The sequence below is a fragment of the Barbus barbus genome (assembly GCF_936440315.1).
Source record: "Barbus barbus genome assembly, chromosome: 40".
Classification (NCBI taxonomy): Eukaryota; Metazoa; Chordata; class Actinopteri; order Cypriniformes; family Cyprinidae; genus Barbus; species Barbus barbus.
The window spans coordinates 10116537-10222592 of NC_136718.1; the positions used below are offsets into that span (position 1 = coordinate 10116537).

A 106056-nucleotide genomic window follows, 5' to 3' on the forward strand; every position below is an offset into this window, starting at 1 on the left:
AGTTTTAAAAATGTATTATTTCATATTTTTATGATGTATTTTATTTTTATTCCTGAAAGCCTTGGACAGAGTTAAAACTATGAAATCTTAACATAAAAGGCATTTGAAAAGCAGTGTATATAAATAATGAAGATGCCATGGTGAAAAGTCCCTTTTAATGTGACCTTGCAACAAAAAGAAATAGTGTAAACATGTTAGTTTTAGTCAGAAAAGTGTCAAATATTGAAAAAGCAAACCCTTATGTTCTGTTCACTTTTGTCATGTCTCTTTTTTCTTTCTAAGTGAAATGAAAGGTGAGTTGTCACGGTTGGTGACCTTTTAGAGGTCAGAGGCCAGGGTGATGGCAAAGACCCTTCTTTATTCATCAAAATGTGATCTGTCAGATTGCCACTCTTCTTTCTGCATGCTCCATTTTAACCATCTACTTAACTGTTTGCACTGCATGCGTGAGCGTGTTTGTGCATGTATTATCTTATTTAATGCCTTCTGGAGACGCCAGAGGGAACATCTTTCAAAGGCCCTATCGTCTTCTCATCGTCTTCTCATAGAGGGAACCCCCTTTCATTCCTCCTCGCACTCCCTTCTCGGTTTCACCTCAGACAGATAGAACAGAGGACGTCTCCCTTTTAACCCGCTCCCCTGTGTAACTCCGCTCAGCAGACCTGTAACAAGAGAGCAGTCGATGAGAACACACAGCTAGTGACATTTTCCGTAAATTCCCAGCAGAGTTCTACTCTGTTCCTGTTTATTTTTGAGATATTGGAAGCCCCTGATTGTTTGTTTGTTTGCTAGCGTGTTCGATGAGCAGCATTTGTGCAGTCTGTTTTCCATCTGGAGGGGCATGTTTGCCCTACACGCTCAGTGGGGGTGTGATGTCATATTAGTGTGTGTGTGTGTGTGTGTGTGCGAGTGTCTGACTCAGTGGTTTTGATAGTGTGAGGGATTGTAGGGCAGAATAAAAGATTCTCATTGGGCGAAATTGACACAACTGTGCACAAATTTACAACACATTGATTTTCCATTGGTGCACCACACATTGCCCACTCTGCTGCCTTGTCAATAATATCTTTCTCTTGTTCAAAGCTGATAGCTTAGTTTTCCTGTATCTTTCTGTTTGTATGTTTTTTGCTTTAAACATCCGCTGACAGTTTTTCTTTAAAGGGAAAAACAGTATGAGAGATCTCCTTTCAGCTTAAAAGGGGTCTAAAGAGCTCATGTAAATGGACTGTCTTGACTCTAAATGGGTATGCGGTTTATTTAGCTTTTCATATTAGCAGCTTTTTCCATTTTTGTCAGTTTCATTTCGCTTTCCATCAACACTTCCACAAACACACACATAATCTTTGTGATAAAAAATCTACCAAACTAGCATTTAAAGACACTTTAGGTGTTTCCAACATGAAGTCTGAATTGTGTGTGTGATAGGAATATTTGACAACAGGCCATTGAATTACTATACAAATAATGCACACCTTAGGTGGTAATGGAGTCAGTTATTCTGCTTACACCTGAAGACATTGTTCATATGTATTTTAAGACTTTTGTCAGGTTTTTACCCTACATGCAGGACTAATTTCTTATACATCTCATCTCAAGCCTCCATTTCTAATTCCAAAATGTCATTTTAGAGCTATAACGGTGGCTTGAGCCATTGATAATGCAGTTATTAAAGGGACAGTTCACCCAAAAAGGAAAGTTCTGTCATTTATTACTCACCCTCATGTCGTTCCAAACCTGCAAGACCTTCGTTCATCTTCGGAACACAAATTAAGATAATTTTAATGAAATGCGAGTGCTTTCTGACACTCTATAGACAGCAATGTAACAAAAAGTATTCTTGTAGCTTCATAACGTTACGGTTGAACCACTGATGTCTCATGGGCGATGTCTTTACTATCTTTTTGGGCCTGGGAACATTTCAGTTGCATTGTTGTTGTTTGGAACAACATGAGGGTGAGTTCAGTTATTAGAAAGAGAGAGACAGCGTCTCCACTAATAGGGAAACTGTAAGTTTAACTGCTTCAAGAACAGAAATGTAATTGCCAGTGCTGACAAGTATCTGTGCCTTCATTGTGTGTTTGTGCATATTATGGGAGAGAACAGGAAAACAGTGTGCAAACAGACAATAATAAAACATAATTTTGTGGGAAAATGTGGAAATAATTTGTCATTTTTATCCTATTGTTTGTTATATTTATTTGTTTGTTCAGTGTCATTGTGGGGTTTAGTTCTTTTGTTGTTGTAGGCTGTAAGGACCTTTGAAATAACTGAAATTGTTTGGCGAAGTGATATGTAACTGCAATGTGGTCAAGGTCAAGTAAGGAACTACTTTATCCGTGTGTTTCCCTGAAATTAACTGCACACCTTGAAATGTTTGTCAACCAATGATATGAAGCATTCAGTGAAATAAATGGAATGGTTTTGAATATATATCTGTATTAAATCTGTGGAAGTCAGTTTGACCACTGACTAAAAAATTTAAAAATTAATTGACATTTTATCTCACAATTCAGATTTTTTTTCTCACAATTGGAAGTTTACATCTCACAATTCTGATATTTTTCCTTTAGAATTGTGAGATATAAATGCACAATTCTGACTTATAAAGTCAGTATTGCATGATACAAACTTGCAATTGCGAGGGAAAAAATCTCAGAATTGCGAGATATAAATTGCAAGGCAGTAAACAGCAAGTCAGCTTAATAAGTTTTGTAATAGAGAGATACCAATACACTCTCACTTTTTTTAATTGAAAATTATATCGATGTTGGGTTTTTGCCACTTTTTTAATAGAAACATGATGCCAAACTCATACTTCCCTCACTTGAATGTAGAAATGTAGACAAATCTTACAAGGACATATAGATGTGTATATGTTACAGTGAAATGGACAAAGCTATAAAAAGAGTGATTAAATGAATTTCTGCATTTACATTCCAAACATGAAGCTATTCAGATCCCAGAGTGTGTACCTGACAATCACAGGTCACACACTGACTACACACACCCATGTTTACGTTACACACACTCACACAGGCACTCACAAATTTACATATTAAACATTTATAAATGTAACCTAGCCCAGGCATACACACACACACACAAACCTCTACATGCACATACAGACCCTCTGTCCTATCCCAGCATTCCCCGTAGCATTACCATTGTTTTACATTAGCATTCATATAGATTCATCACCTCAAACCCACACTGACACACATACATAATCAGAAACACACTGCAACAACAAATCAGTACTCAAACATCCATATGAACTTAATCACACCAAATACAAAAACACTCACACACGCATGTAAACACAAGCCGCAGCTCAGCATACATAAACGGCTATAAAGATCAATTTAGCATTTAAAATCTGATTCACATTCAAAATCTGCTTGCATACTCACAGGAGGTCCATGGGAAAAATATCATATGATTCATTCATGCGCACATAGGCCAGGCACATATACACACTCACTCTCATGTAAATCATACCTTCCTGTATCTGTTTCATGAATTATATAGACGTCTCAGAGGTTAGAAATAGGAATTTAAATTGAAACTCCATTATTCATGGCCACACCTCTTTCTCCTTACACCGTAATGTGTGTAAAACACATGTCACATTGGACACTCATAAATACACCTGGGTACACCTTAACACCTAACATGGGGACTTGCACAGACTCCCTCTCTCTCTAACCAGTGTGGGGAAACTAGTGGAGTTCCCTTCCTAGGATTTCAATGGACAGATCTCATACATCTCAGTGAGATCCAGTGAATTTAGAGACTGAAAACATGACTAAAGACACCTTGAAGTGTTTACTATTTAATGAAGCTGGGGAGTCACGTCTCACTTTAGATCTTTAGATTTAAGAACAATGTGTATGTGTATATATATATATATTCTGAATATTTCATGTTCATGTGTATATATATATATATATATTCTGTTTGAATATATTTTAAAAATTATTTCTGTCTTCAGTGTCACATGATCCTTCCAAATTATTCTAATGTCCTTATTTGCTGCTCAAGAAACATTTACTATTATTACCAATGTTGAAAACAGTTGTGCTGCTTAATATTTTTGTGGAAACTGTGATATTTTTTTCTGGATTCTTTGATGGATATAAAGTTCAAAAGAACAACATTTATTTATAATAAAAATATTTTCTAACATTATAAATGCATTTACTGTCATTTTAATTGGTTTAAATTCTTTCAAAAAAATAAAAAATAAACAATTACTGACCCCACACTTTTTAACAGTAGTGTAGTATATGATAATAATGTTGAAAAGAAACAAACTTGAACCTTTGTGCTTTGGGCGCACACATTGCCAACAACACTGACGACTAAACCAAAATAATGTGTTTTCATATAAAGCAATAGGAGGAATCGCACTAACAGTTATTATGCCTATAATATTTATATGAGTAGCCTGCAGTGTAGTGATATTCAGAGTGATTTGACAGCACTTGTTTTGACTCAGTAATTTCACCCTTGAAAACACACATGATAAGGAGCCGTACTGTTATGGGTTATTTAAAGATATACACAATATAAATGTTCGGTCACAATACAGCACCATGCTTTTATGTCTTTACAGAGTCTTCTAGGAATATTGTTAGGAATAAACTAGCAGGGTCAGAGTTGTGGTGTAGTGGTTGTTGCATGTGTTCTGACACATTGAGTGGTGGTGCTCATGTGGTAGATAAGAGTTTGAGTCTGGCTCCAGGTGTGTTTCTATCTTGCTCGATAATAGGTGGTAGAATGTTCTAAAAATCATTAAAATTGTATGAATGTATATTTACCCTTGGTATATTTTACCCCAAAAATTAACATTTTGTCATCATTTACTCACCCTCTTGTTGTTTCAGACTTGATTGCCTTTGGTTCATCTTTGAAACACAAATTGAGATATTTTTATAAAAACCTGAATGATTTCTGTCCCTCCATTGAAAGACGTCATAAATGTAATCCACATGATTCAAGCTGTTTTACCTTTTCTAAAGAGTTATAAACGCAAATCAACATACATACATAGAGCTCATCAAATATGGTCAATGGAAGCTCAAATGTGCTTGCTCGACTCGCAAGAACCAATGAGATTTGTTCTTGTGCCTCACGCAAGTGCAGCTGACACTTTTAGAGCAACACTTTTTACTGACACCTAGTGGCAGCCTCATTATTACAAAAATGTGAATAACGTCTTAGGTTACGTATGTAACCCCAGTTCCCTATCTGTCAGTCACTACGAGTTATGTCGTGACGACATAGGGGATTTACTTGGAAGCCCCAATCATCTCTGACTTAAGAGAAAACGCCAATGAATATTGGCTAGTGGATTTTGCATAGCTGAGCCACTCCCCGTGCATATGGGTATAAAAGGTCCACTCATCAGATTTTTGCTTCGGAGCAGAGTGGATGAACGTGTTGATCTCCACAAAGCCATTCATCATTTGTCTGGAAGCTGTTCTGGTTGGCGTCACGGTGCGATCAGTGGTGTCCTGTCTGCAGCGATTCCCCTGGGCACTTCAACTGAAAGAGCAGATTTCCTAAAAGAGCAAATCATGGTCAGTTCACGTCTTTTTAAAGACGCTGTTCCGGCCGTATCCTCTTGGTTGCGGTCGTTTCCTGTCCTCCGTCAACAGCCACGATCGTTCTCTTCAGTGTCTGGGCTTCCAGCACGCTGAAGCTGCGTTCGTGGATGGTTTATGCGTTCATTGAGCATGTAACCATGGCAGCGCTGCGATCGCGCCCCTCTCTCCCCCCTCTGTCACTACCCGCGCTGGCTTCTCTGCCACGAGCAGAGAACCATCGGCCAGTGCTCTGGGCAATCTGAGGGTTACAGTGAGAGCCTTTCCGCCGGGCCAGTCCCCACGGACCTTTCACTCCTCCTGCAGTAGCTGTTCTGTGCGGCTCCCCAGTGATTCTGCTGTGCTATCTTACAGCGTGCCCAGCATTTTCATTCGGTGCGCCGATAGAGGATTAGATATCAATTGCGGCATTGGGGGATGGGCAATCGTCCTCTGAGGATGAAGGTTCGGCGAAGCTCCGAATCGGACCCAGAGTTGACGGCCGTACTTTCCCGGGCCGCTGCAAGATCGGGCTGGAGGCGTGCACACCTCCCAGTCCCGAGCCCTCACAGTGAGATGATTGGCTCCTCGGCATGGGCTGTCGCTCGCGACACTTCCAGGAAGAAAGGAACCTGCCCTGGTTCCTTTCTTCCTGGAAGTGCACGAGGAGCTGATGAAGTCGTGGACGGCCCCTTTTTACAGCCAGAAGCGGCGCGTCTGCCTCCTCCATCCTCGCTACCCTCGATGGCGGGGCGGCTAAGGGTGAAGCTGACATTTCCCAGGTGGAGAGAGCGGTCCGCCACTTGGAGGAATCGTCCGCATCTCCCATCCAAAGCCTATGGGCTGACGGCTGCTCTTGCGGCCAAAGCTTACAGCGCTGCGGGCGCATGCCACGGCTATCCTGCGAGTACACAAGCCAAGGCATTAAATGCACGAGGGTAGTACCAACCCGAGGTTGACGCAGGAACTGCGCTCAGTGACTGACCTTGCCCCACGGGCAACGGAAGTCACAGCGCAGTCGATGTCCACACACTTGTGGTCCAAGAGTGCCGTCTATGGCTCAGCCTGCTGAGAGGGGTGAAGTCGACAAAGTACACTTTCTTGACGCTCTCGCCTCCCAGGCTGGACTGTTCGGCGACACTGTCGAGGACTGTGCCCAGCAGTTCTCGGCAGTACTGCAGCAGACCGAGGCCGTCCAGCACATCTTGCCCTGGCGTGATGCACCGTTCCACCGCAGGGCAAGCCCCAGTCTGCTGGTCGACGTGGGCGCCCTCCTGTGTTCCCCTGAGCTGCTCCGCCTTGTGCTGGTGCGTCGAGCCTCTTGCAGGAGCGTGGCGCCCCCCGTGTTCCAGCTGGCCCCGATATCGTCCAAGGAGGCGATAAAACGGCCCTGACACAGGCAACCCGGAGATGTGGGAAGCTGCTCTATCTCAGGAGATGGTGAGGTCAGCGCCGCTCACTCCCCCAAAGAACTGGGGTTACATACGTAACCTAAGACGTTCCTCTTCAATGGCAGACCGCCCAATGGCACGGGCAGTCTCCTTGGTGGCGCGGAGAGACAGATCAGCGGTTCTGCGGAGCTCACAAATGCCCTCCACAGAAATTCCCTCGCCCTCATCCAACACCTTGAGCAGGTCCGCTTGGTATGTCTGCAACACCGCCATGGTGTGCAGACATGACCCAGCGTGATACCTGCTGCCACGTACCCCTTGCCCACCAGCGCTGACAATGTGCGCAGTGGCTTGGTGGGCAAGGTCGGAGCCTTCAGGGATGACGCCGCACCAGGAGACAGATAGCCCGCAAGCATCTGCTCCACACACGGCATCACCCCATAACCGCGCTCCCTCACCCCCGTCACATTGCTATAGAAACCAACCGAGGGGGTGAAGACGCGGGCCGAAAAAGGTTCTCCCCACGACCTCGACACCTCAGTGTGGAGGTCGGGGAAAAACGGCAGGCTCCGATGTGCAGGTGAGGTCTGAGACCGCAGGAAACGCTCATTCAGTTTGCCTCTACGCGGTTCCACCGAACACTCGGCCGGCCAGTCGGGTCTCAACTTGGCAACAACACGAGTGATCACCTCCACAAGCTCCTCATACTGGGGTGAAAGAGGGGGTGCGACGTGTTCGGCGCCTCCCATGTCAACCTCCTCAGAGGAAGACAAGAGAAGCACCGCGGCTGCTGCCCGAGGGGAAGTAACCGCCAGGCGTGCTTCCGGACTCGGGGAGCGGTCGCGGGATCCAGCAGGTGAGGATGGAGATAGAGACTCGCTCGTCTCCGATTCCTCTGCAAGATCCCGTTGCGAACCCCACGAGCATCGTCTCCGCTCTGCCTCAGCGACAGCGGGACCCGCGCCGCGGGGAACGCCAATGAAAGAACCCTCTCCTGAAAAGAGGGCCTTTCGGGAGCGAAGCACACGCAGAGGAAAACCCTCGCCATGCGGACAGTCAGCCCCCTCGCTCCCAAGCAAAGCACACACAAGCTGTGTGTATCCTCCGCACACAAATAACGTTTGCATGGAGGCACACACAGGCTGTATTGCGCCTCACTCCTCCCAAACTTTGTTTTACAAAGCCTCTTAGACATTGCAAAACGGACAGACAACAGTAAATAGGACTTACAAGACACAGAGCGCTTAGCTGAATGACAGAAAAGCTAATGCCGGTTGCACCGCACATGCTTTTATACCAGCTGGTCATTACGTCACCTCGCCCGTGACGTCCCTCCCATCCGTTGGACAGATTTCATTGGTATTCAGAGCCGGTTATGCTGTAGGCATTTCCCAAAGCATCTCCTGATGCAGCTCGAGTTCCTGAAGAGGAACTTATTCCGCAACTGAAAGTCTCAAATATAGTGGAGACTTTCATTATGTAGTCTTTGTATTCATTGGTTTTGAAGTGAAATTGAAAATACTCACCGAGTTAATGGAAAGAGGAAAAACCCAGCTCGCATTTAGTCATACTGCCGTTCGGTTTGGAGTCCTGCAGTGTGTGCAAAGTGAAAAATAGAAAAGAGGCACAAAGAGGTGAGCAAGGGTTAATGGTTTTAAAAGAGGACTGTATTCTCTTCTGTAAACCCTGTGCGGCAGGTGCAGGTTGAAGTCTTTGTCTCCTCCACGCGAGCGCTATTTACTTACACTCAACTCCTCAGCACAAAAGACTAGAGAGAGAACACAAACTTTCCCTCACACAAAAGGTGTGCCACACTTACACACACACACAGCTCTCAAATCTTGCACGCTCACCTGGCAAATTGAATCTGGGGGTAAAGTTCACATTTTTTTCTCAAAATGAACTCTTATATTCAACTAAAAACAAGTTAAAACTGACTTGAGAGAACATTTTAAATGTTCCTCACTATTTAAAAATGCATTTAAATTGACTGATATATGATTTCTTTGAGGTTTTAGTGTAAAATAGCTGTTCCAGAAGATGTTTTTTTTTCTGCAGTGATGCTAGAAGAACCATTTTTTGTTCCCCAAAGAACCTTTCAGTGAACCTTTTTTGTGTGTGAAAATCATTTTTAATAATCTTTTCCATTTTAAAGAAAGGAAAATTTCCATGGACGTTAAAGTTTCTTCATGGAACCATAGATACCAATAAGGAGCCAGTATTTTTAAGAACGTATAGTAGATTATTGTAAATATTAATGTCTTAGTGTGACAACCATTGTGTCTGTGAGTGGTCTTTACTAATATAGCTTTCAAAGTGTGTGTTTGTGTGTGTGTGTGTGTGTGTGTGTGTGTGTGTGTGTGTGTGTGTGTGTGTAAATATAAAGGAAGAGAGACCCATGATGGTTTGATAGTTCCTGTTCAATCAGAGGCAGTCATGTGGAACTACAGGAGGAACAAATAGGCAGCAAAAGATGAAAAACAACCTGAGTTGTCAATAAACTAGAGGGAAAAGTGAGAGAGATGAGGGGAAAATACTTTGATCATTCTTCTGTACTCGAATGAAAGCTTCTGATTCCTAAAAGAAATGAAAAAATACAGCTAAATTTCCTCAATGCTGATTTAAAATTTATAACTGGCCTTTTAGAAGGATGAGAGCAGTGGGGCATTTTAATGATCCTTTGTTTTTGTACTTTGCTTTGGCCACAGCAGCAGCATCAATAGAGCAAATATTAGCCTTGCGAGGTGTGTGTGTGTGGTTTGGTGTTGACCACAGCACCAGAACAGCTGCTCGGTGTTCTAGGATGGGATTAGTTTAGTTTGGAAGTCTCCACACAATCTGCAGCCCCTTCACTGACCAAACAAAGCTGCTATTTCAGGGTCATGCTGGGGGATTTATAGCCTGCATTTCCCTGATGCTGATTTTTAGATACCAAAGGTCTGTAGTTTAATGTCAACATGAGTTCAGATTTGACCTTATTTACTTTCTTAATGCACATCCCTGGTTTTATTGTGCATTATTCATGCAGTGCATTTTATTCCAAATTTAAAAAATCGCGTTTGGTCTCATACTGTATCGCGTATCTTGTCAGTGTCTGCACTTGCTTGGCCATTTTTAGTGATAAACAGGGAAGTGGGTTCAGCTGAATTGTAATAGTGATTTATAAGACGGGTATAAAACAGGTTATTATACCGCGGCAGCCCTCGTGTAAAGCCCTCCTAGTGTGAAGACCGAAGAGTGTAAAGACCATCGACTCTACCGTACGACTCCACCGGACAGGGACACCAGCAGAGGACATAAGTATCGACTTTTAATTATCCTATAATTATACTTATACTTGTTTCACTTCTGTTTTAGTTTATATAACCTATTCTTACTATGTGTTTCCAGATCAATACTATCACTACCACTCGCAAGCCACGCATCACACACTGTAGACAGCGCAATCCTATCAACCTGCTCACTTTGCCTATGTCTGCTAATACATTACTTTCTTTTTCTATTGGTCTCTGGAATTGTCAGTCTGCTGTCAACAAAGCTGACTTCATTACTTCCATTACTAGTCATTCAAGGTTAAACCTCATGGCCCTGACAGAGACCTGGATCAAACCAGAAGACAATGTTACACCTTCAGCACTCTCCAATAATTTCTCCTTTTCCCACACCCACCGTTTGACTGGAAGAGGTGGATGTACTGGTCTGCTCATCTCTAATAATTGGAAATTTACTCCTTTACCATTTCTGAGTATCAACAGCTCTTTTGAATCACATTTGGTTACTATTACCTACCCTCTAAAAATCAATTTTGTAGTTGTTTATCATCCTCCAGGATTACTAGGTAACTTTGTGGAAGAATTAGATGTATTGCTCTCAACCTTTCCTGAGGATGGTACTCCCTTTGTTCACTCTCACCCTCCCGGCTATCTGCTATGGTTTCATCTTCACTTCCTCCCCCTAAACAGTTATCTTCTCTTGATGCCAACAGTGCTACTGATACTTTCTGTTCCACTCTGACGTCTTGTTTAAATACTTTCTGCCCCTTATCGTCCAAGCCAGCCCCGTACCACCCCTTCTGCCCCTTGGCTATCTGATGTTCTCCAAAAACATCGTTCTAAACTCAGGGCTGCGGAAAGGGTATGGCGCAAATCACGAAATCCTTCTGACCTTAATTTATATCGATCACTCCTCTCTGACTTCTCTGCTAATGTTTCCACTGCTAAAAGGACATACTATCATGACAAAATTAGCAATTCAAAAGCTCTTTAAAACATTTTCCTCCCTCCTTTGTCCTCCTCCTCCTTCATCATCTCTAACAGCTGACGACTTTGCCACATTCTTCATTAATAAAATTACAAACCTCACTGCACACACTCCTCTTCCATATGCACCAGGCATGGGTTAATACAGTGCAAGATACTATTCAGAGCTCACTTAACCAATGCCCAATTGGCCAAAATGTTTCCAGACAGGAGCGCTGCCTGCAACCGTTGCAAACAGTCACCTGCCAATCATCTGTATATGTTTTGGACATGTCCGAAGCTAGCAACCTTTTGGTCTTATGTATTTGAGACACTTAAAAAAGCTCTTAACATTAACATTGTCCCTGATCCATTTTTAGCCCTCTTTGGGGTTTCTCCTATGCCAGATTTGATGGCCCGAGATCGCAAAGTCATTGCGTTCACTACAATCTTGGCCAGACGGGCTATTCTGCTTAAGTGGAAGCATACTTCTCCTCCATCTCATGACAGGTGGATACAGGACATTTTCTATTGTGTTGGGCTGGAGAAATTGAGGTGTTCACTCTCTGATTCACTTGAATCTTTCTATAAGACTTGGGATCCCTTCTTAAATTACATTAAAGGTTTACCTTGCTCACCTCCAACTGGAAACGACCCATACATTTTTAACTATTAAAAGACTGACTTCGGGAGGAATTTAAAGTTTATTTCCTTTAATTACTGGTTTATTTTATTTTATTCTTATTTATTTATTTTATTTATTATAATTATTAGTATTTGTTTCTGCAATTTGAATCATTTAGGGGTTATTTGGGTTGAGGGAAGGGTGGTGGGAGAGATTAATGTTGGACAGTTTCTTGTGATCTGCTTTTCTTTCTGTGATGTACCATTCTGTAACTGTCACTGAAAATGCTAATAAAAAAGATTTGAAATAAACCTCACTGCACAATTTTACACACCACAATCTATCAAACACATCTTACCAGCAAACATACACTCGTTCACATCCTTCTCTCCACTCTCTGAGGCAGAGGTCTCTAAACTCATCCTTTCCAGTCATCCTACTACCTGTCCGCTTGATTCTCAGCGTGTCTAACAGACATTTCTTGCTGGATGATGGACCATCACCTTCAACTCAACCTAGCTAAGACAGAACTGCTTGTAGTTTCAGCTAACCCATCGCTTCATCACAATCTTCAAGGTTCAATCAACCTTCCAGTTAGGCTCATCTACCATAACTCCTTCAAAAACAGCCAGAAACATTGAAGTTGTGATTGATGATAAGCTGAATTTCTCAGACCACATTGCTAAAACTGCCCGGTCCTGCAGATTTGCATTATACAATATTAAGAAGATCAGGCCCTTTCTCTTGGAACATGTAACACAACTCCTTGTTCAGGCTCTTGTTCTGTCCAGACTTGACTATTGCGATGCTCTCTTGGCAGATCTTCCAGCCAATTCTATTAAACCTCTACAATTAATCCAAAATGCCGCTGCAAGATTAATCTTTAATGAGCCGAAAAGAACGCACGTCACGCCTCTGTTCATCAATTTGCACTGGCTACCAATAGCTACTCGCATTAAATTCAAGGCATTAATGTTTGCCTACAGAACCACCACTGGCTCTGCACCCCTTTATCTAAATTCATTACTTCAGACTTATGTGCCCTCTAGAAGCTTGCGTTCTTCAAGTGAACGACGCATTATTGTACCATCCCTAAGACACACAAAAACACTTTCACAGACTTTTTCATTAACTGTTCCCATCTGGTGGAATGACCTGCCCAACTCAATCAGAGCAGCCGAATCCTTACCCATCTTCAAGAAATGGCTAAAAACTCATCTGTTCCATCTTTACTTGACCCTCTAACTCTAGCACTCTCTTTTCTAATTTTATTTTATCTATATGTCTTTTTTTAAATAAATAATAATAATAATAATTGTCTGTACCGCGTTAGGCTAACCAAGACTTGTAATAGCACTTGCACGTTGTTGCTCTTTTGTTTGCTTCTTATGTCCTCATTTGTAAGTCGCTTTGGATAAAAGTGTCTGCTAAATGACTAAATAAATAAATAAAAAAATAGGTTTGCAACTGGGTCAGTGATGTATGAGAGTGCTGATTGTCCTTTTAAAAATCTGGTAAAACTTTGCTTTAATATGTCATTGTTACACATGTTGCCTGCATTTAATATAATAAGAACGGTAACATATGTAATTAGTAACAAAAGGCTTAACCCTAATTGTAAACCTATATTTTGGTAAATAATATTATTCATTACTTACTTTTACACAGTAACACGGTCACATTAACATAATAAAAGTTTGTTTCTGATTTTCAAGAAAATTTTTAGTTTAATAAAAAAAAATATATATATAATGTTGTGTAACCATATAGTGAAAAGCAATAACATATTTTCCTTAGACCTTATATATATATATATATATACGTGTGTGTGTGTGTATATACAGTATATATGTCACACCACATGATTTTTTACAGCCATAACTAACCATACCTTGTCATAAAAAGGTTACATTATTTATTTATGTATTTATTTTGTGTTTTGACCATGATACACAATCATGAGATTCTGCAGCGGTCTGATGACTTTCGCACCACATGACTTTCATTTGATGTACAAAATCTTTTTCAAATATTAAGCAATGAAGCATTTTTTCCTTATTCAAATAAATAATATAAAGCATTTTTCCAGAATTATTACTGCTTAAAACGTTGTTGGTGTTTTTCAAAATTTTTCATTATTTTCTTTTTTACATTTATGCCTCTAAAGATATCAAAACTAATTTTAAACATTGTAAAATTTCTGTATTTTTTTGAATACCCTATTGCATTGAGAAATGTCACATTACAGAAGTAAAATGGGTTGCGAATGCTATTTCATGTTGACTTTAAAGCAGCGGGATGTGTAATTATTCCAAAAGCATGCTGCCAAGTTGCTGTCACATGTTCCCTGATCATCGCTGCATGTGGAACAAATGCATACGTGCAGAATGAATCACAGAGATCTGAACTCTGAGCAGCTTGTGCACAGGATGCAGTCAACTTCAGGCCAGATGTGAACATGTACACACCCAACCTGAAGTTCTCCTAATGAACCCCCCGCTGCGCACCCTTACGCATACGTCCTGAATCACAATAGTCAACATCACCCTCTCTCTCAAACTCCTCCTCGTTTCTCACCCCCCACCGTCGGCTCTTCTCTTTAAACACGCTGCTGTGTTTGTTGTTTAAATGGCATTGAGAAAATTGCCCACTTTGGCCACTTCGAAACTCCAGCAGCTGTCGGTAATCGCCTTTGCTGGTGTGTGTGTGTGTACAGAGAGGGTCACAGCAAGCAGCCCAGAAAGCGCCATTAAGAGAAAATGATAGCTGTGTGTCTGAAACTCCATTACACACCAAACACTTTAAAGAGTGGACCGCGCTTCATTATAGGCCACCATGAATTATTCAAAAGTCTCTCTCTCTCTCTTTCTGACTCTTTTCACATCTGTCTTAAGACCTTAACCTGGACAAAAGCTTTGAAGAGAGGGCTACAAAAAGAGATAGAGGGCAAATCTGTTTGCATCCGGTGTCTTACAGAGATTTTGTCAAAATAAATGAGAGGTTATTTTGAGTGAGAACCAAACAAAGTGTAAATGTGAGGAGAAATACAAATATAAAGAGTATAAAGAGTATAAAGAGTGCTAAAAATATAAAGAGTGCTAAAAATACTATGTTAATGGAGGGCAGAAACAGGACGAGATGTGTTTTCCAAGTGTAGATTTTAATGATGTTGGCCATTTGTTAAGAGGAAATAGGCATTCAAGAGTGTGTCAGTGCTTATTCGCCTGGCCGTCTGTGTGTGTGTGTGTGTGCTGGCATGCTTAAGGCCACGGTGACACTGTCCCCCATCTGTGTTGTGACTATTGTAATTACCCATCAGGCACTGCTACTGAGTACATTAAGTTCAAGTTTATTTGTATAGCGCTTTTTACTATACAATTCATTGCAAAGCAGCTCTACAGGAAATTAAGTTTCCACAATATATTTATATATTGCAGAACCTTAATATATTTAACTTATGGCAAAATTTGGTAATTCTGTATGTTGTCTGAGCATTGGCATCCTCTGAGGTCCTCTGAGGGGTTGGCATTATCTTTTCTCATGTGTTCGGTCATCTCAGATCATTTAAGGGTTGGATCCAGACTGAAGCTTCTGTAATTCCTAGTTACCACAGGATGTTAATCCCGTGGCAGAAACAGAGAAACAAATAGAGACATAATTAGCGTAGCTGCTGTTCCATCTAAGCAAAAATTATTTGTTCAATCCAAGCTAAAGAATATTAATAATGTACATTTGATCAGATATAACTGCAGTACAAGATTATCAAATGCATTATGTGAATGCTTGGCTAAAGAGATGTGTCTTTAATCTAGATTTAAATAGATAGAGTGTGTCTGAACCCCGAACGTTATCAGGAAGGCTATTCCAGAGTTTGGGAGCCAAATGTAAAAAAGCTCTACCTCCTTTAGTGGACTTTGCTATCCTAGGTACTACCAAAAGTCCAGAGTTTTGCGACCTTAGGGAGCGGGTTGGATTGTGGCGTGGCAGAAGATGAGTTAGGTACGAAGGAGCTAAACCATTTAGGGCCTTATTGGCAAGTAATAATATTTTGTAAATGATACAGAACTTAATAGGTAGCCAGTGCAGAGACTGTAAAATCGGGGTAATATGATCATATTTTCTTGACCTGGTAAGAACTCTAGCCACTGCATTTTGGACTATCTGTAGCTTGTTTATTGAAGATGCAGGACAACCACCTAGCAGTGTTTCACAATAGTCCAGTCTAGAGGTCGTGAATGCATGAACTAGCTTTTCTGCATCAGAAGCAGGTAGCATGTTTCGAAGCTTGGCAATGTTTCTAAGATGGAAGAATGCTGTTTTTGTAACATGGGAAATATGATTTTCAAAGAACAAGTTGCTGTCTAATATAACACCCAGATTTTTGACTTTTGATTGTGACAGTACATCCGTCTAGTTGCAAATTATAATCCAAGAGATTCTGTGTACTGTTTTTTGGTCCAATAAGTAATATCTCTGTCTTATCTGAATTTAATAGGAGGAAATAATTGGTCATCCAATCTTTTAAATTTTTTACACAATCTATTAGCTTAGATAGTTGAGAAGTTTCATCTGGTCTTGTTGAGATATATAGTTGAGTATCATCAGCATAACAATGAAAACTAATCCCGTATTTTCTAATAATATTACCAAGGGGCAACATGTATATTGAAAATAGCAGAGGACCTAGGACAGACCCTTGTGGTACTCCATACTTTACTGGTGATAATTGAGATGACTCCCCATTTAAATGAACAAAGTGGTAGCGATCGGACAGGTAGGATCTAAACCACCTTAAAGCCTGCCCTTGAATACCAGTATAGTTTTGTAATCGATCTATGAGTGTGTCACGAACGCAGCACTAAGATCAAGTAATACTAGCAATGAGATGCAGCCTTGGTCTGAAGCAAGAAGCAAGTCATTTGTAATTTTAACAAGTGGAGTTTCTGTACTATGGTGAGGCCTGAAACCTGACTGAAATTCTTCATAGAGATCATTTTTTTGCAAGTAGGAACACAATTGAGCAGACACAACTTTTTCTGAAATTTTAGACATAAATGGAAGATTTGAAATGCGTCTGTAATTTGCCAGTTCATTAGAATTGTGGTTTCTTAATAAGAGGCTTAATAACCACCAGCTTGATTGGTTTTGGGACATGACCTAAAGATAACGATGAGTTATTAATAATATTGAGAAGCGGTTCTTCTGCTACAGGTAACAACTCTTTCAGTAGTTTAGTGGGTACAGGATCTAATAAACACGTTGTTGGTTTAGATGCACTAATACGTTTATTTAGCTCTTCCTGTCCTATAGTTGTAAAGCACTGCAGTTTTTCTTTGGGTGTGATGAATGAAGCTGAAATACTAGACGCAGTAGAATCTACATTTGATATTGTATTTCTGATGTTACCTATTTTATCAGTAAAGAAATTCATAAAGTCATTACTATTAAACTGTAAGGGAATATTTAGATCGGGTGGCGTGTGTTTATTTGTTAATCTAACCAATGTTCTAAATAAGAACCTTGGATTGTTTTGGTTATTATCCATGAGTTTGCGGATATGCTCTACCCTGGCAGCTTTTAGAGCCTGTCTATAGCTGGACATACTGTTTTTCCATGCAATTCTAAAAAGTTAGTTTTTCTCCATTTGCACTCAAGATTACGAGTTTCTTTCTTGAGAGAATGGGTATAACTGTTGTACCATGGCGCAGTACGTTTTTCTCTAACCTTTTTCAATTTGAGGGGGCAACAGCTTCTAATGTATTAGAGAAGATAGTGCCCATGTTGCTAGTCATTTCGTCTAGTTCATGCGTATTTATGGGTACACAGAGCAGTTGAGATAAATCAGGCAGGTTATTTGTGAATCTGTCTTTGGTGGCTGGAACAATAGTTCTGCCCGGACGATAACGCGGAGCCATATAAATAATATCAGTGATACGCAGCATGCACGATACAAGGAAATGATCAGTAACATCGTCACTTTGAGGTATGATATCTATATCGGTAAGATCAAGTCCATGAGATATAATTAAATCTAGCGTATGATTAAAACGATGAGTGGGCCCGGTGACGTTTTGCTTGACTCCAAAAGAGTTTATTAGGTCAGTAAACGCAAGTCCTAATGCATCATTTGTATTATCAACGAGAATGTTAAAATCTCCGACAATTAGCACTTTATCAACATTGACCAATAGATCTGAGAGGAACTCTGCAAATTCTTTTAGGAAATCTGTATATGGCCCTGGCGGTCTATACACAGTAGCCAGAGCAAGAGACAGGAGAGATTTATTTTGCATATGTAACAGTGTAACATTAAGCAGAAGTATTTCGTACGAGTTCAACCTCCTGTATCCTGTTTTCTGAGTAACATTGAGAATATCACTATATATTGTTGCAACACCGCCGTCACAACCAGTCTGAGGGGGCTCATGTTTATGAGTAGCTTCAACAGTAGCTTGGTGGAGTAAAGTCATTTAGACCAAAATATTCATTTGGTTTAAGCCAGGTTTCAGTCAGGCAGAGTACATCAAAATTATTATCTGTGATCATTTCATTTACAATAACTGCTTTGGGTGCGAGTGATCTGATGTTTAGGAGCCCAAGCTTTAAAAATGGTTTTTGTTCATTTATTTAGCATTTTTCTGGTTTAATCACAATCAGATTTTTTCTAGATCCTGCATTAAATTTATATTTTGACCTCGCTATTCGGGGAACAGACACAGTCTGTATAGATTGGACAACGCAAGTACTTCTATCTTTTAAGTGGGTAGAACAAAAGTCATCATAGTAGTTATTTGAGAATTCAAGATTCAAGATTCAAGAGTTTTATTTGTCACATACACAATTATACAGAGTATAACCAGCAGTGAAATGTAAGTCAGGTCCACTCCAAGGACAGTGCAATTATAAAGTATACAAATATTAAGAAAGAAAAGTAGAAAAAATTAAATAAAAGAATAAAATAGAGATAAGATAAAAAATATAAATACAAATGTGCAGGTCAGTATGTTGTTGACTTAAATAGTAATAAGAGGAATGTGCAAAAATAATGTGCAAAAAAGTTGTACAGGGAAATTGTACAGGGAATTGGCTTGCTAGTCAGATGGAGCGTAACGTCCTGGAGATGTTGTCCGACAGGAGTTCCGCTCCGACTCTGCTGGGGTGCAGGCCATCATCACGGAAAAGCCTAGGACGCTCCCAGAAAATATTCCAATTATTAACAAAGAGCAGTTTCTGTTCTTTACACCATGACAATAACCATTTGTTTAAAGCAAAAAGTCTACTGAACCTTTCGTGTCCTCATTGATACGTGGGAAGCGGTCCTGACACGATGATCGTCGTCGCGGGCGATGTGCTGCGTACCGTCTCGATCAGGCTCCTGAAGTCTCTCTTCAGTGTCTCCATATGCCGCAGCTTGGTGTCGTTAACCCCCGCGTGTAGCACGACAGCACCAACGCTCTCGTCGCCCTTCAGGATCGCGGGTATCTGCGCAGAAACATCGAGAACACGAGCACCGGGGAAACAGTGAGTGTGCACTTTACTTTCAGCTAACGTAGCACGGACATGCCGGACGATGGAGTCTCCGACGATCACAGCGTCGCGTTCCATCTCGCGGAGGGGAGCAAAGCGGTTCCGGGTGGAGATCTCGAGGACCGGAGGCGGAGAGGTCGTCGCCCGGGGCCTGGCTCGCGTCTTCCGCTGCTGGTGCACCCAGAGTCTGTGGCGTCCCGGCATCGGAGTGAAGGACATCTGGGAAGATCGCTTCCTGCGTGCACAGGGCCTGTGTAGAGAGCACTTACCCCGGACTTGCGAGCATCAGCCCGAGATGTTTCCAGCGTGGCTCTCCGCTCTCTCAGCTGGGCCTGCTTCTCCACCAGGTCACGGATCTACTTCTCCACGGCCTCCAGCTCCAGCTGCACCAAATGCAGCTCGAATGTGTCCTCACCTGCATTCAAAGGTAGACACAAATCCGCCATTTAAGCAAGTAACAGTGAAACAATGGTAATGTGTGTGAATAGAGTATTAGCAATGTAAGTGAGATTCTGCCGATGCTAACGGGCTATAAGCTAATAGCAGACTCAAGAAATCAAAATAAAACTAGTGATAACAAGGCGCTCTGATTGGTTTTGTTTTAGAATGCTATAGGGGATATATTCACACGTTATAGAAACGAAAATGATAGTGTATAAAATTGTTTTTAAAATAGAAAATAGACGATATAGAATCAACTTGATGGAGCTCAAACTCAAAACACGCAGTCACAAATCAGCGCATGCGTGTAGTCAAGTGAGAGCAGCACATAAAAAAACACCTACTGCTGTCTTTCTCTCTCCCTCATTCTCTCTGGAAATACGTCTCACTAAAGGAATTCATTAGAAATGTGTGTAAAACTATTTACGTCAGCTCTTTTATTGCATACGGCTACTTTCTTTTCCTCGTAAGGAACGAAAAAGACTCTTTCGGCTATCTGTCATTAAATAGCTATTGCAGATGAAAAAAGCTGTTAGGTAATGACTCACTCCATACAAATCTCCTTGAACGAAGAGTTAAAAGCTGCTACACGTTATTAGCATTTGTACCAGCTCTGGAAAAAAATATCATTGCTTGAATTAGTGGGAAATGTATTGCATCACATGCTTTTTTATTGCGTGTAGGAAAATCTAATTACTTTGGCAGAGATTAGCAGAGTCATAAAGGAACACTGTTGATTTGATTTTGGAGTTTACTTCCGTAGGTGGGATAAACTGAGCGCACACGCATGCAAAATTACACAATACAACAGAAACAGGCCTCATTAGGCCTCATTCATGAAGCACAAGCAGAATTCATTTCTTTGGGAATCGTTCATGAATCTGTTCTTGCATTAATTGCTGCATTAAATTAAAAGCCATTGATTAGGTAATATTATTATGATCATTTTAGACGGACGCTTCACAAATACAGATGAGAATCTTAGAATCTTAACAATTCTGGTTCTGGTTCTCAGTGTAACGATTCCTTCAGGAATCAATTATTCTTTTAGTAGCGCTAAGGAATTTGGAAAAAAGAAATGCAATTCTGTTGCCAAATTAGTGAAACAATTCTTGCAAAAGGTGCAAGATGACTTTTTAGAGGCTGCACAATTGGCCTTAACAAAACATAATTGCAGAAAAAAATTATTCATTGATATTTATATAATACTGTTGACATGTGTATTGTTGTCTTATGAACAACAGCAACTACACTGATATAAGTCTGACGGTTTAGAAGTCATTCATTCATAAATTGGACTATACACATCGTGTTGTATGATTTTGATTCACTAAAAATTTCATTAGAGTCATTCGCTTAGGAATTGGACTAAACTGGTCACATTTTTTGATTCACTTAAAAGAACTGACTCATTAAAGTCATTTGTTCAGGAATCAGACTCTGTTCACACTGTTTATTTTGTGCTGTAGATTCAGTATCGCTTTGTCACTGAATAAGTGGTGCAAGTTTTTCAAAAAAAATGGAACCGGTTCTTGGTTTCCAACCCATCCCAATTCATAAATGAGGCCTATTCGGGTTTTAGTAGTTGTAGGAAATCAAATCAAGCGAATGTGTCACAGAACAAAATGCTAAATATATTTCATTTCAGGAGTTTATGGCTTTATACCTAATCTAATATAAAGTTAACAATGTTTCGGTATCTCTTTTTATGAGGCAGTGTCTAAAATATAAATGAGGTTTTATAATGCAGGTTCATTATGATCGTATATTGTTACAGAATCTTTTCAGAAGTCTGCTAATTTGATGCCGTATGAGGCCTTGTAAGTGAAGTGTCTTATTTTCTTGATGGATTCAGATTGCAGCCAGCAGCATCCGTTGGAGTGTTTCTGTAGATACTAGACATTCATCCGTCAGTCCATTCGTCTCTCTACCCCCCCCCCCCTTCTTCTCCCCGTGGCCTCTCCAAACATCTCTATACCATAATGACATTTGCATACAGATGCTTTCCAAACAAGCACCCCCTCCGCACCCCATAACCCTCAATCAGCTGAGTCCTGTTACCAAGGCAACCACACACTCACGCACGCACACTGCAGCCCTGTTATTAGTCTACAATAACCCTCAGTGTAGAGCACTACAGGGTCCTGCTCCAGGTGTCCCCCTTTCATTCACACTTTCACTCACTCTTGTCTTAATTCTTCCTCTGTTCTGTCTGGAGTGCGGCGGAAGGAGGCGGTGGAGAGGTGGGGCTTTAGGGGTCCTGGGGATGCCGAGTTGTGTTGAAGGGGATTTACAACTTTACAGTTTTAGAAGGGTTTTTACAACCTCTCAAATCTCTTGCAATTTCAATTTACTGTGATTCATGGGCGTGACACAAAAAGTTTACTTTTCTATGGCCATTGTGGCTTATATGAGATATTGCACAAAATACGTAATAAAAATGTACATTTAAAAGTGAAATATGCAAAGTAAAGTAAAATACAATTAAAATTACAAATACATTTATTTATATATATATATATATATATATATATATATATATATATATATATATATATATATATATATATATATATATATATTATATATTTTTACAATATATTTTTAAATTCACTAAATCTTTTTTTTTTTAATGGTACAGTAATCTACACTTGAATAACAACAAGTTAAAGTTGAATAACAACAATAAAAACTTAATAGTATTAATAAATAGAATTAAATTGCTTTATTTTTTATAAATAAAGCTTCAATTAAGTCATTTTAAAGATTAAGTTTAAATAATTTGGTGACATTCTTGCTCTACATGAATCATAAAGAATAGCCAACTTAAAATAGTAAATAATCAACAAAGTAAATTAAGTAAAATAAAAAAACAATCAAATAAAATAGCAAAATAAAATAAAAATATAAGCAATTATGTAAATGTAATTTTAAATAAAAAGAAAATAAAAGCTTAGAGCAGACTGTTTTTGTTGAATAAAAAACAACAAAAGAAAAGTATTAAACCATTAAAAATAAGTATTAAATATACTGTTTAACATTAATACAGTTAGATTTAATAGATTTAATTAAGAAAAAAATTAGGTGATCCTAAGGCTGAAGTTCAATGGCTTTAGTGGCATTCTTGCTCTTTATAAATCTCAACGATCAGCTACAACTGTAAAATAAGATTTAACAAATAATAATAATAAATAATAATTATGAAATATCATGTAAATTATGATAATCTACTTAAATAGAACTTTACTTAAAAAGATGACAAAAAAATCTGACTAAATCACTCTATATATGCCTAAATAGTTGTGTCTTTTTCTTTATAATTACATGTATGTACACAAAAACTCTCACACACATACACCTAATTTGTGTGTGTTATGTGTCTGGCCGTATGTTCTTCTTGGGAGTCCTGTGAGATGTGGGGAGTGTCATCCACAGAGAATAATCTTTGATTCAGTGTCTGGCCTCCTCTCTTGCGCTCCTAAAGGATGGTTGGTTCAGGAGGGGGGGTCTTTAAAACAAGGCTCCTCCACGGCAGGACATGTGCTAAGCTGATTTAGCAGGGCTTAGCAGCAGCCCACCACAATCACGCAGATTATACAAACAACAGCACACATTTCTGGGTTTCGCCACCTGCTTTGTGCTGCAGCTCGCAAGCACAGACTATTGTGTCCCAGCATATGTACACATAAATATGGCTTTACTCTGTCTGAGTGTCGGTCAGTTTAATAATAAAAATGAATATTATGTAAGGTGATCCTTGTTTCAATTTTAGTGAATTTGTTTGGCTATATATATATATATATTTTTATTACATATTTTATAAGGTAATTACTTTAATGACGGACGGACGGACGGACGGACGGACGGACGGACGGACGGACGGACGGACGGACGGACGGACAGACAGACAGACAGACAGACAGACAGACAGACAGACAGACAGACAGACTAGATAGATAGATAGATAGATAGATAGATAGATAGATAGATAGATAGATAGATAGATAGAAATTTAAATGGAAATTGTATATCTTTCTGTAACTGGTCAACATTTTTGACAATTTGTAAGTCACTTTTTGGCTTTCATTTGTTCATTTTAAATGGTCCTGGTTGTGAAAACTAAAATACAACTATTCCAGTAAATATGAAGCTGCATGCTAAATAATTAGCAAAAACAAATGCGCAAAATAGTTTTAGATGGCGTATACAGTAGCAAATCACATCAAAAATGTCAACTTCCCAAAAGGATAGCATGTCAGCTACTCATTTTCAGAAACGTTGAATTTGATTTGAAGTTTTATATCCAAAGATTGATGTCTGAATACAAAACTGTACTTTAAACAGTACTTTTACTGTTTTTAAAGCTGTTTTAAAGCTGTATAACTCCATTATAGTTGTGACTGAATGAGAAAATTGTTCTTCTGGAACGTGTTTTGTTCAGTATTTTCTGCCAGAGAGTTCAGTCTCTGATGTGCAATGTAACCAAATGTAGAACATTCAGCGAGGAACGTACTATTTGATCCATATACTGCACACACAGCTCTTTTGTGTATGTGTGTGTGTGTGTGTGTGTGTGTGTGTGTGTGTGAGGAACACATATGTGTTCCCGTCTTTTTACCCTCAGACACTCGGTTTCCTGTGTGTCTAAAACCTTACCTCAGCAAAAGAAAAAAAGGAGGGGTAAAAAGTGGAAGAGTGCTTCTGTGGCAGACTGATATCTAGTGTGCTGTGACAGCTGGGCCTGCTCTCTTTCTCTCCCCTTTCACTCTCTTTTCTTCTCCTACACAAAGCCTATTAAGTATGCCACTCACTTAAAGGCCCCAGAGCCTCCCTCGGCCACAGGCTCCACCCAAAAGTGTGGCAGCTCTTTGTGATTGTAATGAGGCAGCAAGCCGGGCCGTGCTTGCGGAGCTCTGTCTGTGTTTACTCATCACCCAGCCATCCGGCGTGCTGCGGACAGGGGGGAAAGGAGGGGAGAGTGAGGGGAGGGAGGGAGGGAGAGTGGTTTTGGGGGTGGCGGGGTAGGACATGTCCTAGCAAGAGAGTGAGAGAGAGGGGGAAAGGGAGGAGGGAGGCAGACAGACTGTGGCTCTGTGCCCTCTGGCACCTCTGACCCTTCTCTGACTGGCGCTGGGGTACCAAACCTGCTTCTGTGAGATCGAGGATGACGATCATGTAGGCTGGCACCCAGACCACACTGGGTTTTGTGAGTGGGAATGAATATGTGTACGAAGGAGGGGTGAGTTTTCAAAGCTTGGGGCTAAAAAAAGTCATTTTTACTCTGTAAGCATTTGGGGGAATATGAATAGACAATGATGGACATGGAACTTAAACACAGAGCAAACTTGTTTTTCGAGCATATATTGATTTGCATATGAAGGCAAGGAGTCTGCAAAGCTTTTTTTGTTTTTCCCCTATAAGAATCATTGAATAATGATGATACTAAATAATGTAAATAACTAATAAAATGTAATGAATATCAATAATGATGATCTTGGAATTGAAACTAAAATCAAACTAACAAAACAAAAGACAATGATGAAGAATACAGCACGTAACAGAAAAACTTGTGTGATTACGTGATAGGAAAAAAAAAAAAACTCATAAATAATAAAAAAAATACATAAATAATTATGTCGTGAGTATAAGACAATGGTTGATTTCTATGAAAGCAAGTGTCTGTATGTTACCCAGGGTTCTTATCGTTAACTAAAACTAAAACCATAAAAACAACACTTGCATTACTTGAAATAAAACAAACATTAGCTGAAATAAAATAAATTAAAAAATGTTAAACTGGTTTTATTTGGGCTAGTTGCTAAATCAACATTTCTCATTTTTGTTTAGTTTAAGTTGAAGCACTAAAGTTACTACTAAATCAACTAAAACTTAATTGAAAAAAAAACTATATAGACCTATTTAACGAAATAAATAAAAATGACAAAAAAACAAAACAAAACTACTAAACAAAAATAAAAAAAAATCTAAATATTAATAAAGAGTATAATAGTATAGCAATGATACTAAAATATGCTCTTACTGTGGTTAAATCACTTTTATTAAAGTGATTAAAGAGAAAAGACAGGATTTTATTAAAAGTCAGCAACAACAACTAATTTGCAATAAGTAATTGAATTAATTAATATTATTTTCATGTTTAATTATTATTATTATTTAATGTTTTTGTATTATTACAATTTATTTATTGGAATCAGCTTCATGTATTAATTCATTCATTCATTTTACTTGCATAAATCAGAAAATATGAACCAATTTTATAAAAAAAAGTTTTTAATTTCCCTCTAAATTATCAAAATCACATAAGAAAAATTGTAGTAGCATCAAATTCAGTATGGTAATTTATATTGGCTTGTTTAAAATGTTTGGTAAATTTATATTGGCTTGTTTAAAATGTGCTCAGCAGCAGACATGTTAGCGTTCTTTAATTGATCCATACACTCACTTCCCCTCAGTGTATCCACACGTTCAGCGTCACGCTTCTCAGCCTGCAGTTAATCAGCATTATTTCCCGTTCTCAGCCTCAGCGACTCTGAGTCATCTGTACAGCCCTGCTTTTCACGTCTCACTCCTCATCGCTCGCTCATACTCGTGCACGTTCCAGGCCGTTTTTTGCATACGTTCACTTCTTTCTTTTCTTTCTCGTTTCTTTTTGTGCAGCCGCAGACAGCTGTAGGGCACATCACGGTTCAGCGGTGGCCTCTCCAGCTCTCTCTCTTATGTGCAGCAATGATGTCGACAGGTCGGGGGGGTCAGAGTGCGCAGAAGACCGAAGGGGGGGTCGTGTAGTCCTTCATAAGCGAGGGGGGAGGAGGCAGCCATGAAGTTAATAGGTCAATGAGTGTATGCCGTAGTGGAAGAATACAGCAGGGCGTCTGGTAGTCTGTGATAAAGAGAATCGGGCCTGCTCTTCTCTGCTCGGGCCTGCTCTCATTTTTAAGTGAGAGCCTCTCTTTGTCAGAAGACAAATTTAATAAGCAGCAAATGCATTACATGTTCTCTGCCGGCCCCCTCGCCATGGCAACGCGGAGTTGGGGCATGGAGATGGGCCTAGAGAGGACACGATTATCAGAGGAGCCATCTGCTAAAGGAGAGCCCAGACCCTGCCAAACCCACTGGGGGACTTCCACACCCTTCACTTACGCTGCTCATTTCCCTCTCGCTCAATTCAGACCTTGATTTATTGGACTTTGTTTGTTTTGGGTGAGCGGGTGCTTCACATTTGAAAGAGGTTGAAGGAGAGGTATGTGTTAATGATGTAACAGAGTGCAAGAAACAAGTGAGCGAACTGGGAAGGGAGAAATTTCGCCCCAGAGGAGGAGTCGTAATTCCATTGAAAAACAGATAATCCTCGCTTTCGGGCTGCTTGCTGTTTCCCACAGTTTTGTTGCAGTTTAAAACATGACTGTGAACTAACACATAGGTTTACTTGCTCTTAATGCCCCATAAAGATGAAATTCAGTCTCAGAGAGAGAAATTCAAAGAGAACAGGGCCACACAAAGACTGCTTTTTCTAAACGGCTCACCTAAAAACATTTAGGCTCATGCATGTGGGTGTTTCTGCTGGCACTTTTGGTCTTGTGAATATAAATTACACTTTTTATTTCATTTGTCTGATAACAAGGTCCTAACATGCAGGAGAATTGTCTTTGTTTTTGATTTGTTTTTCTGAAAGTCGGTAATTTATACCAGTGTCATTTCCAGCACATTAAATGTTTTATTGTGTTTAATATCATTATGTGATGGAAACATTAACTGACCTCACTTTTTTTTTTCTTTTAAATAAAGCTAATTGTAATATTGTATGTATTCTAAATACACAAAAAATTTAAATGTTTTCTTTTAGAAAAAACATTTATTGTTTTATATGACTGTATGTAATATAGATGTTATGTATTTACTGTTATTTACTATTTATTAATTTTAATCACATATGTCATATTTGATCTCAAGCCTTTGCATTGACACTGTTGTCTCCTTAAGCTTTTTAATGTGACAACTAAGTCATAATTTTGATATTTTACTTGATTTTCATGATAATTATAGTTTTGTGATGGACTTTCATTGTTGGGAGGTGTTGGTTTGAGACTTGTAAAACATATTTTATGTTTATTGTGTGTGTGTGTGTGTGTGTGTGTGTGTGTGTGTGTGTGTGTTGACTCCCACATACCAAAAAAGGCGGTTTTAAAAGAAATCAAAAGCCTTACTGTTTGTTTCAAATTTCTGAATTCATGGTTTATTTCTTGTACTGTTATGTGCGATTTCTTGAATAATACTGTTCTTTTACAAAACATAACTAGATGGGGTCGTTGAGTAATTGTTTTTTATTATTATTATTATTATTATTGTTAAATGCCAGATTAAATGTCATCCACAGAGGATGAAAGAAGAAAGCTTAAAAACTATTAATGTTGTGAGGGAGACATTTGGTATGTTTGTGCGTGTGTGTGTGTGTGTGTGTGTGTGTGTGTGCATGTTTATGTGGTTTATGAGGACACAAATTTGTATAATGACATGGGTATGACAGAGGTATTACAATATGAAGGTGGTTTATGAGGACACTATGTCCCCGTAATTCAAAAGGCTTAAAAAACACACTAAATGGTGTGTTTTTTTCATCTAAAAATGCACAAAGTCTCCTGTGAGGGCTAAGTTTAGGTGTAGGGTTGGTGTAGGGCAATAGTACACACAGTTTGTTCAGTATAAAAACCATTACGCCTATGGAGAGTCCCCATAAACCACAAAAACCAACGTGTGTGTGTGTGTGTGTGTGTGTGAGTGAGTGAGTGTGTGTATGTATGTGTTTATGACACACATTTTTCCTTTCCTTAATAGATAATAGTTTTACATTAACTTATTTAACTGATTTAAATAAGTGATCACTAAGAAATCTAGACGTAAACATTAGAATAAAATGCCATTTAGAATATAGGTGGTTAAATAATATTCTTAGTCAGATTTACCAAAACTACTCTAAAGTTTGATATAGTTTGTTCTGCATGATTTTCTCCCTCAGCATTGTTGGGACACTTCCTAAGCTGAAAGCGCACAGCTGCCGGTAGTCCCTTCTGTTGGCATTCTACAGGCTTTGTTGTTGAGAACTGAAGACAATTGTTTTGATTGGCTGAGAGTTTTGCAGCGGTAGGATACGATTACCCACATGCTGGTCTCTGATTGGCTGGGCTGGATTTTGACGTCAGTCAGCACCCCTCCTTTGCTCCTTTCAAAGAGAAGTTGTAGTAATTTTGTCCTCAACTTTTCCACTCAAGTTTACTTTCTCAGGACTTGCCAGACGCTTATGGGAAACTCGGAGCCGCTACCATGAAGCTGTGTGGGACTTTTTTAGGTCAGTCAACCTTCGCTGTCTCCTATTTGACTAGTTTAAATATAAACGACGAACATTGCTTAATTAACAGGTGTCTAAAAAGTTGTTTAACCTGCTGTTACTGCTCCCATATGAGATTTGGTAGTGTATGAGCATTTGTTTTATTTGTATTATTTATATATGAACTGATAGCAAAATATATTTGTTTAATTATTTATGTAACACTCATCTCTTTAAGCAGACTTGAGACCGTAATAGTGTAGTATAGTGTTTAGTGGGATACATATCAGATTTCTTCTCGCTATTGTGAGGCTTTATAGTTCAGCATGCCCTCTTCTGTCGCTTTAGGCAGGTGTTGAAAGCTTGTCGTATTGAGGTCTATATATAGCACATTGATACAAATCATAACTTTCGGGAACCTCGTCTAGACCTTTTGTAAACTTCAGAGCTGTTGAAGTGTCGAGACAAAGGGCGGTTTGTTTCCTGGGGGACCGTGGCGGACACAATGCCAGCCCAGAGGCTCATTCAAACTTTCTCTCTGTTGTTGTCTGTCAGCTTGTTCCATCTGTCAAGGCCATTCACGGAGTTTGGGGCCCCTGCGGCCCGCTCTCTCAGCTGACTCCCACTCCCTTATGCAATATTTATACAGCCACCATATTGTAAAGAATGTGTAGCCTATTGTTTTCAGTGGAGTTGCAACACGATTGGACAGTTATAACGGTTGAGGATTTCAAAACAAATGTGTTTATGACATTGAAAAATTTTAGTTAGCCTATGATTTTTTTGTATTATTATTTACTCAGCTGGCTAACATCTAGGCCGATTTACAGCTACATGCATTAGGCTGTTTTTCCATCTGTGATTTTGTTCTAAACACTCTGATGATACACTAGTGTAAAACTACTTAATTTAAAAAAATAAGCTTAATTGCCTTAAATTTGTAAATAAAAAGTTCAAAAACCTTCAACGATAGAGTAGCCTAACTTTTCCCACCACTGTAAATGAAATTAGTCTATTAAAGAAAAATAATTAAGTTCTTAAAACTGAAAATAAAGTGGCATACATGATTGTGTCAAGTTAAATGAATGCAAAGAATGGTGCTGCATGATGATGAAAACATTTTGCACATACATCTTTGAAATATCATTTTAGCATTTAAGTTCCAGATAGTCAGAGTACACTTTAAATAGACCCTCGCGAAAACAAGTAGGGTCGGCCTGTCGTGGTAACCATAGCAACAGTACATCGCTTTCGGTCAAGATCCCTATCGGACCTTTTTTTTTTTTAATAACGAACCTATCCCTGTTATTATTATTATTTAATTTTGCATATTAGTAGATTTAAAATATTTGTTTAAATATAAATTAAGATAATTTAGTTTTTGTTAGAGATTTTTGGCTGCGAGAGAAGAACCTCGCCATATTCCTCCCCGAAACTGCTGACAGAATTCCCTTAAAATATCGACCCTGTTGAAAGTTCCGTGTAATTTCATCATAACTCCGATCATGTTAGGCTAGCCTATATTGTTTATCTTTTCAACATTTCTATTGAAACGCATCACAACTGACGGAAGTCTCGCGGAGGAAGGCAGTCGGGTGTGAGTTTCCTCCGGGTCGCTGTCCATGGTACTGGGGTCCTGAAGCCCAGCCGAGCGCAAACTCCGTACTTGTGCTCCTTCTGTTTACTCTTACCATTTATTCTCAAAGTTCTCAATGAAAAAACAATAATTCTCGCTCCTGTGAATCTCATTCCGAGTACTTGTGGCAGTGGAGTGTAACTTATTTTTTAGGTGTGTATGGTTTCTATTCTGTCTTTTGTTTATTGGATTGTGTCTCGGTTAGTGAGGCAACTCAAATCATATTGATGCTGCGTGGACACTTCGTGATTGATTTCAGCTCCAATGCATAACAATGGGACAGCAAAAAAAGAGCCTGCCGCAAAGAGATAAGAACTTAATAGAATTTCTGAAAGGCGAAGGTTGGCTTTTTGAAAATTCCCCCCGTGTGCAGCATGGAGACAGCAGATAAAGAGTGGCATTTGTGGAGAATATTCTCAAATGGCTTGTAATGAATGGTTGTCATTTTCACTAATGGTTACAAAACAACAAAGCACAACAGCGGTGTGTGCAACATTTAGGAGTCATTCCAAGTTACATTAGTCTGTTTTGAGTGAAGAAGACAGTACGGTGTTGAAATCCTTTTATTTGTTGCCTTCCACTCTTTCGGCAACATAGTGTGTGTGTATGTGTGTGTGTGTGTGTGTATGTATATATATCGTCAATGCAGATGATTGTAAACAAAAAAAACTAAAAAGTTTTTTAGCTTTTATCTTGTTATTTCTTAATCCATACACCCTAATGCCAGCAGTCTGATCATAATATATTAGGCTAACTTTACCAGTGAAGCATTGCCTATGAAAAGTGTGTGAATCACTGGACAGTACCATTTGGAAAGAGTCAGGAGGGAGGGTTCAGATAACACCGGCGACATATGCATGCTTTTGTGCAATATTAAAGATTAATTACTGGGCGTAAAATAAGCAGCTTACGCTATTAGAGTTTAAAGTAACAGAGACCCGACGCGCACTCTGAACTATGTTTGAAACACGCATGTCCTCTATTAGTTATCCGCCAGCGTTTATCTGTCACTCTCAAAAAATAAAGCGATAGAAGAACCGTTTTAAGAACTTTTTTGTTCTCTAGTTCTTTTGAATACCATCTTCTGGTGCTTCAAGTGATACTAAATAGCCGATATTGCAAATCCAAAATGCTTTTAATCTCTAGAACCATATAAACAACCCAAGAACTATATATAGCCAATATGGTCTTGAGTAATAAGATGGATCTTTTCTGAGCCACTGAAGAACCTTTATGATTATCTTGTTTCTGGCACAAAGGAGAACTTGTATAAATCCCTTGTCGTGCGTGGGTGTGGGTGTTAGAGAGAGGGAGAGGGGAGCGATCATGTGTGTGGTGTGTGTGTGTGTGTGTGTGTGCACTGAGAAAGACAGAGTATGAAATAGAGTGTGCATGGCTGTACACATGTCCGCTGAGTTATTGCGGGGGGATATTCAAAGCCCAGCCCATCGATGTTGTAGGTTTTACTACAGCTTTCGTGATGTCATGGCAAAGGGCGGAGGGAGGAGGTGGGGGACAATGGCTCATGAGGGAAAGGTAAGTCAATATTACGTTTTCTCGCTGACAAAGGCAAATGAAGCCATGTTTTTGCTTACAAACAAGTAGCGTTCATACCGCCCCGTTCTGGATCCTCGCTCGTCCGTAGCAGCACCAGAGAAGCGCCGATCCTCTTCCCCGCTGTCACTGAATCTTTCGGGATACTACTGAAGAAGTAGAGTTTAGTTTTCTTTTAGAAAAATCTATAAATGAGATATTTTACCCCAAACTGTCTCACAGCTTACTGAATACACGACGAAGACGAGAGAAGCGTCTGGCGAAGCAGATTTCGGGATTATTATTTTTTTCACTCAGGTAATCATGATCATGATTTTTATTTGTCAAATATAAAATAGTTTTGGTTCTTTTTGTTTGTCACCAAAAAAATCTCTCAAGAGGATCTTTGAGATATGTAGCTAGGTTTAGAGTCAAGTGTTGAGTTGTTAGAAGATATTCTAAATGTTTGACGCTGTATTATATCATTTGCTAACCAAGGATGTAGACTACATATCTAGAGCATCCCATTCCGAGATGCCCTACAGATCAAGGTTAATGGCTTTTGCGTTGAAGGATGCCGCTTTATTTTCATATTTCATCCTTATCGCACTTGTATGATCGATGATTGATTTTATAATCTTCGAAGTAAGATGTTTGTCTCGGAGAGGATAGTGTGAGTGTGAGTCCACGCTTCCCTGCTAGAAGAAGCTCCAGCGGAGACTGTGTGGAGTTGACATGGAAAAAGTGATGGAGAAACAGTCAGCTATGGCGCTCTCGTACGAACACAGCGATGTCTATTTGTTTTCTCACTTTGCCACAGAAATCCTGCGCGCGTTTGATCCTAGAGTTGAATCGGGAATGCCGAGTCCATATTCCCCAGCCGCCTGCTTATTCTCGCGCATAGATGCTGATAAATGCGCGCGGCGTGCGTTAGTCAAAACTGTTCATCTCTCAATCCACTTCATCGCGTTTTGAGCTTTATGAGCGTTTATGTGCTTGTGTGTTTATAATTTACCCGTTCGCTCGGGCTCGGAGTGATCGCACTGTAAGTGCTCACTGTCATGTAGTTGTATAATCTCCATCTTTTTGGCACACATACGGAGTTGCTTCCATATGGCTCAGTGTAATTAAGGTCGAACAATGGGCGTAGCGCAGGACTCCCGGCCGAGTGCACGAATGGCGTGGAAGAAGAAGGAGGGGTGGCCATTTGATTTTCTGCAGCAGAAAACAGAGTGGAGAGATGCTCTCTTTAAATGTCAACCGCCCCTGGTGAGATGCGCAGAAGAAAAGTCATGAGAGTTGAAGCAATAACGCACATCCTCTGCATCCATCCCCCGCCCCTGTTCATTTCTAATGAGTGATTAGTGCGTCTGTGCCTCATATTGCTCAGTATTCCGGGGCTAATGTGTTAGACATTCACTATTGTATGAAGTATAATATCAAAGCACCTGCAACCAAGATGGTGGACGAAGTGAAAGTGAATCTGTTTCATCTGAGAGTCAGTTATGTGATCATGTAATCAAGGTGGACCTACACTATACTGTGTATAGTTTATAAACTATATATATAGTAAACTATATATAGTTTATTATTGTACAGTTTATTATTATTTTTAAGAAAATAATATCTGGTTGTTATAGAGCCAGAAGCCTCATAACATGAGAAAAGTAACTGGGGTTAGTGAGCTTTGAGTGTGTGACTAACTTCTCACAGTCTGAGGCTTCTGGCTCTCTGACAGCCAGCACTTCCAGATCAGATCAGTGCAGTGGAGGAGAGCAGGAAGTGCTGTAACACAGGTGGTGTAACACCATCAGTTTAACCAATTACAAATGAGCTACAGGGGTGAAATCACCATCATACATGAGATGATGATAGAAGCTGTAAGTCTCTATGTAAAATATAAAGGAGTTACAGGACCAACAATACTTATATTTCATCTCTGGTTTATAATTTGTGTGTGTGGCGGTTTTTTATGACTGGGATTTCAGGTATTATCTGAATCAGCAAGTTATGTTGTTTAATTTGATATACATCTAAATAAAAATAACATGACAGAGCTAACTTGGAGGCTTGTAACACTTTTCCATCATACTTCTACTGAACCTTAAAGATTGCATATAATGAGACATATAGATGAAATAAGTCTTATTGAGAGTGACTATCACACTATATTGTCAGTTTTATGTATTTGTTTTCAATTTAATTTGCTGATTTTAATTCAAACGTTTTCCACTGTGAATTAACATGTTTATAATGAAATGAGAGTGGGGTGTGGTGCATAATGATTATTTCAAAAGTACATTTGATTACCACCACAATAAATGCACAGTATTTAAAATGGCCTTGTTTTCTGTTAGTGGTACAACCTGAAGGTTTTTTTCCGTTCGTAAACTGTATCAAAGTATGTATGAAAGTTTGAGAAATATAGCGAAACTGCTGTCTCTCCTACTGTATTTACTGACAAATAATGCAGCTAATGTTGTTTTGGACTAGCCTACCGCATTTTAGTGACATCCACTTGTCAAGATATTCAGCACTGTATACAGTGAAGGTCACCTGAGCGCAACATTGATTCATGGAGTCGTTTATTTTATCTCGCTCGCCTAGAAACTGGTTTTAGTAATAACTTTCACAAGATCCTATCTATCTGTTAGCGGAAATTGTGCAGAATTGCGCAGTCGTCAGGAACCTCCAGAGTTTAATAAAAGGAGATGCTGCTATCTGTGCAGTGGGGGGAATCCTTGCAAGTTTTCCCAATTATTTCTGTCAGCCACGTTAATATATAACCGAACAATGTGCTCAGTCTTATAAATAAATGAGAGTATAGTGGATCATCTGGTGCATGCAGCTCTTTCACCCGAATCATGAAATCTAGGTCTTCACAGATCGCCGTTTAATCTTATCCGCGGATTAATTCCTATCATATTCAAGCAGGGCTGTTTGCAATATACCAACGTCAGTGCTCATTTTGGTTGTCCAAAGGTGCTAAACGCTCGAAATAGGCACTTGTTTATCACTCAGTTCATTGTACAGAAAAAAAAAGTGATATAAAAGTGGGAAAACATAAAGATGTAGTGCTGCAGCAGGTGCCACGGGTTTTCCGGAGAGGAGAGAGTAATAAACATGTGGAATGGAGCAGCTGGGCCAAATTGCGCTCTTCTCATTCAGAGCACAGCAGAAAGCCACGCCACCAGGGCCGAGGGTCAGGGTCGCCCCTATCATTAGTGAAGAAAGGTGCCATTTAGAGCAGCCTTTAAGCCTTGAAACACTGAATTGCGTGCAGTTGAATTGGTCGGTGATTTAGAATGCATGTTTATGCTGTTTGAGTCTTGTGCAACAAGCGCGTCATTCTTTGTTTACTCCGAGCTTTCAGGTGGTGCTGTCTCGTTCGGTGTTTTGAGCAAATCTTTTAAGAATCATTCACTCACGTGCAGGCCCTTTTCTTATTTTAAACAACTAGCTACATGAAGTAACTGAGTTCACACTTTTAAAGTTTGTTGTTTTGAGAAGGGGGAATTTTTTTTTTTTTTTTTTTTTTTATAATTTTTTTTATTAAAAGTTTGCTTTAAAGTTTGTTTTGAATTCTGTAACTGAAATTTGCCTCTAAACATGGCCGACCGTCTTATTTTGCAACGCGGAAGTATTTTCTATTTGAGCTATTTTCTTTGAATGAGACTTTTGATTTATAAGTTGCTTAATAACTAAAAGAAAAACAATGTATGATGAAACCTTTTGCTCTACAAACCAGTGTGTTTTTGATTGTGATAGCTAATACATTAAAATAATATGATGATTCTAATGTTATTTTATGATGCTAAAAATAAGATTGTTAGATTGAAAAACAAGAATCTGTTGAGTGAATGATTCAATGACCCACTCACTGAACACTAAAGACATGCAAAAAGCTTGCCACCATCTACTGGCATAACTATGTAACGTACAAACAGAGGCATTGAACTAATCTGAATGAATCAATTTAGAATCAGTACCCGGAATGAATCAACTATTTCTGCGTCCGGCAGCACTTTTGAACAAACAGTACTGGAAGCACTCCTGAGCATTGATAGTTAACCTCTTTACTTGTCCGTAACCTTGAGAGCATTTCTGTCTATTTAAGAAACTCTGACAAAGCCAAATTCTGCCATTGCTCCTTTAACGCAGAGTCACTCTCTGAGTGGGGCTCTTTCTGCCGCTCGTGGTTGTCATGGTGTTTTCCGTGGTGCGTCATAAAGAAAAAAAGAGTGCCCGTAGCTCTCAAAGGCACTTTGAATCGTTTTGACATGAAGGAGAGTCTAATTTTATTACTCGCTGCTGACTTTCAGGCACAAGTCGATTTTTTTGATCTCCCAGAAGGAAAACTACAATCCACCGTGAATGTTAAATATTTTTTGATGGTACTGTTGTTTTTATAATAATTAGGTTTGGGTGCGTCTCGCAGGCTAACGTTATACGTTCACCTTTGCTCTTGTTAAGAGCTTTCTGTTTGTTCTCTAATCACAAAGTTGAAGTTAAATCTGCTTAACTGGAGCAGAGAGTGCAGATGTGTCACCCGTGGATTACCGTGAAGGCATCCATCCCTGTTTAATCTAAACTATGGATTTATGTCTGTCTCAAACAACTCTGCATCACTATGATGGATTTCAGCTGCATAACATGATTTTCTTGATTTGTTTACACTCATCTCTGTCTCCTTTGACTGTCTCACAGTAGCAGAACTATCACAGATCATTTATTAATCTCTTGTTCCTCCTGTAGTGTAATACTTTATACTGAACATCCACAGAAGCCAATCACATAATAGTCTCTCCGGCCCATCTGTAAATGATGAACTGTTTAGCTTTATTAATGTTCCATCTCGCTTTAGAATAAGTGGCACCTGAGCCATCAAGGTTATTGAGAGCCACGGGGGTGGATTATGGGGGCCGTGCCATTTCAGAGGGCCCGGAAAGTGTGGAGTCTGCTATACGGCCGGGTTTATGGTGAGATTTAAAAGAGCCCTTTGCGCCTCGCAGTTCTGTTTATTTGGCTTGAAATTTGTAGAATGAGAAAAAGCGAGAGAGCGTTGGGGGGATGGATGCACAGTAGTGCTGTTGTAGTCACTTTTTAGAAGAGGGCTGAAAGTTGATAAATAAGCGTTTTGTTCCGTGCCGACGTGGGAGTGTGTGTGTGTAAGGGGCATTGGAAATGCTTTTACTGACAATGCCCTACAGCTTTCTAACTCTGATGACTGGCATCCTGCCTGTCTTTTTCTAGGTTATTGCTGCTGCACAGAGTTTTAGGAGGCAAATCAGATCTGCCTGCTTTGTTTATTTTGTGCTTGCTAAGAGAGAAGGGCAGATGTTAGAGGGGGAAGCAAGTCAGAAGCTAGGCATGTTTAAGGGCTTCTCATTTACTGACAGCAAACTCTTTCTCTTTCGCTCTCTTGCTCTTTGGCTCTCTCTCTGAGAGTGCGAGGTGAGTTTTAGTGCCCTATAAGAAACAGATGGAAGCCTGCTTTAAAGGAAGAACACACCAGATTGAGATAAAGGTAAAGAGAGGAAATGAAAGGACAGAAGTAAGGGGAGAAGAGGCAAAATGAGATTGGCAGTCTCGTACTACAATATATCAAAACTGAAAACAATCATTCTTATAGAGATGATGATTCTACTGCAAACAAATTGCATATGGAAGCAACAATAGCTTTGAAAGTGTTTTAATATGAGTTGAGTTCATTTCAAGTGTGTGTGTGTGTGTGTGTGTGTGTGTGTGTGTGTACTGTATATACTGTATATTATTTGACTTTTCTTGTATTTTAGTCTTTATACATAACTATATAACAACCTTTCACTTAAATTATTTTTACTCAACACTACAAAAATGTTACATGGACTTTTATGCTTGACAGAGAGATTCAAGATCTTTGTGATTCAACACAAAGTTCTCTGGTGGCCTCTGATCATTTTAAAGGCAAAGCTTGACAGGTTAGCGTAGGTTTTTGTGCGTTTTGAACGCTGAAATCCTCAGAAGGATTTTTCACACAACTTTGAGAGTTTGTTGCCTGCGGTATTGTTGATGGCTAAACAAAAGTGAGTTATGAACTGGAGTCTCAGCTGTGAGATTTCACAAACAATGGCTGATCCGTGCTCATTGATGAATGTAATGATTATTTTAATGTTCTGCGTTTGATGGCATGAACATGTTAGAGCTTGAGCGGAGGGGATATTTTTGCATCAGATTTTATTGACACTCTTTTATCATTCTATCACGCATGTCTATCATATGTGTGCTGGAGGGGGTGGGGGAAGGGTTTATGGAAAGATGGACTATTACCCTGATGAAAAAAAGAGAGGAGGGAAAAAAAAAATCAGATTTATGGTTGATTCATTATTTACTGACCAATTTCCCTCCCCCAGCACGGGCCTGTCTCTGTGACCCCTCCCCTCTCTTACACTCCTGCCTGCTAAAAAGCTCAATAAAAATGCACAAATGTGATTGATTCTAATAGCAGACTGACAGAACTTCCAGCTGGGGTGTTTTAGCATGCATATGCATGCGCGTATGTGCAAGTGTGAGTTTTTTTAGTTCTTGCCTCTCTTTAATTAGAAGTGCATAGGTCACATGTGTAAAAGGCCCAGCCCCCATCATGACCTGTCAAACTGTCACTTCACACATTTGACATTATGCACCTTTCAGTCAACACATAAATGTGCTATATATGTGCTGTCTATATATTATATTAGTTAATGCATTTACACCCACAGATAAATGTCATTTTTTATTAATTTTTTTTCTACTGGTCTATATGTGGGTCAGTGACAGGGCACTCATGTATTTTATTTTATTCAGTTCAAAACCAATTTATACTGAATGACTTAAAGGTGCCATAGAATGCATTGATACAGTATTTTAAATTGTTCTCTGATATCTACACAGAAGGTATGTGGCTTAGGTAAGGGCAAAAAATCTCCAGAAACGATTTTACATGTCCATTTACAACCCTAGGATTTCTCCCTAGAATGAAACGGTCTGTTATTGGCTTATTTGGCAGGGTCATGAATAATAATGAGCTCTGCTCTGATTGGCTGTTTCACAGTGCTGCTCAATGTTGAGCTCTGCTCTGATTGGCTGTTTCACAGTATGGCTCATCAGCAAGAAGGAAGCACAGGGAGGAAAATATATATTTATATACTTTCTCTCGCAGTTATATCGTCGGGTAATTATACTGTATATAAAACGCGGGCATAGTTCACTTTCTCGATCGCGTTATAGTTCACTTTCAAGAGACGCGATCACACAAACTATGTTTACATTATGGAGCAACAGTACTTACCACACATTTCACAAGATCAGATGCTTGTCAGTGGTGCTCAGGATCTGTAAGTCATTCGCCATCATCCTCATCTCTCCTTACTGAGAGTGAAATCTTATGTACTGTCACAGGCTACCGCTAGCAAGGAGCTAACCATGTCCCTTTAGTGGCTCGCGTTATTTGCTTTCTGTGCCTTTCTGAATACAGACACCAACCCATCCCTGCACTTCACACCCCCTGCACGGCCTGGAACATAACATTTATTTTGTTATTTTCGCTGTTGTCCGCGCTTGTTTATTTACAATACCTGCAGAGCTTCTGATGGTTCGGCCGGCTTAGAACAAGGACGGGTTTATGCAAATGTTGGGGGCGTAGTGATCCCGACTGTTGCGTCACAGTCGGTGTTATGTTCTGATTCGCCTGTTTTTCAGTGGTCTTTTTTAATCACGAGATTTACATATGAAGGAGGAAACTATGGTGTTTGAGGCTCACTGTATGTCATTTCCATGTACAGAACTGTTATTATTTAAATATGCCAGGGTAAAGACAGTTTTTCATTCTATGGCACCTTTAAATACATCTTTTGTGGTGCATGAAATGAGAAATGTTAGGGCAATACATGGAAATAAAGCTTAATTAAAATAATTTTTTTAGCATCCTTAAAATTATTTATATATATATATATATATATATATACACACACACACACACACACACGTGTGACTATATGTGACTATACGTGTTTATAAATAATTTAAAAAATTCATATTAATATTTGAAAAACTTTTGTCTGCCAAATCAATTATATTTTTATATTTTTACTAATTAAAATGAATCCTTTCTTTAAAATGGCAAAAGAGTTTTAAAACCACATGAAACCAACTTGTTTTAAATTTGTTTTTGTTTTTTAAAGGTTCTTCCTTTTCTTTACCATGGGCGCTCCTATATATCATTGACCCAGGTGTGTGTTTGTGTGATTGTACACTTGTGAGTGAGTGTCTTGCTGTTTGGACGGAGATTGTGTTTCCTATGCTGAGGCTGCTGGTTTCAGATGCAGGTGGACAGGTGATGAGATGATCTGGCCGTTTCACTGCTGAATCAGTTCGTTACAGCATCCGAACCGAACTCTCCTTTGCCCTCGCTCCGCAAAACTCTTCCAACTGCCAGCGCAGATGCTGACATGACTGTCTTTTCCCCTCATTTTCATTTTTTTCATTTTCACTTATTGCCTTCTCTCTCAAACAGAAAATGAGTACCGGGGGAAACTCCTGAACCAGCGCTGGACGCGAGGAGACAAGATCAGCCGCTGCCGGCCCTCTCTCAGACTGCAGAGCCAACCAATCAAAGTGAGTCACACAGGTCCGCCCAGCCAATCATCACGCAGAAACACGGGCTTGCTGCCAAGTTGGCACAATTAGAGGCGAAAGAGGGTTATACATTTATGACATTCATCAGTTCTGTCTGTCAGCACACTGTGAAAGGAAGTCAGCGTTGTATTACCGCAATGTACGCAGTTCATGCCAGCTTGACCTAGAATGGGTTTTGGCAGAGCAACCTAAGCCCCCTCTGAATGAGCCGAGATTTTAAAGTGTCCCGCGTCCTGTAATTATGAAGAATTGGGCTGTTCGGCTCAACCTAATTTCATTTTTAGAGCTTTCTTGCATTATTTAGGAAAACTGGAGAGGTTTGAAAGCTGGGATGTCCTTGAGCTGCTTTTGTTTGCTATCTTTCATCAACATAAAAGAAAGTCTCTCCCTCTCTCATCCTATCGCCTCCCCCCTTCTCTTTTTCTGCTTAGGTGTGTGTTTTTGCCTTTAAGTGGATGCATCCCCTTTCCTCCTCTTTCACACTTTCTTCTTCATGCTTTTTATTTGGAACAGCCCATATTTTCAACCATCTATCTCTTTCACGTCTGCATTGGGAAATTCATTGGAAAAGATTTCTAATGGGGGCACTGGGATGGGAAGAGAAAACAAGAGCGAGTGAAAGCGCGCTCTCTCCCGTGGGCCCATAAATGTATTTTTTTTCACTCTGATGGAAAGAGTTCATCTGAAGCGATTGATTTATCGATCTAATTTGAAATGTTTAAAGGGTTGCAGTTGCAGGCAGCTCTTTTAAGAGCATCCAATTAGATAATGCCAAACTCCGACTGATCAGCGTCATCCAACTGTGTGCAGAGGAATCAGAGCCAAGCTTATTCTCATGCTACCACACGCTCTTAAAAGAAAACACACGAGCGAGTGCGCATTTATACACACGCACAAACATAAAGCTCTCTCGGTTGTCAGTCAGAGCATTAACTCCGCTTCCCTGATGGATGGCTCAGATCTCCTTGGCGACCGTATCGGCCTCCTTTAATTGGCCGATGCTTTCCGCAGGTAATTTTGGAGATGTCAGTAGCCTTGTCACTCTAGCGACGGTTGCCACGCGAGGCCCAGTTGCGTCCTTTTCTTGTAAATGCGAAAATGAATAAAAGCCTCATTTATGCGCACCGGAGGAGGAGGGGTGACCTTCTTTGTGAAGTCATTGCCCCCAGCCAGCAATTTACATAGAGCTGTCAGAAGAGCACGAAGGAGCGACTCCGTCCGCTTGTATGGAGAAGAGAGGGACACAATTAATAATGTAGCACGCGGCCCAAAGGGATGCGTAGACGTTCTCGTAAAAAAGTGGTAAAAAAAATGTTGGCTTTATCTTAGCGTTTGCGTTTTTCTGCCAATGTTTCTGACATCCCCAGTTCTCAAAATCACTCACTCATTTCTCCGCCAACGGTCGTAATTAAAAACGCCGGGGAAGGGCAGGTTTGAAAACATTAAAAGGCCTTTGAACGATATTACGAAAGAAAGATGACACCGTCTTGCTCGTCGCAAACACCTTCGCTCCATGCAGATTTAATGAGGCAGAATTCGAAATAAAAAAGCAATGCAAACTCTGAAGCGCTCACCTATTCGAAAGAGATGCGTAGCTATGGTTACACAAACATGAAAGCCACACGGGCCCTGTTTGATTCATGTGTTGACACTAAGGAGACGGCAGTGGAAGACCAGAGGAAGCTACAGTGGGAAAAGAATGAAACGACACGCATCTGCCCCTGGCTTTTGTGCTGGGGGTCAGAGTGGTCACAAAGCTTGTTTCGGAGATACAGAGAGGGCATAGAAGCCTCGCAGATGGGCGAACCGCACACAACACAACGCTCAGTGTTTGTGTCCGCCGTCTCCCGGGGACTATTTGATCATCAATGTGAGAAAACTTTCCTCTCAGGCCGGCGAGTCGAGCTCAGAATGTGAGAAGCGAGAATCAGTGCGCATAAAGACTGCTTGTTGCTTGAGAGCGCGTGTGCTTGTGATCAAAATGCTCCTGGGAGAGGAAGAGAGACTCTCTGTGCACCTGTCTGCCCGGATACACACACATACACACACAGCCAACTTTCATCGCCCCGTACGCAAACTCCCTCAAATCGAACACAACACACTCATTATCCGCCCGTGCTGAAAAGTCTGCAATCAACAGGAAGTGGCACTGCCAGAGAGAGTGCGCAGGGATAAAAAAGAAAGGGAGCGTGTGAAAGAGAAACTCCTCTGTGAAAGTGCAGTGTGCCCTTGCCAGCTCCAGTGCTGTATTAAAGGCGGCAGCTGGGAGCGGGGTGAGCAGCGCTTGCCGAGGGTCAAAAGGAGAGAGTTTCGTGGATTTTCAAGGATTCCGTTCCATTTAAATCACAGTAAAGTAATCAAAGCTAATGGCGCCATTGTGCCGCCAGAAAAGATCCGATGGCTTTACAGTGAGCAGACTTCCCTGCATCTGTGTGTGTGTGTGTGAGTGAGATTGAGAGGATTGACACCTGCTCCTTTTGTGCCAGAAAGCGCAGCGAGTGTTGCGATCGGGGACTCTATGCGGGAGGAATTATAGTGATTTGGAGTGCCTGTGTTTGTATTATTTCTGTCACTGCGGTTAATATTGCTATTGTAATTACCACTCGAGCTTGCCATGGAGCCATGAACGCAAATGGGCTCCTCTGTCAGATGCCATGCTCTGCTGTGTCCGTCCAATCAGATTGATTGTTTGGGGGCCTCTAAATTATAAGCTGATGAGGGGTACAGAAGGGTTAGAAGGGAGAAAACACTGAAAATGTACTGAGATTTAAAGGTTGTTCCATCCATCCATCCATCTATCTATCTATTGTCTGTCTATCTGTCTGTCTTGTCTCTGTCGTTTCTATCTATCTATCTGTCTGTCTTATCTATCCGTCGTCCGTCTATCTATCTGTCTGTCTGTCTGCCTGTCTCATCTATCTATCTATCTATCTATCTATCTATCTATCTATCTATCTATCTATCTATCTATCTATCTATCTATCTATCTATCTATCTATCTATCTATCTATCTATCTGTCTATCTGTCTGTCTGTCTGTCTGTCTGTCTATCTGTCTGTCTGTCTGTCTGTCTGTCTGTCTGTCTATCTGTCTGTCTGTCTGTCTGTGTATCTGTCTATCGGTCTGTCTGTCTTTTGGTCTCTGTCTGTCTATCCATTTGTCTGTCATTCTTTGTCTGTCCATCTCTTTGTTGATCTGTCTATCTTTCTGTATTAGTGTTTGCAGTATAAAAGAGAAAAAAGTGCTCAGTGAGTATTTACAGTATGAAAGTGTGCTTCTCATATATTATTCAAGACTTTATTAACCTGAATGTATCGCGTGTATGTGTGACTCTGTGTGTGTGTGTGTGTGTGTGTGTGTGTGTGTGTGTGCACGCATGCATGTGTTAGCTTGTCCTACTCTCTTTCTCCTCCATCTATCACTCTAGTCTTGACTCTCTCCATTTCTCTCTGACAGATGAGTTTGGATACTGATGACAAGCGCACTCGCACACGGTCCAAAGCAGGAAGAGGTCAGTGAACCCTCTCTCTTTCTTCTGCTCTGTCTTTCTCTTTTTCTCTCACCTCTAAAACTCATTTCTTTCACTGGTCAGCTGAGCATGTCTTATATGTTCGCTCTAGGCATATCTAATATTTTAGCTTCTCTCAAATAATCCTGCTCTTGGAGTCTCTAGAGGTCCTTTTGCAAGAAAATCCTGTTCACTATGTAGCATTCAGTAAGTTTAAATGAAGCCTTGTCAGGAAAAAAAGAGCATTCAACTAAATGCAATGTCGAAAGTTAAAGAAATGCTTTGAAATGTTACAATTTTATATGCATGAGCAGACTACCCAGCTGTTTGTTTTTAGAGGAATGATCTGGGTTCAGTAAAAGTTCAGCTTCATGGACAGCATGAATTTTTTTTATACACATGCAATAAAACCTATGGTTATGAATTATTAATTTATGTAGGTGGAGTTTCAATTACAAAACACAAGAGTTCCATACTATAGGCTAGTACTTTACAAAATAGCAATGCCACATTCATTACTAGTATCCGGGTGCGTATAATGTTAATGTTTACACTTTATATGGTCATGACTAGAGTTTATTTTCAGTTTATGTAACAGACTGTTTTTCCAAATGCATTGAACCCAACATTTCTCTATAGCTAATATATTGCATTTATTTCTTCTTTGCATTACTTTTCTTTGACAGTTTTTATTGTTTTAAAATATTGTTTTAATATAAATTGATTCGAAAAAGGCTGTTCTTTTAACCGTCTGCAGTTTTGTTCTGATTTCACCATTAAACTAAACTGGGACAATTAATCATATTTTTGTGCTGATTTGTGCATATTGTACATTTTTTCCATAATCAAGGCTTGATGTTTTGGCTGACTCAGGTGTTTGTGTCTATGTATATACTGTATATATATGTACTGTGTGTGTGTGTGTGTGTGTGTTTTCTCTTGGACATAATGCAGTCATGAGTCTTACTGCATATGGCCTCCTGGGCTCTGTATATATTTGTGATTTATTGATTGTGGTTCTGAGCAATTATTTCTGCTTAATTTTCTGTTCCTGATTGTCTCTCTGTCTGCAGTTCCCTCAGAGATTGTTGGACAGGAGCTGAGGTAAGACAGATTAGTTCTGTAAAGTTAAATATGCCATTTTTTTCATGTTTTAAATCCATGTTTGATCATGTTTTGACATTATTTGGTTCGCAATGCACGCTGCTTTACAAACAAAAACCATTTTAATGTAACAACCAAACTCATTTTCAACAGTTTTTATCATCAATAATTTTACTGACAGCAATAGAAATCTTCTAAATGTGTGAGTCCACGGATTATATACACCTGGTGCTTTTTCTTTGCCTGATCAATCATTTGTTTCAGATGGCCAGTGTCTGCTAGTTCCTATAGACCCAACAACACAAAATCTGTGCGTGAGGGATATTAAAGCCTCATATTCTTAGCTTATTCTCCACATTTTCCTCTCACGGTCAAGTGCACTATGAAGTTTACAAGAGTGTAATTTATAACAGCATCAAAAACACTCGCTAGCCATCAGGGTCACTGAAGCTGTTCACGGCTGTCTTCTGTCACAGATCTTAAACAGCTTAAAAGACGATGCTTTCATACTGCAGCAGAACAGAATAATAAATATTTCAAGACATATGTTATGTACATAATTGGATTTGTTAGCCATAATATTGTATTATTGTTCTTGTGTATTTTTCTAGTACATACAAGATCGATATTATGTTAGTAGTTAATAGTATATATTCTATTGTAAATATTGTATAGCTATTAAAATACAAGTGAACACAAGATTCAAGTTCAAATCTCAACCCTCTCTGCAGGTAATAAACGAGAATGCCAATGAAACAAAATGTACAAAATACTAGGGATTTCTACTAAAGACAGAAGGGATTTCATGAAACGAAAGAAGGGCCGCCACAGGAAACGAAAATCAATCACAGCTCCATCGTATTGACGAAACAATTATTTTGCTAAATTTAAAAATCTATGTTTGTTTGTTTTGTGCTGGCCGTGGAAATGTGGCTCCTGATGAACTATTTAGCACACAAGCACCACAAAATAACAAAAGCTATAAAGCATCTCTAATTTGACCCCCTCTATCTGTTCAGCTGCCCTACTCCAGGATGCAATGGCTCTGGCCATATCAGTGGCAAATATGCCCGACACAGAAGGTACGACAGATGAAATGCCTGTGTGGTGCTCCGTAGCCCCTGATTCACCCCCCTCTGCAGCCACATAGCCTTTCCTGATTCCAAAAGCTGTTTAGCCCTTAGACTAGATCATCTTAATCTTCATCTCTTCCTCAGATAATGACAATCTCTCTCTCTTACTTTCACTCTCCCTAATAGAGGTCTTTAGGCAGGGTATTGATTATTGGAGAGATATTACAGTTATGTTTATTTACACGTATATACATTCAGGAAGCCATTTGAGATGCTTCATGTTTATAGATCTATCTCTGCTGCCCGTCCAATAGCGAGGCTTTCTAGGTGAGGGCTTTATTGAATTCCACCCTCCACCAATCCCTCCTTTCTCTCTCTCTCTCTGTTTCTTATTTTATTGTGGTATAATTAAGTGTTCCAGTCAACTGGCTGTAATTTATAAAAATTTCTAGCCAGCACACTGCCCCCTACAGGTCAATATCCAACATTGTTCCATTCCTCATCTGAGTTTCCATAGACTGTTTAGCATGGCATGCTTGGCTTGCATGTGTGTAGTTTGCATGTTTTCATTGTTTTTACACTAGCACAGAAAAAGTCCTTAGTGTTGTATTGCTTATAGAATTTTCTAATTAATGATCTTTCTTCTTCTCTTATAGTGTTGTGAGTTGCCCATTGGCCAGGAAAAGGCGCCTACAGGAAGCAGAGTCAGAGCAACCTGCCTACAAGAGGAAGTCTCACCCGCTGAAGCTGGCGATGGATGAAGGATTCAACGTAGAGAGTGAGGGGAGCGGAGACGAGACGGAGTTGAGGGAGGAAGAGGAGGAGGATGAAGAACAGGCCAAGCAGAAAGCTAACGATCAAGAATGTGAAGAAGAGGAGCAAGCGAAACAGAACACAGAGAGCGCCAATACAGAGGAGGACGATGGTGATGAAGGTGAGTGATCAAAAATGGCCAAAAAATCGGACTATGTTTAACTTTCTTGTTTTGGGTAATAAATACAGTTATATTTATACACAGATTGGTTATACGCTCTGTAAAAGTGACTGCTATACATTTTTAGAAGTCAACCTGATTTAGCGAGCACATTTCATTCAAAGAAACCGTACTCAACAACTATAGTTGACAGCCACATCATTGACATTGACACACAAGCATTGCACCCTTTCTGGTTGGAGCTCCATACTCTCTCAGGTGAAAATAAATGTTAGAAAATAAGGTTTTGTGCAGTAAGAAAGGAGTCCTGTTAAATGTTGAAGGAAAGGGAAAAAACAGAACCCGGACAGTTTTTACAGATTAGCTGAGAGTATAAAAGCAATTGTCAAAAACAGTTTGGAATAAAATCAGTCACTTAAGATCCAGTTCAAAGTCTTGAAAAGAGATACTTTCGTTCTTCTGTGAAACAGAAAAGAAGATATATTGAAAAAATGTTGTTGTTTTTTTTGCACATACAATGTACATACATTGGACCCTAATGACTTTCAATATATAGAAGAAAACCCTGATACATCAAAATATCTTCTTTTATGTTCCACAGAAGAAAGTCATACTGGTTTAGAACGGCATGATGGTGAGTAACTAATGACAAAATGTTCATTTTTGGGTAAACTATACCTATAATATTTAGGCTTTACTTTGGACTCTGTACAGACAGTAGTCAATCTGCTTCTGATGTTGTTGTATGTACTGGACAATTTGAGAGTTAAGCCTCTGACAATGTACATATATCCTTAGAAAATTACAGATTTTAACATTTGTGTCTCTCACACAGAAGAATGCGTTATCATTGAGGCGTCCAGCACAGAGAAGCCCAAGCTCTCATCCTCTGAGGATTTCTCTAACTATCAGCACATAGTGGCCAACTCAATGACACACCTCAACAACCACAACAACTGTGCCATGTCACCCCAACAGCAACAACAACAGTCTGTCACAGTGGAAACACAAGATAAAAGCCCTTTTATGGAACCAGAAGACGAGAAAGAAGGAACTGAAACAGAGGAAACAAGGACCCAAGTAGGAGTTCTGATGTCTAAAGAGAATGGAGTGATGAAAGGTGAGATTAAAGATGAAGAAGAGAACATGCATACTGAGAGCCAGAAGGAGTCAGACCACCAGTATTTTACTGAGGAGATGGAGACACAACAGGCCGAAGATGAGGATGATGATGATGATGATGATGAGGTGTTGAGGTCTGAGATTAAAAGAGAAGAGACATTCAAGGAAGTTAAGTCTGAAGAGGAAGGGGAGAGAGAAACCGCCTCTTCGATTATCACTGCCACTCAGGGATCACACATAAGGGAAGACTATGTTTCCCACAAACTTACATTGCCAGAAATCTACAGCTCTAGTAAGGCTGCTACAGCATCTCCTGTGGTTATCGAAGTGCAGCCTGAGGAGTCTGAGAGGGATGCTGACATGGAAGGTAACGATGACGATGGGGACGACGACAGCTTGTCTCAACGATCAACGGTGGCGGACGAGTCTGAGATGTTCGACATAATGCGGGGGAACTTGGGGTTGCTGGAGCAGGCCATTGCTTTGAAAGCCCAACAAGTCAAAGCTCATCGTGAGCTCAGCCGCATTCCCGAACACCACCGTTTCTTTCCTCTCGACGACCGGTCCGGCAAACACATGGAACATATCCGCAAGAGCTGCTTTGGAAAAGGTCAGATATTTGTCATTTTGCCTATCAACCCCTATACAATTTCTGTGTAGAGTCTTCTTAAAATTCAGTTGTGACAATTTTAGTAATAATGTTTGTACAAAGTCTTTACATAGTCTTCACATAATTTTTGTCTAAAACCATTCTTACGCAAACTGTCGTATCAATGCGACTATTTATGCATGCATGGTTGTCTTTACAGTGTTACAAATTTTTGCATAAAGTTATGTTAAAATGGTTTTACATAAAAACAACAGTTCTTACATAAACTTTTGCAGTAATGCGACCATAAAAACAATTTAATGTAAAACCATGTAAAGGTGCTACCCAACGACTTCCTCATCAATTGAACTGAAGTTTACAATTAGCACTGAAATTCGTTCTTTCATAAATGGATTCACATTGGAAGTATGCAAAGACTTGTGTATATTGTGTATAATCTGATGCAATTTATATAAGAACTCTTATGCAAAGTCTTTCCATAGTATCTTCATAGTTTTTAGAGGAAAAACGTAAACTGATGCATCAATGTGATTGTAAAGTTTTCAGTACCATTTTTAAGTTATGTAAAAATGCTTTGCACAACCATTCTTACACATTTTTTGCAGTAATGCGATCATTTATCTGCAAAGGATGTAAAAGGATGCAAAGCATGTCTCGTTAACATTTCAACATTTAATTAAGGAGCCACTGGAGCGTACATGCAAGCTGTAAAGATGTTGCACAACCATTATGCATCAGTTAAATTGAATTCTATGAACAATTTGCACAAAAATTCAGTTTTAGATAAAACTGTTACGACTGTTCACTATTTTAACAATATTCTAGTGTAAATTGTATCTGTAATCTTACATAGTTTATATATAGACTTCTCAAAGTATCTTCATGGCTTTTACAAAAAAAAAACATGGAAATTGTTGCATTAATGCGACAATTTGCAATTTATGTTGCATTAATGCGACAATTTTCCATTTATGTTGCATTAATGCGACAATTTGCATAATAATGGTTGTATTAATTAGATTGTTGTGTTCAGTTGAGTCCAGTTGATTAAATAATTTTTGAGCAAAATCCTTACATAGTCTTTCTGTTAAGCTTTCTTTTTATCAGTTGTTGCATCATTCTGAAATTGTACACAATACTCATTTTGTGTACAGAAATTCTTCCTGCTTGTGTTTGAGCGATGAATTTATACACACTCTAATGCCACAAACCATTTCATAAGTGCACTCCGAGTGCTATTTAAACTTGCACATATGCATTTTTCAACACACCCTACACAAGTGCTCAAATATCAACAAATTCTCATAAATAAACACCCACACATGATTAATCAGAAAGAAGATTAAAATGGCAAGCTCTCGCTCAGGCAAAGAACTGCAAGATTAATAATGGGGGAAGCAATCTGGAGAGTATAAATGGGTCAAATGAATTGGTTTCCATAGATAAACTCCAGCCTTAGTCTATAATTACTGAAGCACTTAGAAAGAGAGAGAGTGCGAGAGAGTTGAAGGGGAGAGAGGGTGTGTGTAATTAGATTGGTTTGGCACGTGTTTATTTGTTTATTGGTTTTGTTTGTGGTGTTGTTCTGCTCTCGGTTGGCACCGTGCCCGGTCCGTGTGGCACTGGATTCAGCCGAGTGCTCGGTAGGGCTCCACACCCCCTCTATAACTGGCCTCCTCACGCTCCGACCAGTTTTAATTAGTAGGTGCATGTCTCGTTAACATTTCAACATTTAATTAAGGAGCCACTGGAGCGCACATGCAAGCTCTTTCTCTCTCTACGTCTCTCACTTTCTCTCCTTTTTCTTTTTTTTCTCTCTCCCGTCTGTTTTTCATGTTTTTCGCTTCTGCCTTTGTCCTTGCACCTTCGTTCATTTACCTTGGACCCCGCATACTTTTTCACTCTCTCCTCCTGTATAATATGGAGATGTGCTTTGCCAGTGGTAAAGTCTGTTTAATGAGCTCCATTTTTCAGTAGACAATCCAATAAACCCCAGCGCACCCTCATTGAAGATAATAATCCTGTATGGAAACATCCACCTGCCCAAACGCATAATGACCGTAATTATCACCGTAAATGTGCCCTCTCATGGGTCCAGAGGCAACTTTAACAACTTCCAGAGAGTATGAAACCGGAGAGCGTGTTTGTGTGCAATGTGTGTGGTAATATTCCCATCTTTTGTACGTTTCTGTCCTGACAGAAGTGATAATGTCTTCAGATAAGGTTTGACTGACAGGTGTTTTGCTGCCCACAGAGAGTTCTAGATCAGAGAAGCGAGAGATCAAATGCCCAACCCCCGGGTGTGATGGAACGGGTCACGTGACAGGACTTTATCCCCACCACCGCAGTCTGTCAGGCTGCCCACACAAAGATCGGATCCCTCCAGAGAGTGAGTCAACATCAAACTACAGACACATCTTTTGATTGTGTGATAATCTGCAGCAGAAAAGACAAAACACTGTACTTTAGACATCTAGTATTGTGCACGTCTCTTCCTAAACCTCTCATCTATTAGTTCAAAATTGATGCTGGCAGAATTCGTTTTTTGGGGTCATGAAGTCCTTTCATTGGCTGACTTTTTCCTTTTTGTGCTCTGATTGGTTGTTCTCAGTTTTGGCCATGCACGAGAACGTCTTGAAGTGCCCAACGCCAGGCTGCACTGGTCAGGGTCATGTCAACAGCAACCGAAACACACACCGCAGGTACGGAGTCTCCTTTTTCAGGATGCTTTTCCTTTTGGTGACCACATGGTAGATCCCCAAATGTACTTTCTTGGTACATTTGGTCCACATAATGACAATAAAGGTTCCAAAAGGTGATTTTTGTTGCGAAGAACCTTTCAGTGAACCATTTTCCACTATAAAAAAATGGAAATGTTTCATGAATGTTAAAGGTTCTTCATGGAACCATCAATGCCAATAATGAAGATCTATTTTAAAAAGTGTAGTGTATTTTCCTCACACATTCTTTCACGCTTCCTCCTCTTTCAGTTTGTCCGGATGTCCCATCGCTGCTGCCGAAAAGCTCTCAAAGACTCATGACAAGCAACACTTGCCCCAGCCCATGGGCGAGCACATCAAGGGCAGCCCAAACTCTGACCGTGTTCTCAGGTGAGGCCTAAACCCCAACAAAACAAACCCAGGAACTGAAAACATCAGCGTTTATTCCTGTTTTTCCCAGCAACAGCAAACATACCCCGTGTTCGGTCTCCTCCTGTCCTTCAGCTTCCATGTCAGCAGTATGTCTTCGTCAAACGTACCTGCTGTGGTTGGTTAGCACAGCTGTCAGTCACCGCAGGACTGAACTCACTTACCACAGCACGATTGGTCAGGCATTTCAGAATGTCGGTCCTCCTTTTCCTTTGCCCTTCTAATAGAGCACAGCCTGCCATTTCATGCTGGGATCGGGCCTCAAACCTGCTAGTCTAATTACGCCACTGATAAGCTAATTATGGGACTTACAGGGCATGGAGTATTGGCAAAATAATTACTTTCCTTCAGGAAGCATGTCTGTGGTCAGACAAAGCAATGCGGGTTATGAAAATAATAAGCAGTCCTCTCTTATTAGTGTTATTCTGATTTAAATGAGCGTCAGTTCACTGAGAAAGCCCATTAAGGGAAGATGTCGACAATGAGAAGTCACCAGAGAGACCTTTGACGGCTCCGCATGCCACCCCTGCTAATGGGATGCACTGACTAATGAAGAGACAGGAAGCAGAGGGTAATATACTTTACATGCCATTGTCACGCAGATCATAACACACGTAGGTGTGTGTGCGTGTTTTCCTTCAAACCGTGTCTGGTTTATGCCCGAAATACGTTAATGATGTTAAATACAGAGCACAGTGTCATAGTCCGCAATGACACGCACACGCTAGCATTCTTTAGCTAGTTTCTAAAACCTAGCAAGCCACCTACTGCCTACTTATAAAACAGCATCCTAACCCTCACTGAAGCATTTAGAACGCTCTACATAAGCAGCACTCCGCACTGCAGACTCAACTCGCTATGGAGTTTGACCAAGGAAGGTCATTTCAGGATTGCAAGACCAATTCCTTCCTACTTGAATAAGGTACATTACTAAATCTTAAAAACTGCCTGCCAAGTTCACATTTCAAATACCTTATTCCAAATCATCAACACAATCTGATATGAAATATTCCATAAACTTTGTTTTGTTTTTTTCAGTCAAATAGCGTTAAAAAATGCATATTTAAGGATGGTCCAGCCAATGCACATGTACAGTCTCAGGATACTGCCTTTTATGGCGACCGGAGCTTCTAATGGCAGCTGCAGTGATGTAATTACTTAACCAATTGGTGATTGGCTTTTTCATTTAGAAGGCAGAACCGTATTTCTTTCTCATTCATAGTACTATGAGTGAACCATCTTGGTATATAGTTGCTAAGCTAATAGCTCAATATTCTAGTAAGCACAGAACTGCATAGCATGGACATATTCAGTAAAATAATCAATTTTAATTACACTGAATAATATTTCTCGCTTCATCTGCCATTGCAATTCCTTCTGGGATTGCCTTCCCTGTGAAGGACACATGCACTGCAGCCTTAGAATGTAGTTAAAATGTGACACATTAGGAAGCTGCTTACATTTTTTAAACAGTGTTCACATCGGGAGTATCTATGATGCCTTAAAATGCCACCTCAGTAGGCAGCTCACTAGTTTCTGGAGCACAGCAAATGTCTTTTCAGAGTTTTTCTTCAGAACAGAGAAAGGGCCGCAAGGGCTCACAGTTCTTCAGGAAAAGGAGTCGGTTTTAGGGCTTCAATTCTATGCTATACGATATGCTAATGTGCTCAGTGCTGATAAGACACTATTTAATCCTCTTCTCCTTCAGTCACCCTGCTTTAAAACGCGCTTTCTCTCTCTCGCTCTCTCTCTCCCATTTACTCTTTTACTGGCTATTTATCTGTGGGACTTTTCCTTCCTTTTTCTTTTTCTCTGTATCTTTGGCTCATTGTCAGTCTTTCAATTCCGCTTCTCTTCTGCTGTCTAATTCCAGCCCACTCTTTCACTCTTGATCTTTTATGCTCACTTACACTTATCCTTTTATGCTTCTTTTTTCTTCACTGCAGGGATATTGATTCTTTTGTGGAGGAAAAAAATGATGGAACCTTCTCTCTCTCTCTCTCTCTCTCTCTCTCGCTACCCATTTTTTGCAGGCCCATGTGTTTTGTGAAGCAGTTGGAGATTCCTCCGCACGGCAGCTACAGGCCCAGCCTCGTCCCCGCCACGCCACGCGCTAATCTGGCCAAGGAGCTGGAGAAGTACTCCAAGGTGTCCTTCGATTATGCAAGCTTTGATGTGCAGGTGTTCGGCAAGCGCATGCTCGCCCCAAAGATGCACATCAGCGAAACTTCACCCAAAGCCTTCAAATGTGAGCAAGCTTAGTCACGGTTAATGAACGTTATGTATAATACACTCCTTGCAGTGCGGAAATGTGTGTAAATGGTGTGCTTTGTGAATAGTACGGCTAAGGTTTGAGATTCATTATTGTCGTAAGTTAGCAGTAAGTGAGTTTGGTAGAGTGCTCTTCAATGAAAGGATCAAGTACTATTTATAAGTACTAAAGTTACTATTAACTAGAGCAATGTTCTCTTTTCTCCATAGCCAAACCTCCATTCCCCAGGGCCTCCCCCCCAAGTCCCAGCTTGCACAGTGGTTATGGAAAAAGCTCCTCCAGCAGCTATGATTATTCCCATGATGCCGAAGCTGCCCACATGGCCGCCACTGCAATCCTCAACCTGTCCACGCGCTGCTGGGAGAGACCAGAGAACCTCAGCATCAGACACCAAGATAAGGTACGGAACATAATCTCATGTAACAGACGAATGCAACTGGAGTTATTTAAAAAAATGTCCTGGCTCTTCCAAGCTTTATAATGGCAGTGAATTGTGGACGTGATTTTGAAGCTCAAAAAAGTACATCCATCCATCATAAAAAGTGCTCCACACAGTTCCAAGGGGTTAATAAAGGCCTTCTGAAGTGAGGTGATGCAAAAATATTAATATTTAAAACTTTGTATAAACCATAATCTTTAGCTTCAGCTAACTGTCATTCATGAGAGAGTGGCATTTCAGTAGATGACGTAGGATATAATAGGATACAGTTTAATTCTACTGAAACTTCTGTCGTTTACTAGGATAACTAATTTACTAAAGACAGCACTCACTACAGCTGAAAAAGCTGGCAAACATTAGCTAGCACCCAGACATTTAGACATCTAGTAACCAACTGAAAGTAGTGATGCTAATAACTAAACAGAAACAATTTTAGTAGCTTAGCTGTTTTGATAATACAGCAGTATTAGCTAGCAAGCTAATTTTTCATACAAGTATTGGGTAGCTTTGACAAAACACAAGCTAGCTGAGGCAATAATCAAACTTTTTTCTCAAGTAGCATTAGGAAGTCATTTGAGCAATTTTGTTCATTTGGATTCATTCTCATTTCATTGCAATAAACTGACTCCAAAACAAAATCACAAATTCTTTTGATCCAAGTCTTTTATCAACAGTGTTCTCGGAAGTCTCTATAAAGAATTTTACGTCTTTTTTGTAGTTAAATAAAATGTAGCTTAATGCAGCTATTTTTGATTCATTTATTCAAATTAGGCTGTTTTCTAGTATTATTAGCTACATGTAGTTTAGTATGTGTTCAAGTGTGATGCTGGCACTCTAATTAAATCCTTATTGTTTCTATTGTGCCAGATGAATGCTGCTCTGATTTACTCTGATCTACTTTAGATAGCTTAACTACTTTAAATTATGAGTAGCTTAGCAGGCTAGTTTCAAACTAGCTTCTACTACGTCACACCATGTGCAGATGTATAATAGTTAATAAGAGTGGTTTATAATGGTTAGCATCCATCGATTGAAGAAAGTCCGTCTCTATGTGTGATTGATCTTCAGCAGGGTTTGTATCAGATGAACGTAGCGTGAGCGAGAATGCGTTTGCTTGCTGTTGGGAACTTATTGCGTCATCTCTCCTCCCTTTCATCTGTCCCTCCGTTCGTTTCATCCTTGTCTCCTCTTCATGTTGTTATTGCATTAAGTTGATAGTGAGCTCCCTTGATAGGGCAGGACCAGGTGCTCCATGTTCTTTAATTCAATATTTCCATGGTTAATGCAAATGAGGGCATCTCTCTCTCATTCTCTCAATTTCCTGTCCCTTTTTTCTTTCTTTTCTTTCCTTGTGCCTTTGCACACCCAAAAATACAATCTATCAGCCTCTCACCCCCCTCCATCTGAGAACTCTGGGATCTATACTGTAATTGGAGAAGCTCTGTCCTCGATATTGTGATTTTTTAAAAAAGCTTTCTCCTCAGACCAGGGAGTGACTACTTCATCATTTTTCGATTTCCTGACATGTTTTTAGCAGAAGGGGATAAAAGGGGAAGATTAATGGGCAGAAAGGCCCAGTGGCTCAACGCTAATCAGACTAGGACTGCTCTGGGATCAGTGCCTACTGTGTGTGCACATCTCCGACTTCATATTCACACACAAATATGTAAACATGCCCATTTTAGCACTAATCCATTCATCATCCATCTACATACAATAGGAACGTATGTAATTGCTGTGTTTTAAAATGTGTACTTTGTTGTTAAGCTTTATTCCATGTTTGTTATACTCAGATTTTAGTTCATAATTTTACTTTTCTAAGCAATAGCATTGCACTGCCTTGGCAAAGACCCACAACACCCTACAAGCACCCACTATATTTACAAACACCCACCGCACTTACAAACACCCTACAACCAACGTATTTACAAACACCCACAACAACTAAAAAATACCCACCACATTTACAAATACCCACAAACGCCCATTGCATTTATAAACACCCACAACACCCTACAAACACCAACAAACAGCCTAATACACACACCGCATTTACAAACACCATATAACCATATAAACACCCACCACATTTACAAACAGCCATAAAAACTCACCTCAATTACAAACATCAACAACACCCTATAATCACCCACTGCATTTACAAACACCCACAACACCCTACAAACACACACCCACTGCATTTACAAACACTCACCTCACCTCATTTACAAACACTCACAACACCTTAGAAACATGCACCACATTTACAAACACCCCACAAACACCAACCGTATTTACAAGCACCCACTGCATTTACAAACACTCACAACACCCTACAAATACCCACCGTGTTTACAAACACCCACAACACCTTGCAAACACTCACCGCATTTACAAACACCCACCTCATTTACAAACACACACAACACCCTACAAACATGCACCACATTTACAAACACCCACAACACCTTAACCACATAGCAAATTGTAAAAAAAAAAAAAAAATACAGCACACCCAAGTATCTGCATAGCAACACCTTGGCAACTACTAACAAAACGCTAACAACCAGTAATGCATTTACAAACACCCACAACACCCTTGTCAGTCGCATAGCAACGCCTTGGCAACCAACCTCAAAATCCTAGCAACAATGTGCTTAAAAAACATGCAGAACAACATAGCAACACTTTGGCAGCCACCTACAACATCCGAGCATTGTGACAAAGAGTTTTGTACTACTCTTGATTATTTTGTGAAATGTAAAATAAGATTTAAATTCTGTAAAAATATGTATTTTTTTAATCATCACAAACCCAGTTATTAATTATAAATTATTTATTTTTTTTCTGTTGTAGAGTATGGAAATTGAGGTGGATGAGAATGGCACCTTGGACTTAAGCATGAAGAAGCCCATAAAGAGAGAAACAGGCATGTCTTGCGCCAGCCCTGAAGTGCGTTCCCCTGATCTGTCTTCATCATCTTCATCATCATCCACATCTCTTCACCATGGCAACAGCAGCATCTCACCCCATTCTTTACACACCTACAAACAAGAGGAGTGGGAGGGGCCTCTGGACTACACCAAACCCAATCGGCAGAGAGAAGAGGAGCTAGAAGAGGTACGACCATTTCCTGTTTCATTTCATTTAGAGGCCTGATCTATCTATTGTTGTACAAACCAGCGTAATATACATTGTATCTTCGCACAGATGGACCACAGCACTCAGTCATTTGCCTCTTCCGACCCTGAGGATTGCGACATGATGCAGGACAGCCTTGAGGACAGGAAGTACCCCGGAGAGGTCACAACCCCCAGCTTTAAGGTCAGGTTCCAGCCCAAGGACAACAAGAAAGAGCTCCTACTGTAAGTCACATCTAATTTGCATCCATTTCTGCGCACAAATGGATATTCAGCACAATGGAATCATTTCACTCAGTCAGGCTTTTGTGTTTGTCCCTTGCAGGTGTCCCACTCCAGGCTGTGACGGCAGCGGACACATCACCGGAAACTATGCATCGCATCGCAGGTATACAGTGTTCAGGGGTCTCTGTGCTTATTTTGCTTTCAAAGGGGAAATATCAAATAAAACAAGACATCACATAGATGTTATCTTTCTCTTGCTTAACTCTTGCCTGCTCTTTGCTTTTTACACTCACTTGGGACGTTCTGGGTTCTTTCACTTTATCTTCTCCTTCTCTCTTTTTTCCCCCTTGTTTCTTTTCAATATTTTTAGCCTGTCTGGGTGTCCTCTCGCTGATAAGAGTCTTCGGTCCCTCATGGCAGCACACACAGCCGAACTTAAGTATGTCTGCTCTACTTCTGATCTTGTCCTTTGTTCTTGGTCTTGCTAAATGCTGCTTTTACTCTTTTCTTGATATGAAAACAGTACAGTACTTAAGACTCAACTTAATATTATTCTAAAATTCCACCGTGGCCCTGCTCTTGGTCAAGTTTATTTCAGGTATTATAAACCAACACATTTAATATTTGACTTCACTTTCCCAGATGTCCAACTTCAGGATGTGATGGTTCAGGCCATATCACTGGTAACTACTCGTCTCACAGAAGGTATGGCCCATTGAACAATCCCTCCCACATCCATATCAATACACAAACAGGACAGAGAAGTTTAGTGATAGCTGTATGTTAGACACACACAAGTATATGCCACACTTCAGTTATTACCCGTCCCCATTATTGAATAATATTTTAGATAGGAAACAGACCCCAGATCTTGTGTAGTTTTCTTTCTTCCCTGTTTATCTAAAAGCTTGCTGAGGCCACTGTTTCCTAACCAGGCACGAGATATCAAGCAGTAAATCCCATGTCTTGCATATGTTGCTCTCAGTAGCCCTGCCTACACTGAATTATCATTGGCCCAAACTCCTACTCCACATAGCTTGATTCAGGTAAATTTGGCCACTTTTTGCCATCTCAATTAGGAAAAGTCTCCCAATTTACCTAAATTCACCGTATATTACATAGCAAAAATGTTTCGATTGGCTGTGATTTTGTCGCATCATGTAGCATTTCGCTTTCAGTAGGATTAAATTGCTGGAAACCCGTCCCATCGTCCCTGGTTAGGATATGGTGTCTGCTTGCCTCTTTCTTAATAGTATTTGAGTTTGGTTTCTCCTGCATTGCTTTGGGTCAGTAGTGCTGGATCCTTATTGTTCTGAGTTTCTAGCTCCTCTGATCATGAGCTGCATACTCTCTATTTTCAGTTTGTCTGGGTGTCCACGGGCCAAGAAAGGTGGAATAAAAACAACTCCCATCAAGGACGACAAGGAGGACTCCGAGCTCTTAAAGTTCGTACTGCATAGAAAGCCCAAGGCTTTTCCCCCTTTCTTACTGTACGGTAAAAAAAGACACAATTTAGGCGGGAATATTGTAATGGAATGATCAAATGTTGGAAAATAGGTTTGTCCAACCACACAGTCATTTAACAACAGTGTAAAGCAGTTTAGAAAACCCCTCTTCATTCAAACAGGAGTGATTTAATCAAGCATTTCCATGTAGAACCACATGTGATCCCAAAATACTGCTTGTGTTCTACTTTGTTAAATATCGCCTTGGCAACCTTCCAAATAACTCACTCGTACATGAACTTATGAGTGAGTGCATGGAGCCCCGCATGGCCAACTAGTGCTAGTAATGTTCAAATTATTTTGGGAAAAGGCCTTGTGTGTTTTATCCCATTGTACAACTTCTAAAAGCAAGAAGACAAAGACGCCTAGTTACACTGCTGAGGAAATAAAAACTGTGAACAATATATTACAGCACAGATGGCTCATGGGGTATTGAAATATTGCGCATGTTTTTGTTAGTAAGTCATCTGCAGTGCAATGTGTGGGTTTTTGTCGTCTTGTTTTTTTGCGACTGCCAAGCGTAGGAGCTTTTTATCTACATGATTCCACTCCAGTCAATGAGGAGCCGGCATATGGCGGCACTCAAGTTCCCCAAAGTGTAAAAATTTCTTTTTTCAGTTTATTTGAATGTTGTAATATTCACAGTCACTGTTGGGCAAAGTATGTAGCTAAATATGGCCCTCTTTACAAAACTGAATAGAGACTCGAGTGAGACAGAGAGTAAACAGATGGTAACTGAAGTCAATAGCAAGGTGATATTTCTGCTCTCATAAAATCTAACCACACTCATGTTTTATTCCCTCTATCTTCATCTTTTTCCTTCTCTCACAGATGTCCAGTGCCAGGTTGTGACAGCCTGGGTCACATCAGTGGGAAGTACGCCACTCACCGCAGTGCATATGGATGCCCGTTGGCGGCCAGGCGGCAGAAGGAGGGTTTGCTGAACGGGTCTCCGTTCTCATGGAAGGCGTTTAAGACAGAAGGGCCAACATGTCCCACACCAGGGTGTGACGGATCGGGACACGCCAACGGCAGCTTCCTCACCCACCGCAGGTACTTGAATGGCGAGAATATGGTTTTGACAGCTATGTTAATAAAATTAATAATAAAAAGTAATAAAATTAAAGAGAGCCAATTTGTGGAAACTTTATACTGGGAATTTTAATATCAGTGTCAAGATACATGTCTAGATTTCTCTGCTCAGTTACATGGTTTATTATATGCAGATACTTCTATAAACTCATATAAATGAGTTGATAATGTTTTATAATAAATGGAAATTTTATTTGAAAAAATAATTAATTAAAATATTAGTCATACTTGATGCTCGCAACCACAGCACATGACCTTCTGTACTATTGCCCACATCTCCCACTTCTGCAATGAACATCGATATGTAAGTCCCATGTGAATCTTATATAAAATTACAGATGTGGGTTTGATACGAATTGTTACTAAAACGGTTCAGAAAACTAGTCTCATCTGAATAGTCAATAATGTAGCGATAAACATTGTTTACTCAAAAGTCACCGCCAAACCAAGCAGCTTTATATTGGTAAACATATTGAATTTGTGTGTTCAAAGTTCAACAAACTTGAAATTTCCGCCTCATGTTGAAATTCCCAGATTCATTGATTTTCCCAAAAAATGTAACCATACAAATGTAAATGTGGTCGCAGCTAAATAGCACAGAAATTACACACTTTAGGTTTAAGGGTACTGGCCAATCTGAGTCATTATGGGACTGCTCGTGAAGCTGTGATGTGAAATGTGATGTGTTTTGTGTATAATAATGAATCAATTGTGTTTGGCCCCAGTCTCTCAGGCTGCCCCAGAGCCTCCCTCAACAAGAAGAAAGCCAAGTTCCCTGGAGAAGAGTATCTCAGCACTAAGTTCAGAGCCAGTGATGGTGAGACATCCCACATTTCTTCTAACATTTTACCTCCAAGACACCAAAAGTGACATTATTTCTCTTTATATTTACAGTGTTAGACAATGATGAAGACATCAAGCAACTCAATAAAGAAATCAACGAGCTCAATGAATCCAACAATGAGATGGAGTCAGATATGGTCAACCTTCAAACACAGGTTAGCCACACATCTCCTGACAATCTAAAAGAAGATAGACTAAAAACCACATACGTATATATAAAAAAGCAACATCATATCACCAAGTTTTTTTGGAGCATAGGAAGTTGAAATAATCAGTTTTTTTGTTTTGTTATTTAGATTACATCCATGGAGAAGAATCTGAAGAACATCGAGCAGGAGAATAAGATGATTGAAGAACAGAATGAGGCATTGTTTATGGAGCTGTCTGGACTCAGTCAAGCTCTTATACGGAGTTTGGCCAACATCCGTCTGCCTCACATGGTGAGTTACACAAACTCCTACAGCAGCTTCCATTACTTTCCTCTCCTACATGAATTAGACACACCTTTTTAAAACCACCGTTCCCATTCCTGTTTTCCTTTGCAGCAGGAGCCAATCACAGAGCAGAATTTTGAGAGCTACGTGAGCACCCTGACCGATATGTACACCAATAAGGACTGCTACCAGAACCCAGAGAACAAGGCCCTTCTGGAGACCATCAACAAGGCAGTGAAAGGCATTAAGGTCTGACTAAGCCAAAAGACGAGGATGAGAAGCAGAAGCGTGGAAGAGAAATAGAAACGTAGAGCCATTGGGAAGAGTATACAAATGACACAAAAAGGGCATTCAGGTTTTTTTGAACAACAATCTAAACCTTCATCCCAGGGAGCATTCTGTGAGTTCAAAAAGAGGTATATAATATGTATATTACTATGAGGACCAAAATCCACAAAAGCTGCTGGATTGGAAGGTGAAGATGGAACCAAATCCTTTATTTACGGTGGAAAGGAGAGACACAAACATAGTTTTCTTTACAGTTTTTTTTTGTTTTACATTCAAATGGTGGGCAGTTTTGGAGGAAGAGGAAGCTGGGAGTAGAACTTCCAGAAGATGTGCAGCCCAGGCTTTAGGTGAAAGAGTCTTTTACTCTTATTTGTGAGGATGCTGCTCCTCTGAAAACAACAAAAGTGACGCTCCAAATACAAGTGATCCCTACGTGAGCCCCAGCAGAACAGACATATGCAGTGTTTGCTCATCCTTCCTTTTTTCCTGAAGAAAACCGAAGTGTTTTGGGGTCATGGGGAAAGGAGAGGATGCTGTACTAGCATACAAAGTGAGCGAAATGCGTGTGCAACCTTATCAGTGCCATGCGGTTGACTCTGTAAATTTCACCTGTTGAAACACTATTTTATCTCGGCAGCCATTTTTTGTTTTTTGGTTTGTTTTGTTTTAGAGCTACAGCCAGGAACATTAGCTTGCTCTCATTTATTTGTAGTACTTACACTGTAGGAATATTTACCCAGCGTAGTCATATCTCTTACATATGAACAATGAGTTGCACTTCATTTCAGTCCATTCAACATCAGACAAGATGTTGGATTGTCACTGATCTATAAATTATACGATACTTGTCCAGACACTACTGTAATTTATTTATATTTTGTTATAATTTAATTTTAACTGTATTATTTATTTGAATTCGCCTATTTAAATATTCACAACCCCTCTGTTTATAAAAGGTCATGAAAATGTGACAAGAAACTTGCCACATCAATATTTGGAAAGAGAAAAAGAAATGTACCACTAATTTTTATAACTTCTTTTCATTTCACAGAGTTTTTAAACATTTTTTAAGTGCAAATATTTTTAACCAACAATGTTTTGATAATTTTGTACATTTTCTTTCTCTTTCTCTCTACCTGTATAACTATCTCTATCTTACTCTATTTGCATTTTTTCCCCGAAGTTCCAACACAGCTGAAGGAGAAGTATCATCTCTATTTATTATTTATTTAATATTTATGATGAAATTATGAACTGTGATACGGTTGTAATGTATATTTATTTTGTAACGTCTCGGTGTGTTTGTGAAGTCATAGTAGTCTTGAAGAAACTTTGACGATATAAAAAAATAAAGACAAAAAAACATGTTTTGGACTACAGAATAAAACATGATGATTATCGAGGGTTTTCCTTATACCAGCATTACTTCCTATAGGAATGTAAAGAGGAAAAAAAGCAATTCCAGTACTGTGGAACCTACAGCTTTGACTCTTACCCCATCCGTCTCGACAGGAAGAAGACCTTCCTCTGGATCTTCTTGTGTTTGTTTTTTTCTTTATACCTCCTCAAGCTCTCAGTAGTGGCCAAAAACTGTTTCCCCTGAACAATCCTAATGAATTGCAAATGGATTATTTTTTGTTTTCTTGCTAAACTTATCTTTGTCGGACCATGGGAAGCGGGCGGTCGTTTTTGCGGTGGGGCACAGAAGACGAATACCAACCATCCTGACAGAAACTCTTGAACCACAATGTCCTTACTCGATTAGTATCAGACAAGCATACACCCGTGTAGCCTTATACTAGATTTTTATTTCTTCGATGAACAAAGTGCCACTGACCTGTGCTTTCGTTACCGACTCCGCCCATTCAGCAACCACACTACCCTCGGGTCATGTGACCGTGGCATAAGTGGGGATTGTTACAGATGCCTTTATTCCTTTGCCGTGATGGCCATACCTACACAATATATTCCTTCTGTATTTAAAAGAAAAAAAAAAAGAAGACAAAAAGCTATAAATAGTATATAAACATACATATATTTTTACAGTGTAATTGTTAACTCTTTTTCTCTTATAATAGCTGAACAGAAACAATATCTTTCCAAAAGCTGTGAGTACTACTATCCATAGAAGACTAAATAATATAAAAAAAAGACAGACCCAGTTTACTGTGGTTGCAGGATACGATGTGTTTTATAATATGTAAACGTACATTTCTAAAGCGAAGAATACGAGGATGTTTGTAGAGTTTCCTATTTTCTGGTCCAAACTCGCTGGGCCTCTGTATGTAAGTCAGCCACATTAATGGGACAATGGTTAACAGATTAGTCTTAGGCTGTAATCGTTTAGACGCATTGTACTGTGCTGAAAGTTCTCCTCGGTGGACCTGTCTTTAATATTGTATGGTGTTGTGCAGTTCTGGTGGGACACGCCACACTTAGATACGTGTGTAAAATGCCAATCATCGCAATGACATCTGTATGACTCATAATAGCGAGTTGTGAAATTAACATTGTGCCTCTATTCAGCCGGTCGTTTCGTTAAATAGTACACAGCAGTCATGTTGTTCATTTGCTATTATGGCAGCAATATTGTGATGGACAGAACATGTGTACACTTTTCAAAAATCTTGAATGCCAACTAATGACCTTTCAACCAAAAGGTTTTTCTTTATGTGCGCGCGAGTGTGTTAGTGGATTATTTTCATTTGAAAAAAGGTACAAATGGCTAACAGATAACTGTTTATTGCACCAACAGAATTGGGATCAAATATCACAAATGTCTTTGACTTGTTTGTTGTTGTTTAATGTGAACCTGTATCCTGTCTGAAATGTCAAATGCCCTTTGACCGACATGTTTTTGCCTTGTCGCCAATACAAAAAAAGTCCAAAATCGGATGTGCGGTATCAGATCTGTTAGCTTTCGGCAACAAGCCCTTCGTTACAACGAAGAAAAAAAAAGTGGTTTGAGCTCTGAGATTGTCATTGGCGTGCCCTCGCACACGGAGAAAACGAAGGAGACGCTAGTTGCATAAATCTTTGTCCATTTCCACAGAATGTCAGATCGGCCTCATTCACCTCGTTCTATGTAACCTTTCCGCAGGAAAGATGTGTGTGTTGCATTTCAATACCACAGTGTTTCATTTGCTTTAAGAGCAATCTAAAGACGATGTCTATCTGTAACGGCAGAGTTTTCATTAGAGTTCTTCCTTCTATTAAATTGCGTAGCGGGAATACTCACTACAGATGTCATATCGTCTTATTATGATGGGAGAAACATTTCTATCTGCTTATTACTACTGACATGAGATAGCCTAAAGCATGTGTGAATTATTCTTCCTTGATGCTTGCTTCTTAAACGCCTGCTGTCGGTGATGATGAGCAGCTACGAATGTTGCGTGGCAAGGTCGAGTGTGTTGAATCTGCCTAATAATGTAGCATGTTCTCTGGAGCAGTGTAGCATCTGCAAATGCAAGTTAGCATATGTAACCCCTCCCCGTGGAACCAAATAAGGCTTGATTTAGCACCTTGTACTTGAGAGTCCGGCCTCTCCAAGACTTGTGCCAACTGTAGGTCAATTAAAACGGTTCCTCTGTCATTTCATGAGAAACGATAACAGCTAAAAAGTCACTGTTTGTCCCATTAAGCTGATAGAACCAAAACGGCCCTCATTCTGTAGGTACTGTAGCTTACAGCTCTGTGGTTTTCTCATGTGTGCCTTTTCTCGCTTCTGTTCGCTGCAGGAAAGGGTGTGTTTACATTTAAGGACTGGGTTCAAATCCCACTCAGGATGCCAACTTTTTCTCCTTTTTTTCTTTCCTTCCTTGTTTTGAGGGGGGAGAGGTAATAGGAATTCAGCAACGTGGTGAACACCAAGAGCGAATCGCATTGAAATCCAATAGTCAGCTTATCGTTCGACCTGAAATAAGTCCCAATACGTAACACTATTCTTCCCAAAACTGTGATTCTGATTCAGGTATGAAATTGTGTGGTGGGTCATTTCATCGAGTCTGAAATAATCATGGAACGTATCAAAGATGAAGCATTTATGCACAGGGCATTATTCTGACAACAATGGGATTCTGTACATTTGTAATAAAGGACAGTGTTGTTGTATTCAAGAATATTTCCAAGTAAATGCCGAAAAAAAAACTTGTATTTTAACCCACGGCCAAGGCTTGTCCTCTTGCGTCCTTTTTACAGAGATCAGCTATTTTTACTGGTGATTTTGTAGCCACAAAATGATTCTCCTTTAGAAAATAACAACAAAAAAAGAAACGGTACTTCCAAGAATAATAATAATAATAATAAGCAATTTCACAGTGATAGACTACATGTTTTAGTCACTTTTGTAGCAGTGGTAGTTTCCTTACTGAGGTTTTGTTTCTGAGCAGGACAAGCTATGGCTGTGCGTGATTCGAGGTAACTTCGGAAATGAAGTGTGTAGTTGGTTTTGGATTGTGACCGTGTTTGTGTATCCTTGTACCTGTGCTCATTGATATCAGTGTTAAAAGAGAACAATAATGTCTGTTTTGTGGAGGTATCGTTCATTTCAGTGTTATATATGGAAAACATAAATAAAGAGTCAATAATGTGATCTTTCTGAGTATACACTTCCTACATGATGTGCGTGCGAGTCAAAAGTTCAGATACAAACACAAGTTAAATGTTTTGTTTTACATTTTTTGGTCACTGCATGGTTCCATCTGTCTTGATTCATCGATTTGATAACTGAAATTCAGAAAATAATAAGCGTATGCCAATTGACTAGTATTTTCTTTTATATATTTCATCTTTGTCAGCATCATGATACTGCTAGCTGTGATGAGAGATGTTTACAGTCTGTTTGGCTTATAAATTAGTCTTTTTATAGACTGACAACAAACAGATAGAAGTGTGCCACCATTTGTAAATCTAAGCTTTTTACATTCTGACCTCTGCTGGAGACACTACCACATTCAAATTAATACTTTCTCAGCATAATAAGGATTCATGTGAAACTTTACAACGGTGTCTAATAACGACACTCATTTTAGAAATGGGATGAAATTATATATTGCTAATTACCAGATATATGTATAACTGCATTTAAGCTTGAATGAATCTACAGGTGCTTGAAAAGTTTGGAAACATCACTTATTTGCGCCAAATGCTTTTCTTTAATCATTATTGTTCATAAGAATAAAGAGAAAATATAAAAATAACTGCTTTGAGTGCTCTGACATGAATATCAAATTGTGTATGAGGGATTTTGAACTTCGTAAATATGTACTTGAATGAATGTTGTTAGTAAACTAAACGTTCCTGTTCCATGCAGTGGACGCATTTTGTTCACTGTTGTGCCCTACCTTTGATAAAGAGCTGTGAAGAAGCAGTTGTCAGGTCGGCGAGTCTGAATAAGATTCGGAGCGGAGCTGAACGAGGAGGCATCTTTGGATCTTTTGACCGACTGAACGAGTCTTTGTTGTCTTGCTGGATATAATTGAGAAACAAAATTGTACAGTAGATGTTCTATTATGGTGAAAACGCTTATACTATTTCTAAATTTTAAGAAAGTATAAGACAGTCGCAAGGAATGACAGAATTGAATGAATCTTTTAAAGAATCGATTGAATGAATGATTCATTGACTCACAACACAGAATCAAAACTCAATGATTGCCTCAGGCGAAACAATAAACGCACTATTATTTCTCCTTTTTTCTTGTATTTATAAATTCAATGTGTGTTTTATATGTGTTTATGTGTATGTGACGTTTATATGTGTCTGCTTTTTGGGGTTTTTTTTACAAACCAACCCTCGAATCTCAATTTAAACAAATCTTTTTGGTTAAAAGATTTAAAAGAATCGAGTCACTAAGACGAATCGAATCTCCCGCGACAATGCATTTGACGTCTTCGTGCGTGTGACGTCAGTGCGTCAGCTGGTTTATGTTTACATCGCATCAATTTTTTCGCAGTCAGGTTATTGTGCCCGGATCCAAATATACGACATACGCGTTAATGTAATCGATGGACATTGCTGGTTTGCACGAGACAACCAGTGAGGTCCGACATAACACGGTAAGATGTTGACTGCCAGTGTGGCGGAGACTCTTTTGTTTATGTCCGTTGTTTGTGTAAAGCTTCTCCTCGTGCATCGACAGACTGCAGTTAACTGTTGTTAAATGCATAATACAGACGTGACCTACATAGGACAGTTACTGGGTTAAAACATTGGGTCATTTTTGCTCGAATACGTTTAGGTTTTTTCGCTGCTTTGTGTTTTTCTCGTGTCTTGTTTTGCTGAATGTGATGATCGGCTCAAACAGTGCTGTGCTGTCACATGTTCGTTATAAATAGTTGAATGGTGCCATCACGACCTCAATAGTTCATCTGTTAGATTAAATGATAAAGAGTAATATGATGTACATTTTATAGCGCGTCTCGTTGAAATTGATCTGGCAAGTGAAAGAAGCGACCAGCCCACCATTTTGGTATTCGTGATATTTTAGTCTGTGGTGCTTTTGTTGTTACCTAAGTTGACCTATAATAAGTATGTAATATTTAACGTGTTTTGTGGATTGTTAACATTTCCTGCTATTGTTTTGTTAAAATCTATATTAAACAAAACAATACTGAACACTGCTATTTTATAATTATGAATGTATCTTTTGAAAGCTCATATTTTCCCCACCATTTTATTTATTTTACTTCATTGATAGCCCAGTTGAAACCAAAAAGTAAAAAAAAATAAAAACTATTAAGTATTTGTTGTATTTCTGGTCACAATTGTAACTGTATGGAAATTACAGAGTCAATAATTACTGAGTTGCTCAATCAGACCAAAAGTTGCCAACAATGAGGTAGTTTTAGGGAAAGGGTAAGCCTCAGCCATGTTTGTTTTTACTGTTGATTTGTTTCATTTATTTTAACAATACTTTGAATTCTGCAATTTTATATTGTCAGTCAGTTATTTATTAAAAGTAAGTTTCCTGCAGTTTACAAATGGGACCATTGATATGTTAGCATGTGCTGTGATCATGGTTTACGTATTATGTCTTACATATTATTAATAACACATTACTAATAGTACCTTTATTAAATGTAGCAAAAATGTAACAAAATATGGGGTATGTTTTTAGTTTTTTAATAAAGAAATCAATACTTTTATTCAGCAAGGACTCAATAAATTGATAAAAAGTGACAGTACAGACATTTATAATGTTACACAATATTTAGCTATATTTGTTTTAAAATTCTTTTGAACTTTCTTCTTTTCTTTTTCTTAGTGACATACGGCCAAGTATGGTGACTTGGAATTCGTGCTCTGCATTTAACCCATCCAACGTGCACACACACAGCAGTGAACACACACACACCGTGAACACACACCTGGAGCAGTGAACACACACACACACCGTGAACAGCCATTTATGCTGTGGCGCCCAAGGCCACATCAGTCGTGGTATTGAGTCGTGTACATTCACTCCCCCCACCTACAATCCCTGCCGGCCCGAGACTCGAACCTTTGGATTACAAGTCCGACTCTAACCATTAGGCCACGCCACGACTTCACCATACTTGTGTGGCCAAGTATGGTGACCCATACTCGGAATTTGTGGTCTTTATATTTAACCCATCCAAGTGCACACACAGTAGTGAACATACACCCGGAGCAGTGGGCAGCCAATGATGCAGCGCCCGGGGAGCAGTTGGGGGTTCGGTGCCTTGCTCAAGGGTCTCACCTCAGTCGTGGTATTGAGGGGGTTATTCAGGTTACAAGTCCAACTCTCTATCCATTAGGCCACGACTGCCCTATTCTATTCATCAAATAATCATGGAATAAGATAAAAATCATTGTATAAAATAATTGAAATGGTACAAAATTTACAAGAAATGATAAACAGTAACAGCTCTATAAATATACACTTTCACATATGCATTCATCTAAATTTGAGCCTTTTTTTATGTGTCAGCTACCCATGTGCTCTTTGTCTGCTTGCCAAAATGACAAACAAACCATATCTCTGCTTTAAATGGAGGTGCTGCCAAGAGTTTGAGTCAGACGTAACAGTGTGCCACTTTTTACTTGGCATTGTCCGACCTCTAAAAACAGAGAGTGAGAGAAGGAGTTGAAGGCAAATGTGAGTCTTATTGTCAAGTTTGTTGGCATATCAGCTCACCTCAGATATCCGACATGCTGGGATTCATTAAAGATTTAGCTGTCTTAATTATCATTCTTTGCTTTCTTCCCACCTGCTAGACAGCAGTCTGTTGGAGGTGTCATTTACAACTAAATAAAACATGATGCTAAAACAGTTTCATTATTATTAATGTATAGGTGTTGTTCGATTAGGAATTCTTCATGTTTGTTATATAATATATCAGATTCTATGTTTGTTTATAAATAGTATAAAGCTCTGTAAGAACGTTCTACCATTTTACTAACAACTTACTCTGGGTTTGATCTGAGATGCTTTGCTTTTCCCTCCAGACAGTGATAGGCACACCTCAGGACTGTCCTTAGAAGCACTTCTGCTTTCATCATGGGTGGAGCCGTGAGCGCGGGTGAGGATAACGACGAGCTGATTGACAACCTGAAGGAGGCCCATTACATCCGCTCAGATCTGGTGGAGAGGGCCTTCAGAGCCACTGACAGAGCGGACTATTACCTGGAGGAGTACCGTGACAGTGCGTATAAAGACCTGGCCTGGAGGCATGGAAACCTCCATCTGTCTGCTCCATGCATCTACTCGGAGGTGATGGAGGCCTTGGACCTGCAGCCTGGACTGTCTTTTCTCAATCTGGGCAGTGGGACAGGTTATCTCAGCACCATGGTGGGCCTTATACTGGGTAAGTGTTTTCGCACTGCAAAAAAAAAAACGTTTTATTTATTGGTTTTTGTCTTGTTTTCCAGGAAAAATATTAAAACATCCTTTAAAAGATAATATTTAGGGCTGCAAAACAATTAATTGCATTCAAAATAAAAGTTTATGTTTACATATTATGTGTACTATATAAAATGTATATTATACATAAATATAAATATTTTATATATAAATCTAACATATTTTCCTTAATGCATACATGTACGTGTGTGTATTTATATACACATAATAAATATACTCAGTACACACTCATATAGTATGCAAACATAAACTTTTATTTTGAATGCGATTAATTGTTTTGCATCCCTATTATTATTTTAATTGAATTTTTTATGCTGGATTTATTTAATCAAAAATACAGTAAAAACAGTAATATTGTGAAATTCCATTACAATTTTAAATAACTATTTTAATATTTTAAAAGGAATTTAGTAAAAGAATTTTCAGCAGTCATTCCTCCAGTCTTCAGTCTTACTTGATCTTTCAGAAATCATTCTAATATGCTGATTTGTTGCTCAAGAATCATTTATTATTATAAGTGATGAAAACAGTTTTACTGCTTAATATTTCTGACTTTTATTCTGGATTGTTTGATTTGTAGAAAGTTCGAAAGAACAGCAAGTATTTGAAATAGATTTTTTTTTTATAGCATCTTTACTGTCACATTTGGCTAGTTTTATTTGCCAAAATTATCAATTTATTATTAAAATCTTATTTTGAATTTATTTATTACCCAATTCAGTTTTTCTTTTCTTTTCCCATGTTTTAAGCTTAAACCTGCATACAATTGATTTACTTGTCATTTGTCACCAGGTCCATTTGGTGTGAATCACGGTGTGGAACTGCATGTGGATGTGGTTGATTATGCATATCAGAAACTTGACCACTTTATCAAAAACAGCGACAGCTTTGACAAGTGAGCCATTTCCTGTAATGTAGCTTTAAAAATGCTTTGCAAATCCTTTTTTTATGACTTGATTTTGTTTAATGGCTACAGGTTTGAGTTCTGTGAGCCGACCTTTGTGGTGGGGAACTGTCTGGAGATCCCTCCGGAGAGCCGGCAGTATGACAGGGTGTACTGTGGAGCAGGAGTTCAGAAAGAGTATGAGAACTACATGAAGAACCTGCTAAAGGTTGGCGGGGTCTTAGTTCTCCCCCTGGAGGAGAAGGTGGGTACATGTTTATTCATCAAGTTAATGTCTTCTTATTGCACAGCAGGTTTTAAAGGAGACTTTAATTGTCTAGAAGTGGATTGATGAATGTAGTTTTCTTTCTTGTGTTGGCATTTCCTGACATACAAAATGGCTTTAGTCTCACTTTATTGGGCAATATTTAGAGAAGACCATGTGGACAAAATGAGCATTTAATATTTTTGGCCCATTTTTCTGTGAGGAAAAGACTGTGAAGTTTACACATGTGTGAACATAAATGAAGAAATGCAAAAGCTAAAAGACATAAAATGAATCCTTTGATTTCATGGTGTCCTAAAGTGACATTTCTTTATTTAAATGTATTTGTGTTTTACTCACAGAAAATCAATGTACACACAAGTGTAATTAGTATTCACATGGGATGATGTGTAATTAGTGTAATTAATTAGAAACTCTTTTGCAGTTGACCAAGATCACCCGCACAGGTCAGAGCTCCTGGGAGACCAAGAAAATCATCGCTGTGACCTTTGCCCCGCTCGTCCAGCCCAAACAGAATGTCAATGGCAGACCTAGGAGCGTTCCTTTACGTGAGTCCAGAACAAACAAGAACACTAATTGCAAATGATTTTCCACACCAAAACTATTTACACCAAGGCCAATGAGTATTTGTATAACCAAATTAAAGCAAATCTCTGATCATTTACATGCTGTCACACAAAATACAACTCATTACTACAGTGTAAGGGGTAATTTACACCCACAACTATAAATATAGCAATAACTATAATTATAGTTTTAATGACCATGCTAAGAGAATAGTGAAATCCAGACCACAACTATAATATTAACACAGAGATACGATATTGTTGGAATCAATTTCATAACAACTTTTTCCAGCTGGTGAATGATAAAAAAAAAACATTGACAGCCAATCAGAATTCAACTTTTAAAAGCTCCTGCATTTAAAGCAGTCGACAACAAAACCACAGCTCACGGTTATAATAAATGGAATATTATTGTCTGTTGGTGTGGATGCTTATATAGTTTATCGTTGATGTAAACAGGCCCTATCTGGAATTTTTTTTAAAATCTCAAAATAATTTTTCCCCTTGTGAATCCTTTATTTTTTACACTAAGACTTATCCCCCTATTCTGAAAAAAAAAGGAAAATACCATTGTGAAAAACGAATTTACCTAAATTATTATTTACAAAACTTTTGTTACAAATTCTTGGTGTGAAGAGTCCTTCATTCTCTTCTATTAGTAATTGTGACTATTTAATCAAATGTGATGATTTACATTTTTTTTTTTCAAAATCTAAAAGCAGTTTGTATTCCAAAACCAGTCTTAAGTCACTGGGGTATATTTGTAGTAATAGCCAAAAATACATTGTATGGGTCAAAATTATTGAATTTTCTTTTATGCCAAAAATCATTAGAATATTAAGTAAAGATCATGTTCCATGAAGATATTTAGTAAATTTCCTACCACAAATATATGAAAACTTAATTTTTGATTAGTAATATGCATTGCTAAGAACTTAATTTGGACAACTTTAAAGGCGATTTTCTCAATATTTAGATTTTTTTGCACCCTCAGATTCCAGATTTTCAAATAGTTGCCAAATATTGTCCTATCCTAAAAAAACATGCATCAATGGAAAGCTTATTTATTCAGGTGATGTATGAATCTCAATTTCGAAAAATTGACACTTATGACTGGTTTTGTGGTCCATGGTCACATATAGTATGCAATAATTTAGTTATATAAACTTATCAGACATGGTGCTATCAAATTAAGGCATAAAACATTAACAGTTAATATTTGAAAAATAAAAATTTAAGAATTCATTTCATTTTTTGGCAAACAAAGTACTGCATAACAGAGACATGGATATTAAAACACGGAAGACAAATTGTGTGATATTCTGTAATAAAATAAAGTTCAAATTTTATTATTATTATCATTTTGTCATTATTACAGGGTTTCTGCAGGTTGTAAAAAGTCAAAGTTTCCCCTTCTACTTAAAAAAAAAAAAAAATCTTAAATCAGAGCAGAAAGTCTTAAATTCTTAAGTCAAGGCATTAAATCTTGCAAGCACCGGAAAAAAAAAATCCAATAAAAATATTTAACACTGTATCTTATTTAAGAAGTATTCTTAAATCAGGATGCATTTACTTAAGATGCAAATATAAAATAAAGTCTTGAAAAATGAAAGTTAAATTAAAATGAATTAATTAAAAATTAAAGGCAAAATGAAGTGAGTTTATGCTTAAAAGAACAAATATCTGCCAATTAGCAGATATTTGTTTTTATTTCAATCATAAATTAATTTTGATCAGTTACAGAAAACAGGACTATGTTTATATCTTAAGTCATTTTGATTCTTGACTAAATGTATCTTTAGATATTTGAACTGGAAAACAAGTAAACAAAAATTTACATTGCATGGTTTTAAAAAAATATTTGAAATGGTTTAAATTGTAAATCCTGCAGAAACTCTGTATTATTATTGAACTTCAAAATGCTAAACAGGAAACTGTGCATTGACAAAAACACTATCTCTACTTTCCTCCTCATTTTCTACATTGCAGCCATTTTTGAGGTGCGGACATTGCAGGACTTGTCCAGGATTGCTATTCGCCACACTCTGCGGCAGCCCATAGCTATGGAGGAAGGACGCACAAAGAGACGGGTGTCTTTCCCAGGGGCCCGGGCCATGCACCGCTACGGGCCCCGATTCGAACGGCGCCGCTTCTGCCGCCGTTTCTACCGCCAGTGCGTCAACTCCGTGGTTCTCCACGACTCCATGATTCCCACAGCCATGGACGACTGCAACTATCCCGGAGGGGTGGAAGAGGAAGAAGAGGAAGTGGAGGAGGAAGAGGAAAGGGGTTGCCGCCGAGTGAGAGAAGACCTACCCGAGGAGGACGAGGAAGGATGCAGCGGCACCGAAGAGGACAAAAGCAAAAGCGGCTGCGCTCATGCAGAGCCTCCCGTTAATATTCTGAGGGAGAAGATTCTAAGACTCCCGTTACCTGAACCCCTGAAGATGTATCTGCTGTATTACAGGGAGAAATGAGACGTGGCGAGAGATAATACGTGCAGTGTAGCGCTAAGATGTGAAGAAAAGCCTTTCTCCTCTTCCTCCTCCTCTCAACTGGATTAGCATGACAATTAAGTCCTCAGTTAATGGCATCATGATATCCATATCCCTTTGAGAAGCAAAGCTCCTTGATTCGGGATGTACAGAGATGGAACTGAAGGACTGAGCTCATTTCCTGAATAATCAACATCGCCTGAGCGCATGCAGCTCTTTTTTCAATTCAGTATTCCCCTCGATTGAGATTATCAAAGTGTACGATACCATACATTGTCCCTGTGGGAAATGCTTGTTGCTGTGAGCTCTTTTAGAGTAGCGTCACTTTGGGAAGTGGCATAGTATGACATGGCAGATTGAATATTTTTTTTATAGCTTTAAGGTGCGGTCACAATTACCCTAGCTTGGTGAAATCCAGTCATTTCAATAGGAATCTGCACAACTGGGAGTTTCGCACAAGGATGCAAAAGTTCCTCACACAGATTTCGCTCGTGTTCATGTTGGTCAAGTGAATTCCCCACAGCTGCTTGGTTTGAAGTGACTTCTGTGTGAGGGGTGCTTCACGCAATTGGAGTTTCATGCAAGTACGAAAAAGTTCTTCATGCAGATTTCATGTCAAAGTTGGTAACGCAAGTTTGCCATGTTGCTTGGGTTGAAAGTGACTTCTGACATTGGAAACTTCCTGTGAAATTTCACTAATATGGCCGCACCTTTACACGAGACCCCAAACTTGGCCCTTCACTGTTGAACTCTTTTCCTTGCCTCTACTGTGTTCTCCAAAATACTAAATAACATCTGCATGTGTACTGCCGTAGCGCACCCGCATTTTGTCAATATTGAAGTTTGTGGTCTTATGATGCATTTTATCATGTAAATTCGATTACCGTTGCTGGCAGCGTTACATTTGTAACGCTGAGGCATTGTAACTTTATTCCACGCTTGTATGAAGGCAGACATCGTTTTTTGCACCCCGTTACTACAGAATCATTGTCATATCGCAAGCTTTACAAATGATATTGTAAAGGTTGTGTGAGAAACATTTTTAGTAAAATTCTATTTATTGGTAATCACCAAAAATTGAAGGTATATGAAGCACTTGAATATTTTTCACGAATTCCAATCGTTGTGCTCAGAATCTTTGGCCCTACTCAGGAATACTTTAGAAAAACATTTTCACAGAACAAAAAGAGCAAAATGTTCTATTTTTTGACCAAAAATTTTGAAACCGATCTGCTTTTTGTATATCACATTGGTAACACGACCTCTGTACAGGAAGACTATTCTGAGCATACAATGGTTGGATCTTTCAATTCTATGATCCCAGGTTCCATTTCTACACATTTCATCAGTTCAGGAGCATTTTTCTTTAGTTCTCTTTGATGAGACCAATGCTTAGGTAGCCCATAAAATTCAGGATAATATAAGGAAAGTCTTTACTCATCTGATGTACAAGCATATCTACCAGGTTTTGCTTGAAACGATTGTGCGCTTGTAGGTGGCAGAACCTTCAATAAAGTTTGAGTTTGCACACTGGACAACACATTGCTTTGTTCATTTTGTGTATTGTAGTTGTAGTATGTAAAAATGTTTTATGAAGTGGAAATACATAATTTGAACACTGGCATTTATTGTAGATTGGGAAACCAGGATTGGGATGTTTAGCTCTCGAACCCTTTCAGCTTCACTTATTCTTCAGCTCTAATAATACTTCAGCAATGTAACATTTTTTCCACCACAATGTGCATATTAAACAATAAAAGAAGTGTAAACTTGTTTTTCAATTTTCTGTCAAGATTTGTGTCAAGGTTCTGTCAATTATTCCTCAAAATATTTACGACTAAAAGAAGTTCTACTAGGGAAAATTAAATGGATTATCTGTTTTTAAAAAAGAAAAATCATAAAATTGCTTAATATATAAATAAATTTAAAAATGTGCATTATAGCAACCAGAATTGAAATCTAATGCTTCAGATTGCTAGATCATTGTGCTACCATAAACTGGAGCAGGATGACATTAAAAAGTCCTGGTTATTTTTATTACTTATTGAAGTCATATTGTGATATGGGTGGAATAAAAATGAAAGCAGAATAAATGGGTGAAAAAACAGCTCTTACACCATTCAAATAGATAATCATCCTTTAATTAAAAGATGGTTAACACATTGAGGACATTTGCATTCTAAACTCAAATACAAATTCAAAATTTTAGTACAAAACAAAATCTGTGTGAACATTAAAATTGTTTTCTCAGTGTGGTTATTAGCACTGAACTCATGCATCACATGGAAGAAGGTGAAAGTGGAGTATTAGACTGCAGACATACAGTTTCATTTGACCTATAATGCTTTAGATGTTCTTATGTCATGCTAAAACCTCAAAAATAACGTAACAGCAACTAATGACTTATGCATTAATATAGCCAGGAGTGGCAGCATGAATATTGATTAGATAATGCATATTTAAATTAAGAAATTCACACTGATTTCAATGACCAGCATCAGGATTTGCAGTACACATTCTGAAAATCCAAAAGCTGTACGTTTACTATATGATGACATTTCGCTCAAAACAAATTACGCAGTGAATCACGTGAAAATGATACTTAAATCTCATATGCAAAAATAAATTTGTACACAACTTTAAATAATACGTATTCAAAAATAAACCATATAAATCTAAGCAAAGAAAATACGACTTAAAAACTATCTACAATTGCTTGAATATAAAACCGAGTAGTATGTCATAACTTAGCCTTTTAAAATGTTGCTCTACGACTGTATTTATTATTTTGGATTTTAATACAGCTGCAATGATAATGCAGATTTATTTGCTAACATGTCTCAATATACATAAACCGTATTCTATGACACAGGGGGTAAAAGAACCCTACAGTAGCAGCAGGCAATGGTATTACCTTCACTAGTTCAAGGTTTGACAGTTCAACAGAAATAAGACTTACTGTGAACTTTAAATACAAGCCTGCCTAACACAACAGACTTGTAGTGTAATTCAAAGCATTCAGGAACCATCCACAGGGGTTTTGAAGTGGATTACAGGTTCTACTGTCCAGCTATCAGGTCAAGGGACAAGAAACTTCTGTATGTAAAGAGAATCTAAGGCACCTTGGAACCCTGATATTTTTAGTATGCAATGACCTTTAAACCCCCAACTCCTGTCCTTACTGGATACAGCGCTGACTGCGATGACAACCCGGTCAAGTGTGTGTGTGTTTCTGGGCCCTTCCCCCAGCCAAAGCGACTCAAAGAGTCTTCGAGAAAGGCTTAGAGGTTGTTTTGGGTCTTAGCCAATGACGTAATGTGCTTACTCTCTCGTCAAACAACAATACAGTGCTTTTGTGGCCCAAACCAGCATAAATCTCATCTCCAACTACTTTATGTGAGAAAGTTGTTAATCCTTCAACTGGACACAGACAAAAACATTCCCACAATGACGTAACTAACACGCATGTTCAATTCCGAGACCATCTTCTGTCTCAATGACCTCACACACAAAACACATAACATTCTGCTTGAGTGCAAACTAAATCTGTGGAACTTTATCTTGCGGTGAGCTTTAAGCTTTAACTTTTTTGTGCTATAAACGGGATGTTGAAGCGACATCTAAAAACAAGGTAGTTTGAGAGCCGATTGGTGGGTTCAAATAACACACCAAGATGTTCCACCTTCGTAAATCTGTCTAAAACTGACAACTTTATTGCCAAAGCCGGTCAGTTTATATGGAGCAGTGAAGGTTTTCGCTATTTTCACTTTGGCACAAGGCCTCGGGATTGTGGGTAAAGAGGGGACCCTGAGCCGGACAAAGGGCTTTGAGCTGAAGTTGGAGTGCTCACCTTCTTGCCAGTTTTTGGGCGGCTGTGAGAGGATTGTGGGGAAAAACGAAAAAGTATATTAAGGAAGGATAAACAAAGAAGTGAAAAATAAACAAAAGGGAAGAGGTTGGAGGGACAATTTCTCACCCTGACTTTGGTTTCTTGGAAAACCCAGCAGCTGAGGCATTGAGGCCTGGACTGGAGCCCAGGCTGGCACGAAGACCAGAGGCGTCCACCTGGATTTCGTCCTCCTCCCTCAAAGCGTCCTCCAGAGCCGCAGCCACTTTAGGTGCGATCACCGGCCCCTCATAGTCTTTTGTGGTCCGTGTGGGCAGGTCCAACTCCAACAGCAAGATATTCTCAGCCTGGAAGACGGACGGGGAGAATATAAAAAGATGAAGGCAAAGGACCAAGGACGCGATGTGCATTTGACTCTCCTGAGCTCATCTGTGTCATTGTAAAGAGTGAGGGAGTGTTGTAACTGAAGCCTTTGAGTAGTGCCATGCGGGGAATTATGGGAACAGTGTCAACATACCTTGTATCTTACATCAGGCCGCATCAACATGGCCATACGGGCGTGCTGACTCAGAGGCCGTATGTAGCCCACAGCAGAAACAGGCCTTTTCATCATCTGCTGATCACTGAGAAAAAGAAAGAGAAAGAAGGAACATTATAGTGAAGCATGTTAATGGCCATAAACTTCAGCTTCCAATTTTCGAAATTAAGTCTTCATACTTTTGAATACGAGTGATGGGGGTCATTTTCCAAAGGTCATCTTCTTCATCAAAAGTGGCTCTTATCACAATCTTGTTCTTCTCCTCCAGTGGGATGAAGTTCTCTATGATCAGATGTCTGGTGGGCACAACACAAATGTTTACGGGTCAATGAAATGACATTCTTAATTACTCACCCTCATGTCGTTCCAAACCCGTAAGACCTTCGTTCATCTTCAAAACACAAATTAAGATATTTTTGATGAAATCCGAGAGCTTTCGGACCCTGCATAGACAGCAAAGCAACTACCACCTTCAAGGACCAGAAAGGTAGTAAGGACATCATTAAAATAGTCCATGTGACATCAGTGGTAAAACTGTCATTTTAAATAGCTACAAGAATATTTTTTGTGTGCAAAGAAACAATTTATCAGTCTTTGTCGCTTGTTCAGGAGTGTACCACGATGCATGCGTGTGATGCTGCTGACATATTCGTATCGTGGACATGCATCGATGACTGACACGAAGGAGAAGAAATTCTTAGTCGTTATTTTTGTTTTCTTTGTACACAAAAAGTATTCTTGTAGCTTCATAACATTACGGTTGAATCACTGATGTCACATGGACTACAGGTCCTTTTCAAAAAATTTGCATATTGTGATAAAGTTAATTATTTTCTGTAATGTACTGATAAACATTAGACTTTCATATATTTTAGATTCATTACAACACAACTGAAGTAGTTCAAGCCTGTTATTGTTTTAATATTGATGATTTTGGCATACAGCTCATGAAAACCCAAAATTCCTATCTCAAAAAATTTGCATATTTCATCCGATCAATAAAAGAAAAGTGTTTTTAATACAAAAAAAAAAAGTCAACCTTCAAATAATTATGTTCAGTTATGCACTCAATACTTGGTCGGGAATCCTTTTGCAGAAATGACTGCTTCAATGCGGCGTGGCATGGAGGCAATCAGCCTGTGGCACTGCTGAGGTGTTATGGAGGCCCAGGATGCTTCGATAGCGGCCTTAAGCTCATCCAGAGTGTTGGGTCTTGCGTCTCTCAACTTTCTCTTCACAACATCCCACAGATTCTCTATGGGGTTCAGGTCAGGAGAGTTGGCAGGCCAATTGAGCACAGTAATACCATGGTCAGTAAACCATTTACCAGTGGTTTTGGCACTGTGAGCAGGTGCCAGGTCGTGCTGAAAAATGAAATCTTCATCTCCATAAAGCTTTTCAGCAGATGGAAGCATGAAGTGCTCCAAAATCTCCTGATAGCTAGCTGCATTGACCCTGCCCTTGATAAAACACAGTGGACCAACACCAGCATCACTGACTGTGGGTACTTGACACTGGACTTCAGGCATTTTGGCATTTCCCTCTCCCCAGTCTTCCTCCAGACTCTGGCACCTTGATTTCCGAATGACATGCAAAATTTGCTTTCATCCGAAAAAAGTACTTTGGACCACTGAGCAACAGTCCAGTGCTGCTTCTCTGTAGCCCAGGTCAGGCGCTTCTGCCGCTGTTTCTGGTTCAAAAGTGGCTTGACCTGGGGAATGCGGCACCTGTAGCCCATTTCCTGCACACGCCTGTACACGGTGGCTCTGGATGTTTCTACTCCAGACTCAGTCCACTGCTTCCGCAGGTCCCCCAAGGTCTGGAATCGGTCCTTCTCCACAATCTTCCTCAGGGTCCGGTCACCTCTTCTCGTTGTGCTGCGTTTTCTGCCACACTTTTTCCTTCCCACAGACTTCCCACTGAGGTGCCTTGACACAGCACTCTGGGAACAGCCTATTCGTTCAGAAATTTCTTTCTGTGTCTTACCCTCTTGCTTGAGGGTGTCAATGATGGCCTTCTGGACAGCAGTCAGGTCGGCAGTCTTACCCATGATTGCGGTTTTGAGTAATGAACCAGGCTGGGAGTTTTTAAAAGCCTCAGGAATCTTTTGCAGGTGTTTAGAGTTAATTAGTTGATTCAGATGATTAGGTCAATAGCTCGTTTAGAGAACCTTTTCATGATATGCCAATTTTTTTGCAGATAGGAATTTTGGGTTTTCATGAGCTGTATGCCAAAATCATCAATATTAAAACAATAAAAGGCTTGAACTACTTCAGTTGTGTTGTAATGAATCTAAAATATATGAAAGTCTAATGTTTATCAGTACATTACAGAAAATAATGAACTTTATCACAGTATGCTAATTTTTTGAAAAGGACCTGTATATGTTAACATGTCCTTACGACCTTTCTGGGCACTGAACGTGGTAATTGTGCTACTGGCTATGCAGAGTCAGAAAGCTCTCGGATTTCATCAAAAATATCTGAATCTGTGTTCCGAAAATAAACGAAGGTCTTACAGGTTTGGAACGACATGAATGAGAGTAATTAATAACAGAATTGTTCATTTTTGGGTGAACTCTCTCTTTAAAATGCAATTCATACATAGCTAACTCTATGATGAACGTTTTTAATTTCAGAATTTGTGTCAGAGTGATACAACTTCTCATATTAAAGAAAACATTTCTCATTAAAAGATTAAAAAACTGAAAACAAGCAAAAAACCTTGGCATTATTATTATTATTAAAATAGAGAAGCAATTTCGTTAAAATACGAATATTTAAAGTCATATGGTACGAACAAAATGCTGAAAAAGTTACATAGAAAAAAACTCCTGAAGACCCTCATGACTGTGATTATATATATATATTTTTAAAGTATTACATACTATTTACCTTGAAAAATGAAAATAATTTAGATATTACACTCACGTATTGAATTGAATTGTAAGGAAAATATGTTATAGCTATTACTCGACGGTTACACCACATGACATTTTTAAAGTTGTTCAATTTCAGCTCATCTTCAAAATGGTACAACAAAACTTTATGAAACTAACATACAAAAAGTACATTTCTAAGAACTTAGGGAATGCTATGCAAATACCTTCCCTTTTACTATTTTCTTTATTTTGAATGCTCAAGCTATTTGCCATTAACATGAAACCTATTCTGCTTACTGTACTCAAAAGCAGCCTGTCAGATAAATCTTCCCTTAATAGACACTCTACCTCAGAGATCGCTTAGTACACTAGAGACTTAGTGTGTGTGTTAGCATCCGTAATATAGAAGTGCTGAGTCCAGATTTCCAAGCAGTCAGACCAACACAGCTTAATTAGGTCAGAATGCTTTTACAAGTAAAGTTTTTTAATTGAGCCTCCACACTAAACCAAACACTGACCACTGCACCCACATATGACAAAACATGCTGATTTTATAGTGGCAATATAGAAATTATGGGAACTACCCGGCAGGTAGAGGAAGACGTATGTGTCAGTATCAGTTTGATTCAGGATTCACTGGATTCACTTTCGATTCAAAAGCAATTCAGAGTGATTCAACCTGACTCTATTCAATTAACAGCAATATGAGTCAGTACGTTTTAAAATGCATTCACAGCAAGGATTCAAGATATACTGGTAGCATCTTGGTTATCAGGTGATATCAGATTATTGGATCATTGATATTGAATATATACACTTTTAATTTAATTCATTATAATGTTGTGATGCCTTCTGGTAATGGTTATAATGACTGACATACTTAAGCTTGAGTTCTCTAGTCAGCTCATTCTGCGTCTGCTCCAGCTCCTGCCTGTATTTGACGTGTTCGTCCTGGGCGTCCTGAATCTCCGCCTTCACAGACTGCAGCTTGGAAAACAGCTACATGAAAGAGACAGAAACAGATGGGACATTCAAAAAAGATGAGGCTCTTCAAAGGATTAGGTAAGGCATTTCTCTATAAACTCAAACAAAAGGAGGTCAAATTCAGTCATGTGCAGAATATTCTCAACAAGGAGGATGGAGATCTGCCATGAGAGCTGTCCTACTACTAATGACTCCAGAGAATACAGCTGGACTCTAAAAATACAACTGATCACATGCACATACAGCCTTCCTAAAAATCATTTTAACAGCACACTACTAGACAAATCAATCTAGATAGACAGATACCTTTTTCAGTTTCTTGGTCTTAATGTCAACTTCCTGTTGTAGTGAGCTGTACGTCTCTTTGAGCTCCAGTGTCTCTTCGTCATGACACTCCATCTCCTGCTGCATCTCCCTTTCCCGCCTTTTCTGCTCACACACACACATTATGAATATTTTAAACAAATTTGCATTTCACAAGCCTAAATGGAACTGCTCATATAATGTTTATAATATCCTAACAGTGAGAAAATGTACATACATATTTCTGTCCAATCATTGTCTAGATATAAATGAAAACTGTAAGGAGGCTTAAATAACCTGTCTCCTTAAAACAACCTTGAGGACAGAAACACAGTCCAGTCCATCTCTCTACAGTGTGTTATTGGAAACTGTACCTGTTCAGCTATCTCCTGTCTCTTCAGCTCCAGAATCCTCTGCTGCTCATTGGTGTGGTCGACAATGTTCTTTCCTCCCACCAGCAGCTTGCTCTCCATGGCCTGAAAGTGAAAAACAGGTTATCAGATAAGTCAAATGCATTTATTTATCCTGATAACACAATATATTAGCCAAGCTAAGAGAAGGATTGTTAAGAGTATTTGTTTCTGAAACCAATATCTAATCTTCAATATATTTCATTAAATCTGTGAGTTTGCAGTGTACGTCAAGCATGAGGAGATTAAATGAATGAGTAATAAAATGAGGACAAACATGTTTTTCTATTGTGCTGCAAAAACAACATACAGTGTAATCAGTGTAGTCTAATTAAAAACAAATTACTCTTACAAGCTGGTTATTTTAATGAATCAGTCAAAAAAAAAAAAAAAAACACTCGAATTCACAAAAGGACTCAAATACTTTTTTTTCAGCATGACTGGTCAGGTCAATTGTTACCCTGCCAATACTGTCATTGGCCCGAATAATTATTTATTCATTTATTCATATATGTATATTTATTCATATAAGTGCTGTCAAACGATTAATCGCAATCGCATACAAAATAAAAGTTTTTGTTTACATAATATGTGTACTGTGTATATTTATTATGTATATATAAATACAAACACGTGCATGTATATATTTAAGAAAATATGTTTATATATTAAATATATTGATATATGATATAAAATATAAGAATATAAATATATGTACATGTAAATATTTTCTAAATATATACTGTATGTGTGTGTATTTATATATACATAATAAATAAACACAGTACACAAACATATGTAAACAAAACTTGTATTTTGGATGAGATTAATCGCGATTAATCGTTTGACAGCACTAATGCATATTTTATATTTACAATTTTGTTTTAAATTTTAAATATATGAAGTAAATTCTATAATGTTTACAATTTTAAAAGTATACTTTTTACATTTAATATTTAATTGTTTACAAAATATTTACACAAATGCCTTCAATATATTTGTTTTACCATTTGTTTGCTACCATTAAAAAGTTTAGGGTATGATTTTTTTTTTTTTAAGAAACTGATACTTTTATTCAGAAATGACAGAAAACTGATCAAAAATGACAGTAAGACATTTTTAATGTTACAACAATAATTATATTTAAAACAAATGTTTGTTTTTTTATTTCTAATTACTAAGATTCCTAAAAAAAAAAAAAAAAAAAAAAAAGTATTATTGTTATCAACCATTTTCAACATTGACAATAATAAACATGTTCTTTAGCACCAAATCAGCATTTGAGAAATATTTTCCTGAAGGACCATGTGACACTGAAGACTGGAGTAATTCTGCTGAAAATTCAGCTTTGACAATACAGGAATAAATTACATTATAATATACTCAAATAGAAAAGTTATTTTAATTTGCAATAATGTTTCACTGCATTTTTGATCAAATAAATACCGCCTTGGTGAGCAAAAGAGACTTCTTTCATAAACATTAAAAAAATCCTTTTGACCCTAAACTTTTGAACAATAGTATATTTTAACCTGAGATCTGTACTTTCTAACCTTAACTTTGGCCGCCAGCATCTCTGACGCCTCCTTCTCTTTGCGAAGATCGTCCATCTTCCTCTCCTTCTCTTTCAGCAGCCGCTGTTTCTCCTCTGCCACCAGGCTGTGGTCTTCCATGATGGCCTTCCTCTCCTTCTCCAGCTTCTCTTGTTGTTCACGCCAATAATCTGTGATGTTCTTATCCGCATCCATTCCTTCCTCTTCGTTGTCGTCATCCTCCTCCTCCTCATCACCACCATCCTCCCCATCTTCTAACTCCTCTCCTCCTTCTCCAACCCTCCTTCTCCTCCTTTTTCTCCTCTTCTTGCCAGACCTTTTCTCCAACTGTTCTTTCAAGCGAGCAATCTCCTCCTGAAACTCCCGAAGCAGTGCATCTTTGGGGTCTTCGTTGACGTGGGGTTTGTTCTTGATGTTTTTGGCGCGATTTGCATAGCGTAGCGTGGTCAGCGTCTCCTCCAAATTGTAGGAAGCAGGTCCGATGTTGGCCACCATAACCGTACGGGCATTTCCACCCAAGGAATCCTGAAGCAGTCTTGTAAGTTTAGAGTCACGGTATGGGATGTGGGTGCTTCTCCCATCCACCAGCGCTGAGATGACGTTGCCCAAAGCTGACAAAGAGAGGTTGATTTTGGTGGCTTCTTTCAAGCGCTCGCCCTGAGCACCAGTTTTGGTCTGTCTTTCACTTCCTGCCAAGTCAACAAGGTTGAGTTTCCCAACCCGAATGTGGTTCTCTCCATCAAGACCCAACTCACTGCACTCAATGGTGATGACGAAGATTGCGTGAGAGCGAGAGCTGTGCTCGTTCATGTTAGTTGCGCCAACCGAGCGGTTCTGGTTCCCCACGTTCATCACATGTTCAATCTCACGAACACTTTTAGTGACGAATGAAGAGAGATCTTTAACGTAGACGCCCGTATCCGGCCTCTCTTTGAGCTCCAGACGGTGCGATTGGTCTTTCGATAAAAGGTCCCTGATCTCTTCTTGATAAATCTCCAAGTATGAAGCCCTGACCAAGTACTGCTGGTTCTGAGAGCGGGAGATGTGTGTGAAAATGTGTTCAAAGGAGTTCGGAATGACACCTCTCCTTTCTGGGTCATTTCGTACCCCTTCCATCGTGAAAGTCTTTCCAGTGCCCGTCTGGCCATATGCAAAGATGGTCCCATTGAAGCCAAACAGTACAGAGTCCACCAATGGCCGGAAAGTCTCATCGTAGAGCTCCATCTGCTTTGAATTCCAGTCATAGACAGAATCAAAGGTGAACACTTTTGGGTGCTCATGGGAGGAGGCACCTCGAGAGTTGCGCACAGCCACTTGCCCAAACTTCACATCCACTGAGACCACCCTCTGGAAATTGGCGGCTCGCTCTTTCTCATTCATGGGGCGACAACGCACCACTACCTTAACGGATTCAGAGCTTTTGCTTTTAGACATTTTGATGGCTCCGGCGTATCTGCTGACTTCTCCTAATGAGATTGTAGTTTATTTCACAGTGTTGGTGCTGCCAGCATCACAGCCTGCAAAACATGATGCAACTCAGTGAAATGACAAAGTCAAGAGAAAAACTTGTGTTATGGTTATACCAAACAAACACAGAAAATTTTTATCTAGATTTATCTTGGCAAACAAATCGGTAGTAACCTTTTTCATAAAAACAATGAATGAGTACATACAGTGCTATGCATAAGTTTAGGCACCCATGCTAAAGTTGACTAAAAAGAGGAATAAAAAATCATCTTTTGGAAATTGAACTTAATGCCTTAATTAAAAAAATTGGGGAAAATCCTACCTTTAAGGACACCAATTTTATTTGTGAATGAATAATGTATCGTAAATAAATAAATGTTCTTCCTTTTTTTTTTTTTCATAACTATGAAACAAAGTCATAATTATGAGATACGTGTCAATAATTATGAGACAAAAAGCTGAAATGGACCAAAAAAACAATTATATTAAAAAAATAAAAAAAATGTGAGAACTCCTACTTTTGACTTATGCCATAATTATGACTTAGTATCGCATACCTTCACACTATTGATGTATTGAAGGAATACCAAAACAGTTCTTTACAACTTTTTTTTTTTTTTTTTTTTTGATATTTGATTACTTTGAACTGCATTAATTTGTTTGGAAAAGTGCTAACGTTATAAACATATGCTTGCTAGCTAGAGACATTTACAAGTACAGACATGTAACGTTAGAGTCATTTATGCCACTCCTAAATAATCATTTACATTTGTAGAAGAACATACGACTAAAGTAGCTTGTGTTATTCCCAAATTGTTCATTTTTCAAAGACTGACCATAATAATAATTTGCACAATATAACTAGGCTACTAACGTACATTAGCTGTAGCAGCAAAGCTAATTCACACCGGCCCATCCGAAATCATTTAATCTCAAATATCCCAGTAAATCTGATTTAAATCATCTCAGTCTCGGTTGTCATGTAATATAGCGCAAGATAACGGCGATAAATGGACTTAAGTGTTAAATACGAGACACTAATTGTCTGTTCTGCTGAAAATGTCGTTGTTTCACATGAAATTATGGTATTTTTCATAGTTCGATAATATAATATTGCTAATATTAGCTTGTCAAGATATATAAACGGATCTATGAGGATGGAGCTCCTCAGAGACTCAAAACAAGCGGCCTGGCAACGGCAAACAAATCGTGTCCTTAATAGAGCTCTCACCGTGGAAATACACACATAACGTACCTCACCTCTCCCCTCCCGAACAATTTAACCTGGAAGATCACCGTCGCCTTCACATCCATCAGAAGCACATAGCTCTCATATCTCAAAGCGTTTAAATGTACCAAATCACCCGTATCTCTCCTCACGAACTCCGTCGGCCATGTCTGTCCCTGTGAGGAGAGAGAGGAGAGGGAGAGCTGTGCTGTGATCCCCCTGCAGGCCGGGATGGACCTGCTGCTGCTGCTGGATCGATCCAGACTCGAGATGCACATTTCCAAGCTATTTCAAATGGCCACTTTAGACTTGTATGTAGTTTCCTTATTACAGCGATGGAATAACAACAAAGTGCCACTAATAATACAATTATGGATTGGCTTACGGTTTTCTTAATCAAAAAATAAAAATGCAAATAGCATTTTCAAACTGATAAATAGATATTAAAACCCAGTTGTTCTCCATACACAATAACAATAAATATTTTATTTTATTAATAATTTTTTTTTATATACTTTTACAAGCAGGGATGTTTTACATTTATCGAAGGTAATAGTAAAGGCATTTATGTTACAAAACAATTTTTTTTTTAAATGCCATTTTAAACTTTTGATTCAAAGTATGGTTTCCACAAAAATATTAAGCTGTTTCAACACTGATAATGAGAAATGTTTTTTGAGCAGAAAATCAGCATATTATAATGATTTCTGAAGGATCATGTGAAGATTCAGCTTTGCATTACAGGAATAGAATACCCTTTAAAATAAATTAAAATAGAAATTAGTTATTTTAAATTGTAATAACATTACTTTTTTTTACTGTTGTTATATCAAATAGCTAAATAGCCTGGATGAGCATAAAATACTTATCAAATTCATCTAAAAAAATCATAGCCACTCCAAACTTTTGAATTGTAGTGCAGTAACTATTGCATTTAAATTTTTATTATTTATTTAATTAATTGCTTTATTTTTTGCAAAGATTGTAAATGCATATATACTCCTTTGGTTTAAATTTTAAAAGAAAGCATTTTTAAATAGATAATAAAACCAAAGAACAAACATAAAAACATACACACAAAATACTGCTTATATTTTTTAATTGTAAACTAATTTGAGGAATGCCATTTAAAGTTGTACAAAATTACTAAGTACATCTTAAAACATTTCTGCAATTTGGTTTCACGCTGACTTTCAAAAACAATGTCACCTTGCATTACTAAGACATCAGAAAGTCTGTGACATACATTCTTTTCATAGTGACACATGTTCATTTTCAGCAATCATTAGAGCACTGCACATCTGGATGCCCCTGGAGGTCTTAAATGGCCTTCAACTATAAAAAGTGCAATTTCCAACCACTAACACTTGACTTGTCTCTCTAGTATAATTACTCAAACCTCACAAGTTTTTACATCCTCAAAAAATGCAAATGGGCCAGTCATTACAAACGTTCCAGTACAAAAATATCAATAATATCATGGTTGCTCACAGTAAATGTAGAAGTGCAACATGGGAGAAATTCAACATCCAGAGAATTCATTAAGGAACTAACTCTTGTTCTCCCTTCATTTAATTACATGAACCCTATTCAAATGTTCTTGTTCAAAATCTCACCAGACACCTGAAACATGCAAAACTTCAACCAGTTTTCAGTTACAAAAACGTAACATCTTTATTTAGAGTTCCTCTTTTCCTTTCCTTTTTCCTAGGTAGTCCATCCCAAAGAATGATGAGGGTCTCCCGTGAACATCTCTCTCCCTTTTAACAAAGGCTGAGAAGGACGAAACACAGTTGCCGATGAAGTGATCGGCCTGACCGAGGATATACAGGTCAATCTGAGCAGTGTCCGGCTGCAAGCTCACAACCTTCACCTGCACAAAATGTGTCATCAGCTTTATTTTCTGTTCACTAAATCAAGTTTAGTCTAATGTTGAAATGTTAATCCTCACCTTGCCCTTGAAGAGTTTTTGAATCTCTGCGGTGTGTGATTCAGAGTCGGTGGCTATGTAAACGGACTGAGCATTGGTGTTCTTCACCCAGAGCTTCACCGCACGGCGGATCTCAGACAGATCCGGTAAACACATGTTCATGGTCAGCGGCAGGGCAGTTTGACGGTCGTATCCCACACACTGTGGAGATGCCATGAAGTGAGGACCAGTATCACCTGACTTCAGAAGCTTGCAGGCATTTTGCTGAGGAATAGTAACAAAAAATAAAAAATAAAAATATATAATTTTTTATATATATATATATATATATATATATATATATATATATATATATATATATATATATAAAATCATCCACAATAATTCAGATATAACTTTGGAGCCCACATCATTTACTGGAATTTTTTCTATCATGTTTATTTACCTATTTTACTTTACTTGGTTCCTCTTTTGTAAGTCAATTTGGATAAAAGTGTCTGCTAATACATAAGTGTAAGTATTCATTTCATTCAAAAATAAATGTTGAATGGCATTATAAGATTTTGTAAGTGCACTTCAGATAAAAAAAAGTTCCATTTGGATCTGAAATATGGGAAACCGTCCATTCACATCAGGATACACAAAGCTCACCCAATCAGAGCCAATTCTCAGATGAATTCCCACGTAAGGTCTGTTTAGCAGGCTTCTGATATGGTCTTCTCCTTCCTGTACCATTTTTTCAGACCACACCACATACTCCTGCAGTCCAATGTGCTCCTCTAGAATGGGGAACTGCGCTGGGGCTCCTGGAAGAGCGAGAACTGGATGCTCTTTAGGGGGAAACCTGAAGAAATAGAGAAAGACAGAGTTTGAGAGGGAGAAAAGTAGGGTAGAGGGAGTCTGAGTGCAATAGTTTATATTCAAGTGAGTGTTTCTGCTCAAACTTACCTTTTTATCCAATGCGGCTGGTAGTAGGAGCTGAATGACAGCCCTCCGAAAAGAACAGAACGGTCAAATTCGACTCCAATATGATCCCAAAATGGCCCAAACGGATTTCCGTCCTGCATCAGAATCGACAGGCTACATTATAAGTGCACTGTTATGAATATTTAGGAATGCATGCTGCTTTCGTGAAATAAAACAAATGCAGATCTGCTAGAAGTCCAATAGATGGCAGTGTTTCCATAGCATGTGGCATAATAGATCAGAATTTTTTTTTGATGTGCAGCTACATAGAGAATTTCGGATTGTGAAGGTCTGGCAAAAAGACAGAAATGAAGCACACCTTAAAGAACAAACACCCATATTACCTTCATAGGACAGCTCTTTTTGTCTATGCTCCTGTGAGCTGCAGACTCGAAGCAGTAGGCCACTCTCTGACCAGGGGGCCAGTGCATAGGAGCCAAGTGCTCCATGAAGTCCTCTAGACTCACCACACGGTGGTACTGCTTCACTAGCTCCAACTGGAAATACTCACTGTAGGGAACATGCACCTGTTACAGAGAAACACAGAAGCATATACCTTATCAATTTATTGTACTTTCAGCTATTGATCTACTAAGTGTGACAGCTGGTCATTAGATGTTTGATCAGCCACTATGTTTCAAAACTAGCTGGTAGCTGATGGTTTTCCAGCTTGGAACAACTTATGATAAATTTGGACTATCTAATGACTGACATTAACCAGCCAATGATCAGTTTGAACCAGTGCTGTTATTGTAACTAAACTAGTGTAAAACTGTTAATAGATCAAATATAAATATTAGATAAAACACCTAAAATGAAAGAAAAAAAATAGAAAATTAGAAAACTTGCCTTGGCAACCAAGTAAAATAACTTTAAAGCTAAACGGAAGAGAGAGAGAGAGAGAGAGAGTGTGTGTGTGTGTGTGTGTGTGTGTGTGTGTGTGTGTGTGTGTGTGTGTGTGTGTGACAAAAGCACATAAAATTACTAAAACAAGCTAAAATTAAAATGAAAACAAAGTTAATAATATAAAATAAAATGTATAATAATATAAAATAAAAGCTAATAAAAAAAAATAAAAAATATTATAATAGTACATATAATACTAAAGTAACAATGGTTAGGACCAGCTAATGACCAACGTTGCCCAGTGTTGTTATTCTTAACTAAAATGATTACAAATCATTTTTGACGAATGAAATAAGGCTGAAATTAAATCAAATATGATTAGCATATGGAAAAATTTGGGTAAAAAATAGAAAATGAGAAATGCTGCCTTTTCAACTAACTGAAATAAAACATGTTTAAGTATTAAAACTACCATGAGCAAATTAAAAACAAAGCCAAATAGAAATATTATCCATCAAAAAAAAAGTATTAAAATAATAAAAGCAAGTAACAAAAATATTAAATTTTAAACTAAAATGAAAACGAAATAAAAAATAAAACGATCTATAAAGGCTATAATTAGTGTATAAATAATACTAAAATAACTCTGGTTTGCACCAGCTATAAACCAGGCATCTGTCGTGTTCCTACACACTATCGGCTAAGTTGGATTTCCTGTACGGGGCATATGAAATGAACAGGTGTTGTGTTTACATTCTGAAAAGGTGGCGAGTGATGACGGTAAACAATCCACGGCGGAACCGCGAGTGTTCGGTTCAGCATTTTAGCAAAAGCCAGTGATCCAAGAAAATGATCCACTTGGTTTCCAAACCGACCTAAAGAAGAACATATAGAAGAAACGCGTTTATTACACCAACACAACTCTTTTTAACTTTACAGTCCTCGCTTTGGGTCTACACAGGCTTCATCTGACTGTCAATGAAGACAGTGAGACTGTGTGTGTGGGGGGGATGAGCTGTAAATGTCTCAGATGCATCATGCTCTCATTACCCATGCACGGACAGTACAGAATGTATCCGTTTTCATCCCACGTCACGTCTGCAGCATCGATAAATACGTGCAAAGAAAGGAATGTTACATGCAAATAAATTACAGTGAAAAGTTTCAGATGCTTTGGTCTGGCCGCCATCGCTGATCATTCGCTATCCCACAATGCACTGCGACTAGAACGTTAACCCTTCACATCCTGGTGAGTTTATATATAACTTTTTAAATATATATATATATAAACAAAAACATAACATTTCTGGTAAACTAGAAATATTCACCAAGTATGTATGTATATGTAATATATTATGTAAAAATCGAATGGTTTCAGCACTTACATTTGTGAAAAACAAAGTTTAGCGTACAGAGATGGAATCATAGCCCAAATAAGTAGTTTACATTTACATTACTTTTACATTTTGTCATTTAGTAGACGCTTTTATCCAAAGCGACTTACAAATGAGGACAACAGAAGCAATCAAAACCAACAAAAGAGCAACAACATGCACGTGCTATGCATGGCAAGGGTTTTTTTGTTTGTTTGTTTGTTTGTTAAACGAGTAGATAGAATATAGAAAAAAGACACCTAGTTTTTTTGGATTGTTTGTTTGTTTTTTAAGAAACAAGTTGAATAGAAAAAAAAGAAAGCTAGTGTTAGTTTTTCAAGAAAAGCAAGCAGTTAGAGAATAAATGTGCAATTGATGGAGGGTCAGGTGTGTGTGTGTGTCTGTTTTAAATAAAAAGAAGACAAATAGATAAAATAGAATTAGAATAGCGAGTGTTAGAGTTAGCGGGTCAAATGAAGGTGTAAACAATTTAAAAGTGTAAACTATTGAAAATGAACAGTATAAATCTCACAACTGGTAGACTTTAAATCACCCACATTTAGGCTAAATGGCACGTATTCACATATTACCACATATATAAATGTAGTTTAAGCATAAAATAAAATGCTAATTGAAATGGGCTTCATATGATTCACATTTTTTACGAAATACTTTAGACATGCGGTTTAGACTATGGGCTAAGAAAGGAATCACTGCTTATTGTTCAATCATAGATAAAGGACAATTGTTAGATTTTAATTCTCTAAAAGAAAAATTCAATTTAGAGTCCAAGGATTTCTTCAGCTATCTTCAGCTTCGACAACATTTCTGTCAGAAAATTAAAAAAGGGACTGATGGAGATCCAAATAAGAGTGCTCTAGTTAAAATATTCTCTTCAGGCTGAACCAAGGTGTCATGGTTTCCTGGGAAAGGAAAAACAAATATATTTGTAAAATAATTCTTGCTTCAAGTAAAAAAACTATTACGAGATGCTGGTATAAACCTAATCCACCACAAATACAAGACTGGATTGACATTGTAAAAAATATTTTTACTCTGGAGAAAATTACATTTTGTATAAATAACCAAAAAGATATGTTTGTTGGCTTTTGGTCCAAATGGATCGAGTTTATAACTCCTATTGAACCAAATGTGTTTTTGTTATAGAACATATGTTTTGTGTTTATATATAAATATTGTGCCTACATCCCCTTTCTTTTGTAAATAGTTTTTGCTATAATCGGAATATAATTTAAAGCAATATATTGATCTGTTTTTGTCATGAAGAACTTTTTGAGGAGGTTTTTTTTTCCCAGAAACGGGAATATAAGTTGGAAATGCTGTCATAAATAGATGTTGTGAATTGTATCTCTTTCCAATAAAAACTTAAATAAAAAAAATAAATAAATAAAAAACAAATGCTAAAATATATGAAAATGAAAAAATATATACATAGAAATTTTCTTGTTTATACAAAACTTCTTCCCAAAGGTTTTCTGTTGATTTGTATATGTGTTTTGTGTCTGTTTCAGTAAAACATACAGTGCCCTCCAAAAGTATTGGAACAGTAAAGACAAAATTGCTCTGTTGGCTGTGGAGTCAAGACATTTACAAATATGATTAAAAGATGAATATGAGACAAAACTACAGAATGGCACATTTTATTATTGGGGGATTCAACACATTGATGTTTTACCAGCTAAGAAGATCAGCACTTTTAGAGTTTCATCCCTCTATCTGATGTGAGCATAAGTATTGGAACAGTTGCCTCACAGGTCTTTCTAAGTGATCAGCTGTGTCCTGTTGCATTAATTCTTCAGATATTAAAAGCAGGAAATGTGTCGTATCAGTTATATCCATTACTTCTGAATTCTGAATCTTGCATTCGATGATGACACACACAAACCAGGATGAAGATGAGGAAGCTGACTTTGAGTGAAAAGCAAGCAATTTGGATGCTAAAAGAAAAGAGGAAGTCAATTAGAGCTATAGCAAAAACAAAGGGCATGGAGAAATCAAGAGTTTGGAAACCACCAGTGACACCAGCAACCAACGACTACCTGATCGGCTGAGAAAACAACAGTAGTTGATGACAGACAAATAAAAAAAACTGTGAAAATGAACCCTAAAAGACATGTCTGTAAAATCACCAACAACTTCCAGAAAACTGGGGTGATGCTCTGACAATCTACTGTCCTCAGGAGACTTTGACACAGAATTACAGATGCTACACAGCAAGATGTAAATCTCTGACCAGCACCAAAAATAGAAAGGCAAGATTAGAGTTTGCAAAAAAGCACAAAGGTGAGCCAGAAGAGTTTTGGAACTGTGTTTATGGACCGATGAGACAAAGATGAACCTTTATCTAAGTGATGGGAAAGCAAAAATGTGGAGAAAAAAAGGGAACTGCAAATGATCCCAAGCATACAGCCTCATCTGTAAAGCATGGTGGAGGTGGTGTCATGGCATGGGCATGCATGACTGCCTCTGAAACAGGCCCTCTCAACTTTACTGATGACTTAATGTATGATGACTGTAGCAGAATGAATTTGGAAGGGTTCAAAACCATCTTGCATACCAATATTCAAGAAAATGCCACCAGATTCATTGGGAAGTGCTTCATATTGCATCAGAACAATGACCCAAAACACCCTGCCAGTGCAGTCAATGAGTTTATAAGGGCAAAGAAATGGAAAGTCTTAGATTGCCCAAGTCAATCTCCAGATTTAAATCTGATTGAACATGAATTTCACCAGCTGGAGAGGAGAGTAAAGGCAGAAACTCCCCAAAACAAGCAACAATTGGAATTGGCTGCATTAAAGGCTGGGAAAAGCATTTCAAAGGATGAGACCAAGAGTCTGGTGATGTCTATGGGTCACAGACTCACTGCTGTGATTGTGCGCAAGAGATCTGCAACTAAATGGGGTGGTGATGGCGCAGTGGATAAGACACATGCCTTTGGTGTGAGAGACCCCGAGTTTGAATCCACTGTGAGACACCAATGTGTCCCTGAGCAAGACACTTAACCCCTAGTTGCTCCAGAGGCGTGCGACCTCTGGCATATATAGCAATTGTAAGTCGCTTTGGATAAAAGTGTCAGCTAAATGAATAGATGTAATGTAAATAATAGCTTTTAATCTTTTACAACTGTCCCAATACTTATGCTCACATCAATGAGTGGGATGAACTCTAAAAGTGCTGTTCTTTTTATTTGGTAAAACATGTATGTGTTGATACGGCTAAAAATAAAATGTGACATTCTGTAGTTTTATCTATTCATCTTTTAATCATATTTGCAAATGTCTTGACTCCACAGCCAACAGAGCAATTTTGTCTTTACTGTTCCAGTACTTATGGAGGGGACTGTATGCTTTGCATGAACTGATTTGATTCGACCAGCTTTGTTTCAGCACTTAAATGGTGCAGATGCCATTTGAAATAACCTTATATTTTGTTGAACAGTATGCATTTTCTTAATTGCACGTCTTCGTGATTATAACCTAAAGTGTAAAAGACAATAACTTGTCCTGTCTCCATTGTTCTTTTCTTTTGCTTTGTTTGATATGTATTGTCAGTTCTTTTGTTCAACTCTAAGATCAACTCAGACTGTGTCGAGTTGCTTAGATGAGCAACAAACTCTTTTAATAACTTTGCAGAAGAAACTGATTAATTTCTGTCAGAAGAATTTATTTACTCAAAAGTGAGCCATTGATTGCACTGAATGGATGTCACATGTTGAATGTTGTAGTCTGAACTAGAACATAAAGCCTTCACCGCTGCTATGCATCTCAATACATATCAATTTAAAGAGAATAAACTTACAAATACAAAAGAATAAACATACACTTCTCCCCCACGGACAATTTCACATGTAGTACAAACAATGTCAAAAAACTTTGGAATCTCAGTTTGTTTTCTTATCTAGAGTAAGAACAATGTGTTAACGTGTATGTTCATAATTCACACTTTAGAGAGGTTTTATGTTTATGGACCTGTACGTTTTTTGGGAAAAAGAAGTGTGCTTAATTGTATTAAATGTGCACTTGTAGTGTACTTTAAATCCTAAAAGTATATATATATATAAAAAAAAAAATGCGGATAATATAATATTAATGAAATAAAAGCTTTTAAGACTTTCATGACTACATTTCTTAACACATTTTTAGAAAGTGCACCTTTTCATAATGTCAAATTAAAGGTTTTACTTTAAAGTATATTTTAAATGATTGTTTTAATAATCTAAATAATAAATACTAAAGCATATGTAAAGCACTTGATTATGTAATTTGTTATTTGATGTTACACTTAAAGTTCATATATTTTAACTGTACTAAATTGCATCTTCATCATTACAAATGTTACAAATATATTTAAATACATGCTTCAATAGAAATGACATTAAAGTATTATATATACACTTCAAGCATATTTCAAAGACAACAGGTGTAATTACATATAAAAATGTATTTACGCAGGTCAAAATTCACTTAAGTTCAGCAAAATATATTGAATATACATTTAAACTAAAAAATATTTTCCTCTATTGTAAATATATGATGCTATTAAGTGTTTGAAAACATTGCATTCAGTTTGCACTTAAGTATATTCTTTTAAAATATATTATTTCCATAATATTTTTTTAAATATGCTAAAGTGTACATGTTTTTCGCAAGAGTTTATTTTCTGAAGAAATTCTCTGAAACACAACTAAGGGCAGCACATTTCCACCAATGTAGCTCAACTGTTGAGTGCTGGTGATATTCAATGATGATAAAGTGATATACCATAAATGAAAAAAAGTTTATGCCTAATCCAAAGCTCTTTTATCAAAACCCATCATTAAAAGCAACATGTGTGTGCAACATGGTTATATACTCCATCCCCCTCCACGGGAATGCACACACGCACTCCACATGGCTAAAAATGGCCCAGGCATGTAGTGATTAATTTGAGTAGGTATGTACATGTAGTATCACTATCGTATCAATATAAAACTTGTAAATCTGACATTTACTCTATTGTGAGTGTCAAAAAACACAGTATAGTGATTCGCCTGGTACCTACAAGTTCACTGAGTGATAATGGCCAATCAAGTTATCACAGACGCAACATGGTCAAGCATATCAGGAGTGACTTCTGCAGGAAATATGATAACGTCCAACCGAAAAGTGTCTGGTCAATAGATTGCTATCGCCGAATGTCCAGTAGGTTTCGGTGGGCAAGCCGTTAAGGCCACAGGGTCTCGTACCTCTCTCATATATATAACTGCATTCTCTCATCATATCTCTCAACATTTCCTCTTGCACTCTGTCAACATGTTTCTCTGTTTCCTGTGTCTATACTGCCCTCCCTTTATCCCTGCTCTCTAATGACCTGGCCCATCCCCCCTCCATTGAAATGTTCACATGTGCACACAGCAGACAGTGTTTTTCATTGTTAGAGATGACTGCGATGATAACAAAGCGGAGCAAGTCTGGGTTGCTCTCGCTTTCTAACTGTGCAGAGTTCTGAAACTTCTTTCAGGTGAGGAAGCGAATCACATCTTCAAAGGCCATGAGATAGAGGTTAAAACAATCGCTTCTCATTCTCATTGTGTGCTCGAGCAAAGCCTGCACTTATGATGAGAGAAGGGAACAGCAACTCAGAGAGAACAAATGTTTCCTCTAAATGTGAATGTAAAAAAACAGCGCTCATCCCTTCCTGTACATAATTTCACACTCAAAGACGTGTTAGTGGCTTTGAAACCACAAGGGATATGGTGCATCAAACACTTCATGGAGGACAAGATCAGGATCATCTTACGGACGTCATGTTATCTGTTTCTGAAGAGTAATAAGAAGGAGTGTGTGATGCATGTGCACAGCTCTGCTAGGTCCACCCAAGTCTCTTATCAGTGCTGAACAGAGCTGCTTCAATGACGGCCTGACGGGTTATACAGCAGGTTGTTGCTGTTACCTTGGGGCTCAGGCTAACCTACCTTCCCACACACTTCCTTCTTGCTTTCTAGCCTTTATTTCAGAGCCATTAAAAATGTCCAATTATGACACTGATACATTTCTAACAAGGGAACAAAAAATAGTAATGTAAAAAGTGATAACATGCAGCAATGTCTATCTAACCATTAAATGAACTGGTGCAACCTTATGTGATCAGGATGATATGGTCGTATACAATTTTTTTTTACTTTATTTTGTTTGATTATTTTATTTTATTTGTCTGCAGATATAGACATCCACAGTGGCATCTAAAAGTTTAGCCAAAAATGACTGAAAGCAGTGAATAGCATTGACTGGTGGAGTGTCATGCCTTTTTAGCCTACTGTATAGTTTTTCATTTTCTACCAAAATAAATAAATAAAATAAGTAAAAATATATCATTTGTTGTTGCATGAATTTTGTAAAAAAAAAAAAAAAAACCTGTTTTCATGCAATATAAAATGAATAAAATCTCTGTTCAGTTCGTTCTCAAAGAGTCACATTCTTTAAGAAGTGGCCACAACACATTTGACTCTTCAGATTTTTATTTTATTTTATTTTATGCAGATTTAGAAACCCACAGTGATATCTTAAAGGGATGACAAAGGAATTGTGTCATTATTTACTTACCAAACCATATGGTTTTTGTGTTCTGTGTTTATTTATTTATTTATTTTGTCTATACAGTAACTGTGTAACTGACTTTCATTGTATGGGCAAAAAAATTGTATGTTCTTAAGGAAAAAAAGAAAGTCAAACAATAGTAAGTCTGAATACAAAAGGTGAAAAGTACCCAGGTGACCTACTACTTCGAGAAAGATTCCGATGCGTGCATCTGACAGACATTTTACTATCCCATGAGGCCACAGTAGAGAAGTTGTGAATGCCAGTGCAATCAATGCTATGTGTCACATGGCAATGACAACATGACGAGTACTATATCATATTATTTCATTGATCTTTTCAGACCTGCATTTTTTGGATGCACCTTCTGTTACATTATCTGAAAGTGTTGAAACGTGTTGAACATGGTCATCACCCAAACACAGTCTCTGACACAAAGCGCAGGCTTCCATGATCGCTTCATCGGTGGTTTGACTGTGAGTCAAAGCTGTTTATCACCTTCCTGAGCTAATATAAACCAACCATCTGCTTTTAACCAAACATAAAAAACATGCTCCCCTTAACCCAATACAGTCCCCAATTCAGCAGCGCAGAGGGGGAGAAGGCAACCGTAGAGCTGATTTTGTGCAGCGGGGACTGTTCTGGTGAGGAAATCCACTCCAGATGTGTACAAATCGCCCCCTGCTTAATTGCCGTTGTTATCAAAGATGTTTATTTTTGCAAAGCATTGGTAACTTTTGTAGGAGGTGACAGGATCATTTGAGAAAATGTGCCAGATTTTGTATAAATCAAACTAACAGAGGTCTAGCATTGAAAGGCAAAAGCCAAACAGGAGGAATTAGGATGACACCTAAACCTGTTAGAGGTTTGACTACTGGCTACCTACTCATAAATAGCCACAGATGTTCCCCAATGCCCTTCAAACACTTCGGTCGGGCTTTTTTTAGTGTGCATGTGTGCGTTTCCCCCATTCTGTTTCCTCTCATCATGGCATTCGTATAAAGAATCAAATATTGGCTTTGTGAGTCCCATGGTTAATCACAGAGTAATTAGGAGCTGGTACTGCAGGAACGCAGGGTTGACTTTGCTTTGAAACTCACTCTCCCCTTGTTCCTCATAATAGGTTTTTTTACAAGCACTTTTGAGGTGGCGAGAGAGGAGAGGTTTTACTGGGCCGGCAGTGTGGTGTGTGGCGTTTCACAGAGCACTTTAAAATCAATCTGGAGCATCTAAATGACAGACCACCACTCCACTGTAATCAACCTGAATGAAGCCCAGCCGCAAAGCCCAGAAGAAAAAAAAAGAAGAACATAAATAAACAAACAAGCAGATAATGACTCCTCAGATAGCTTCTTTTTAAATGGGTGTGTTTTGGATTCAGAACTAAAAGACAAAGACTGAATGTGTGGATGCTGATGTCTAACAGAAGCTGTGTGTAGGCTTGTTTGTTTGTGTGTGTGAATGAGCGAGAGAAAGCGGCCACTTCCCAAATTTAATGAACTCTTTGATTTTTGAACCGCATCCTTCTGGACTCAATCAAGTTGGTCATGTTCTACATTTGGCTTCAGCATATTTATTTAGTGTTTTCAAACTACTATGCTGATAGGCAAGCTTTAATTTCAACTAAATATTTGGTCATGCCGTTGTAAATACTCTGCACTTTTGAAGCATTCACCACAAAACATTTTCAGAAATTTTCAGTGGAGTTACTTGTTATTCCTATTAGCTGTTTAGGTCATTTCCACTGGAGCAATAATGTTTTTTTCCTTAGAATTAATACAATAATCATGTAATATCCTTAACTAATATCTGAACAATTAACTTCATGTATTCATGGTAAAAATGAGAATAACATGCCCTGTACTAAGGTGAAAATTCATCTGTTTTTGGAGAAACTTTCTGAATCACCTCTCTATAAATTGCACTCTTAAAATAAAGGGACATCCATGGAAAATGTTCTTTGTAGTGGAAAAGGTTTCTTTAGATTTTTAAATTGGTTCATTTAAGAACTGTTCACTGAAAGGCTCTTTAGGGAATCAAAAATGCTTTTTTCTCTGGCATCACTGCAAAAACACCCTTATGGAGCCTTTTTTTTAAGAGTTTGTATGGATAAACAATAATATGTTCATTGCTGCATATCATTCCATGATATTGGAATATTGTTGTAATTTTATGAGTCCAGTTCTTTCTACAGTCTTCTTTCCCTGAAATTTTAAAAAGAACATTTTAAGAAGTTGTTTAGAGGAAGAGAAACACTTCGGAAAATCACTGCTTTAATATTTCTGTTTTTTAGGCTTAGAATGCAACATAATGCATAATTTTTAGTACATGATAAGATCATCTCTATATGTAAAATAATGCCAGCTGTAAACTCTGTAAAAAATATATATATTATTAATTTATATACTTACTTAGAAATGTGAATTCTTTTGTTTGGATCAACTTCAGCTGCTCCCCAGCTCACTCAGCAGCACCCTCTCTCCTTCACTTTACGGCGTGTGAAGTTTACCTGACCTTCTCTTCACATCCGTATGTGTGCTGTTTGGAGAAATCGTCTCTGACCACTGAATCTGCCTGAACACACGATATAGCTCAGATATTCTGATACCATAATGGAAGTAGTAAAAGTAAAAACAGTAAAAGTTTTCTACAAACAGTAAAAGAAAAAGAAATGATAAAATATTAAACAACAATAACATTTGTTGTTGCACAAAAAAAAAAAGAAAGAAAATTCTGTTCTAAACCACCTTTTATATCTAAAGCAATATAAAATTAATAAAATCTTGGTTCTGTTCATCCTCAAAGTGTCACATTCTTTAAAGAAAAATGGCCACAATACATCTGAATACATTTTAATTTAAGGAGTTGCACTTATGATTTATGGAGAGTTTCTTCAGCAGAATATAGAATATGTTTGGGGCTAAATGAATGGATGTAATAATTGTTCTGTAATTATGTTCATGCTGTTTCTCTTAACTTTTAAATGATCTGATGGCCATTGTTGCACATGTATCAGATATGCATCAAAAACATCTTTAAACGTTTAAGAAAATAAAAATAGATGAAAACAGTTCATCTACTTGTTATTTGACCAATGAGTAATTTTGAGTTCTTTCCGTGTCTTTTTTAATTGTATAAAACCCCAGTTCCTAACCTTTAATCATCTCTTACCACATAGTGTACAGTCATTTGGGATTTCCCTTTTGATCTTTCTTTCTTGTCTGCACACATAAGTCTTTTAAAATATAATTTAATCTATTTAGTCTAAATTTAATGTGGTGTACAAACTATTACTATGCCAAGTCTGACATTCTGATTTGCATTGTTTGTAAATGATGCTAAGTAACTCAAAAAAGGGCTTCATGGTAACATCTAAACTTATATATTAGTTTAATTATATATATATATATATATATATATATATATATATATATATATATATATAATTGAATATGACTTAATCAGATGACATTAACGGGGTGATTATTAAGGGTCAAACTTGTGCTTTTCACAGTCCATTTAGCTTATTAGTAAAATCTAAGATCTGATGCTTTTCATGTTCCTCTCAAGCGACTGTTAGCCTTGGAAACTCTTTTAATGAAAACGTTTTTAATGAAAACGTACGTTTCGACAAGTACCACGTTTTCTGTGTATATGTATAAACGTTTCTTAGAGAATTTGATAGAAAATCATATATTTTCAGATATTTAAATAATTTATTTTTAAATAAAAAAATAACGTAGGCTAATTAATATTATTTTGTACAGGCTACGTGGCTGTAAGCTAAATGTGTATTAAAAGAGAATGGCTGAAAATAAATGTAGCATAATATAGATATTTGTTTCTTTTTAAATTCAGATATGCACATTCCTAAGTTAAAACATCTCTCATGAACTTCCCCTCCAACTCACAAAACCCGCTACAATTCCGTTTCAAAACTCCCTGATATTATCACTCCAAATTATCATTCAGCATCCAGACATTTTTCGTAATTTTTAAGATATATAATTTCACAACAAATCTCATAAATTCACATTCAGAAAAAAAAAAAAAAACTCCTGAAACCTTTGTATACATTTCATTTCACTCAGGTGCAAGAAGGGCTCCTGGAGGCTTTTCTTTTTTAACATAAAAACTCACCCCTTTGCATTGAGCATGTCGAGAGGCTTATTGAAGACCCTTGCTCCCCCACCCCCTACTCTCTTACACACACACACGCGCTGGTTGGAGGGGGTTGGGGTGGTGAGGAAACCGGCTGGTGTGCCCTGGAAGTGATTCTTCCCCCAAAACTCAAGGTGAAACGGGGGTATCGGAAACTACACGTGGGACCTGCCCTCTTCATCCTTCATTAAAACAAACATTCGCTTCAGATATATAACCACAAATTCAGGCAGTATAAAACCTTACTAGAAGTGAATACTTGATCAAATACTATCTAAAGAGAAACCATTTTTTGTTAAATAATCGTTTGAGAATGAAATCTTACCTGTTTAGAATATTTAAGGACCACCCAAAGATCGTTTGCTTGTGAATGACCATGTTTATGCATGATGTGTCTTGATTTCTATCTCAAATAATGAATCATTCAGAATGCATTCCCCATAGAATCATCATCCTCTCAATAATTTTGTTTGATGAATATCTGCATTTATTACAGCATATTTTCTTGCTTATTATATTGTTCTTCACTTGTAAATATAGACATTGCAATGCAAACATCTCATCTTCAGCAATAACATTAAATAGATGAACACGTTTAATGTCAGGACAGAAAGCCTCAGCAGGGCTTTGACAGATCCCAGAGTTTGTTTACTTGTGTATGACCTGTCTAAATGATTTCAACATTTTTACAAAAATATTAGTTTGAAAGAACACTGTAAATAAACAGTAACTCCAATGCTCATTTTTAGATTTATTACTTACAATGTAGATTTATTATTTACATGTGCAAACCTAAAAACATAATAAATAAAAAAAAAACACTTCAATAATCCTGTTAAAATAAGAAATACAAAGGTTACACTGTAAACTGTTTTCATACGTTTCCATTCATTTGCCACAAACTATTTCTGTCGTATTTATTCTGTTTTAAGAGTTTTCTTAATAAATAATATATTTTTTTTTTTCTAAAAGTGTAACGAACTTTTCACTGCATTCTGGCACTACTTTGATTATACTTACAGCAAAAACAAGTTGAAATGTTTGCATTATAAAAAAATCAGTTAACATTTAGAAAAAAAAACACATCTTAACACAAACCACTGATACTTCCTATACGCCTTTAACACATTCAGTTAATAAC

General features: G+C 38.4%; 4 protein-coding genes and 1 long non-coding RNA gene across 10 annotated transcripts; 2 read left to right on the forward strand and 3 right to left on the reverse strand.

Annotated features, from left to right (window-relative positions):
* Positions 1-29143: 29143 nt before the first annotated feature.
* On the forward strand, positions 29144-62679 carry LOC306859485 (myelin transcription factor 1-like; the record flags this gene model as incomplete). Its single annotated transcript, XM_079400525.1, has 23 exons — positions 29144-29171; positions 40853-40953; positions 44431-44485; positions 45556-45586; positions 46606-46668; positions 47316-47593; positions 48429-49325; positions 51580-51714; positions 51937-52027; positions 52316-52435; positions 54508-54722; positions 54956-55146; positions 58042-58305; positions 58396-58550; positions 58651-58713; positions 58921-58989; positions 59193-59255; positions 59912-59995; positions 60887-61108; positions 61873-61964; positions 62042-62145; positions 62287-62430; positions 62536-62679. The coding sequence occupies exons 1-23, from the start codon at positions 29147-29149 to the stop codon at positions 62677-62679; spliced, it is 3606 nt and encodes a 1201-aa protein (XP_079256651.1). The 5' UTR covers positions 29144-29146.
* A 5914-nt stretch (positions 62680-68593) lies between these two features.
* LOC306859185 (protein-L-isoaspartate O-methyltransferase domain-containing protein 2-like) lies at positions 68594-77619 on the forward strand. 4 transcript variants are annotated; one of them, XM_079400088.1, is made up of 7 exons: positions 68594-68771; positions 69980-70834; positions 71185-71543; positions 72392-72494; positions 72576-72747; positions 73193-73316; positions 75324-77619. In XM_079400088.1, the coding sequence occupies exons 3-7, from the start codon at positions 71237-71239 to the stop codon at positions 75809-75811; spliced, it is 1194 nt and encodes a 397-aa protein (XP_079256214.1). In that variant the 5' UTR covers positions 68594-68771; positions 69980-70834; positions 71185-71236; the 3' UTR covers positions 75812-77619. The 4 variants fall into 4 exon arrangements, with proteins under 4 accessions (XP_079256214.1, XP_079256213.1, XP_079256215.1 ...); XM_079400089.1 differs by having other exon boundaries at positions 68617-68771; positions 69980-70465; XM_079400087.1 differs by having other exon boundaries at positions 69980-71543.
* Positions 77620-77950: 331 nt separating this feature from the next.
* Positions 77951-89307, reverse strand: LOC306859186 (kinesin-like protein KIF3B). Of its 2 annotated transcripts, none has more exons than XM_079400091.1 (9): positions 89068-89307; positions 86346-87862; positions 84757-84858; positions 84386-84508; positions 83976-84094; positions 80394-80510; positions 80194-80299; positions 79806-80023; positions 77951-79701 (listed from the first exon to the last, which is right to left on the reverse strand). In XM_079400091.1, the coding sequence occupies exons 2-9, from the start codon at positions 87777-87779 to the stop codon at positions 79593-79595; spliced, it is 2328 nt and encodes a 775-aa protein (XP_079256217.1). In that variant the 5' UTR covers positions 87780-87862; positions 89068-89307; the 3' UTR covers positions 77951-79592. The 2 variants fall into 2 exon arrangements, with proteins under 2 accessions (XP_079256217.1, XP_079256218.1); XM_079400092.1 differs by having other exon boundaries at positions 89073-89233.
* A 641-nt stretch (positions 89308-89948) lies between these two features.
* On the reverse strand, positions 89949-94001 carry LOC306859508 (GDP-fucose protein O-fucosyltransferase 1-like). 2 transcript variants are annotated; one of them, XM_079400560.1, is made up of 7 exons: positions 93833-94001; positions 93536-93657; positions 92281-92463; positions 91919-92031; positions 91622-91814; positions 90992-91234; positions 89949-90913 (listed from the first exon to the last, which is right to left on the reverse strand). In XM_079400560.1, exons 1-7 carry the CDS (start codon positions 93969-93971, stop codon positions 90719-90721), a joined length of 1188 nt encoding a protein of 395 aa, XP_079256686.1. In that variant the 5' UTR covers positions 93972-94001; the 3' UTR covers positions 89949-90718. The 2 variants fall into 2 exon arrangements, with proteins under 2 accessions (XP_079256686.1, XP_079256687.1); XM_079400561.1 differs by having other exon boundaries at positions 89955-90913; positions 93936-93998.
* Positions 94002-101445: 7444 nt separating this feature from the next.
* Positions 101446-105101, reverse strand: LOC306860105. Its single transcript, XR_013783359.1, has 3 exons — positions 104895-105101; positions 103166-103328; positions 101446-102958 (listed from the first exon to the last, which is right to left on the reverse strand). It is a non-coding gene; the product is annotated as an uncharacterized lncRNA (long non-coding RNA).
* Positions 105102-106056: the final 955 nt, after the last annotated feature.

Coding starts and splice junctions, on each gene's coding strand:
- LOC306859185 (XM_079400087.1), top strand. CDS start 71,237: ATGGGTGGAGCCGTGAGCGCGGGTGAGGATAACGACGAGCTGATTGAC. Junction 72,495..72,575: donor AACAGCGACAGCTTTGACAA/GTGAGCCATTTC, acceptor TAATGGCTACAG/GTTTGAGTTCTGTGAGCCGA. Junction 72,748..73,192: donor TTCTCCCCCTGGAGGAGAAG/GTGGGTACATGT, acceptor ACTCTTTTGCAG/TTGACCAAGATCACCCGCAC.
- LOC306859186 (XM_079400091.1), bottom strand. CDS start 87,779: ATGTCTAAAAGCAAAAGCTCTGAATCCGTTAAGGTAGTGGTGCGTTGT. Junction 84,095..84,385: donor AGACCAAGAAACTGAAAAAG/GTATCTGTCTAT, acceptor TCTTTCATGTAG/CTGTTTTCCAAGCTGCAGTC. Junction 80,024..80,193: donor GGCCTGATGTAAGATACAAG/GTATGTTGACAC, acceptor TCCGTCTTCCAG/GCTGAGAATATCTTGCTGTT.
- LOC306859508 (XM_079400560.1), bottom strand. CDS start 93,971: ATGGCGGCCAGACCAAAGCATCTGAAACTTTTCACTGTAATTTATTTG. Junction 92,032..92,280: donor AAAAGAGCTGTCCTATGAAG/GTAATATGGGTG, acceptor ATTCTGATGCAG/GACGGAAATCCGTTTGGGCC. Junction 90,914..90,991: donor AAAAACTCTTCAAGGGCAAG/GTGAGGATTAAC, acceptor CATTTTGTGCAG/GTGAAGGTTGTGAGCTTGCA.